The sequence below is a fragment of the Pogona vitticeps genome, chromosome 1, assembly GCF_051106095.1.
Source record: "Pogona vitticeps strain Pit_001003342236 chromosome 1, PviZW2.1, whole genome shotgun sequence".
In the NCBI taxonomy this organism is placed as follows: domain Eukaryota; kingdom Metazoa; phylum Chordata; class Lepidosauria; order Squamata; family Agamidae; genus Pogona; species Pogona vitticeps.
Window position 1 is genome coordinate 50,500,069 of NC_135783.1, and position 103,662 is coordinate 50,603,730.

General features: G+C 40.7%; 2 protein-coding genes and 1 long non-coding RNA gene across 13 annotated transcripts; 1 reads left to right on the forward strand and 2 right to left on the reverse strand.

The window, feature by feature from the left end:
* The first annotated feature begins 8,093 nt into the window (after positions 1–8,093).
* Positions 8,094–62,281, forward strand: LOC110083928 (microtubule cross-linking factor 3). Of its 8 annotated transcripts, none has more exons than XM_078383082.1 (8): positions 8,094–8,485; positions 10,037–10,261; positions 13,616–13,774; positions 23,359–23,430; positions 24,647–25,813; positions 29,200–29,549; positions 42,488–42,767; positions 61,706–62,281. In XM_078383082.1, exons 1-6 carry the CDS (start codon positions 8,198–8,200, stop codon positions 29,308–29,310), a joined length of 2,022 nt encoding a protein of 673 aa, XP_078239208.1. In that variant the 5' UTR covers positions 8,094–8,197; the 3' UTR covers positions 29,311–29,549; positions 42,488–42,767; positions 61,706–62,281. The 8 variants fall into 8 exon arrangements, with proteins under 8 accessions (XP_078239208.1, XP_078239206.1, XP_078239207.1 ...); XM_078383080.1 differs by lacking the exon at positions 61,706–62,281 and adding an exon at positions 43,439–45,624 and having other exon boundaries at positions 24,647–25,822; XM_078383081.1 differs by lacking the exon at positions 61,706–62,281 and adding an exon at positions 43,439–45,624.
* Positions 62,282–62,777: 496 nt separating this feature from the next.
* Positions 62,778–70,485, reverse strand: LOC144585859 (uncharacterized). Its single transcript, XR_013540450.1, has 2 exons — positions 69,412–70,485; positions 62,778–63,837 (listed from the first exon to the last, which is right to left on the reverse strand). It is a non-coding gene; the product is annotated as an uncharacterized LOC144585859 (long non-coding RNA).
* Positions 70,486–70,515: 30 nt separating this feature from the next.
* FEZ2 (fasciculation and elongation protein zeta 2) lies at positions 70,516–101,649 on the reverse strand. 4 transcript variants are annotated; one of them, XM_020802826.3, is made up of 10 exons: positions 101,291–101,649; positions 99,414–99,522; positions 93,775–93,891; positions 92,480–92,624; positions 90,267–90,535; positions 84,994–85,074; positions 80,090–80,165; positions 76,248–76,313; positions 71,916–71,944; positions 70,516–71,445 (listed from the first exon to the last, which is right to left on the reverse strand). In XM_020802826.3, exons 1-9 carry the CDS (start codon positions 101,581–101,583, stop codon positions 71,934–71,936), a joined length of 1,167 nt encoding a protein of 388 aa, XP_020658485.3. In that variant the 5' UTR covers positions 101,584–101,649; the 3' UTR covers positions 70,516–71,445; positions 71,916–71,933. The 4 variants fall into 4 exon arrangements, with proteins under 4 accessions (XP_020658485.3, XP_020658484.3, XP_020658486.3 ...); XM_020802825.3 differs by lacking the exon at positions 71,916–71,944; XM_020802827.3 differs by lacking the exons at positions 71,916–71,944; positions 84,994–85,074 and having other exon boundaries at positions 101,291–101,648.
* Positions 101,650–103,662: the final 2,013 nt, after the last annotated feature.

Here is a 103,662-nt window from a genome sequence, read left to right on the forward strand (position 1 = left end):
TGATTGAGAACGAGTTCCTCCCTGCTTGTTGACATAGTGCATTGTGGTAGTGTTGTCCGTCACTAGCTGAACTCCGCGGCCTTGTAGTAGGGGAAGGAACGACCTGAACACCTTGATGACCGCGAGCAGTTCCAAGTGATTGATGTGGAACATTGCCTCCTGTGGAGTCCAGAGGGCATGAATGGTGTGGTGGGCGCAGTGTGCCCCCCAACCTAACGGACTGGCGTCCGTTGTGACTTGGACGGTGAGACGGAGTGGACGAAAGGGACGGCCGACCCTGAGGTGAGGTGTGTACGTCCACCACTGGAGTTGTCTGACTAGCTCTGGCGTGACACGAAGAAGTTTCCTTTGGCTGTCTACCATGGGGTCGAAAAGAGCCAGGAACCATGACTGGAGCGACCTTAGCTTGAGTCGAGCGTGGGCTAGCGCCGGTGTGGTAGAGGACATCAGGCCGAGAAGGTGTTGGGCATGATGGGCTGTCACCCGGCCACGTGGTTGGAATTTCCTTATGGCTCGTTGTATCTTGCGTATTCTCTCTGGGGGGAGAAATGCACGACCCCTTACGGCATCTAAGCAGACCCCTATGTATTGTACCGTTTTGGAGGGGATGAGCTGGGATTTTTCTCTGTTGACAGTGAGTCCGAGATTGAGAAGGAGACGCAGGATGAACTTTGTGTCTTTCAGGGATTGTCTCTGTGACGTGGAGACCACTAGCCAATCGTCCAGATAAGGGTAGACGTGGATGCCCCTGAGACGAAGGTAAGCTGCCACTGGGGCCATGACCTTGGTGAAAGTTCGGGGAGCCGTGGACAGGCCGAATGGCAGGGCCTGGAATTCGTAAATTGTGTCCTGAAATATGAACCGAAGATATTTGCGGTGGTCGGGGTGGATAGTGATGTGAAAATATGCGTCCTTTAGATCTATAAGGACGAACCAGTTGTTTTTCTTCAGCAGGTGCATGATGGACTCTAAGGTGAGCATTCGAAACCGTCTGGGTCGCAGGTAAGTATTTAGGAGTCTTAGATCGAGAATGGGCCTTATGCCTCCTCCTCTTTTTGATACAGCAAAATAACGGGAATAGAACCCGTGTTGTATGTCGTGTGGTGGTACTGTATAGATGGCATCTTTTTCCAAAAGAGATGAGATTTCTCCCTCTAACGAGGGATCGAATGAGGAGCGATTTATGAAGCCTAGCGGAGGAGATTTTATAAACTCCAGCTGGTAACCGTATTGAATGATCCTTAGAGCCCAAGTATCTGTTGTGATAGCAGACCAGTTGTGTAGAAACGGCTGAAGACAGGTGGTGGGTGGTGAATGAGTGAGTATGGGGGGACGAAAGTCAAAGATACTGTTTTTGTTTTCTCCCAGGTGGTTTAAAGGATTGACGACGGCGAGACTGACGAGGCCGGTATCCCTGAACAGAAGAGGAGGACTGACCGGAACGCTGTTGAGGTAAGTGCTTATAAGGACGGTATTGTTGAGAAGGTTGTTGATATTGGCCGTAAGATTTACGCCATTGAGGTTTTCTTTGTCTAGACTGAGTTTGAACAGAATAGGACTTTGCTGTCCTTTTGGCTTTGTGGAGATCCTCTAAGTGGGAGTCAGTCTTTTCATTGAACAAGCCACTAGCATCGAAGGCGAGGCTTTCAACCTTAGATTTTACATCATCCAGTATGTCTGCAGAACGTAGCCAAGCATGTCTTCAGATAGTAATGGCAGACATAAGAACTCTAGCAGCGATCTCTGCTGCATGGCGAATAGAGAGGCGTTCATGTTTGGATACTGTCTGGGCCTCCTCATATGAATTGAGAAAAACTTGCCGGGTGTCTTCAGGTATCAGTTTCAGTCCTGGCAAGACTTTGAGCCAGAGCTGCTTGTGATAAGCCCCTAACACAGTCTGGTAATTGATGACTCGGAGCAACAAGGTGATGAGGGAGTATATTTTCCTGCCTATAATTTCCAGCTTTTTACCCTCCTTGTCAACGGGGGTAACATGAGCCTTGACAGATGGTCTGGAGCAACTTGTTTCCATGATGAGTGAATTCGGAATTGGATGCTTGAGCAGAAACTGGATGTCAGCACCATGAATTCTGTAAAAGTTCTCTGTGCGACGAGGAACATTTGGAGTATTTGCAGGCTGAGCCCAGAATTCCTTAATGGCCTCCATAACCACTGACACAAAGGCTATACTGAGAGGAGCGGTGCTATCCCTCTTAATGTCCCCAAAGAATAAGTCTTCACCCGGAGGTGAAGGAAGATTCAAGTCCAACTTCAGGGTTTTTGCAAGCCTTGACATCATCTGGGAGTAGCAAGAGAAGTCCTTGGATGGTGAAGACGCGTGAGGATCCCCAGTGTCCGAGACAACCACATCTCCCTGGGGCAACTCATGAGGTGGCAGGGGCAGAGGTTGTTCTTGATCTGAGTCGGAGGATCGCTCTGTGGACACCTCATCTGGATCCGAGGAGAACACATCCCTTTTCTTTTTTGGAGGTGGTCTCTCGACGCCGACTGGTGCTGTTTGAGGCTGTGACGGAATCGCAGTCGATGCCGACGTCGAAGGAACTGGTTGCGGTGCAGGGGCAGCGGGCAATGAAGGGGGCTTAGCCCCGACGCGTATAACTCGACGTCGACGTCGAGGACGGGTGGACTCCGACGAAGAAGATAAATAAATGTACCGGATCTTCTTATGATGTTGATCTCGAGACTCGGACGTCGAAGACGAGGAAGTGGGCCTCGAGCGACCATGTCGACGTCGATGATGTTTACGACGTTTGGGTCGGTTGGAGTCCGCGGAATAGGAAGAAGAGGATCGACGCTGGTGCTTGCTACGACGTCGATGGGATCTGTGCTTCTTCCTGGAGCGTTTACGCTTTGAAGATTTCGACTCCGAACGGTGGGAAGAGTCGGACTGGGTCGAAGCTCGATGCTTCCTCTTCGACCGTTTCCGTCGAGGAGATTTCGATCTCGAGCGGTCGGTAGAAGGGGACCGACTCGAGGAACGGTGCCTCTCCGTGCGAGGACGTTTGTCTCGAGGGGATTTCGACCTCGAACGCACGGGTGAGCGAGGACACTTGTCTTGTGAAGATCTCGACCCGGAATGCACGGACGAGATTGACAGAGGAGACGACCCCTGGCCCGCAGGAGATGGACTATGTGGGGCAGAAGTTAGGCCAGTAGTGGCTCCAACCAGCTGGCTCGGCGTCGGGGATGAAATTCCCGCCGGCAGCACGGGTTCAATTCATCGAGAAGGAGGTGGAACGGCTGCCTCCGACGAAGCTTCGAAGCGTCTCGACAACCCCTCGAGGATCGGAGAAGGTATCGACCCGGAGGCTGGAGACAACTGAAGGGACGTCGCCTTAGGCTTGGCGGACGCCTTGGCCCTCGACGTTTTCGATGGCTTTGCTTTCGGTGGAGCAGGAGCCGGTGCCTCGGGGTTCGAAGCAAGAGTGGTCGACTTAGGCGCCGTGGACTTCTTCGACATTTTTGAGACTTTGGAAACCACCGATTGTACGGGGGCTGCTCTGGAAGTGGAAGCCATTTCTCCCTCCGAAGGCGCTGTGGAAGATAATGTTGACTCCCACAAATGAAGTTTAAGGCGCTGTTGGCGAGCCTTAAGGGCGGCTTTAGTGAAAGCTTTGCAGTGTGGGCAAGATTTGGAGTTGTGCGATTCCCCTAAACAATACAAACAAGTATCGTGGCCGTCTTGGTGGGGGATTTTCCGATCGCACACCACACACCTGCTAAAGGGTCCGGACGGGGACACAGGTTGGTAAAGACACCGACGTCGACTAGTTCGAAGGAGAAAGCAAAGAAGTCCATAAAACAGTCCGAGTTAAAGCCGAGGGAAGTAGAAGAGAAGAACCGATGTCGTCTAGTTTGAAGGAAAAAGCGCGAGGGTAGTCCGTATAGCCAAACCAGGTCAAAAACGAAGGAATAAATCTAATATTTTAAGATATAGGAATGCAGCTAAGAACGAGAGGTTCCAAACCGCCAGGCGGAAAAATGGAACTGAGGGACGGTTAGGCTGGGCGTGCGCAGTAGGGGTAGTCCTAAACATTGTTACTTTTCTCTTGCAGCTAGAGAATGTTCCGAGAGGACCGACGCTGGTGCTGGGGTTAACCCTTTGTGTGCATTCACAGAAGACCACGATGAAGAACCTTATATTCTTTCTCTTATAAATGTTTGAGAGTGAGTTATTGAGACTATGAGTGCCAGTTAATGTGAACAAGAGATGGGCTACTTTGGGGAACTTGAAGATTCACTTCTGCTGCACAGCTAGAAGCATTTAACCCACAGTTCGGACTTCTGCAACAGGAACCTACAGATTTCTATTTTGTTTGAAAGTTCTTCTGCAAGAACAAAAATTTCCTTGATTCTTCAATCTTTGGGCTGGATTGCATCAAGATATTCTTTGTATCTTAAGCTTGGTTAATTATATACAAGTTTTGTATTTTCTTTTCAATATGTTTGGTTTGCAATCCTAAATGTACTTAACTCTGGTTGAATTTAAGCAGAATTTACTTGTAAGTGGAACAATGTAAACTATACTCTTTTTTCTAATGGGAATGGGGTTTGCTGTCTCTTGTTCCTGTATCTGTAGTTTCCAATGCGTAGGTAAATTTAATAATAATCCTGCTGCATAGCATGGTGAGTTACAGCAGAGCAGGTCTACTGAATCAATGGGGATTTGATTTAGTGAGTCAACTTCTCTGTAAGTTCCAGCAACTCAAATAGTAGTCCCTTTTTAAGGTACACGGAGTGCCTATTCCAGAGGCAACTTACTAAGCTAAGGAGTAAGATTTCAGCAATAATTCATTACTTCTTACCCATATCCCATAGTGTCTTAAGCATATTTGTTTGTTTCCCCATAGAAATTCTCAAGGGAGTAGCCAAATGAGTTTGTTGCAGAAAGATCCATAGAGAGTTCTGTGGCCCCTTAAAAATTGACAAGTCTTGTTTGGCATATGTTTTCATAGATCGTAGCCCATTACCTCTGATGAATGGAGCCCTTCCTCAGCAGACAGACATTTATACATGCTTGTACATGTCTGACTGCTGATGTTACACTCCATGTACATGAAAAAAGGGACTACAATCCATAACAACTTGCACCAAATAAAACTTGTGAATCTTTAAGGTGCCACATCATTCTTTGTTATGCATGTTCTTTAGAAGTCTGTTAATATGTTTTTATTGCTTTTCTCAGATAGTGTGCTATGTGTAAGGTAAAACGTTCACTTGGCTGACTGAACATCCTGTTTTGTTTTGGCAGGTCTTCTAGAAACTCACAGAAATTTTCTTGGTTCTTTGACCTTTGCATTGACATAAGAACATCCATGTTGAATTAGACCAAGGGCCTATCTAACCCAGTACTCTGTTCACACATTTGCCAGCCAGTTGTCTACAGAAAGCTGTCCAGCAAGGTAATAGGTTTTTGAGGCACTCTCCATTGTGTGTTCCTCAGCAAGAGGCATACTGCCTCTGATACTGGAAGTGATATACAGCTATCCTGACTTTCATGGACTTAATCCCCTTTTCAAGTTATGCAAATTGCTTCTGCTGGTCCAGTTTGGTGGTGTACTAATCTCTCTGGCAGTGATTTGAGGGAATTAAAGACTCCCCTCCTCCATCCTGCAAACCCTAAAGTCTTCCCTAGGATGAAAGCTATTTACAACAGTTGCATCATCTCTTTCTTGATCAGCTGCTGCCATATCAGAACCCATGCAAAGTTCAGAATCTTTTTGCCCTGTCATGCATTAGTTTACACTTGTTTACACTGACTTTTGCCTTTCTCCTAGCTTGCAGAGATCCTTTGCAATGTTTACTCCTCTACAATCCATTTTTGCTCTTACCACTAAGTATTTTGGTGCCATTAGCCAAAGAGACCACCAGACTACCCAACCCTAAGATCAGACTTTGCATGAGGAGATGCTGCATGCTTCAAGCTTGGTAGGTACACATATTGCATATGCATACTACACATTTTTAAAATAATATTTGGTTTGCATTCCTGTATATGCTGTTATCTATACTGTACAGTATTTCCACAAACTGTGCTGCTAAAGTAGTGTGCTGGAGCATGTTTTAGCGGATCTTATTGCTGGGGTGGACATAGCTTAGTTTTCTAGATGTTGTTGGATTGCAACTCCCAGCATTCCTTACCATCATTTGGTGGCTAGGGCTGATGGGAGTTGCAGTCCAATAATATTTGGTGGGATACACTTCACCTCTCCCTGTGAGTAGAGTCAGCCTTGTGGCCTTGGGCAAGCTGTATAGTCCCAGGATGCTCCCAGAAGGCGTGAATGGTAAATACCTTCTGCGTGCCTCTACCTAGAAAACCCTGAAAATGTCACCTATCATAAGTCAGAATGGACTTGATGGCTCAGGATGATGATGATGATGATGACTGTCCATACTGAGTTTAATAATTTCAAATTGAAATATCTACAGCAGGCTTGTCCAACCTGCGACCCAAGGGCCACATGCGGCCCAGGTCATCTCCTAATGCGGCCCAATGCAATTTTTTATTTTTAAAGAAATTCCAAAGTTTCAAGTTACACTGCCGGCGCTTGCGGCCAGAATGTGGCCGGGGCATGTCACAACAGTAGAGGGGGAGAGAGGGAAGAAAGGAAGGAAGGAGTGGGAGGGGAGGGGACACGGGGGCTGTGTGACTGCACTGCGCCATCCCCGTCAATAGGTGGACCCCCTCCCGGCCCCATAAAGCCACCAGAGTCGAAGCTGGCAGCCTCTGCTGTCGGAGATCGCAGCTGCCAGTAAGCGCGCTTGGAGCGGGGCTGCGGAGGACGGCTAAGGTTGCCCCCCCCATGTGGCCCAAACCAAATGTATGTGCGGCCCAAACCAAATTTCCATCTTCTAATGTGGTCCAGGGAAGGTGAAAGGTTGGACACCCCTGATCTACAGTATATTTAACCCATTTAATAACCAGATGTAAAAAAATACCTTCAGGTAGGGAAAACCACAATGACTACCAGCCAATATTAAGCCCCCCCCCCCCAAGATAATTCTAGGGTCCCTGCATTCCTTCCTGAAGTGACTTCAAAGAGCAAGTCCTCCAGTAGCATCCGTGAGGTGGAAGAGAGCATCTAGAGCTGTGGTTCCCAAACCTCTTGGTATCACACCCCTTCTTTGACCTCAGAAACCTTCACACCTCCCTATGTTTCCTTTACACCAAAACAAAACACAAATTAAAATGTTAAATAAATACCGAAACTTAATTACATGTATTAGCTTTAAAAGAAGCACAAGTAGTTTTTCTTGGCAAATCCTAATTCTAGTAAAGATCTCTGGCACAGAAATTAATTTTAAGCTTATTTTAAAAGCTGTTAGAGTGAAAATCTGATCAGCCTGCCGCTCCCCTTGGACTTTTTCCAGGTCTCTCCTCTTCCGGGTCCCCTCCCCCAGGATGGCACCTCAGTTTGAGCATCCCTGATCTCAAGCACCTCGGGGTCCCTCTTTCACCAGCTGAGAGAAGCCGAGGAGGATCACCCCGGCTGCTCTGCCCACCGCGGTCACTCCCTCGAAGGGCGAGCCTCAGCCACCTAGCGGAGACGCTGATGCTCCTGCGGCCGCCTGCGCATCCAAAGGGGAGCAGCATCCTCGAGCAGAAGCAGCGGCAGCATCCTCATCGCCGGCCGGGCGAAGGCGGACCCAGGGATTCTCCATCCTCCGGGGCGGCGGCAGCGGAGGCAGCTTCTCCTCCTCCTCCAAAGGCAGAGAAAGCCAAGCGGGACTCGTTGTGGGGGGGGGGGAGGAGGCGGAGTGGGAGGGGACCGCCGGTTCTCAGGCAGGAGGCGCCTCCCCAAGACCTGAACCCGGCGAGCAGAAGCCGAGGGCAGGTGGAGAAGGAGGGAGGGAGGGGGAGCGGGGTGGGCGGCGCTTGCTCAGTGGCCGCGGCTCCCCGAAAGCGGAGAGGGGCTCAAGCAGGGGGCCCGAGGCCTGTGCAGAAAGGGTGGGTGGGCGGGAGGACGAGGCGGCGGCGGCGGCGGCGGCGGCGGCCTCGGCTCCGGCTCCGGCTCCGGCTCCGGCTCCGGCTCCGGCTCTTCCATCTTCGTGCGGTGCAGCGAAGGGCCTGAAAGGACGACGGCGGAGGAGGAGGAGGAGGAGGATGCCCGTCAAGTGAGCTCCTCTGGTTCCAGCTGAAGCAAGCAAGGGACCGGCGCTGGCGGCAGAGGCCCCGATGCAAGGCAAAGGCGGCAACCCGGGCAGCGGCAGCGGCGCGAGCGCTGCTTCAGCGGCCCAGCGGCCCAAGCCCTCTCCCGTCGCCACCGCCTCCTCTCCGGCCGGCTCTTCCTCCTCTTCCCCATCCCCTGCCCCCTCAACCCCTTCGCCCATGGCGCCGGCGGGGACCGACGACAGCAATGGCCGCGACGGAGCCCCCGAAGGCGCCCTGAGCTGGAGCCCTCGGCGGCAGCAGGAGCTGCAGGAGGAGGTGGAGAAACTGCGGGAGGAAAACGAGACCCTCAAGGTGAGTGGAGGAGGCGGGTGTGGCCCAGTCGCGGGCGGGTGCGGGGATCCCTTCGTTCTCCCCAGAAAGGGGAAAGGGGGGGGCTTTGCCCCTCCAAGAGGCGCCACCGAGAGAGGGCCCCGGGGGCCGCCAATGCCCCCCCCTCCGCCCGACGAGAAATGTCAAGAGGGAGCAGCCTCTTGGCCCAAAGCTGGTGGGGAAGCTTCTCCTTCCCGCTGTGCTCAACCCGCATGGACGAAAAGGGCGAAGGAACAACCCGCGGAGGTTCAGCTGATGGGCGGTACACGAAGCCCTGAGCGAAAGCAACGCATAAATAAAAAATAAATTCCTTCTGTTTTCTGGAGACGGGGCTTCGTTTCTCTCTCTCTTTTTTTTTTCTGTGGCGTGCAGGGAAATGCATGGGCACTGATGTCTTTGATAAATCGGGCTTCATGGAAAAACTGCTGGAATAAAGTTCTTAAGGCCATTTAGAATACAGTACAACAATTTGGAAAGAAAAGTATGTAAAGATGTTATTGGGTTTGTCCAACAATATTGGTGTCTTCCCTTCTGATAATGTGGAATTTAACATTTCTAACCTATTGTGGAAACAGAAGGGCTCCTGTTGCTGGATAGCTCAGTGCACATCCAAAGGGCGAAGGCGGATCCAAGGTGTCTGGCTGTCCAGTTCCCCACTGTCCATCCCAGAAGAGCCAGCCTTTGTGGCCTTGGGGAAGCTGCATAGTCTCAGGGCGCCCCTGGAAGAAGGGAATAGTAAGCTACTTATGAGTACTCTCTACTGTAGTGTACGTAGAAAACCCTGGAAAGGCTCACCAATTATTATTACTATCGTTAGCTGGATTTATAGTATGATTGGGAATCTGGTTCAGCACTGTGTCTCTTGGAAGATGAGGCAGCCTGTGTAGCCTTGGGAGAGCAGAAAAAATCTCAGAGTGCACTAGAAGAAAGGACTGGAAACTACTACTGGGTACTTTATACCTAAGAAATCCTGGTAAGGGCTGTCATAAGTCAGAATCAACTAGAATGCTAAGTAGTATACTTGCTGAGTGGATAACTCAGTGGTTTAGAGCCAAAGGTTGAGAGTTCAATTCCCCACTGTGTCTCCTCTGAGTAGAACCAGCCTGTGTGGTCTTGGCCCAGTTGCACAGTCCCAGGGTGCCCCCAGACCAAAGGAATGCCAAACCACTTCTGAGTATTCTCTACTTGGAAAACACTGGAAAAGGATCAGAATTGACTTGATGTCACATGATGATGGCAGTGATGATGACGATTAAGTAGTATATTTACCTGTAGCTTGCAAGAAATGTTAAGTTGAATATGTAGTTATGCTTAGTGTGGACCCACTGAAATCAGTGTACAGTAATTGAAGTTACTCATAACAAACATCTACCAATTTCAGTATGATTAAGCCAAATTCTGGTCTGTTTAGTAAATGGGCATAAGATGGTTACTTCTACACCTGCCAGTATGTGCAGATATCTTTAAATCTCATGTTCCTTTTCAAAAAATATGTGTGTTCTATTATATCATATACTTCTAATTAAATTCTAGAATGAAATAGATGAGCTGAGGACTGAAATGGATGAGATGAGAGATAGCTTCTTTGAAGAAGATGCCTGTCAGCTACAGGAAATGCGCCATGAATTGGAGCGGGCCAACAAAAATTGCAGGATCCTTCAGTACCGTCTTCGAAAGGCAGAACGCAAAAGACTCCGCTATGCACAGACTGGGGAGATTGATGGAGAACTCCTGCGTAGCTTGGAACAGGACTTGAAGGTACTACAGGACCAGAAGTTGGCAAAGATGTGGGAGGCAAATCAAGGGAAGAACTGTTAAGCTATGGAGGTCCCATGTGTCCTTGTCTTTCAATGGAAAGCAGCCAATTTTTAAAGCAAATTCAGTTTTTGGGCCAGTGGAAAACAGGTGCCCAGGTTTTCCTGCTCACTGGATAAGACAGTTGTGTTAATTGAGGCCCTGTATTAAGCTTCCTAAATAACCATTTGTATGAGCACACATCTCTAGAAAAGTAGATTGACTCTTTTTGTTGATCACATCCCATTTTCCCCCACACTCTGAATATAGAAAAATTTCTAATGTGCCACCATTAATTTCAATATGGAAGGAGAGTACCAATTTGCCTAGCTAATTAAAAAAAAAAGAGGAGAAGATCTCAACCCCTAATAGGGGGTTATTTGTTCCCCCTTTTTGCTTGCTGTTTCTTTAAATCAGATTAGCTTGATTGAACTTTGTTTCTAATGTGTGTGGACATGCATATGTGCATACCCATTCATTCATCCATAATTAGACATGTTGTGGTGTTGGTGTCACATGATTAAATAATCTGTATCCTGAATATTAGTATTCCATACATAATTATATTTTCTTTGAGAGTGAGTGAGTAACTCCCTTTTCAACTTTCAGGTAAATAATTGCTTGCTGCTAATTTTTCTTCCTCTGAGTTTTTGTAACTAAAAGAAAAGCACAGCCCAGAATGAAGCTGCAATCTGATGCATATATGCCCATGAGAGTTACTCCTAGAAAATGTTTCTGATCAGATTGGAAATAGAACGGAACATTTTAAAAAAACTCCTAGAATGGCAAGTTGTGTGTTTATTTTTTGATAGCAGCCTAAGCAGAAGTGAACTGAGAGCAGAAATGAGATGAAATTGCAGGTCTATATTTCTACCAATGCACAAATCTCATTTTATAACCATGGTTATAAGAACTGTGCATAAGTTAACTGTTTATCTCATTAAGTTGATGCATCTATTATTTTTAATATCTATTTGGTTTCTTTTCTATTCTTACCTTTAAAACCCAGAATAATTGACACCATATTTAAATAAATTTGGGACTGATTATTAATACAGTTTTTAAAGGATGCTTTTGTATTTACCTGTATTTGAAAGGCAGCGCTATTTAACTCAAAGATACTTTTTTCTGAGTCATGTGTATAGGACCAGGGTACACATTAAATATTTATCTGCTTCTTAACTCATTCATTGATCGTTACTAGACAAAATTTAAATAAGTGTATATAGTCAGAAAGTTTCTACATTTGAGATAAGAATCTATACTGTCTGGTTCTTTTTAAAAACATAACTTGCAATTTAATAAACAGAATCTGCTATTCATTCTTAGAAGTAAAAGCTATCGTATTTTGTTTGCATTCTATTTTGCAGTGACAACAGTATCTTAAGTATTTTCTCTGTATTCTGTTTTTTAGTCATGTACAACAAGTAAAGGAGTTTTAAATAAATACCATTACCAATGGAAATCTATCCATCAATTAAGCATGGTACACAAGATTGACCTTCTAAAATGCTATTTATTTGGTCAGTCAATGTGTATAGCCTAGGATGTGATGTTAAACCATTTTTTGTCCATTGACGAAAGTGAATGTAAAACCCCCATGTTCAATGGTGGTTTTGAATTGTATCAAATGTTCCACGCTCCAGTGGGCAAAGGATTGGTCTTTGACCTGAAAGTTTCATGAACCATTGCTATCTAGGTCACCTAATTTATTTTGTCTGGTAACTAAAATTAGTGGGCAACGAATTCATTCAACTTGGAACTGTATTCAAAATATGAGTCATTAAAATGCTGCAGCTAGCTTTAGAATATCTGTAACAGCCCAGTTTTTGTTGGCAAAATGATACTTCAAAATGTGGCCACAAGTAGCTCTACTGCAGGGCTTTCAAACTCAATTTACCTGGGGGCCGCTGGAGGCAGAGTCTGGGTGAGGCTGGGCCGCATCAGATTTTCCACAAGAAAGGCTTTGCTAAAGCTTTTTGTGTCTGAACAGGGAGGCTCTGTCCGCTGACTGGCTGGCGTTTATCCTCCCTCCTCCTCCTCTTACCCCAGCACCTTCCGGTGAGAGCCCTGCCCTGCAGCAGGACAAATGGGGTTGACCCAAGGAAGCGGCTCCATCGCCCAGTCAGGACGACCTGCAGCCGCCGATGCAGGAGCCGCTTCCTTTGCACCCTTTTGCTTTGGAAGGGATGCCAGGGTGACCAGCCTCTCCAGTGGATCAGGTCAGCTTGCCGGAGGAAAGTGTGCCAAAAGCCATTCGTCACAGTCAGCGGACAGAGCCTCCCTGTTCAGACACAATATATCTGGGCGAGCATTCAAAAGGTGAGGACAGAGGCAAGGCGAAGGGGGAAAGCGCTGTCTTTGGCGATGGCCCGGCTAATGCGTTCCTCACCTGGCCGTGAGCAGAAACAGGAAAGGGAAGGTGGGAGGGAAGAGCACAAGTCCTCCTCCTTGCAGAGAACGTGCTTTCGTAAGGGTTCCCACCTGCATGTTTTGAGCCAGAAGTAAAATGAGTGCAGCAAACAAGCAAGGACGACAACCTGAAGAGAGCAAGATTTCCCCCTGTGGTCTGCTCTTGCCCGCGCGTTACCGTTCTCCACATAAGAAGCGTGCCCTCTTTAGATGCAGGTTGGGGACAATGGAGGGATGCTGCTGGAAGACAAGGCACCCAGGTTCCGTGGAGGGGGTGGCAGTAAACTTCTGGAGTTTAAATGCCCACAGATTCACACACTCGTAGCAGCTGCATGTGCCACTTCTGCAAGGCTGGCCCCAAAGCAGAGTAATCTCTCCCCTGTACCCAAGGGCTAATGGGGCTTCCTGGGGCTTCTTGACTCCCACTCTGGCAAGATGCCGTGGTCTTGCCCAGTGTGGCTCAGCGAGACTGGGGGGGGGGGAAGCACGTGCAAGAAGGCTGTTCTCTCGGCAGCACCCCCTCTCGCGGCATGTCTGGGCAGGGAGCGGATGAGCACCAGGCGGGGGGGAAGGAGAAGTGCAAGGAGGACGAGGTGACAGCAGCAGCAGTCTCACCAGGTGACCCGCGAAGAGGGGGGCAAGAGACCTAAAAGCAGAGGCCCCAGTGGCGCCAAACCCCTGAGAGAGAAGACTGCTGGGCAGGGAGAGGGATCCCCTTCTGAACATGTGGGCGGGCAGGTGGGACCCAGTCCCTACGAGGCAGGGAGGAAGCCCTGCGCTTGCCAAGTAGGTGCTGCTGCTGCTACTCCCACTCCTTAAACTTTCATATTAAGGCAAACTATCTCCCTGCTCTACTGTAATAAAGATGTTTTGTTAGTTTTTAAATTTCAGTACTGTTCTGTTTAGGTTGCAAAAGATGTTTCAGTAAGACTTCATCATGAGTTGGAAAATGTGGAAGAAAAACGTACTGCCACAGAAGATGAAAATGAAAAGTTAAGACAGCAGCTAATAGAAGTGGAGATTGCTAAACAGGCTTTGCAAAATGAATTTGACAAAATGAAAGAGGTTAGTATTTGCCATATACTTTGCCATCGCGAATACATTTGCCATATACTTCTGGGGATCTGGTAAAAATATAATAGTTTTTATACCACCTAAGTTCATAATTGGGATGGTAGTACTCAGTGTGCTTCAGAAACTGACAGAATGTTAGACTAAACCATGAAGATACAGATGGGATTAAATGATATGGGAAAGAGAATAAATATTAGGGAAACTGTGAACATTTCCTAAAAGAACTGGTGGTTCCGTTTTCATTGCGTCGCTTTTACTAAGCCTTTTCCTTCTACTCCAAATTGCTGTTTTCATGAATGATTAGAAAGGTTGAGACTTTGGCCTGCTGTGTACTTGTTTGCAGGAAAAGTTTCCTTGTTTTTTGAAATGAGAAGCACTGATTCTTGAAGGCATATCTGTTGCTGTTTGGTATTCAGAAAAATAGAACCAAACCCGCTGGCTCAAGCAGCTATATTTTATGGGGTTTAGTAAACATAAAATAGGTCATTGCCTGGGACATATTCTTTGTGTACTCAGGAATTTGTATGAGCCCTGAAGCATAAGTTACTCATTTTTCCTCTCTTGGTGACCAGAGAGAAAGAACTTGTAAAATTTATATCTGGTTCTGAGTATGGAAGCAGCTGGAGCATTTAAACCCTATGGATTATCTTCTACATGTACACTTCTGGCATGGGGGAGAATCAGGCTGGGTAGTTTATCATTTTCTGCTGTTTAAAATGACAAAATTATTCCATGTCTTCATTTTAAAAATATTGCATCTGCACTGCAAGGGAATCTCTTCTGTTTATTCCACTGATGGTTTAATGCATTTATCTGAAATACGTTTGAAATAAGATTTTGGTCTGATTTCAGGAGTATCATATTTTATTCTTTACCATTTGCTCTGATGAGCCCCACATGGGATTTCTATTTTACAGTATCTCTGCCTTTTCTGCTGTCTCCCTTGTCATTGCCATGTTGCTACACTTGGTGATGTATAAGAGGCACAGTTACTAGGATTTCAGACTAACTAGGTGAGATGTGAAAGGATGCCTTGAATTAAAAAAAATACACTGTCCTTAATAAATTGATGGGTTTTGTGGTGCATTTAGAATTCTGTTAATACTAAAGTTAATGACATAGTATTCTGAATCTTGAGTGAACCAACTTTAGTTTTCTCTTGATTATTTATTAACTTGCCATTGATCACGGTTATTGGATTTTGAGAATGCTACTGAAATGGGGAAGTGTTCAGCTCTTTTTTTCCTTGTAATTTGTATTAGTTCCTTTGAACAGAACAGATGGATAATCATAAGATCATTTTTCACCTTTCTTGGTAGCAATATGAATAGAAAGCCAACAAATGACATGTTGATATTAGAATAAAATGTTTTGATTGTAGCCCCCTGAAAAGATAAAAGCCATTGTTTTACTTTGATGCAAAAGGTGCTCTAAAGCTGGGGGGAGCAAGCTTCATGCGTCGGGGGCAGGGGCACCCCCGTGTCAACCCCCCCCGCCCGGTCCACGGCCTGGTGCTTGCCGGAACTGGGCTGTGGATACGGATCTCCACCCCCCCACGCACGTGCAATGGGTGTGTCACGCTCGCGGGAAGTGAGTTGTGCCTGCGGGGGATGTGTCACACTTGCATGCATGCATGTGAGCATGACCCCCCTGCAGGTGCGACATGCACTCCGTGTGAGCACGGGGGTGCCCCTGCCCCCGACTCATGAAGCTTGCTCTCCCCAGCCGGTCCGTGGCCCCAAAAAGCTTGGGGACCACTGCTCTAAAGGAAGGAAAGAGATTGATCTCTCTCTCTTTTCTGTCACAAAGGATAAAAGTATCTATATGTTTGGTTTCTGAATATCTTCAGAAGTCTTTCTAGAGGAAAAGATACTAACTAGGAAATGTACTTTTGATGATTAAATTGACGGTTATGAGTAATGTCTACAGTGGACAATTTGGAAGAGAAGCAGTAATGAAATAACACATAAAATAAAGGCCACGGTTTAATGGTATCATAGGGTGCACCTGCAGAAAATCTCAGTGAAATCAGTGGCTATGGCTCAGAAAGACACCTTTCTGAAATGTTGAAAAACCACTCTCAGTGTGGATGATACTGTGCCAGATGCAGGATTTTCATATATTTCTAGTATCTCATATTTTAGGCACAGATATTCTGTCTGGAACGATTAAGAAATGTGGTGTGTTCTTTGGATCTCAGTCTGGCCTCTCAGATAATGTTTGCATTGTTGTTCTAAAATCCCACCCTGAAGAAAGAAACTTGGTTACAGGTGAACTCTACACATGAAAATGTTTCTTTCTTGCCAGATTAGCACTGGAGGTAACAGTTTTGAAGGCTCTAATTACTAACACCGTTGTTGCCTCATTAACCTGTATAATAAAGATGAGGAGGATGAAATTACTTCTTTCAGTTGTAACCTCTTGTGTTTAGTAGAACATGAGTCCTGTCTTGATTCAGCTGAGCGTTAAATGTTCGTTGGTTAACTTACCAACTAAATAGTCACAAACAGGATCTGCATCTGTATATATTTGATGCTTCTAATCCCAGTTATGCATTTGTTGTGTAGCTTTGTAAAAAAGCACAAATATTATTTGCCCAATTTATGTTGTAATTGCCCAGCTGTCCATATACCATTCAGTGATTGATGATGGGTCAATATAACCTGGATTTGTTATGTATCACACTGTTGTTGCTTAAAATTGTTCACAAACTATTTGCAGGTCTCTTTGGGTAACTAAACCAGTAATCAGGTACATATAGTCCAATATGTTTCTTAAGGCTGTTTCAAATGTTGCCTTTGCCTCACTAGTGTGACTCAGTCACATTTTGAGTTATTACAAATAGCACTAGAGCTGCATGGATCTAAACTAGCAGAGAATGCTGTGTGGGCACCCACATTCTGGGGGTCATGTTTGAATTGGGCTTTGGCCTTTAATCCAGTTTGACTGAAGAAACTGTGTTTTCTTCCTTAAATGTTAATACTACAACGCCGAATGCAATAAATGCTGATGCTTGTCATGTGTTTCTGTTAAGCCCATCTCAATTTTAGCAATTTGCATTTCCTCTGCCTTTCCTCCCCCTCCCCCTCACTCTCTATTCCTCCTTGCTGTCTGGGGGAGAGGGGCAATATTAACCTTCAAAATGCTTTAGGGTTCTTTTTATTTCCTTGTACATATTGATGGAATTTAGCACAGTACTTATTTTTTTAATAATCTCAGGTTACATGTTCCTGCTTCCCAAGCTTTTTTCCATCTCTTTTCCTGAAGGAATTAGGACTCTCCACATGTATACCTATAGCATAATATTATAATATACTATAGCCTATAACTAGCCTTGAGATTCCAATTCACTGTTCAGCATTTGCATTGTTTCAGTTGATCATGGAAAACATTCACTTGGAAAGTTGGGAAACATGCAGGGCTGGGTGAACACAAGAAAGTTTTTAATATATAAATTCTTCCATCAGCAGAGGCTCAGAAGGAAAATATACTGTACTCTGGTGTAATCACCTTCTACAGTCTGTGCACATAAGTAGGAAATTAGTACCGTCCTGTGTCATACAGCAATGTCCTCCTTTCCCTCACCATCTAATTTCAAGAAAGAGCCACACTGCTGTCTGTGGCTATCAGCCTTGTGGCCCCTGTGTATTCTGGCCCTCACAAAGGCTTACACCCATTTCTCTTCTAGCTGCCACCAGGTATTCTCCTAATACCAATTATGTTATACACGTGTGCTGCCAAGACTAAGGGTTATTGATTGAACTTAGGAATCAGAGGTTTAATTAACAAATATTCTTTTATTTTCAAGTAAATCATAAATGTAAATCACGTAAGAACTGCATCAGGTATTAATACGGATTGGATTGTGTATCCAATCACTTTTATTCCAAACTACTATATACTTTTGATCAATATCTCTCTTATAGTCCTTAAAACTTCATTCCTGTTTGTTCAATATATTGTTTAATCTTCTCGATTCCCTCTCCTAACACTCTCAGCTCAATTCTCTAACCCTCTTCTTCTCACTTCTAAACCTTAACTGCCATTTCACATCTCCAACTGTCTCTCTAACTCCGCCCCTCCTGCCCTCTCCTTGGCTCCTCCCCCTTGAGCTTCTGTGATGGACAGGCAGGAATGATGTCACCTTTTGGCATTTCGCTACACTGTCAACCCTACTGTTGTGAGGCTGGCTTGGAAATTAATGGTTTTTTCATGGAAACAATATATTGCAGATTAAGTTTAGTCATGTGAGCTAGCCCATAGGTGCATCTTGATACTCACAAAAATGAAGACATACCACATGTCTGTTGTATTGTAACCCAGAAGATCCTTTAGACTTTGAAATTCAGTTTCATTTGTAAATCGAGAATAATTGGTTTGTTTAAGGACCAGTAGTGGTAATTCTGTAGGTATTCCTTGTTAGTTCAATGTGACATTGAAAAAAAAGTGTGTATAAAATGGGCCCACATTACAGAGTTGCGTCATTTCCTCTTGTCCTGAATAAAAAATAAACTATGAAATTCACCACACTTGCCACATAAAAAAATTTGAAATATAATTTTATATGAAACCTATATTCGGTAACTTCCTTGGTTTATGTTTTGGATGACTGACTCTTGTGCTTAGGAGATATTTGCTGTCCATCTGTTACTATTCTGGTTCTTGTAATAACGGGAGACTTCCATTAATTTAAAGCATGATTGATAGTGACTGTCCTGGAAATCTAATTACCAGAAGCATATGCTATTAGGGGTTTAACTAAATATTTAATTTGAATAGATGCCAGCAGTTTGGGTATATCATATTACGATTCAGTGGGATGGCTATAACAGTGATGGTACAGCAGAGCTTCTTTCTGCACTGGAAATATTAAAATACAGGAATCTCTTAATTGTTTCTTCCATTGGAAGCAAGACTTCCAGATATTTTGGGAGGAAGATAGATTTTCATACATCTAAATGGTTTGAGAAGATGGTAGACTTGTGTTTGGAAGATACAGGATTTGAGGTATGGATTTCAGTGACATTAGATGCTGATTATTTCTTTGACCTCCCTTTCTCTGAAACACATCTTAATCATCATTTTTATTTGCAGTATCAGAATGATAGTGGAACCTGGAAATATGCAGCTCAACAGAAGAAAGGGGTATGCAGTATACTTCTGTTGAAGTGAACTGGCTAGTAACACAAATAATGTGATGCACAAAATTTGTGTTACGCTGAATAGGAAGGTGCATGTATATGAGGATGGACTTCTGCTCAGGACTGGCTTTTAAGCAGCAAAGAAGTAGTCCAGGTGTCAAGGATTTGGGACGTGCTAGATATTAGAGTTAATGGACAGATCAGAAGATAGGACTGATGAGCAAAACAAACATTGGGACTGAAAAGTCAGAACCAGACAGCAAACTGTCTGGAGAGGCAGGACTGGGGATTGAACTAGAAGAACATAAGGCCGGTTAAGAACGCATGTTCTTGATCAAGGCTTGACTGGGAAAAGATGCAATTCACACTCCTTTCTAAGTGAATTTGCTTTATTATCAAATCGAAGGAGAAAGCACTAGTGATGGTGTGTTGCACTTCCAGCTAAATTCCTGACTGAGTTGTCAGCAGGCCATCATCCAGGCTGTTGGCATGTGCCATTCTTTGCAGTGTGTATACGGGTAACTGTGGGTTATTGCCAGGCAAGGATTGAGACACAAGACGCTTCCCTATCTCTAGTAGGAAGAAAAATGAGGTTGTTTCTGTTGCTAAATTGAGTTGTGGATGGCTTATTCTTCCTTTGTATTGGCATAAGCCGTACGACAACGACAACAACGATGATGATGATGATGATGATGATGATGATGATGATGATGATGATGATGATGATAATAATAATAATAATAATAATAATAATAATAATAATAATAATAATAATAATAATAATAATAATAATAATAATAATAATAATAATAATAATAATAATAAAAAGATGTAGAAGTTTGAAAAATCATTTTTAAAAAAGATAAAGGAAAGTGTTATATAAGTGCTACTTGTTTCAATTGAAATGTTATTACATAGATAGACTGCCTATAACTCCTGTCTGAAATTAAGAATTGCATCAAGAAGGCAAGACATGAGATTAACTTGCTGTGAAATATTTTTCAATAAGCCCATGCCTTTGACAGTCAGAAAGCTGTAAAGTGTTTGGGGAAGGCAGGAGCACAGCATTGATCAAATGAGAAATGTAGAACTGTAGAAAATAGCAGTATCGAAAGGTCACCTTTTGCCTGCAGTGAAGCAGAATGTTTCATATCTGACCCAAGTTAACCTGGAACATCTTGTTTAGATTACTGCATTTCATTATACACAAGTTTCCATTTGAAATGAGATTGTAAACTCTACTTCAAAATAGAAAAACATTGGAAGTGAACATAAGGATTATCTTTTGACAGATTTTAAGTGTTATGCTGCATCCTCATATATTTTGCAGCCATGTGTGCTATCCTTAATCTATAAATCCAAAGTTATAGGAACATATGTTCCCACTTGTCAATATTTGAAATTTTGTATGTACAGAGTATTAAAAATAATTAAGGGGGGAGTATAGAAAAAACAGCCCTGAAAATGAAAGTGTGCTTAAAATTGTAGTTTGAAATAATTTACTATATGGAATCAAAACAATTTGAGGGCTCCCAAGCTGAACAAAATCACTCTACCATAGCATTCTGATAGTAGAAGTGTTTTTGTTGCATCTTAAAGGGGATGTAGGTTAGGGTTAGTTTGCACTTTTTGTAGGTCCATGTAGGACCCACATTTGGATCTTTTAATAATTTCAGATTTTTAATTTTGGATGCTGTGGACCCCTGCAACTCCAGGCTTTGCAAAAGATCTAGTCAAAACATGTTTTAAGTAAATTGGCAACTAGCCAGATATTAAGTTACAAACCTCTGAAGTATAAACTCTGCTGGAATAATTGAGACTCTATTGGGCAGGTTTTTAAAATTATCTTTAAGCATTTGAACTCCAAGACCTACAGATAAGGTCTCCAGATAAAGTTGTTTATAGTTACTTGTTTATATTTAGGAAGAATATAAAAAATTAGTAAGAATTAGAAATATAAGAAGATGACACACACACTCAACTCATTATCACAACCCCATGCCCCTTTGAGCAAAAGACACCAAACAACAACAATTGTGTTAGCACAGCCAAGCTGAGCCAAGAAACTGGGAGAAAAGATAATGGAACAGCATAGAGAGAAAGATGAAGAAATTATGGATTTTCCTACATAGATTTTAACTTTCAGATGACTGGGTGAGCACTTAGAAAATGTACTATTTTTCATGTGTGCCTAATAATATGGTTAGAGGCTAAGAAATGCTTTTTATATTATACAATTTTATTCTAAGAATTTGGGTATTTTAGAAATGTGTTCTCAGCTTTTTAAATGTGCCATTTACATCTATAAGCTCCTTTATTTTTACATGATTTAAGTTCTGCCTACAAATTAAGTTTTGTATTTTCATAAGTTTAAGTATTTGTGCTTACATTTTTCTTCATAGCTGTAAGACTTCTGTATTTCACAGCTCTAAAGAATTTTGTGCATATAGAACATAGAAGCAATATAGATAAAGCTTGTAGAAATAGATAAGCTAATGTTGCCTGGAATTGTTGCAACAATCAAAAGACTTATGCTTTGATGCTCAGATGAATTTTGATATGATTGTCAGTGACTGTTTGATTTCATTCCAGAGTTAAACCTTTTTGGGGGTAATGGCAGGTGTGGCAAACATGGGCTTCTGATTTTTTTTTCCTTGGAGGTCTATAAAGTTCTGTAGGACTCTTTAGGGAGGGTCAGGCATTACTTAGCCTGGCTGACAAAGTCCCTGATGTTGAAATTTCATCAGATGTTCCTCTCTGGGTTTGGCAATCTCAAAGAGAAGTGGGTGATGATAGGAGACTAGACATTTCAGTTTTGGCATACCATCTCTGAAATTCCCTCTTCAAAGGGTCACCTGGTAATGTCTTATTTTGTTTCTCTGTGTACTGTATTGAGATGTTTGTGATTACTGTTTTTAAATGTTGTTTTACTCTTTTATTATAAGCTATTCTTAGAAGAATAACTCTGAGGTTATTCTGAAGAATAACTCTTAAATCCTTACGTGAATAAATAATACATAGATCATAGTAGATTAGATAGAACTATATCTAATTGCTTATATCAATTAGAGCAGGCCCACTGAATCAGTGATAGGTCAGCTACACTTAATATTAAATCCCATTGATTGAATGAGTTTGGACTAACAACCGGATTGAACTTTTCACTGTTTGTCCTACTATGGAATAATAAACTCAGGAATAAATTTAAAACCTGGCTATTTGGGCAGGCTTTCTCTCCTGCCATATCTTGATTTCTTATACTTTTGCCACCTTGGATCTGTAATATATGTTTTTTGGTTTCATGGTTTTTAAATTTGTAAACTGCCCAGAGTAGACCTCTGGTCTAGATGGGCGGGATATAAATCCAATCAGTCAGTCAGTCAGTCAGTCAATCAACCAACCAACCAATCAATCAATCAATCAATCATTCAATCAATAATGGTGTTTCTGTTCCTAATTTCAGTTGGAATTCTTGACACATGTTGTGGCAAGGATGATTACAATACTTTGGAAGGAATCAGAATATTGTTACTGTCTGATGAAACACAAGAGCTGACTCCCTCCCTAGACTGAGAAAAAAGTCCAAAACATTAAGGTTAAAATCCTGCTGATGCTTCTCATGTGAATAAAGGCAACTTTGTAGAAGTTTTTCTCTCTAATTAAGGACTTCTGAGAGCCCCTTAAAACATTGTAAAATATGTTTTTAAAATAATAAGTACGTTTCATACATTTTGAGCATGTGGTGGAAGTGCACAAAGGCTTAGTGTACTATGAGTTACAAAACAGACCACCTTGATGTAAATGAATACATTAATGAAGTTATTAATGAGCATAGTCGAAAAGCCAATGTTCAGAATAGAGATGGCTCAACAGCTTCCTCAAGTTGAAGAATATAATATTCAGCAAAAACCTAAAACTGACTTTGAGCATACGCATTGTACAACATTGTGTATTCTCTGTTGTACTATATGGCATTGAGTAATGGACTACACCGAAAAGGATAGAAGCAGAAGCATTCAAAATTTAGTTTTGTCACAGGATACAAAGAATATATTGGGTTAAGAAGGTAACCAACAAAGAAACATTAAAATAAATGAAGAAATACAAAAAATCATAACATTCATAAAATGTGGAAAGCTAGACTATGTCAGTCAATGAGAGATGAAAAGTACAGGTTCTTGCAGCTGATTATTGAAGTTGAAATAAATGGCTATGCAGGAAGGGAAAGGACTTACAAGCTGAAGAATCTTTGTGTTGAAGGGAACACAAGATCATTGCTTACAGCTGTTATATCCAATGTCAGTACAGTCAGGAGAAGAATCAGAAAGAGCAATCTGGGCAAGTTTCTAGTGTTTCAAATGATGACTGAATGGATTTGCATTACATACAGAATTAGTAAAATGTTTAATAAAATACTGTATTGTCCTTTTACAGCAGTCCTTGAAGAGAAGAGGAAGCAAAGATTTGCAGAAGTCAGAAAAAAAGTCACAGCAGACACCCACTGAGGTGAGCTCTAGTATTTCTGTCTATTCATGATACAGTTTAATAAACTTGAAGGCCTTTGTTGTCTATAGAGTTCAAAAATCTATGCAACCAAGTGTATTTGTACTTTCAGTTTTTAAAGTCTTATCTACTTCTGATTGGTTAAAATTGCTGATAAAATTAGATCATTACTTCCATGATGAAACCATCTTGAGATGAGGCTGACTGTATTTATGTATTATTGACTCCCTTTTTTCTTTATAGTACTATTTATTTATTCCATTTATACCCCGCCTATCTGTTCATTGCGAACACTCTAGGCGGCTTACTAGGAATCAGAACCTCTTGGTGTGAACGGCAACTGTTTAGTATAATAAACAAGTGTGGGTCACTTGGTATTCTCTAAATGTGAACTTGACACTTAGAATATAGGGACTGAAATATTGTTGAGTAACTCAATGTGCAAAAAGGGTGATTATGCCATCAGCTGTGGGTGATAATCTTTAATTTATTTTCTTTTCATTTCCCCACCCCTACCCCAGGTTCCCAGGGTCAGCCCAGGAAAGCATGTGGGAGCATCAGTATTGGGGTGGAGGGGAGCCTTTAATGCCTGAAGATCACCTGGAGCAGGATGAGGACCAGCAGTGGTAATTTTGGGGCATTAACAGCTTTCCCCTCACAGGGCTCCCAAAAGCTTCCCCAGATGGAAAAGTGTTTCTAGGGAGCCTCAGAACCTGCAGGAGTTTTAAGATTAATGATGTCATCAGCTTTTTCCATAAGCAGTTATTCAACAGGACTTCAGCCACTTGTGAATGCAAAAAAATACAATCATATGTATAATGTAGGCACAGATAGGCTATAGCTTCCTCTTGATTGTGTGGTTGGTGGTAAGCTCGAGTTTGCTTCTGTATAATATGTGAAATTGACATTGACAAAAGATCTTGGGTCTTGTTTCTGTCAGTGCCTGTTCAAAAGTTTTAAACATAATTCCTCTGTTTATTAAATGATGTTGAGTTGGTTTTGGGGCAGCATGATTTTGGACATACTGTTCGTAATGAACTTGATTCTGCTTTTCACAGAGATCTAGTGGCATATTTAGGTTTTACAACAGTACATAAACATTTTGTGGCTCATATACAGTATGGATTAAATGGAATCTTGCCTCTGCTTAAATTAATGGAAAGACTGATGGATTTCCATGCTTGCATGTAATTTTTGAATATTTTTTTCTGTTTATAAGGAGGACAGTGAAGATCTGAAATGCCAGTTGCAGTTTGTCAAAGAGGAGGCTGCTCTAATGAGGAAAAAGCTGGCAAAAATAGACAAGGAAAAAGATCGAATTGAACATGACCTGCAAAAGTATAGGTCATTTTATGGTGATCTTGACAGTCCCTTACCAAAAGGAGAAGCTGGAGGCCCACCTACCACAAGAGAATCAGAACTCAAGCTTCGTTTGAGGCTTGTAGAGGAAGAAGCTAATATTCTGGGAAGAAAAATAGTGGAACTGGAAGTAGAAAACAGAGGACTTAAAGCAGAACTTGATGATTTAAGAGGAGATGATTTCTCAGGAGCAGCCAACCCTCTAATGGGGGAACAGAATGAATCTATCTCAGAGTTGCGACAGCATCTGCAGCTGGTTGAGGATGAAACTGAACTTTTGAGGAGGAACTTAGCTGATGTAGAAGAACAAAACAAACGCATCACAGCAGAGCTGAACAAATACAAATACAAGAGTGGAGCTCATGACAGTTCAAGACACCACGATAGTGCCAAAACAGAAGCACTGCAAGAAGAACTCAAAGCTGCCCGCATGCAGATCAATGAACTCAGTGGTAAGGTCATGCAGCTACAGTATGAGAACAAAGTCTTGATGTCTAACATGCAGCGCTATGATCTGGCCTCTCATTTAGGGATCCGAGGCAGTCCCAGAGACAGTGATGCTGAAAGTGATGCAGGGAAAAAAGAAAGTGATGATGACTCTCGTCCCCCACACCGCAAAAGAGAAGGGCCCATTGGTGGGGAAAGTGACTCAGAGGAAGTCCACAACATCCGTTGCTTGACTCCCACTAGAACCTTCTATTCTCCACCGGCAGGTTGGCAGAAAAGCTTCACAGACCGGCAACAAATGAAGGATATCCGCTGTGAAGCAGAACGCCTGGGCAAGACAATAGACCGTCTGATTTCAGACACAAGCACCATAATAACAGAGGCAAGAATTTATGTGGCAAATGGAGACATGTTTGGACTTACGGATGAGGAAGATGATGGCAGTAGGATACGGGAACATGAACTTCTGTATCGGATAAATGCTCAGATGAAGGCGTTTAGGAAAGAACTCCAGGCCTTTATTGACAGACTCGAAGTTCCAAAATCTTCGGATGATCGAAACACGGATGAACCTTTGTCAGTGAGTCAGGTAGATTTTTACTTAATAAGCCATCTAGGTGAAAGGTTGCAGCAAGGATACTTGATCTATACTTGATCTTTTCTTAAAATACTTAGATAATACAAAGTGTACATTATGCAATGTAAATCTCTGTGGCTTGATGTAAAATCTCCCACATTGTTATTAAACCTCCCAGAGTGACCTGGGTTGCCAGATGAGTGGTTTAGAAATTAAATAAATAACTAAATAAAACAAATAATTTGAATCCTAAACTTAAGAGGGCTGGGATCAAGGTTCGGCAAGGCTTGCACTTGTTAGGTCTACATCTCTCCAGTGAAGCTCCTGGGCCCTTCTGCTCATCTCTCCCTGTGCACTAGTTTGCTTGTGTGCCTTTATTCCCAGGTCAACGGAACAGATGAGGTGGAACAATGGTTCCCTTCGGTAACTCAGGTGTTCTTCAGCTGCAACTCCCAGACATCTGGCCAGCACAGCTGGTGGGGAAGGCTTCTGCGAATTGAAGTCCAAGAACACCTGGGTTACCCAAGGTTGGGAGCCACCGGAGTAGATGATGTCCATAAGGAGGAGGAGCAAATGACACTGCCTTTTTGCTTGCTCACCCACCAGCTTTCATCCTGGAAAGCCAGCAGACAGTGCTAATGAGGGGGATAGAAACAGTGAGTAGCAGCAGGGAAAAGCTGAACCTCCATGGTCTTATCTAAGGTCACTCTAAAGTTAATATTATCCTAACCAGGTTTCCAGAAGCAAAATGTTACAAAATGTTTAGAGAAAAGCAGCCATTATAAATACAATAGACTGAAATAAAACCACTTTCATAATATTTACCACAGAAATAGGCAGGTGAACAATGGTTAAAAACTTGTTAAGAATTTTTTTTCTGGATAATGTTTTCCATAGGAGTAGTAACTTTGAGTACTAGTGCTGAGTAAAAAAGTGAGAATTCAGCCAGTGGTCTGTTCTAGGGGGAATGAATCCCTTGGCAGAGAAACTACTTCTTCTTCTTTGATTCTTGTCATACAGTGGTACCTTGGTTTACGAATGCTTCGGTTAATGTAATTTTCGGTTTATGAATGAAAATCCATTGAAAATAATGCCTTGGTTTGCGATTTCCCCCCGCAATATGAAGCAAGTTTGCATTGAGCCTGGGAGATTTATAGTGCCACCCCCATGCATGCATTCCTATGAGAAACCATGTTTCAGTTTGCAAATTTTTCACATTACAAAACGTCCCGGAGAACGCATTAAATTCGTAAACCAAGGTACGCCTTTACTTTGGATATATTTCTTGTTAAAACAGTCTGCCTGCCAACTGAAGGTTGAGGAAGCCTTGAACAGTAAACTAGAGAAAAGTCACATGGTAGATATGATTACACACAGAGAAATATCTGAAGCATAATCTTATACTTTATCCATGCATTTATTTAAAATATATATGCCCTGCTTTATCTCTTAGGCATTCAAGATGTTTAATTTTTTCAAGAAAAATTACGAACATTAAACAACCTTTCAATTCACAAAATAAACACTAAATATAACAGGAAAAACCACAGCAGAACACAACAGTGCAATAATAAGAAACAAACAAACAAACAAACAAACAAAGAAACAAAAATAAATAAACAAACAAACAAACAAACAAACAAACAAACAAATAAATAAATAAATAAATAAATAAATAAATAAATAAATAAATAAATAAATAAATAAATAAATAAATAAAATTTAACATAAATATGTGACCACCCAAAATGTTTGGATAATACTAACATCAGATAACATAAAGTGATCTAATTACATAAAACTGTCTGGAATGAGGGGATGTGAAAGACACCGGCCTGCTAGCCAGTGCTTTTCTGGATGGTTCTAAAACTATCCTTCCCATTCTTTCAGAACGTGATTTTATGAATTTAGAACTGAAACTGTTTCGAGTCTGAAGCTGTAGCTGGTGGGACCTCATTGCTAATTATATGGATAACCCATCCTTTTATATGGTGCCTTGGTGTCATTCAATGACTATGCTGGCCAGAATGGTGGACCTTGTAATCCATTTAATCTGGGGGGCACAATATTGGGGAAAGCTGGGATAGCTTTCTTTGAGATAAATCTTCTCCCTTTTTAATGTAAGAACATGGAATGATTCCTTCAGTTTGAATGGCAGGCTGCCCAGGACAATCTAAAAGCAAGAATGGAGAACCTTTGTTCTCTGTTGTTCTTTTCAGATTGTTCTTTGTGCTGTAGATACTGTCAAAGAACCCATGCCATGGGCCATGCTGACTAGGGCATGAGGCAGATTTAGTTTAATCTGAAAGGATGAAAGGTCCTCCAACCTTGTTTAAAAGAAGGGCTTGTTGACAGCAAAGTAACTTGTTTTATTTTCTGGCAGGTGTGGCTAACCCTTACATGGCTGTCCTTGAATGGGTTAGACATGCAGCTCTCTAAAGGTGCTCGGGTTTCCTGGCATGTTGGCGTAGTATTAAATCTTAATGATCCATTGCTGCAGTTTTTATTTTGATTATGCCAAAGCAACATGCATTGTTTTGACAGGAAATTGAAGTTTTAATTATAGCAGCTTCATGTAGATCCCAGCATCACGTTGTGGTGGGGCAACGGAGCTGAAATGTGTATATAAAATAACTAGCTTGTATGTTTCTTTCAAAAATGGTATACCCATTGTGGGAATAGTCCATAAGGAACATAGGCAGTCTGCAGTTTGGAGGCTGGAGGGGTGGGCCTATTCTGAAATGCCAAAATTAATTTTCCTCTTACTTAGCCCACAGGCCATCTTTGGTAGAAAATATATATTTATCATAAACACCTCAAGTCACATGTTCTGTTACATACATTATGGTGATAAGTTGTATCGTCAATCCCAAATCATCAGGTTCCAGCTGGCAATTTTATTTATTTATTTATTTGTTCCACTTTTATACAGCCCCATTTATTCTGCAGATATTAACCAGCCAAGGTTTATTCATGTTTACTGAAAGGGCATATTTATTTCCTTTGTATATCAAATCAATGATACTCTGAACATAAAGCTGTTTTGAAACTGCAAATTAAGTGGGTGAAAACAAAGGTTGAAATTATGCTGTATGAACTGGCAAAACAAAAAAAACATGACAGTATTTTCTAATTAAAATGTTACAATAGTTTTAGACCTGAGGAAATATAGCTAGCTTCAGAGTGAACTTGTATGTTTCCACTAATGAATTTTGTTTCTAAGACAAAGCCACCAGCATCATTATTTATTCTCTTTTCAGAACCTCATGGCTAAAACTAATCAGAATTTTCAAGCCAGGGCTCGATATGCATCCTCCCCTACTCTTAAAATGCTAATTTTGCTGTTCTATTAATACAGCATTATCTTGTCTTTGTATTTACTTTCCCAGATGTTCCAGCCTATCATTTTACTTATTCTCATCCTTGTATTGTTTTCATCCCTTTCTTACGCTACAATATTTAAACTTGTCTTCCTTTTCACATTGTTCTTTGTGCTGTAGACATTTTTCATCATTTTGCCATTCATTGTAGTATTATTTTCAGTTTGTTTTATTTTATCCATCCTCCCAAGATAAGATGTGCAAGCGCTGTAGTTTCTGTAGTAATCCTGCTATAAAAACACTGAAGACTGATCACTTGAAGGAAAGGAAGTCAGTCCTTGAGAGATCAGAATGCAGATCGTACAGGAAGCAAAAACCAAAAATCTCTGAATCGGAATTGTGTGCACCAAAAATAATAGGTAAGGACATCAACAGCAGATTTTTATCCTTTCCACATTAACTTTTTAGTTATTTCAATATGAAAATAAGGCTCATACATTCTGCTAAGGCAGCTATTTACAGACTGTGAAGCAAGATTTGGAATAATATAAATGTTGTGCATTCACCCTCCTGAATCCTTAGTGAGGAGCTGTCTAAAATACTGCGGTTTGTATTGTACAAATATATACGCTACCAGTTTATCTATCAACTACTCTATTTATAAGAGATTAATAGAGTTGTTCAGGTCTCAGGCTATGAATTTCAAGAAAGATTTCCAGATCAGAGTTGCTTGGTTTATGCTGTTAACTATTATGTGTCCTCTGAGCGCAAGGTTAGCCCTTTGGCATATTGAATGGTCCAATAGCTTGATATCTAATGGATGTTTACCATAGCTCAGATGATATTAAATTATAAAATGTCAGGAGAACTGGTGTGAATAATGATGTATGTTTGGCCTTTAGCTACCAAAGCTGCGAGAAGACAAAGAAAAAATGCAAGATTTCACCTGTAGTCACAGTCCATTGTTTATCAGATATTGGTCTGTGTTCCTATATCTTACTCCTGCCTCTAGCCACTCTTTACTCTGTCTCCAAATTTTGCTGCAACCCTCAGTATGTTGGATTCAAGGGAAAACAAAATGAATCAAGGGAAAATGAAATGAATAAGTAGTACCTATCACCTTTTCAGAAGGAGCTTTTCTTATGTATTCGCCCTGCCTCTTGAGATGACCTTTAGTTTACAAATGGTCCATGTCTTCCCACTTCTTCTGTTTTTATTCTTACAAAAATAATGTTGAGGAAGGAAGGATCTGCACCAAAATGTGTCCCAAAAAACAGAATGCAGCTCATCGGTCATATCTTGTCACTTGTTGAGTGCTTGATGGCATCACCTAATGCTCAAGATCCAGGAGGGTAGCTGAAACAAGAGGCTTATTGAATCTGCTTTCATGCCACAATATATGTGAACATGTGTTCACCTTGGTGGGTCACAAGTTATGAATTTAAGAATCATGGAATGATTGGGGCCTATAAGGCTATTCAGTCCAACCCTCTGTTCAGTGCAGGCATCCTAATCAAAGCGATTCTGATAGATGGTCCAATTTTCTCTTGAATGACTCTAGTGTTGGAGCATTTTATTTATTTATTTATTTGTTCCACTTTTATACAGCCCCATTTATTCTACAAGTATTAACCAGCCAAGGTTTATTCATGTTTACTTTCAAGGTAATTGGTTCCATCGTACTGCTCTACCAGTGAAGAAGATTTTTCCTGATATTCAGCCTAAATCTGGCTTCCTGTATCTTGAGAGCATTATTACATGTCCTGCACTCTGGGATCATCAAGAATAGATCCCGCCTCTCCTCTATATGATGACTTTTCTAGTATTTGAAAAATCCTATCATACGTCTCCTCAGTTTTCTTTTCTCAAGGCTAAACATGCTGAATTCTTTCAGTCTTTCCTCATAGGGCTTGGTTTCCAGTTCACTGATCATCCTTGTTGCCCTCCTCTGAACTTGTTTCAGTTTGTTGGGCAACCTTCTTAAAGTGTACTTTAAAGTTAATATATTGTACTTTAAAGTGTTCAGAACTGGACACAGTACTCTAGATGAGGGCTAACCAGTGCTGAATAGAGGGGGGCATGTACCTCATGGGGAGACTACAGTGGTGCCTCGCATAGCGAGGTTAATCCATTCCGGATTAACCCTCGCTATGTGAAAACATCGCTGTATGGAATGGGGAAAGCCATTGGAATGCATTAAACTTAGTTTAATGCGTTCCAATAGGCTCCAAAACTCACCGTTCAGCGAAGTTTTCCCATAGCTGGCAGCCATTTTCGCGCCCTCGGTAAGCAAGGGGGGGCGCGAAAATGCTGCGTGCGGCCATTTCGGGGCTTCCGGCGGCCATTTTGTAGCCGCCGAACAGCTGATTGTCGGGCGTCGCAAAGCGAAGATCGGTAAGCGAAACGCTTACCGATCTTCGCTATGCGAGTTTCGCCCATAGGGGCCATCAGTATGCGATCGCATTTGCGATCGCAAAACCCTAATCACTATGCGATTTCGTTGTTATAAGGTGCACTCGTTAAGCGAGGCACCACTGTATACTTCTGTTAATGCATCCTAAAACGGCATTTATCTTTTTTTTGCAGTCACATGGTAATGTTGGCTCATATTCAGCTTGTGATCTACAACAATTCTAAGATCCTTCTGACTTGTAATATTACTAAGCCAAGTATAATCCACCATCTTGTAACTGTGCAGTTCCCACCCACCCAGCTGTAGAACTTTGCACTTACCTCTGTTAAATTTCATTCTGTTGTTTTCAGCCCAATACTCAAGCTTTTCAAGAACGTTTTGAATTTTATTTTTGGCTTCCAAGATAATAATATAATTTATTGTCATTGTAAGTATATACACAGTATACCATACAACGAAATTCACAAGATATTAGCTGTACCATCCAATTTTATGATATTTGCAAATTTGATAAGTATCCTTGTACTCCCTCATCCAAGTAATTAATAAATATGTTGAAGGGCACCAGGCCCAGAACTGAGCATTGTAGCACCCCTCTAGTTACCACTTCCCAGTCTCTGAGTATGATTCTGTAACCAACTGTGTATCCACTTGATAGTTGTTCTATCCAACCCACACCTCGTTAGCTTGCTAATCAGAATGTTATGGAATATTCTGGCCTGGTCTTCCTTCTACTTCATATATGTGTCCTTTCCCCCCCCCAGATCCTCTCTGAGCTTTTTGTGAAGCCACATTGTTTTTTCCCCTGTCTTCCACCTTTTTTTCTTGTTGGAATTGTTTGTAGTTGTGCCTTTAGAATTTCTTTTTTTAGAAACACCTGCCCATCTTAGACTCCTTTTCCAATTAGGATTTCTTGCTATGGGACCTTACCTATCGTTGTTCTGAGTTTATTAAAATTGGCTTTCCTAGAATCCAGCATATATAGAAGACTGTACTCTGTTTTTGTTTCTTTTAAAATAGAAGAATTCAGGTAGGACATGGTCACTTTCCCCCAGAGTTCCTCTTTCTGCCACTTCTTCCACCAAGCCATCGCCATTGGCTAGGATCAAGGATAACCACTCCTCTAATTTCTTCCTCCACTTTTTGCAGGGAAAAGTTATCAACCATACAAGCCAGGAATTTCTTGGAAGGTCCATATTTGGCAGAATTTGCCTCCCAACAGATATCAGGATGATTGATTGATTGATTTCGTCCTATATCTTCCTTTGTAAGATCCAAGGTAACTTATAGTATAGATTTAAAAATATATTCTGCTAAAAAAAACCCCACCATGACTAAAATCCAGTAGTTAATAGCAGCTAGAGTAGTCCCATGGTATCCGTGGGGATTCGATTACTGAATTCCATTGATCCAATGGATTTACTGATGGATTTCAGCCAATAAATTACAGTGTTAAAACCCTGTTAAATAAATCATCAAACTAAAATAAGACATTAAAAAACAATAATAAGAGCAGCAGCTGTTGCCACGACAGTAAAACAGCTGTCGAAAGATCCTGATCAGTAGCTAAAGGCTTGTTGAAATAAAAGAAGAGCAAGAAGAACATCAGCCTCATCTTTCTTGAACAGAGTTTCATAGCCTGAGAGCAGCCACTGAAAAGGTGTCCTCTTTGTGCAACTTTTCAACACCAGTAACACTAATGCTGACTACTACTCTACCGGGGGTGGGGGGAGATAATTTTGTTCCTTCTTTCCTCTTTCTTGTTGAAGCGGGATCAGCCGTTGATCCCTGAGGAGCTGGAGGATGCCTTGGAGGTTTTACATTTTGAAAGGCTTCCTGGCAGTAGGTGGTCTACTTCACTGGCTTTTTCTAGTCAAGGTGTGTAATGCTACAGCAATTTATTCTGATCTGGAAATTAACTTTTTGAAGTCCAGTCATACCCAGAATTGCTCTGACTTGATTACTGAGTAACAGAGCCCTTAATTTCATTCTCTCTTTCTTTTTAGAGTCAGCAACATTACATGGCAATGCCCCCTGTCTGTGTTTTTGCAGATTTGAATTGTGTCAGTTTAAAAAAAAAAAAGAAATCCCTTCTGGCAAAAACTTGTCAGATAAATTCTTAGCATTAGATTGATTTTTCCTGGCTGTATTTTTCATTATTCCCTTGAGGAAAAAGCAAATTTAAGAGCCACTGACTCGAACTCATGAAATTCAGTGTTGTTGATAGAACTGTGCTGGCAATAAAAACGTTAATCATATATGTTTCTCTCTCTCTCTTATCAATATTGCCATTCTAGAATCATGGATTCTGCACCCACACCTCTGAAATGTCATACTCTTTCAAGTACTAGAATTTTATAATGGTATAATGTCATAAATCAAAGGTATCATTGTGTGGACCTTCATGAGTGGTTTTCGGATGAAATAACCTGCACATTTGCACCAGACCATGTGCTGCTCAAAGGCCCTGGGCTGATGTCAGTCCTGCCTTGTATTTGGTAGAGCACAAATTCGAATCTGAAAACTTCTGCTTTAATTCCGCCTTAGAAACTAAGGGCCAAATTTGATGTGAAAGGGCTAGCCTAGTTTTTGTTTCTTTGTTTGTTCAGGTGTCTGCTTAAATTACTTGCAAAGCAGTGAAAGCTATGGTGAGATAATAGACAATATAACTTTTCCAAAGAAAAGTATGTTAAGTGGAAGTAGCTCTTTGCCTGTCAGGCTTCCTTCCCACACTTTGGGCACTTTTCTCCCCAATGGGGCTCACCCATGCACACCTTTAGTTGTAAAGTTTATTTTGTAGGTGAGTGAGGCATGAGTTGCAAACACAACTGCTACCATTACATCTAGCTTGAGTCTGAGTAGATCTGGCATCTACTTGTATCTGAGTGACAGAAATTCTTGTCAGAAATAATCAAAATATTATTTTAGAGAAACTACCTGTAATCTTGTTGTACTCTGTCTGGTCATATAACTGCACCTGAGCCTGTATTGTATTATATTTCTTTCCTGATATTTGCATGCCTCTGTATAATTTGTAACTCCTCATTCCTGCTGCCCAGCTAAGTGTGGTACTGTGCTTCTGGTCGCCTTATGGTACACAGTGGGATTAGAGAGATGAGGGGCTATTGTCAATCAGAGGTAGTCCAGTAGGGCCACATTGATAGGTTGCACAAAGAATGGTTTTGGGAGGAAATTAGATTCTCCATAATGCCTGTATTCCTCCAGGAGGATGCTATAATACACTACTTTCCTTGTGTACCAACAGTATGACTTTCCTTCACTTTTCCACTTGCAGTTTAGAGGGTTGGTTTTAATCTATTAAGGCCTAAGCATCTTTAGTCCACCTTATTTGAAGAATTTACTTGTTCTATAGCATCTAGCTTGAGAACTGAGGTATTCCCTAGAGGCCTTTCTCTTTGTCCTTCCAAGTATTCTTAAGGTGACAGTATATGTCTTCTGTGGTGGCCTCCCATCCCCACAACTCTCTCCCTAGGAGAGACAGATGGTTCTTTCTCTGTCTGTGTTTAGAAGGGCAGTTATAATTTTCATTTTTAATCTGTCCTTTGTGTCCGCTGAACTTTAACTATTATTGTTTGTAATCAGCTTTGATGGGCTGCCACCACATCCTCCGTAGCAGCCGTCAGAAGAGGGCTGCAGGTTGCAAAAGGTTCTAACATATAAAATGTACTAAGTTTTAAGATGCTATGGGACTCCTTGTTGGTTATTTTGGAACAGACCAACATGGCTGCCACATGGAAATTGTTTGTTATATTGTTTTGTGAATTTTAATGTAAATGACTCTAACTGGTTTTAAACACATAGATAAATAAATGGGTAGAAACTGTGTTAATTCATTAGGCCATTCAGATCAAATCAAAACAAACCTTGTCACCAAATGTTTTGTGAAAACTCATAGTCTGTGGCTGATTACCTAGACAATTTATTTATTTTTATGTATTTAAAATAGTCTTATCTGTCTTTTTTCTAAGAAAGGACCCACGATGGGCTTACATTATTAAAACAAAATATTAAAGATAAAATGGTGAATTATTCAACTATTAAATGAATTAATAACATTATATTAAGAATGTTAGGTAAAGTGTTATTAGAACGGTTGGGAAGCAACAAAATGCAAACCATCTCATTTTAAAACCTCTCTTAGACAGTCTGTCACTAAGGAAAAGTTTGCCTGAAGAGAAATATCTTTGCCTGGTTGTGGAAGGACAGCAACGATGGGGTCCACCTGGCCTCCCATGAGAGGGACTTCCAGAGTCTGGGAGCAGCAACAAAGCAGACCCTCTCCTCTGTCCCCACCAAGTGCAGCAATGAGGATGGTGGGACAGAGAGAAAGACCTCCCCTGATTATCTTAACTCCCATACAGGTGTATAGAGGGAGATACAGTCTTTGAGATAGCTTTGACCAAAGGCATTTATAGGTTAAAACCAGCACCTTGAGTTGCACTTGGAAATGTATTGACCGCCAATGGAGCTGCTGTAATATGGGGGTTATATGATTGTTGGAACCAGTCCCAGTTACCAATCTGTCCTGCTGAAGTTTCCAAAGCAGTTCCAAAGGAAGCCCCATATAGAGTGTGTTATAGTAATCCAGGTGAGAAATGTGTACATCTCTAGTTTCTAGGATCACAGAAGTTGCCGAAGCCAAGACTGAGCCGCTCTTAACTCATAGAACACACTTCTTTGTTGCAAGTTGTACAGCCAGTTTGGCAGTGGCAGGCAGATGGGGGAAGATTTACATGGATTAGCTCAGTATGCCTCATCTTTGAGATAGGGAAGATTAGTGCAGCCAAAATGTATGAGCTTGCTGTCTCCACAAATAAGGTTGCTTGCAAGGTTGAAAAATACCATAATAAGACAGAGCTGTGGGAACCATGTCTCCAGGAGAGCAAATATTTTCATAGCCAGTCACTCTGATCTTTAATTTCATAGGAAGGATCATTTCCTATTGGTGTGGAGAATTATTTCTGTTTCCTTTCCCGGGAATTACAACTGCTGAAGAAGGAGCCACCAAACTGTTAACAAAGATTCACTTCACCAATAAATAAAAATAGCCATTTGTCATGTACATGTTTGCAAGGTATTGTTTCAGAGATGTTGTCTCAGGAACATCTGAATCATATTGAAAGTCTGGGGGTGGGTTGCGGGTCATGTTGTATTCCTAGTGGCTGGTGGCTGAAACAGTTCATAAAAGTAAGCCCTAAGAAACTTGTGTCACTACATTCATCCTGCATGCCGAGTCAGCCAGACAGTTATTTATGAAGGGAAAGCACACCCTACAATGTCTGAAATGGGGAAAAAGAAATGGATATTATTTCACCTACCCTCTTCTTATGGGCATGGGAGTAGTGAGGGAGAGGACAGACATAATAGACCCAGACTATGCTCCAGTGGAGCCTAAAAGGAGTCAGCAGAAGAAGCACCGCCAGTAGCTTGTTCATTTATAGTAACGGCTTTTGGCTGTGCTATTGATACTATATTGATTGAATGAATGAATAACATGATCACAGTACAAAACCATAGGAATACATCTAGCACAGTTACAGGACAATACTGTATTAATTTGATACTGATTGATTTTGACTGTTGGCTATCTCACCTTGGCACAGCCTACTTCCTTGAGCCTAGATCTGAAGGCTTGCCATGTGCCCTAAATTTTTGTGGCAGCCACCCAGGATAGCATCTGGCATAGTTTCTGAAGCATCCATTCTCAACCTTTTTTTGGCCACAGCCATAAACGCAATAGGAAATATAAACCAAATCAGATTGTATAAGTCACTTAATGAACCTTATAAGGTGGTATGTGAATGATTGTTTCCAGTCTATAATCCCCTTCAGATGTCCCAGGGTCCCTCCAGGGGTCATATGGCCCCTGTTGAGAATGGCTGCTCTGGAGCACCAATAGCCAACTTCTGGATCAGGGGTCTCCAAACTATGGCCCACAGGCCACGTCCTGCCCGCCTTACCTTTTTATCCAGCCCGACAGGCTTAGGTGCGTTCCCTTCCTGCTGGCCCAGAAGGGGAAACTGCTGAATGGTGGGGGGGCGGGGTTTCACTCTGCGACCAGTGCATGTGTGTGTGTGCGGAGTTTAACTGTGTCTGTGGGGGCAGCACTGGGTTTCACTCTGCACCTGCATGTGCATGCATGTGTGGGGTGAGGGTGGGGATTTAACTGTGCACCTGTGCGTGTGCGTATCTTCAGCCCTCAAAAGTGTCTACAATATATGATGGGGCCCTCTTGCTATAAAGTTTGGAGACTGCTGCTCTAGATAGAACTGTGCCATACATATGGTGAGGTTGGTGAAATCACTGTATGAAAATCAGGAAACCGTTGCATGAACTCAATGTGGAGACAGTGACTGGTTTAAGATTGGGATAGGTGTGTGGCAAGGTTGCATCCTGTCATCTTTGTTATTCAACTTGTATGCTGAAGTGATAATCAGAAAGCTAGGGTTAGAGAATCAAACATTGGGGTAACAATTGGTGGAAGAAACATCAATAACCTTTGATATGAGGATGACACAACCCTCCTCTCAGAAACCCAGGAAGGTCTAATGTACCTGATCATGAAACTCAAAGAAAAAAGTCAGAGATTTGGCTTTTTTTTTAATATTAAAAAAACCAAACTCATGACAACTGCAAAGAATCGAAACAGAAAAATAGCAAATGGTGGAGAGGTTGAATGTGTGGAAGAATTCATATTTTTACGTTCACTGGACATTCAAAATAGTGATTGCAGCCAAGAAATTAAACATTGAATCATGCTAGTTCACATAGCAATGATAAGTAGGAATCAAATATGGAAAAGTAAAGATGTCAGCTTGATGACCAAGTGCAGATTAATTCACACCATCATGTTCCCCATAACTACATATGGCTGTGAAAGTTGGACAATGAAGAAGATGAAAAGAAGGAAAATTGATTCTTTTGAACTATGGTGTTGAAGAAAGCTCTTGCGCATTCCATGGACTGCAAGATAACAAATAAAGAAGTGTTGAAGTGCATAAAACTGGACTAGTCACTGGAAGGCAAAATAACAAAACTTAGTTATTTCGGCCATGTAATGTGATCAGCATCATGCTCGGAATGGTCAGTGGTAAAAGATGAGGACACCAAATAATGTGTAGGTTGAATGTAATCAAAGCAGATACTGACAAAAATATAACACAGCTGAAAGAAGCTATACAAGATCGGAAATCATGAGGAGAGCTGGCTTGTGAAACTGCCAAGGATCAGATACGACTGAATGGATAATTCAATCCAAGATGAAACTGGATTTCAACTCCCATCAGTTCACCATGGTTTTTCTGGCTAAGGCTGATGGGACTTTTCGTCGAACAACATCAGGGCCACAGGTTGACCACCCCTTCTCTGTTTGCTTTTACTTCCTCTTGGAAGTTTGGATTCTGTCCACCCCAAATAGCAAAACTGAGTAACTTAAGGATGAATTGTTTTTTGTTTTCACATTGGCATGTGTATTATAGCAAATAAAGCACAATGAAATTTGAAGGCTCTTTGTCAAGGACAGGAATATTTATTTCCTCTAAAAATATTTCTGCCTGGAGCTCCTGATTACAATGAAACAAAGATCTGGTGACATGTGCTGCCCACAATTGCGAATCAGAGCGGAAGAAGGCAGGTGTTGCTGTGAAGCAGAAATATGCCCAGACATAGGAAAAATAGAAATTTTGACAGAAACAGTGCCTGAATACACATTATAATAAAGCAAAGAAAGATGAACTGTAGATGAACTTCAGGAGTTGTTTACAGTGTGTGCAAAGCCTTAAGGACATCACACTCCTTTTTTTTTTCCCCAGCACTCAGTGCTGCAGCTGCCTCATGGAGAAAAAAAAATGCAGCATTTTGTACAGAGATTGGAAATGTTTAAAAGGAAATGATGTTGAGAAAACTAGAAGTAAGCATAAGTGGCAATGATAATTGTTCATGTCCAAGCAGGCACTAGTGGGGTATCCATCAAACAGTAGGAAAAAGTAGAATCTATAAGAAAATATGGCAGTATGACTGGTTTTGGTCAGAGTTTCAGTGACCCCATTCTGCAGACACACTTCTTAGTTTTCTTTCCATTCCAACACAAGTCAGCATCCTGTGTCTACTGAATATTGAATAGCTCTCACAGAATGGTTTTTGGGGGGCCTTTCCGTCCCCCCAACCCCAACCACTTCTCCTGGCCTTTCTGTCCCCACCCCCACCCCTGGGAAGCAAAAAAAGTTAGTCCTCTTGTAGCCCTTGATTCTCTGGCTGATAGATCGGGCCCGAATTCACTGGGCTTCCACTGTCTGGTTTCAGTTCCCCCAATACCTCCGATACCTTCCTCTTGTGTGTGGCAGAGGCATTTTTGTTACACAAGGACTGGCACTTGGAGAACTAACATCCCTGTGTGTATACGAGATCCTCTCAGCAAAATATTGCAAATTTATATCAGGATTGCATACATTACCTGAGCCTGTGAAGATTGTGTAGGAGTTAACATCAAAGGCCAGAATCCTGTTGAACACCAGCAGAGCATGTCGTACTGCTGGTGTAGTTCTCAGCCTCTCTTGTGAGAGTGAAAATCATAAAGAGCAGCTCTTTATAAATCAGCAGGCCTTCTGCTTGCAGAAGGAGATACTGGATGTCTTATTACCCAAGTGCCGAAAATCTAAAACTGCTCACATGAGCCTAGACAAAAAAAGAATTTATTCATGGGCTATTTTATGTTATTTAGTTTTTGCACATTTAACTATACAGTGAATTTGAATACAAATCAGTGGAATATGAGGATTCTGCATGCAGTAGTCTGCTTTCGCTTGGGAGGTTGTCCAAGTGGTAAAGCGACCTGATTGACTTTTCCTGCTGCTTTGGCTGAGAAGTATGGGGATTTTTTTTCCTGTGGAGACTCTAAACCAGCCTTGGACCTGCCTTTAATTTTCCTACAATATTGTCTTATTGTTACCTCTGAACCCTCCCGATTACCTGTGCAAGAGATACATTTCAGAAATGAAGTACATAAAGTGGTTGAAGGAAATTGTACTTAGGAGCTCCAAGGCACTGGTTCTTAACCTTGGGTTACTCAGGAGTTTTGGACTGCAACTCCCAGAAGCCTTCACCACCAACTGTGCTGGCTGGGGTTTCTGGGAGCTGCAGTTCAAAAACATCCAAGTAACGAAGGTTAAGAACCATGCTCCAAGGGATCCCACCCCTAGTTGATCACAAGACGGGCTGCACTGTTGAACAGTCCATAAGGGCACCCAGTGCCTTTGGTGTATTGCACATAAGGATGAATGAGATGTGTTACTTTTATTCCCGTCAGATTTATGCTTTTTTTCCAGAAGGAGTTTGATAATATTGGCCGAATATTCTTCTGTATAGAAAAAAATACTTTATTTGAATACAGTCAACCCTTGACTTACAAACGCCCCTACATATGAACTTTTCAATTTACGAACGGCTCCGTTCGCAAAATTGGCATCGACTTGTGAACTGAGCCCCGACCTACGAACGAGTTTGAGGCTCCGTTTGCAAGTCAATGCCATTTTTTGTGAACGGTGCTATTCGTTGCCTTCGGACGTCAAAAAGGGCTTTCCCCCCTGACATGGGAGGAAGCCGTTTGAAGGTGCTGATCACGGCAGCAGGGACCCCCAGGGAGGTCTCCCACGGTGGCGGGCAAGCCCTGGGAGACCTCCTTGGGGGTCGCCGCCACCCCAATCCACACTTTGGAGGTCTCAAAGAGCTTTCCCCCCAACATCGGAGGAAGCCCTTTGAAAGCTCCGAAGGCAAAAAAGCAGGGAGAAAGGCTGGAAGTTCGAATTTCCCATCCTTTCTCCCTGCCTTTTTGCCTTCCGAGCTCTCAGAGGGCTTCCTCCGATTTTGGGGGGGGGGGGAAGCCCTTTGAGACGTCTGAAGGTAATTTTTTGAAATGCTGGGGTGGATTAATTTCGTTCCCATGCACTTCAATGGAAAATGGTACTTTGACTTATGAACTTTTCGATGTACGAACACCGTTCCAAAATGGATTAAGTTCATAAGTCGAGGTACCACTGTAGAGTTTAATTTTTATATATGGTTGGCTGACTATTATTTGAACATGTAAAAAGCTTGCTGCTGTGACTCGTGGTAGCAAATTGCCACTAACTAGCAAGGCACCAGTTGCATTACAACACACACACCTGATTGTACATCAGGCATGTGTCTACTGATGTGATCCAGTGCCTCGCTAGTGACAATTTTCTGTGGGGTGTTACATTATTTCATTTGCCTGTGTGTGAATTACCTCCAGGATTCTGACTCTCAAGCTGATTTACTGTTATTCGAAGGACTGTCCTAGTAGAAAAACTGGGGGTCTTCCTTTCTTTAAAGGAGCAGTATATTTAGAACTAGAAGATTGCTTTCTGCCTTACTGCTTTTATTACCATTTTAGATTGAGACTGAAATATTTCTGAAAGGATTCTTCTCCAATAAAAAGTAAATTTATCCTGTGTTTTTAATTTTAAACCTCTTTGGTACTTTCCTCTCTGTTGGAGACAATGAAAATGTTTTCAAAAAGAGGTGGGCTTAGATCTTGCATCCAGGGGTTATCTAGACATCTGTCCAGTTTCCCCCTGATTTGCACATCATCTGGTAATCATCCCGTAAGGAAAGGATGAATAAACTTTCCATAAACAGGGGCACTGAGCGAGTTGGTGACATAATACATTTGACTTTTAATTTTCTCCATATGGTGAGAGACTCAGAAATACTGTTGTTATCAAAATTGATTGCTTTGTGTTATGTATTCAAATTCTGGCGCAGCTGAGGGTAAATCAGATGAAAACTGTTCAATAGTTGCACTTTTCCACTGAAACGTAATACCTTTTGGGCTGATGTCACTGTCTCTTGTTTTCTTTAACTGGGAAGGATGTTTATTTCCCCCCCTGCTTGCTTGCTTCCCAGCTTTACTAGGAACGCACAAGAGTAATATGAATGTCAGAGAAGAGGCCTGTTGTAACAAGGCACACAGCAGTGTTTGTTGTCTACATTCCCGAACTCCAGAATGAACTGAATGGAGTTGTTGACTAGATAAAGACAGTTTGCTCACTCATGCAAAAAAGGAAAACAAGAAACAAGGAGAAATCATGTGTTTATTAAAAGGATGAACTTTGAGAATTTCAAGGAATCCAAGCATTGAGAAGGTTTGAAAGCAACAAGGAATTACGCACAGGATGCCAATGTTGTAAGTAAACTAGTAAAATTGTCATTGTTTTTAAATGAGGGTGAGAATAATTAAAGTTTTAACCTCCGACATGTTTTTATATTTGACAAAAATATTTTTATACATGGCTGACTTTCATGTGTTCAGCTTCTCTGGGTCTGCTGGAGATCAGCTACGAGGCAGCATAATTAGATTGGCATGCTTTGAACAAAACTAAGTAAGAAAGAATACCCACCAGCTGCAGAGATACCCAAGTGGATGTCACCTTGTCCTCTGCATGAACATTTTCCCTGCCCAAATACTGAAGATTTGGTAAACTATCATTCAAAGCTTCCTCAAACCTTAGTGTCTGCCTTTACTTGTTGAACATTCAGCCTTGCTGGCTAAGAGATGTTGGGAGTCACCATTCAAAAGGTAACTTTTCCATTTTTTGCCTATCCCACTTTGGCTGTGGACAGAGAGTGGGTCATGTGTCATATCTGTAACTTTAAAACCCCTCTGGCATTTCAGATCTTACTGACATGCCTCATATTATTTTCATATATGGAAAACTTATTTTACATTGCACCTTTCCATTCATGTGTTAAAAGGTAAATAATAATGCATTTTCTGGGCCCATTATTAGACTGAGGCAACCTGTTCTAAGATGGCCAGTGTACATTGTTGCTTTTACTTCTTAACTTGTCTTGTAGGTATCTGTGCCACAGTGAAATGAGGACGGTGAACCGGGTGCTTACCTTCCAGCTGGGCTGCCACATTGCTGTCATTGTTTGGAGAAGAACAGCATTGAATGAATTCTTTTATCTTCTATTGAGGGATCTCAATGGGACTAAATTCAAGAATAGATTCAGTGCTGTTAAAGCACTATACGTCCTATGGACTCTCTCTGCCAGGATTGTGGCCAGTTCTTGACAGTTGTGTGTTGGTCAATAACAACACCATACTGCTGGAGAAACAATTTTGATTTTTAGATTGTCCTTGCAGTCTTCAGTGTTTTTATCAGTTAGTTGAGGATGCCCCTCCCATCATATCCATATGACCTTTTATAGCTCATTAATTTTTTCTTTTGGTGACATACAGTATACTAATACTCATATCCCCACACAGTTTTTAAAAAAATAAGTTCATGTATAGTTCTGTATATTCTGATGTCTCCCACAAACAGCATGAAAAAATGCTGTGTGCATGATCTTGTGATTGTAGGTGCATGTGTTGGAATAGAAAGTATATCAGTCTGTATTTAGAAGAGAGGAAACTCAACACTAGTATTGACTCTGAAATTATTACATAAGCCTATAGGCATACATACATACATACATACATGCGTATATACACAGATGTTTCTGGCTTACTTTGAAGGCTGGAACACATATAGCTTAGGCTATAGTTCTATTTGGATTTTCTTTTACAGGTTGCACAAGTCTAGTATTTGATAAACAAAAATTGACTTAAGCATTTTTGTAATTATGATTAGGAGTGAATAGGCATTTACACAATATGTATCAGTATCAAAGAACTGATTCCTCATGCTTGCTTAATGCTCCCCTATTCCTTCTTTCTAATGTTAGGTCAAAATGAGCTGGGTATATTTTTCTGAATTGAATGATTTTCTATTTATAGCTGCATTCGTTTTTTCCAGTGCACAAACATTCTTAAAAGTTATCAGTTATCTTACAATCAACATCTATCAGATTAGGAGGGGAAACAAGCACTTTAATCATGTTAGGATATGAAATAAAGTCAACTAAATGACATAGAGGAAGATGAGAATCTAACAGGTAAATGCTGTTTTTTCATGACAACCTTGTGATTCTTGGAGGATTTCATTCTGTCATGGAGCGTTCTGCCCTTTCTTCTAAGTCATACACAGTTAATATTAAGGTTTGTCAGATATGGCTTAAACTAAACTGTGGATATGATTTAGGGTTTGTTTGTTTTTTTGTTCTGATTGTTTGCTTTTGGTTTTAACTCAAGCTGCAGTTTTTGTTTGAATCCAGTGAGTCAGTCTGTTACAGTAGACCTCCTTATCTATGGGATCCACTGATTTACTGATTATCTGCAGTTTTCAGTATCCATAGGGGGGACTTGGAACCTATCCCCAGTGGATATGGGGGTCCTACTGTATTTGGTTCTGAAGAGCAGATGAATAAGCAATGTTGAGTGTACAACTCTCTTAACTAGCTTCTGGACCTCCAATGGCCAAGGCCACTGCACACATTCTGCACCCATGGATCTCAGCTGTGACATGTATTTGCACTCTGACACAAGCCTGAGTTAGAGTAAATCAATGTTGCATCTAGAACTCAGAGAAAAGATGTGGTACCAGAAATAGCATTATAAGTATTTGCCACCATCTGTTTCTGAGCAGTTGGCTCTTAGTAGGTTGTGTGTGCAGGCTGGTTTATTTTCCTTCCAAACAGTCTGAATGAAATATAGATCATACCAAGCTGCCTTGTTAAGTGTCACAAACCATGCCTTCTTCCCTTTTCATGAACCTCATTCCTCTTAGACTTGCAGAGGAAAAGATGTGAACAGCAGTTCACTTACAAGGAACAGAGAGGTAATTCTCTTAAATCAATTTGTTTACATTTCATCTGCTATTTAGATTCAGAACAGCCTAGCATGTTTACAGGCCTTTCAGGCAGTTTTCAATGTGCTGCTAACGTACATATTTGCTTAATAGGCCTTTCCTTGTGGTTGCAAAGAGGGAATGAAGGAGATCAGGCTTTTGTTGTTTTGTATAATAGCTGTAATATTCTTGGAGAAATTGTTATGTGAATCAAGGCAGTGAACTGATTACTTTTTCATAGGAAGAAAATAGATCTGTGTATATGCTACACTAGATAAATTGCTAAATAAATCAAACTTCTGTACCACAGTAACCCATATTTTGTGTCAACAAAAACAACTACACTGTGAGTTGTATTATGCTAATGCTACTTAAGCAATTTCGCACATTTTGATTCTGCTTCTGCTGCTCATGACTAAGGCTGGCATCTGAAATTGCAAGATCTTTTACAGGATCATCCAGTTGGTTCTCTTGGTTTCCTTTGATAACCTTCTCATTTTTATTGTGCATTCTGAGAATTTTAGTGTTTGAAATACTTTCATGACATCCAAAAATAGAAAAGAAAAAGAAAGAAAAAGAAAAAAGGCGAACAGCACAACTCTGTACACATTTATTTAGAAGTGAGACATACTGAGTACAAAGGGGCTTACTCCCAGGTACGTAGCTCTGTTCTTACACACTTATGAGTAGAAATATTTAATGGATTATCTAAATGAGAATAATATTGCACTAGAGATGGGGGTATTCGTATATAAATATCCCTGCATAGCTGGACGTAACGAGGGTCTGGCCCCCTGGGGCCAGACTGTCTACTCAAGCATCCACTGCTCCTGCCAGCTCTGCTCTCCCTTCCAGTTGTCCAGAGCTCATGGTTGACTATCCACTCCTGGCATTAGGAGGGAAGATGAGTCTTCCTGCCAGGCAAACAAGTGGATAGCCGACTGTGAGCTCTGGAGCGATTGGAAGGGTGGAACCAGCAGCAGCAGCGGACGCATGATTGGACACATTGTTACATCCAGCTGTGCAGGGGTATTCGTACCCATCTCTATATTGCACTGTAATATCATTCCGTCTAGTATATGAGGGGCCATAGACCAGAGAGTGAATTCATGCTTTGTATGTAACACCTCAAAAGATACCAGGTAGTAATGCTTAAGTAATGCTTTAAAAAAAAACCCTAAAAGGATTGGTGATAAAATGTATAAAACATTAAACGTTTCCTTAAAATGCTTCCAAATTGTCCATTAAAATGAACTAGATTTTTTTATATTACTTGTTAATGTTATTTTTAAAATTACTCTAAGCACATTCCACTGCCTGCCCTCCAAGCTGGCCCATCAGGCTAGACAGTGGTGGTGTCTAATATGATGTAAGTTTTCTTCACATGTTCTTATCTTTTTAGTGAACTTTACATATTATATTAAGTTAAAAGTGCTTTAAAATAATTGTTGTGTGCAGTTCCATGGAACTGCTGTGGGTTCTTATTTCTATTTTTCCATTATATCCATGTTTGAAATAGTCTATTTGGCCACAATGTCAGAAGAGGGATAAGAGGAGCTATTTTATATGTTCTCTAGTACAGTTTTTCTTAAGGTTGAAAAAATGCACAAGTACTTGAAAAGGGCACAGAGACGGGTATTCTGAGTTTGAATGGAATACTTCTGTAATATTAAATGTATGCTTCTCATTAAAGTAATAAACAAAAGAATGGGGGGCATAGAGACACAAAATGAATTCCAAAATCTTTATCAGGGTGATCGATCTTTATTAAACAAGCTAAAATGGCACAAAAAACCTATAGAAGGGTTTGAGATCACTTTTGCTTCAAGAGTGTAATGATGCCTCACAAAAAATTAGTAGTCTCAAAAGTTTGTTGTGACTTTCTGCCTTCTAACAAAGACATCAGCCAGCGTGAATTTTGGAATTAACTTGCTTTGTGAACAGATCATGCCGAAACGCAAAATGCTAGTTCTTGAAGTACCTTGATATAATTCTTTTAAATGACTTTAGACTAATGTTCAGGTGCCACCTTTATTCTTGATAGAAGGGTGGTGTTAATACTAAAGTGGCACATGGAAATTTTATCACCAACCAAGTGAAGCACCACCAGGCAGGAAAAAAGGCAGGAAAAAAAAATCATCTTCTGAATTTTCTCCTGCTATATTTAAAAACACAGGAGCCCTGCTAAGAAAAACACTGGCAGTTTCAGGAAAGGTGATGTATTGTAGATGTTCAGATTTATTTAGTTAGCTGTATAGTTTTATTTGTTTGTTTGTTTGTTTGTTTGTTTGTTTTCCACATTTGGTATAAGTCAGTCATGTATTTAACCTACCAGTTCAGCTTGTCAACGCCTGTTTATTAATTGATTTAAACAAATTAACTTGACCTGCTTTTGGTCTGTTTCATTTTACCTAGCGAGCTATAGCAAATGAATAAAAATGGCAGGCGCCCACAAGTGTTTGTTAATCTAATTAAGAAATATATTAGCGAAGGCTTTCACGGCCGGGATCTAATGGTTGTTCTGACTGATGAGAGAAGGACAGAAAGGATTTTGATAACCCACACAAAGTGTTTAAATGTTGTTGCCATTACAGACATAGTGGTAAAGGAAAAACTTCAGTCCACCGTGAAAGGCAAAACTCTTTTATGCTGCAATAAATGTACTGTATGAAAATTTTCCACAGTGTGTAAAGGAAGATTATTCTCTAATGTTGTCCAGGGTGGTTTCCTATTTGTGTGTCTTACTGAAAAGTCCAAGGAAACAAAGGGCTCATCTACATGTGGCAGTTGGAGTGGGCTGGTGTTATTATGTGCCGTCAAGTAGCTCCAGACTCACAGTGACCCTATGTATGGGAAGTCTCCAAAATGTCCTGACCTCAATGGCCCTGCTCAACTCCTATAAACTCAAGCCTCTGACTTCCTTTAGGGCGTCAATTCATCTTGTATTTGGTCTTCTACTTTTCCTGCTGCCTTCAACCTTTCTAGCCTTATTGTGTTTTCCAGAGAATCTCATCTTCTCATGATGTGCCCAAAGCATGACAGCCTCAGTTTCAAAATTTTGGCCTCCAGTCTTGATTTGCTCTAGGACCCACTTGTTTATCTTTTTGGCCATCCAAGGTATCCAAAAAGCTTTCCTCTAGTACCACAGTGATCAGAAATCAAGAGTGTGAATGTTCTTGGTCTTGGTCTCCAGTGGCATATCTTACACTTGATTTTTTTCTAGTTCCTTAAATGCTGCCCTTCCTAGTCTGAGCCACCTTCTGATTTCTCAGCTGCAGTCTCCATTTGGATTGATGGTGGGCCAAGGTTTAGAAAACCTCTAATTGTTTCAAATCCTTCACTGTCAGTTTTAAAGTTGTATAGTCATGATTTTTTCTTCTTAATGTTCAACTACAGTCCTGCTTTGGCACTTCTTTCACTAAAAGTTGTTTCCAATCATTGTTGCTTTCTGACAGTAAGAAGCATATCTTAAATTAAGCCATCCAGGGACCTTTGGGAGTGGGCGGCATATAAGTTAAACAAACAAACAAACAAATAAATAACTGATGTTTCTTCCACCAGTTTTTGTTCCTCCTTCATCTGAATCTTATATAGCTTTCCATATGATGTGTTCTGTTTACAGATTGAACACATAAAGGGATAAAATGCACCCTTGTCCGACACCTTTGCCTATAAGAAACCATCCTCTCTCTCCATATTCTGTTCTAGTGGCAACATGTTTTTGACAATATAAATTACACATCAGGACAATCAAGTGCTGAGGCACACCCATTTCTTTCAGAACAGCCCATAATTTCTTATTTATTTGTTTTTTTTTGTTTTTTTGTTTGTTTGTTTGTTTGTTTTTTGTTTTGTTTTGTTTTGTTTTATTTCCGCCTATCTGGTCTTATGACCACTCTAGGCGGTGTACAGTCAAAAGCTGCCAAGCACAGACTGATCTTTTGAAAATCTTTTGTGTGCACTAGTAGCCAGCAGATATTTGCAGTATAATCTTGGGTGCCTCTTCCTTTTCAGAATCCTCTTGGATGCTTGCCTAAAAGCTTTCAGTTTCATCTGCTGCCCAGGAGCTGCCTTGAAGAGGGTGGATGCATCTTAGTCTGGTGCCTTAGCTGTGGACATTCTGCCTTGGTTGACCCTGCTAGGAGTCCAAGCTCATAATGGATTCTGGCCTCCTGATGGCATTTCTTTCAGCTTTGCTGACACATTCAAACCCCTTCACCTTGTTAAAGTGTCATCCAAGAAGGAATAAATAAGATACAGCTGTCTGATTATCATCAGACATATGGGACTGGTAAAGTTGCACAGGTAGGATTAAGATTGTGCAGTCGGGTTGGCCCATGGCTTGAGCAGGGGGGGTGCCTTACCCTGTAACAACTCCTGATCTCCATTGGATATTTGCTTGGAAAATGTTGGATGGTCAAATCCCTGCCACATAAACCATATTTCATGCATTTCACCAGCTTTGTGATGTATTTCTTCAATATTATATAAAAAAGTAGATTTTTTAAAAATAATAAATTATAGCCTTCTGCCGAACACTGGCTGAAATCCTGTTGGTTAGCCTAGTAGCAATGAGAGCAGGCCCATTGGATCAGTGTTGAATTGGTGAATCAACTGCTCCATCAGCTGCATTGATTTAATAGGCCTACTTTAGTTGTGACTTACTATGCTAAGGCAAAGGTCCCAGCCAGTCCGTGGCCTAGGCAGGACTGGGCCGCAGACACAGATCTCCTGCCCCATCCCCGTGAGCACTGCCCTTGTGCACAAGGATGCCACACTCCCACACAAGCATGCAACACCCGTGTGCACGGACCCTGCCCCCCCCAATCAGCCTGTGGTTGGGGAAAGGTTGGGGACCACTGTGCTAAGGAACAGGATTCCAGTCATACTGTGTTTTGGAAATTGTTTTTAAGAAAGGAAAAAAATAAATATCAAATTTAAGCATTCTTACATTTCAATGTATTCGCGAAGGCTTTCACGGCCGGGATCTAACAGTTGTTGTGGGGTTTTTTTCGGCCAAGAAACCCGAAAAACCCACAACAACCATTCTTACATTTCCTTCCCCTTTTTTTCAAAATGCTGATGAGATTTTTGTGGTTAAGTGTTCTTTCCTCCTCTCTATCTCTGGTTTGGTACAGATAAAATTTAGTCAATAGGCTTATTAGGAGCATTGATTTTTGAGGTATTAATGCATAATTTGTATTCAATGCTTTTTTAGGATTTTAAAATCCCTCCAATTGAATATAAAAGAGCTGTGCTTACAGAAAATTCACTTATTATCTGATCTTCACATCTATTCTATTTAAGGTAATACTGTGCACATTTTACCTAGTCTCACATATTGTGTCCACTTATTTTTGAGCCTCGAAGTACACACAGTTTCTCTTGCTCTTTCAACTGCAGTTCCTCTGTGATTCCAGAACAGCTCGAAACACTCCTAGTCAGAAGACAAAATGTAGCTATTCTGTCTAGCATCCCTCCCTCCCTTCTGTTCTTCCCTTCTTTCCTTCCTTTGTTCATATTTTGGTGGTAAAAGAAAAGAAAGAAAAGAAAACACTGAAGCATTGCAGGCGAAAGACAGTTATGTCAGGACTCCCTGTAAAATTCCACAAATGAAGCAAAAAAAAAAGCAACTGGAGAAATTCTGGGATTCAGACTCTGAAGAGGAGCAAGGCAGTGGATTTTGAATCCTTGCTTTTATTGTGTGGTTTTATTGGAATTGTCAGTTATGTGCTGTCAATTTGTACTAACTTATGGAGTCCCTAATAAAGCTTTCAAGGAAAGTGAGATACAGTGGTGCCTTGCTTAACGGGCGCCCCATTTAACGAAGAAATCGCATAGCGATTAACTTTTTGCAATCGCAAAAGCGATCGCATTGCGATGTTCCCTATGGGGAAAAATCGCTTTGCGATGATCGGTACCTTGTTTCGCTTACCGATCATCGCAAAGCGTTGATTTTTTAAACAGCTGATCGGCGGTTCAAAAATGGCCGCCGGGTAAAAAAAATGGCTGCCCACTGTTTTCTGGGACGGATTCCTCACTTACTGGGCAGCGAAAATGACCGCCATATGGAGGATTTTCACTTAAAGGTGAGTCTGAAGCCCATAGGAACACATTGAAGGGGTTTCAATGCATTCCTATGGGCTTTTTAATATCGCATAGTGACGAAATCGCTTTGCAGCAATTTTTGCTGCACCGATTATCGTCGCTATGCGAGGCACCACTGTACTTGAGTGACTTTACCAGTTTCACATCCTCAGCAAGTTCCAATGGCTGAGTGGAGATTCAAAGACAGGCATCCTGAGTCCTAGTCCATCACTCCATCCACTGTACCACACAATAGCATATATTACTGACAGTTGTGGTTGGCTGGATAACTCTGTGAATTAAACATCTCACTGTGGAGCGAGAGGCTGGAGTTTGATTCCCCTCACTCTGCCCCCAGGAGAAGAGCCAGCCTGTGTAAGCCTTGAACATGTTGCAAAGTCCTAAAGTGGTCCTAAGAAGAAGGGAATGGTGGACCACCTCTGAGTACGCTATACCTAGAGAACCCTGGAAAATCGAAATTGATGTGATGGCATGTTGTTATATGAGAGGGACAAGTTTAGAAGAGGTAGGTGTATTAGTCTGTGATAGCATATCAGGCAAAAACAAAAAGGGGAGGATAAGAAGACAAAAACCATGTGGCACCTTAGACCAACTGCTATTTTTAATGTGAGTTTTCATGGACAAGTCAGAAGTTTGAGAAGGACAGTGCAGGTAACCAATTAAGATTAAGGACAGACAGAAATTGGAGCAATCTCTCTCCTCATGAGTTGAAATAAGTAAAAGGGGACTCCTGCACTTAAGAGTAAACATGCTGTAGACCAATCTCTCTTTAAATGAACAACTCGCTTATCTTTTGATGATATGAGGGACACTTCTCTCAGGATTGTTTTCATTAGGCTCACAGAAGAAGAGAATATTCTTCTCCTCCCTGTATATCACAGACCGTGTTCTTCTGTCTTTCTCCACAACTGCTACTGGGAAAACTAAGTACACTGTGTGTATTCATAGAGTTATTTTGGCTCCAACACACTTCATTTTCAGAATGGCTTTATGCTCTTATCAGGTATATGCTGCCATCGTGTGGTTCTTTTTGAACATTTTCAGGAAATATTTCTGAGGTGAACAATGCAAAGATGGCAGGTGTCTAACCTTGAAAGGCAAAATATACAGAAGTACGTAGCAGTAAACTGATGTCATGGAAGCTAGTCTATCAGTGGCTCCTAGTCATGCCTCTTACTTCTTCCAGGATCAGAGGTAGTGTGCCTGCTGGAGGACAAGAAAGAAAGAAAGAGGGCTCTTGCTTTCATGCCCTGCTTGTGGACTTCCCATTAGTATCTTGATGGCCTCTCTGAGAAATAGGATGCTGGACTAGGTTGATATACTAGGATGCTACTTGTGCATGTACCAAGAAGCATTTTCAATCTTCAAATAATATAAACCAAGACTAATCCAATGTTGCACACAAAACCAAACCAAACTTGAAACCTGCTTATTATATTTTACAATATTTATGTCATAAGAAATTCTTTTCCACACTTACAAGAGATGATAGCATGGTATGTATGTATGTATGTATGTATGTATGTATGTATGTATGTATGTATGTATGTATGTATGTATGTATGTATGTATGTATTTATTTATTTATTTATTTATTTATTTATTTATTTATTTATTTATTTATTTATTTATTTATTTATTTATACCCCGCCTATCTAGTCATTTCGACCACTCTAGGCGGCTATTAGAGAGTCATTGTAGTGAAACTCCATTTAAGTTAAGGTTTTGCATTTCTACAGATTAAGTAGAAATTATTTTTGTTGTTTACTTGTTAAGTCGTGTCCGACTCTTCGTGACCCCATGGACCAGAGCATGTCAGGCCCTCCTGTCTTCCATTGCCTCCCAGAGTTGAGTCAAATTCATGTTGGTCGCTTTGGTGACACTGTCCAACCATCTCATCCCGTCGTCCCCTTCTCCTCTTGCCTTCACACTTTCCCCAACATCAGGGTATTTTCCAGGGAGTCTTCTCTTCTCATGAGATGGCCAAAGTATTGGAGCCTCAGCTTCAGGATCTGTCCTTCCAGTGAGCATTCAGGGTTGATTTCCTTCAAAATGGATAAGTTTGTTCTCTTTGCAATCCAGGAGACTCTCAAGAGTCTCCTCCAGCACCACAATTCCAAAGCATCAATTCTTCGGCGGTCAGCCTTCTTTATGGTCCTGCTCTCACTTCCATACATAACTACTGGAAAAACCAATTACCCACTTACTTTTTGAGTTGTCCCTTTCCAGAGATTGCCTTTTAGAACAATAACTCCCAGAATTTCCCAGCTGGCATGGTCACATTTCCAAACCTTCCCCATTTATGCTTTAAAAATACTGTATTTCTACTACAGTCTCTTACCAACACTATTTTGGGATCAATTTATCCTCTCTCACCAAAGTGTCTGTCACTTCAATAGTGAAGTTGATCTAGATCAGAGGTTGGAGCCCCCAGCTATGAAGAAATATTCAGGAATTTGAATTTCCATGGGATGGGACATCCAAGATCACCTGGAGTATGGGTGGCTAGCAGGGTTATATGCTCTACCACCTGTGCAACATTGGGCAAGCTGTAAAGAGAAAATAGCAAGTCACTTCGGAATATTTTATAACTAGAAAACCCTGGATGGTCGACATAAGTCTAAATTATCTGGATTGTGGAGTGTTATTATTACTGTCACTGTCAATAGTAAATGCCAGCAGTGAGTGCTGACAGCATTGTAGACAAAATAGTCTTCTGAAGAACAAGAAGTGATCAGAAGGTTCAGGGGAATGCTAAAATCTATAGAAGTACAGAAATTACTCAAAAACAATAGTGAGTAGTTACGATTGACCAGTAGCATGTTGATAGACACACAGGTGACAAAGCAGGTGAATAGAATCCTGGATGATACAGAGACAGTAGGGGCAGATTAGACAATCCTGGGCTGTTGGGAAGTTACATCCATGCTTTCTCATTTTTCTCTTCCTTAGTGCATCTTTGATTCTTTATATTTCAAATTCTTAAGCCACTGTCCACTATGGTACAATGGGGAGCTAGTAGTGAAAGAGCCTTTGGTGTTGTCACATACTTCCTAGAAGGTCTCCACCTGGTGTCTTTATACACATTTACACACTAAGCTATCATTTTCCTCTTCTGGCAGGTAATTAAACTTTAATTTATTGCTTCTATTAATTTACATGGCTGGATTTTACCATATTAATTTTTGATAAAATTGGATGTGTTATTATTTTAGTTATTTTGTTGATTGTCATGGGTTTTTAATATTGCTATAAAGGACATTTCCCCTTCAGGGATTCCTGCCTTGTTGTGGCAAAGGGGCTTGAGTAATTCAGAGAAGCTATGGCTATGCCATGCAGGGACATCCAAGATGGGTGGAGAGTTCTGACTAAACACAATCCACCTGGAGCAGGAACTGGCAAGCCACTCCAGTATCTTTGCCAAGAAAACTACAAAGACAGAAAGAAAAGGCTAAAAGATATGACATTGAAAGATGAACCCCTCAGGTCAGAAGGAGTCCAACACGCTACTGAGGAAGAGTGAAGGATAAGTACAAGTAGCTCCAGAGCTAATGAAGTTGTTGGGCCAAAGTCGAACGTGCTGCGGACGTGCCTGGAAGTGAAAGGAAAGTCTGATGCGGCAAAGAAAAATACTGCATAAGAACCTGGAATGTAAGATCTATGAACCTTGGTAAGCTGGATGTGGTCAAACAGGAGATGGCAAACACTGACATCCCGGGTGTCAGTGAACTAAAATGGATGGGAATGGGCAAATTCAATTCTGATGATTATCATATCTACTATTGTGGGTGAGAATCCCATAGAAGAAATGGATTAGCCCTCATAGTCAACAAAATAGTGGGAAAAGCTGTACTGGGATACAATCTCAAAAATGATAGAATGTTTTCAATACAAATCCAAGGCAGACCTTTCAGCATCACAGTAATCCAAGGTTATGCACCAATCACCGATGCTGAAGAAGCTGAAATTGACCAATTCTATGAAGACTTACAACACCTTCTAGAACTGACACCAAAGAAAGATGTTCTTCTCATTATAGGGGATTGGAATGCTAAAGTAGGGAATCAAGAGATAAAAGGAACAACAGGTAAGTTTGACCTTGGAGTTCAAAATGAAGCAGGGCAAAGGCTAATAGAGTTTTGTCAAGAGAACAAGCTGGTCATCACAAACACTCTTTTCCAACAACACAAGAGGCGATTCTACACATGGACATCACCAGATGGGCAATACTGAAATCAGATTGATTATGTTCTCTGCAGCCAACGATGGAGAAGCTCTAGACCAGGGGTCAGGGAACTTTTTTACCTTTTACCCCCCACAAAAAATTATATATTACCCCCCACAAAAAATTATATATTACCCCCCACAAAAATTTATATATGCCGACATTACCCCATTGATTCGAAAGGAAGGAAATCATACATTATTTGAATTAAACATATTATTGAATCTACACAGGTTGTGTACCGAACTAGCAGGATGCACCAAATTTGATAAAGATGTGCACTATTTTTGTGGGAACACATTGCACTCCAGCCATGGTGTGGTACAGGAAGTAGTAAGGTGTCCAACGTGCCTAGCAAGTTGCATTAAATTTTTGCTAGCTCGCAGAGTATTTAATCACCATCAGTGGCTACCAGAGTGGTGCTAGCAATGACATGCTTGCTAGAGACAGCCAACGCAGAATTGGGGAGGGGGCTTTCTCTGCCACTTTAATCATTATATGTGTGGTGTGCAAAAAGGAACAAACCAGGCTAAAGGCCATGTCACCCACCGTGGTGCCACAGCCCAATATCAAAAGATCAGTGTTTTTTTTTTTTATCATCATCAATGGAAAACTCAGCAGTGGCCAGAGGATTGGAAAAGATCAGTCTACATCCCAATCCCAAAGAAGGGCAGTGCCAAAGAATGCTCCAACTACCGTACAATTGCACTCATTTGACACACTAGCAAGGTTATGCTCAAAATCGTACAAGGTAGGCTTTAGCAGTATGTGGACCAAGAACTCCAAGAAGTACAAGCTGAATTTTGAGGGGGCAGAAGAGCTAGAGACGAAATTGCTAACATGCCCTGGATTATGGAGAAAGCCAGAGAGTTCCAGAAAAACATCTACTTCTGCTTCATTGACTACGCAAAAGAATGGCAGAAAGTGAGGACTTAAAGAACCTTGTAATGAGGGTGAAAGAGGAGAGTGCATAAAATGGTCTGAAGCTCAACATCAAAACAACTAAGATTGTGGCCACTGGTCCCATCACCTCCTGGCAAATAGAAGGGGAAGATATGGAGGCAGTGACAGATTTTATTTTCTTGGGCTCCATTATCGGTGCAGAGGGTGACAGCAGCCACGAAATTAAAAGACGCCTGCTTCTTGGGAGGAAAGTGATGAGAAACCTAGACAGCACCTTAAAAAGCCACCCTTCCCCCCACCTTAATTCAAGCTTTCTCTTTTGCTTGCCTGTTCTTTTTTAATAGTTTTGAGTCAGTCTCTCTCTCTCACACACACACACACACACATACACACATCCATACACATGTCCATCCACCCACCCACCCTCCCTCCCTCCATTTTCTCCATACATTTAAATAAGGTTGATGAAGCCCTCGGTCTCTCTCACCTTCCCTCGCTAATTAATGTGATCCTTTCCCTCCTCCTGCTTGCTTGCAGTCATTTCCAAAGGAAGCATTCAGAAGCCACGGGTTGATTGATTGCCTGGGGCTAATCCACAGCTGTAACCAATCAAGCAGGCTTATCTCCGATCTCTGAAACAACAGAGGATTTACAACTGCCCTGCTGCAACCAAGGAAGTAACAGGGAGAGGTGGCTTACAATTTGAGGTTTGGCTTCAGAGGGTGGGGGTGGGAGGGAGGAGGTAGCACTCTGCTCATCCCCCCCCCGGGATTTTCACTTTTATCCCATTTGGGTTAATTTACCCTGTTCCCTGACCACTGCTCTATACAGTCAGCAAAAACAATACCTGGAGCTGATTGTGGCTCTGATCATCAGCTTCTTATAGCAAAACTCAAGCTTAAACTGAAGAAAGGAGGAAAAACCACTGGGCTACTCAGGTATAATCTAAACCAAATCCCTTATGAATACACAGTGGAAGTGAAGAACAGATTTAAAGAACTCAATTTGGTGGACAAGAGTGCCTGAAGAACTATGGATGGAGGCTCGTAACCTTGTACAGGAGACAGCAACAAAAACCATCCCAAAGAAAAGGAAATGCAAGAAAGCAAAGTGGCTGTCCAACGAGGCCTTAGAAATAGCAGAGAATAGAAGGGAAACAAAATGCAAGGGAGAAAGGGAAAGTTACAGAAAATTGAATACTGAATCCCAAAGAAAAGCAAGCAGAGACAAGAGGGCCTTCTTAAATGAACAATGCAAAGATATAGAGGAAAATAATAGAAAACTGGAGATATTAAAGGAACATTTTGTGCAAAGATGGACATGATAAAGGACAAAAATCGTAGGGACCTAACAGAAGCAGTAGACATCAAGAAGAGATGGCAAGAATACACAGAGGAATTATACCGAAAAGATTTGGATGTCCCGGAAAAGGCAGATAGTGTGGTTGCTGAGCATGAGCCAGAAATCCTGGAGAGTGAAGTCAAGTGAGCCTTAGAAAGCATGGCTAACTATTTAAAATCTTAAAAGATGACAGTGTTAAGGTGGTACACTCAATATGTCAGCAAGTTTGGAAAACTGAGCAGTGGCCAGAGGATTGGAAAAGATAAATCTACATCCCAATCCCAAAGAAGGGCAGTGCCAAAGAATGCTCCAACTACTGTACAATTGCACTCATTTCACACTAATAAGGTTATGCTCAAAATCCTACAAGGTAGGCTTCAGCAGTATGTGGACTGAGATCTCCTGGAAGTACAAGCTGGATTTCAAAGGGGCAGAGGAACCAAATTGCTAACATGCACTGGATTATGGAGAAATCCATAGAGTTCTAGAAAAACATTTACTTCTGCTTCATTGACTATGCAAAAGCCTTTGACTGTGTGGACCACAGCAAACTATGGAACGTTCTTATAGAAATGGGAGTGCCTGACCACCTTATCCATCTCCTGAGAAATCTAAATGTGGAACAGGAAGCAACAGAACTGGATATGAAACAACTGAAAATTGGGAAAGGAGTACGACGAGGCTGTATATTGTCTGCCTGCTTATTTAACTTATATGCAGAATACATCATGTGAAAGGCTGGACTGGAGGAATCCCAAAACGGAATTAAGATTGCTGGAAAAAATATCAACAACCTCAGATATGCAGATGATACCACTCTGATGGCAGAAAGTTAGGAGGGATTAAAGAACAAAACAAAAACAAAAAAAAACAAACTAAGGTCATGGCCATTGGTCCCATCACCTCCTGGCAAATTGAAGGGGAAGATATGGAGGCAGTGACAGATTTTACTTTCTTGGACTCAGATGGTGACAGCAACCACAAAATTAAAAGATGCCTGCTTCTTGGGAGGAAAGTGATGACAAACCTTGACAACATCTTAAAAAGCAGAGACATCACCTTGCCAACAAAAGTCCGAATAGTCAAAGCTATGGTTTTTCCTATAGCGATGTATGGAAGTGAGAGCAGGACCATAAAGAAGGCTGACTGCCGAAGAATTGATGCTTTTGAATTGTGGTGCTGGAGGAGACTCTTGAGAGTCCCCTGGACTGCAAGGAGAACAATCCTACTGTATCTATTCTGAAGGAAATCAACCCTGAGTGCTCACTGGCAGGACAGATCCTGAAGCTGAGGCTCCAATACTTTGGCCATCTCATGAGGAGACTCCCTGGAAAAGACTGTGATGTTGGGAAAGTGTGAAGGCAAGAGGAGAAGGGGACAACAGAGGACGAGATGGATGGGCAGTGTCACCGAAGCTACCAACATGAATTTAACAAAACTGTGGAAGGCAGTGGAAGACAGGAGGGCCTGGCGTGCTCTGGTCCATGGGGTCATGAAGAGTTGGACACGACTTAATGACTAAACAAGAAATAAAGGACATTTTACTACTTGGATAGTATAAATTTAACAAATCATGACTGTATACAATGTGCCATGTGCCTTTGTCCTAGTAGCCACATAAATCCAGAATGGATTAAAGTAACTCCAGATGAAAGAGCAAGGATCATTTTTAAGACACAGTCCCCTGCTTCATGTTTTCCAGGAACTAACTCAGCAAGTGAACACTGCCATCGTGTGGTCACAAATAAATGTTTGCACAAAATATTCCTGAAAAGGAAGAGGAAACAATTTTCTGTTCTTAAAATATAAACGATAAAGGCAGTGTAACAATGAAGAAAGTCAAGCATTCTTGTTTGTATAGCATGCCCTGTATAGAACCCGTATGAAATGCAGCATCCCATTGGTTTGATCTGAAAGCACATCATGTACATCTGGGTGGGTAAAGGACAGTTCTCCAGATATTAGGTAAAGGTTCCCCTTGATATTTTTAGTCCAGTCGTGTCCGACTCTAGGAGGTGGTGCTCATCTCGTTTTCAAGCTGTAGAGCCAGCGCTTGTCTGAAGACAATCTTACGTGGTCACATGGCCAGTGTGACTAAAGAACGCCATTTTACCTTCCCACCGAGGTGACACCTATTTATCTACTCGCATTTACATACTTTCAAACTGCTAGGTTGGAGAAGAGCTGGGACAAAGCGATGGGAGCTCACTCTGTCACGTGGATTCAATCTTACGACTGCTGGTCTTCTGACCCTGCAGCACAGGCTTCTGCAGTTTAGCCCGCAGTGCCACCACGTCCCTTGTTCTCCAGATATTGGCTAACTGTAATTTCCAGCATGCTTCACTACCAGTAATGTTGCTTAGGGCTGATGCGAATTGTAGTCTGACATCTGGAAGGCTTTACTATGCCCACCCCTGCATACATCCTTGCTTGGAATAATTGTGCTGTGTTAAGCAAAGATGCTTCATCAGCACGGATACATTGTTAGTTTATTAATATAACAAAAGGTGCTAATACTGGATCATTTCTCATCTAGTTTGTTTAATGATGTCCACCATAATATGACCAGGACTGAAATTTGCTAAGGAAAAAAACATTCCAGAAGTGAAACGTGATCTTGCTACAAACATAAATGTATTCAATATCTAAAATATATCAAAGTCTTGTTAAATACGTATACCTGCCAGAATCCTGTTGGCAAATGTGGAGCATGACATTTCTGTGGCTGGTGAGCTTTGCACTTGACCTGTTAATCTTTGCCTTGCAGTTACACAAGGATTTCCACATGCACAAAGTGTTAGTGGATTCCGCCTTGCACCAGCAGCAGGATAACACCATTGGGTGTTTTGGGCACAGGCAGGGAGAGGAGCATCAGCATCAGAACTCATAAGCCTTCTTGTTACACAATCCCATGTACATCTCTGATTTGTTCACCAATATACTATATACTTCGTCTTTTGTATACCATCACACATTACTGTAAAAGCAAAGGCCTAACTCCAGCATCAGACTAGTGTTCTACTGATATCATAAGACTTTCCCTTCCCTTCCCACTACAGCCATCTGCACTGCCTGAAAACCTGCTTCAGAATGTTTTTCAGCATCCTTGATCAGATTGTGAAGCTGCATAATGGGCTGCAGAGGACACGGAGGGGGATAGATATTTAACTTTAATTATTGTATTTTACTGTTGTAAGCCGCTTTGTGTCCTTTTCAAGAAGAAAGGCGGGGTAAAAATATTTTTCATTAATTAATTAATTAATTGATTGATTGATTGATTGATTGATTGATTGATTGATTAATTACCCTCCTGCCTTTGCTGATGGCTGCAGTCCCATTGGCAAATTGACAGTTGGATCCTGGGATATGTATTCATGCCAATGTGTTTCTATATATTAAAACCTAGCTTTTGAAAGCAATATGTCTGGGGGCAGATTCCAGAGGTATTTCCAATGTCATTGCCTCTTGTTCTGGGCTCATTTTTAAAAGGTGAGGAAATATAATGTATGGAAACTTGAAAAATGTGCAAGTCTGAATTATGAAAACTATCAATTATCCATTAATTGTGACCTGGGCTGATGGTGCTCTCTGAGGGCCTGCAAAGTACTTCATGAGCAAGGGTGCAAGATATCCCTCAGACCCAGTTTGCAGCCAGTGCCATGGCAACCACTACCTTGGCTGTTCTCAAGCACCATTCCAGGAACTTCACATGAGGGAGAGAGAGAGAGAGAGATGTCATGAGAGGTCATGTAGGATTTGGGATTCCATCGTTATGCTGCTGATATTCATCTTCCATCTTTCTTTCTTTTGCAGCAAATGCCAAAGAATCAGATTTGTTTTCTGTGCCCAAGAATGGACTGGATGTGACCTAATTAACTGGCTTTTTCTGGATAAACTGAATGTTGATCAGCAGTCAAACGAACTTGGTTTGTAACTACCGACAATTCTAGATGGGTTTGCACCCGTTCTGGAATATCATGTTCACACTGTGTGCGAATTATTTAGCCTCACTATCACAAAGAATGTGAGCAAAAGAGAATCTAGCCCCCCAACTTTGGAACGCCCTCCCTATAGAGATCCACCCTGGCTCAAACACTTTTGGCTTTTCGGTGCCAGGAAAAAACCTTTCTGTTTAGCCAGCATTTTAATTAAATAGTATTCTTTAGCTGGCCATATGAGCAGCACGATTTATTAATATTAATGTTTTAATGATTGTTTTTAATATAGGATATTATTATAATATTGCCTATTTTTAATGATTTTCATGTTTTAATATTGTTGTACACCACTCAGAGACCACTGGTAATGAATGGTGTGGCTAAAAAAATCTTGTAAATAAAATAAATGTTACATCTGTAAATAAGCTATTAAATTAGTTTATCTCATGAAGCACATGTGTAAATGTGTCCATCACAAACACTGTTGCTAAGAACAGAAGTATGACATTCCCAGCTAGTTGCTATTTCCGGCCCTCATGAAAGCAGTACACATATGGGGGTAATTTGATGTGGTGGTAACAAAGATACACAGTGCTGTGTCAAGATTAGTATCCCAAAGGAAAAGTCGTAACTTCCCTTTCTGGCAGACAGAACATGAAACTTATTTGGCTGCTGCAGAGATGAAGACTGACATTAAATTATGCTACTTTATTTTAAAAATTATTTTGGCTTACAAGTGGGCTACTACCTCTTTCTTACCTTGTATCAGCCCAGTGTACCTTATATTTGGGGCATGGTGGACAATCTCACCAAATCTGTCAAAGGGAATGAGAAATTATCCAACTGCTTCTCAAAAGGGGGTGGTTCACCACTAGCAGTGGTTGTGTAGCATTTCTTTGTGCATTCTTACGCTAAGACTTTCTATTAGGATTTTTTCTCCATTGCCACTATAACTATTATTATTTATTTTATTTAAAATATTCTTTTTTAACAAAGACAGATTCAGGACTTTTAAAAAGGAAATATATGAACGTGGGGACTCTCTGACTCTATTATCCAAATTATTCCAGGCCTTACAGTTATACGAAACCTGCAATCACAATTTTCCATTTCATTTTACTTTTTAGTCTGAAGAATTACCACTTACAATCTCATTTTTTCCTTTTTTTGAGTCTCTTCCCCAGAGCACACATTTGGTTCAGTGTTGCTTTTTGAAGTCTTGTTAGCAAGGCATAGGAGACACAGAATCTTCTGAACCTGCAAAACCCTAATGGTATGGGGGAACTGCAGGGTCCTGGTTTTAATTTTTACTCCCCATTCCAAGATCTTTATAAATAATATTTACAGTCATGGCCAAAAATATTGGCACCTTGCAATTCTGTCAGAAAACGTGACACTTCTCTCAGAAAATTGTTGCAGTTGCAAATGTTTTGGTACTCACATGTTCATTTCTTTGGTTTGCATTGGAACAACACAAAAAACAGAGAAGAAAAGAAAAATCTGATACAATCCCACAAGAAACCCCAAAATGCACTGACCAAAATTATTGGCACCCTTAATATTTGGTAGCACCCCCTTGGGAAAAAATAACTGAAATCAATAGCTTCCTGTAACCATGAATGAGTTTCTTACACCTCTCTACTGGAATTTTGGACCACTCTTCTTTTGCAAACTGCTCCAGGGCCTTCAGATTTGAAGGATGCCTTCTCCCAAATGCTGTTTTGAGATCTCTCCGAAGGTGTTCTATGGGATTCAGATCTGGACTCATTGCTGGCCACTTCAGAAATCTCTAGCGCTTTGTTTGTAACCATTTCTGAGTGCTTTTTGAAGTGTATTTCAGGTCATTGTCCTGCTGGAAGACCCATGACCTCTGGTGGAGCTTTCTGACACTGGCCACTACCTTGCACCCCAAAATTCTTTGGTAATCATCAGATTTCATGATACTGTTCATACAGTAAAGGGACCCAGTGCCAGAAAGCAGCAAAGCAACCCCAAAACATTTTGAACCTCCTGTTACATACAGCACTGATGTTACCTGTCTGTCATGGGTTTGGAGGGAAAGTTCCATCCTATGGGGAGTGGAAGGCGGGACATCAGGAGGAGGGGCTGTACTGTATATATACGTGAATCCTGTGTGGAGAAGTTTAGAAGCTGGAGGGAAGCTGGAGAAGAGCTGAGAGAAGAAGCTTGAGTGGGAGGCTGTGTGTCAGACAGGGTACTACTGTGTGTCAGTCAGTACCAACCTGATAGGTTCAGGTGTCTGTATGGTTAGCCAGAACTGATAGGTTCAGGGTCTGTGCTTCAAGTTAAGTGTTCTGTGTGAACCAAACTGTGTGTATGTATGATTGAGACTAAGCCACGTTACTGTATCCTATTCACTTGATCATTTTATTTTCCCTGTGTGTTATGTAAATAAACCTTGTTCTTTTATTTGTTTAAAAATCCATCCCTGGTCTGTGTGACTTCTTATAGGGAATGGTTGGTGGCAGCTTAGTGAAACTGTGGCATATCCCAGTAGGTCTGGGTTTGTCACATTGATTGGTGGCAGCGGTGGGATACGACTGGTCCAGTGTCCAGTGGTCCAGCAAAGCCTTGGCAAGTGTGCCCAGAGCAAGGGGGGTCTAGTCAGGGACAATCTGAGGGCGCGTAGGTAATCTTCTAGGCGTACCTCACGGGGAGGTGCGCTAGTGGAAGAACGTGCCAACTGGGGAGACTAGATTAGGGAGCTCTGAGGCAACCTGTTTTGGCGGGAAAAGGCTGAGGCAAAACTGTGTAAAGTAGCAGTGATCTAGCTTGTCTGCTGAGAGGCCTAGCAGAGGGGGGTAGACTCCGGCTGGCAACAGTTGCAAGTTAGTGCTGAAGAACAGCAGCAATCTATAGAAGGCTGGTTCTGAGGCAAAAGAAAGAAAAAAAAAGTGGTCGCTTTATTTTGAGGCTTGACTTTTGAAAGCAGCCTGTTCGGGGGGGGGGGATTATGCCCTTGACTCGAAGCCAAATGGCAGAAATGGGTGAAGTGAAAGACCCCCAGGTAGACCAAGGTTCTGAGGATGAATTTGGCTCAGTGCAGGGTGACAGCACGGGAGAACAGAACCCAGAACTCAGGAAAATGCTCATAGCCCAACAGCATGAACTGAGGATGAGGCAATTTGAAATGGAGGAAAGATTAGAGAGAGAAAAATGGAGGAAAGGGAAAGAGAGAAACAAAGGCAATTTGAAATAGAGAAATTTGAAAAAGAAGAAAGATTAGAGAGACAGAGAATGGAAATGGAGAGGGAGAGAGAGAAAATTGCTCTGGAAAAAGAAAGAATGGCCTTTGAGTTACGAAAATTGGAACTGATGAACCAGAATAATAATAACAATAGGGATTCTGAGGGAGGCCAATTGTCTAAAGCTGACCTGAAGAAATTCCCTGTGTACCACAAGGGAGATTGCCCTGAGGTGTTCTTTTCCTTAGTGGAAAGAGCGTTTGTGGACTTCTCAGTAAGGGAAACTGAGAAGATGACCATTATGCGGTCTTTAATCAGTGGCAGCCTGGCAGAAGTCTATGCAGAGATGCCAGAGGAACTGATGAAAGATTTTGCAGAGTTTAAAAAACTGGTGTTTGCAAGACATGGGATAAATGCGGAACAGCTGAGGCAAAGATTCAGGTCCCTCACAAAGAAACCAGAGCAGACTTTTACCCAAGTGGGGGCCCAATTGGTGAGGCTGCTAGAGAAATGGCTATCCCAGGAGGGGACAGAGACCTACCAGCAGCTCAAAGACCTGATAGCGCTGGAACAGTTCTATTCAGTCCTGCATGGGGAACTGAAGTTCCAGGTGAGGGAAAGGAAACCGAAATCTGTGGCAGAAGCAGCCGAGATCGCAGATTTTATTTCCCAAATAAGAAAGCCCTTGGGTGAGGGGAAATCGATGGGGAAACCTAAAGAAACCTACAGCAAGTACTCTCAGGGACCAGGGAAAAACCAGCAAGGGGGAGGGGCCCATGGTGAAGGGAAGCCCTCAGACATGAAACCAAGACCTCAGATTTTGGAGGGAAAACCAAAACAAGATGAGAAAGACTCAAAATATAACAGAAAATGTTATTTCTGTCAGGGAAAGGGCCATCTAATCTCAGAGTGTGAGAAATTAAAGCAGCTAAAAGGAAATGTGCCTCATGATTCGAGTGGAACCAAGCCAAAAGCTGTGTTCTGTGTCCAGAAAGAGCAAAGCTCCTTGTCACTGAGGGAGCCTGTTGCCATGGCTACTCAATCTGGAACAGTTACATCTGCTGATCAGGCTGAGGAAAATGGTCCTCTTGTGGAGGTCAGGCGCTGCTTACTTGTGAGAACAGATTCTCAGTTGTTTGAAACAGCAGGGGTGGACGTAGGAATACTTGACCATCAGTATCGGGGGTTAAGGGATACTTGTTCCCAGGTGACCCTGTGCCATCCAGATATTATTCCTAGGGAGTATATAATCCCGAATGAGAGCATAAAGGTGGCAGGGATTGAGGGACAGGTGATTTCGCTGCCAGTAGCTGAGGTACCTATGAACTTTCAAGGCTGGAGGGGAGTTTGGCGGCTAGCGATTTCATCGACTCTGCCAGCAGCCGTGCTCGTGGGAAATGACCTGGCTGAACATGTGAAACGGGTGCTAGTGATTACACGCTCACAAGCCACCACGGGGACAGTTCAGGGGGGTAATGATGAGCCAGAGACGGAAGCAGAGGGGAGTTCAGAAGCGGTGGTGGAAACAGAATAATATCTGGATGGCACAGGGTCACCTGGGAACAAGTGTCCCGCAGCCCCCGATACTGACGGTCAAGTATTCCTACATCCACCCCTGCTGTCTCAAACAACTGGGAATCTGTCCTCACCAACAGGCAGCGCCTGACTTCTACAAGAGGACCATTTTCCTCAGCCTGATCAGCAGATGTAGCTGTTCCAGATTGAGTCGCCATGGCAACAGGCTCCCTCAGTGACAATGAGCCTTGCTCTTTCTGGACACAGAACACAGCTTTTGGCTTGGTTCCACTAGAATCCTGAGGCACCATTCCTTTTAGCTGCTTTAATTTCTCACACTCTGAGATTAGATGGCCCTTTCCCTGACAGAAATAACATTTTCTGGTGTATTTTGATTCTCTCTCATCTTGTTTTGGTTTTCCCTCCAAAATCTGAGGTCTTGGTTTCATGTCTGAGGGCTTCCCTTCACCATGGGCCCCTCCCCCTTGCTGGCTTTTCCCTGGTCCCTGAGAGTACTTGCTGTAGGTTTCTTTGGGTGTACCTATAGATTTCCCCTCACCCAAGGGCTTTCTTATTTGCGAAATAAAATCTGCGATCTCGGCTGCTTCTACCACAGATTTTGGTTTCCTTTCCCTCACCTGGAATTTCAATTCCCCATGCAGGACTGAATAGAACTGTTCCAGTGCTATCAAATCTTTAAGCTGCTGAAAGGTCTCTGTCCCCTCCTGAGATAGCCATTTCTCAAGCAGCCTCACCAATTGGGCCCCCACTTGGGTAAAAGTCTGCTCTGGCTTCTTGGTGATTGACCTAAATCTTTGCCTCAGCTGTTCCGCATTTATCCCATGTCTTGCAAACACCAGTTTTTTAAACTTTGCAAAATCTTTCATCAGTTCCTCAGGCATCTCGGCATAGACCTCAGCCAGGCTACCACTGATTAAAGATCGCATGATGGTCATCTTCTCAGTTTCCCTCACTGAGAAGTCCACAAACGCTCTTTCCACTAGGGAAAAGAACACCTCAGGACAATCTCCCTTGTGGTACACAGGGAATTTCTTCAGGTCAGCTTTAGACAATTGGCCTCCCTCAGAATCCCTATTGTTATTATTGTTCTGGTTCATCAGTTCCAGTTTTCTTAATTCAAACGCCATCCTTTCTTTTTCCAGAGCAATTTTCTCTCTCTCTCTCTCTAGTTCAAATTGCCGTTGTTTCTCCCTTTCCTCCATTCTTTCTCTCTCTAACCTTTCCTCCATTTCCCTCACCCTCAGTTCATGCTGTTGGGCTAGGAGCAATTTTCTGAGTTCTGGGTTCTGCTCTCCTGTGCTGTCACCCTGCACTGAGCCAAATTCATCCTCAGAACCTTGGTCAACCTGGGGGTCTTTCACTTCACCCATTTCTGCCACTTGGCTTCGAGTCAGGGGCATAATCCCCCCTCAGAACAGGCTGCTTTAAAAAGTCAAGCCTCAAAATAAAACGACCACTTTTTTTTTTCTCTTTTGCCTCAGAACCAGCTTTCTATAGATTGCTGCTGTTCTTCAGCACTTAACTTGCAACAGTAGCGAGTTTGAGTCTACCCCCCTCTGCTGGGCCTCTCAGCAGGCAGGCTAGATCACTGCTGTTTCACAGTTTTGCCTCAGCTTTTTTCCCGCCAAAAACAGGCTGCCTCAGAGCACCCTAATCTAGTCTCCCCAGTTGGCACGTTCTTCCACTAGCGCACCTCCCCGTGAGGTACACCTAGAAGATTACCTACGCGCCTCAGATTGTCCCTGACTAGACCCCCCTTGCTCTGGGCACACTTGCCAAGGCTTTGCTGGACCGCTGGACAACTGGACCAGTCGTATCCCACACGCTGGACACCAATCAATGTGACAAACCCAGACCTACTGGGATCTGCCACACGTTAACTAAGCTGCCACCAACCATTCCCTGTAAGAAGTCACACAGACCAGGGATGGATTTTCAAACAAATAAAAGAATAAGGTTTATTTAAAACAACACACAGGAAAAATAAAATGATCAGGTGAATAAGATATAGTAACGTGGCTTAGTCTCATTCATACATGCATACAGTTTGGTTCACACAGAACCCTTAACTTGAAGCACAGACCCTGAACCTATCAGTTCTGGCTAACCAACAGACACCTGAACCTATCAGGTTGGTACTCTGACACACAGTAGTACCCTGTCTGACACACAGACTCCCACACCAGCTTCTTCTTCCCAGCTGCTGCTTCTTCACATCCCAGCGTCTGCTCAACTTCACCACACAGGCTTCACCTATATATACAGTACAGCCCCTCCTCCTGATGTCCCGCCTTCCACTCCCCATAGGATGGAACTTTCCCTCCAAACCCATGACAGACAGGTAACATCAGTGCTGTATGTAACAGTTCCATCCTATGGGGAGTGGAAGGCGAGACATCAGGAGGAGGGGCTGTACTGTATATATACGTGAATCCTGTGTGGAGAAGTTTAGAAGCTGGAGGGAAGCTGGAGAAGAGCTGAGAGAAGAAGCTTGAGTGGGAGGCTGTGTGTCAGACAGGGTACTACTGTGTGTCAGTCAGTACCAACCTGATAGGTTCAGGTGTCTGTATGGTTAGCCAGAACTGATAGGTTCAGGGTCTGTGCTTCAAGTTAAGTGTTCTGTGTGAACCAAACTGTGTGTATGTATGATTGAGACTAAGCCACGTTACTGTATCCTATTCACTTGATCATTTTATTTTCCCTGTGTGTTATGTAAATAAACCTTGTTCTTTTATTTGTTTAAAAATCCATCCCTGGTCTGTGTGACTTCTTATAGGGAATGGTTGGTGGCAGCTTAGTGAAACTGTGGCATATCCCAGTAGGTCTGGGTTTGTCACACCTCCACCATGTTTGACTGTAGGGACTGTGTTCTTTTCTTTTGAATGCTTCATTTCTTTTTCTGTAAACAGTGCCATGATGTCCTTGACCAAAAAGCTCTGCTTCTGTCTCATCTGCCCACAGTGCGTTCTCCCAGGATTGTGGTTTTGTCACGTAGGTTTTGGCATACTCCAGTCTTGATTTTTTTATGCCTTTGTGTCAGCAGTGGTGTCCTTCTGGGTCTCCTACCATAGTGTCCTTTTTCATTCAGATGGTGATGGATAGTGCAAGCTGGCACTGTTGTACCCTGTCTCTGCAGATCAGCTTGAATTTGTTTGGAAGTTAATCTGGGTTCTGTATCCACTATTCAAACAACCCTTCGTTGTAATTTTTCAGTAATTTTGCTCTTCCATCCATGTCCAGGGAGGTTAGCTACAGTGCCATGGGCTGTAAACCTCTGGGTAATATTGTGCACAGTGGACACAGGAACATTAAGATCTCTGGAGATGGACTTGTAGCCTTGAGATAGTCAATGATTTTCCACAATTTTTAATCTCGAATTCACAGACAACTCTTTACATTTACTTCTTTTCTCCATGCTCACTCAGTGTCACACACAACACAAGGACTGAGTCAACTTTTCTCCATCTTAACTGGCAAATGGCAAGTGTGATTACTATACTGCCCACACCTCTTACTTGTAACAGGTGTGTCTAAATACAAATTAAAGAAGCATCACATGCTTGAAAAGCAATTATTTCTTACAATTTAGACAGGGTGCCAATAATTTTGACCAGTGCATTTTGGGGTTTCTGTGTGGGATTGTACCAGATTTTACTTTTCTTCTCTGTTTTTTTTGTGTTGTTCCAATGCAAACCAAAGAAATGAACATGTGAGTACCAAAGCATCTGCAATTGCAACAGTTTTCTGACAGAACTGTCGCATTTTCTGACAGAACTGCAAGCGTGCCAATATTTTTGGCCATGACTGTATCCTGTTAAAGTAAGTTCAGAATGAAGGTAGCTTTCATCAGTGACAGTCACTGGAAGGAGATGCAGGTTGAAGAGCCGATACCATTATCAAGGCTGCTTACCCCCGAGCAGTAAATAGTGAATTAAAGAACAGCAAGTTTTTAAAAGTATTTATTAACACAATGCAGCATATAAAATGTCATGACAAACATTTAACATGTGGACTAAAAAGCACAATAGCAGCAAGGTACAGTATCCATGTTCAGCTACATTCCTTAAAATGATGAAAAGGCAGAAAATGAAAGCCATGGGACAAATCTGTAAGCACAACCCATCAGGAGATTCTCCTAGACAAGTCTATCTGTGCTCTTTCACTGCTTCCATCATTTTACTGGGATTTGTTCAAATGACTTCCAACTGAATTGTGTGCTGGTTAAACAAGGATCAGAAATGAAAGATAATGGTCTAATGGTTTGTTAAAACTTTTTTTTGCTGAAAATTCATGAGAACTGATACACAATAATACAATACTGTTTCACTCTTTAAAAATCAGTGCTAGTTTTCATAACACCATTCTAGAATTTCCAGTGAAGCTCTTCAATGGAATTTTTGAAGTGCAGGTTCAACGTTTGATCTGCTTTACACAATTAATATAATAACCTATTACAGTTTTTAATAAAATTCAGTTGAACTTAATAGGCTTATTTTATTTACATTAAAGTTTAGTTTTGCTCCACAAAATCTAATTGCTGTGGGGAATAAATACATGCCATTTAGTGTAAAAATAGTGCTAAAAAGCCAAAACAATACAGCAAGTGAATAAAACTGTACAGAATTTGTTTTGTTTCCCAATCGCATCACACTTAAGTGAGAAAAAAATGGATGCATTCTACATGCTCCATAGGACTTACTCCAAGATTGAACAGTCCAAGCAGGCAACAAAAGTAGTAAATACGTTTGAATACGAGATTAGAATTTGACACAATGCCGAACAAACTGAAAGTTCTGAAGAACCCATAGAAAATGTCTTTTCACACAAATCAGCATGGCTATCTTTCACTGCTATCTTCATGTAGGACAAAGAACTGCAAAATAATCAAACACATGCAAATATTACTGACCAATCTCAAAACAGTGTCAGATGGAGGCTAATAAAACTAGAATGTTTGGTTCTGGATTCTAGAAACTCTACCATACTCATGATAATTCTTACAGATGATAAATATGAACCTTGTCTCTATCACACAAAGAAAAAAATCCCATAAATGAACATATACATACACAGACACATACTACCATCAACTATCTTTTATTTCTCACAGAAATGAGTGAAATAGAAGGCCATGTCTTTGACGTTAGGATTAATTCTTTAAAAAGGAAAAGGCATTTGCTTTCTTCTTGAATTCTCTGGCACGTCATTCACCATTAAAGACCAACCAACAACAACTTGCATCCTCTCTCCTAATGCATACAACCTACAGATTAGCCACAGAGGGAGTCAAGACATGTCCTTCACATATTCATCATTCCAATTTCACATCTAAAAGACACAAACCTCAGAGCTTTCCAGCTTTCAAATCAATGCTAGCACAATACAAAAGCAAATGAAAAAGTCAGATTTCAACACTGAAAAAGCATATATACTTCTTTATGTGTTCCTCCTTGCCAGGAACAACGTATTAATATTCAGTTTTTAAAGATTTATTTTTAAAAAATGTATATCCCATAAAAAATAAAACAATGGGCTTCTGATATTAATCTCATAGTTTAAGGAACTAGAAGAAGCAAAAAGCCAAAGCCCGAATACATACCTGTAACTAAAAAAATTTAAAAAAGGATAAGTATTCACTTCTATATCTGAAATTCCTTATAACAAGGACTTTATCCTGCAGTTAGATATTCATTCAAGAATGGTTAACAGAGCCTAATATGTACAATCTGGTTCTGTTACTTACCCAGTTCTATCCAGCTTGTGAGCAGGGGAAGGCATAACACCTCTTCTTACTTTACTGTTGCTTTCTCTATGTAGAAAGCAGTATGTCTGTAGAGGACAGAAGTATACTCACATGTAGGCTTTCTACACAAGTAAGAAACCAATTTTCTAGACTTCCTGATTGTGTGGAGAACCCACATGGAGAAATTGACAGTAAAAAGAGGCAAGGGTATACCGTTCCCTGTTCACCCACTGGAGAAGACTAGACAATCAACACTTAAATAAGGCTCATGCTTAAATTAATTATTTGTCCTATCCACATTTAAAGCCAGATAAGGTCCTATTTTTTGCAGAACAGTGATTATATGGAGGAAAAGAGTGAAACTTGTTCCCTGCTACAGTGCATTCCATAACTTGAAACAATTTTCCCACAGCCTGAGTCATTTCATTTTCTGTGAACAGTAGACTGGGAAAAATGTGTTTTACAAACAAGTATGTCTAGTTTGGCCCTCAGCCCAGCAGCTTGCAAAGCTCCCCATTCAGTCACCTGTAAGATATTCATATAGGCTGGTAAGATATTTTGGTATTATTAATTCAGTTTGAAAGTTTTAAGAATTAGTGGAGTTCCAGTTCTTCAAAACCAAAACCTGCCTTTTGGAAATGTATCTTAGTTACAGGGGCTGTGCAGAAAGAATACATACTGGACTCAGTTCTGGAAGTTCTTGAGCATGGCTAAGTGCAGGACAGGATTCACATACATTTCAAAAAGGAATGTGAGTTTTTAATGAAAGAATAGTTTTACAAATAGAACATCAGAGTAAAACAAAGCTAATCCACTTCTGTACACAAACCTCTCCTCTATCAAGATACCTTCATTCGAAGGAGGGATGATGTAGATGGTAAACAGGGATTCACTCCACCTCCTCAGCAGGACATATAAGTGAGAACTCAGCATTCCTTATCTGGATTGGTCAATTTAAAGTTTAACTATAGCTCCCTAGGAAATTTAGTAACCAGATGGCCAAGATCCTGCAGAATGTATCAGTTATGTATACTGAATTAAATTTGTTATTGCTGTTATATGCTGTGAAGGTGCATGCAGCTTATAGCAACCCTCATAGGGTTTTCAAGATACATGAGACATTTAAGGAGTAGGCCCCTCCCAGAGAGCTTTCATGGCAGGAATCTGAAGTCAGGTTGCCTTTTATCCACAACACCACACTTTCTCTCTAAACCAACATTACCACGAGATTAATATCTGTCTTACAATATCATGGGTGTTCACTAAACATTCCTGTTCAAGAATTTACTAGAAGCGTTAAAATCAATGTGCAAAGAGGGGCAGCATGTTAGTTTGACTCCAACTATTGTTATTCCTGCAGGCCACTTGTGGGATTCAAGACCTTATTCTTACTTGCCCCTCCATTCAAACAGCCAAAAGATAATGTATCATTTGAAAGTATTGTTCCATTGTCATATGCATCTTCTCTTAAGAATTTTATTATAGAAGAGAGGGGAGTATAAACACTGACAGTACCACCAACAGGACTGGTTTGAAGCCCGGCCTAAAAATACCCTGTTGTGGAAAAGCCGTCTAAGAACAGTAGTTGGTTCTGCTGCTCTTTGAACTGGTGCTCTACATGCAAAAGCATGGTGTTCATTCTTCTTCCATTTTTTTGATTTGTTCTCTTTTGTTGAAATGAAAGAGTATTTAGATTTATCATTCCTTGGTTTGTGTAAAACAGGGGTGAGAAATTTTGGTTTTCCAGATCTTGCTGGGCCACAACTCACACCAACATACATATCATCAATCCTGACCACTAGCTATGCTGTCTAGGGGTCACGTAAACTGCATCCCCCAACATTACCCAACCCTTATTGAAAGCAAGCAATAACTGAAGACACTCAGCTTTGAATGCAAGTACGGCCAATGACTCAACTGGCAGTGAAACTCATGTCCCATATGTGATACTCATACAGTGGGGTCTTGACTTAAGAACGGCTCGAGTTAAGAACATTTTGACTTAAGAACCACTCTCATAGGAAAATATTGACTTGACTTACATACTTAGATTTGAGTTAAGAACTGAAAAAAACCACGTGGGAGGCAGGGAAAGTGCAAAATTTGAACTTTCAGTTAACTGTTGGCCAGTGAAAAGGGTGCCTGTCTGCTTCCTCACTCCTCCCAGCGTTTAGAGAGTGGATTGGGAGACAGTCTTCAGACTGCCTGGTACTGCCTGGATTGTATTTTCCCTGCCTTCCCTGAACCTTTCTTGACCTAAGAAAAAAAGAAACAAAATATCCCCCTCTAGTGGTCGAAGGCAGAATAGCAGCTTCCCATTAGTTTCTATGGATGGAAAAGAGCAGATACGGATCAAATGGTTTTCAATGCATTCCTATGGGAAATGCAGATTTGACCTGAGAACTTTTTGACTTGAGAACCGCCTTCCAATACGGATTAAGTTCTCAAGTCAAGACCCCACTGTAACTTATATTAATAACAAAATACAGTGGTGCCTCGCTAGACAATTGCCTCGTGGGATGAAAAACCCGCAAGACAATTGGCTTTTGTGATCACTATAGTACCTTGCAAGACATTTTTTTTCTATGACCATGCTTCGCAAGACTTTTTTTTGAGACCAATGCATAGGGAACCTTGCAAGACTGTTTTTTCACAAGACAACAATTTTTGCAGTATGAATTAAAATCGTCTTGCGAGGCACCACTGTAGGCAGACTGCCTTGTGACAACATGGGCTGCAACTGAATATATATCCATGTTAGAGAAGATGCAGATGGACATTGACTGAATTGAAGTCAAGTAGATGTGAAGAGGTCAGTTTTCAGTTGATGACCTTCAGGACCTTTTCCCACAGCAGAATCTGTGAAGCCTAATTTTGCCAAGCTTGTTTATAAAGCCATAACAATGGCTACACAAATTAATGAAGTGATCTCCTCCTAATGCAGAAACTTGGAATGGCTATCAGTTACAACTTGTAACTTACAAGGATTTTACTCCAGTATTTAATGCATTTCTTAAAGACAGCCTCCGAGGCCACAAGTCCCTTGAAGAATATGATAGGCCTTCAAATACAATGTATGAAAGATAATAATGTGCAGATTCACTGAACAGAAGTTATAATCAGAGGAGAAAGGAAAACAAAATTAAACCATGAAAAGTAAATTCTAATAATAAAGTCACAAATTTGAAGCACTGCAAATGCTATGATGGAGGAAAAGGCCTTTGCTGAAAAATTCATGAGAATTGATAAACAGTAATACAGTACCACAATGTGAGGTGGTAGCAGACTTTCCCAAATAATGTTCTAATCTATGTGTTGTTTCAAACTACATGCTGTGCAAGTACAGAATCCATCTTTATATCATCAATATATGTAAGTCGCAGAGACCATGAAGATGCAGCAATATGTGCTGTGCCTTGAATTTTAACTGGCATGCACACACAGTAATTCTAAACCCTTATTGACACAAGTTATTAGCAGTATCACACTGGGTATGTCAGCAGTATTACATTGCTTTATTTACTTTTAGACAAGTGAAGTAACACTTGAAATTGTTCTTTTAAAAACCAGGGTACAGTAACTCCTTGAATTCAACTGCAAACTAAAAAGCCTATCTACTGGAGACAGGGCCAAGGTCACCAGTCCTTTGTGTCTACTTTGTATTATGGGCTTGCAGGTACAGGGACAATTCACTGTCTGTTTAAAATCCACTTCTTTCAATGGAGATGAAACATTGGATTTAGAAACTATACCAAGCATTTTAGCAAGTTATCATCAAGTAGTTTTTTAGTGGAGATTCTTGATCACATTACGCAAAAGTTAAAAGTAGTGTCACCCAATCCATCATACTATCAGCAACAAGGTTTTAAAGTAAATATTTTGCACAGTATTTTTGTAAATGCAAATGCATGATGGATAATAGGCTCGCTCACCTTTCAAAATGTAGTCTGTTAATAAACTTGGCACTTTTTCACTATCTTCTTTCATGGCATGAAGAACTATAAAAAGTAGGAAGTACATGATCAGTGGAAAAAAACAGTGGTTTGGATCACTAATTTTAACAGAAACACCTGCATAAGTTATTCTGTAAATTAATTCCTACCTCTGCCTTTTATCCAAGAAAACTATAGATAATAAAAATATTGAATGCACATACTCTAATAAAGAACAGTTCTCATTAAGATACATCAAATCTTTAATTATGTATTATTTCTCTATGATATCACTAGGAGGTTTGTACCCCAAAGATCTGCAATACCTGAAGTAGATAGAAAGTGGAATTAAGCTCTGTTTTCAGACAGAGGACAAAAAACTGTCTATTATGTGTTTTTTTTCTTTCTGAGATACCTTTCTTCTGGTAGAGAGAGATAGAAATGTTAGGAATACACAGGAAGGTTACAAAGGGAAAACATCATTTGTACCTCCTAGTAAATGACATCTCTGAGGCAGGACAAAAGGAAAAAAGTAAAAGAGAAAACTGAGACGGAAGGCCCCCTTGTACATTATTTTGCTTTCCCCCCTCTCCAATCCTGTCAAAGATGTGAAAGCTCAGAGATACAAACATTTCCACACCAAAGCTCTCCACATCTTTATTCTGTGTCAATCTCCTTCAAATCCTTGTAATGTCTCTCTGAAAAATGATAGGAAATAAGGCAATATAAGAGGGCAGGAAAATTATCTAGTACTAGCTATTGGGCTGCTCTCCCACATTAGCTTTGAACAGTGCACCCTGGAAGACTGAATGAAATACTCGTCATATTTAATTAGTAAAAAAGAAACATAAGCTAGGATACAAAGCACTTGAATGCCCAAAATCTAGAAAGGCCAAATGATACTTATCACACTTCAGGAACAGTTTGTTTTTTGTTGACAACAATAGCATCAGGCAGAACTATAATATACAAATCTTCCAGTATTCTATGAGCTTTAAAAAGGCTTGTAAGGACAGGACATTAGCTTGCAGTTCAAATCAAGTAATTGTTACCAGATATCTGGCATTGAAGAAGACTAGCAATAAAATGTGACACTGCTTCAGTCTCAATTCTAATGTGAAAGGTTTTTTTTTAAATCTTAGAAGTTAGCATCCTGACAGCTAAACATGGCACTTAGCTTCAGTTCTTGTTTTAAAAAAGAAAAATTTGGGAGAACAGCAATATGGGACTGTGGGTCTAGCACTGAAATGGCTCTGATTCTTGAAGGCTGTGTCCAGAGTCCAGCTTGGGAACGAGTTGTCAGCCCCCCCATACCCTCAATTATGGTGTGTACCAGAGATCATGAATATATCCAATGCTGTTTAACATCTATGTTAAGCAGTTGTGGGAGGTCATCGGGAGCTCTGGAGTAAAGTGTCATCAGTACGCTGATGGCACACAACTCTATCTGTCCCTTACCACTTCTGCAACGGATGCTGTCTGGATGCTTGAGCGATGCCTGGATTCTGCCTTGGAACTAACCAGGGCTAACAGAAGCCGCACAAGACTGAGATCTTGAGAGGTATTGGGGGCATTGTCCCTAGGCTAGATGGCATTGCCCTCCAATTTATGGATCAGGTTTGTAATCTGGGCGTTCTTCTGGGACAGCTCTTGGGACTTCCAGATTGCAGTCGTGTCCAGAGCTGCCTTTAACTAGCTGAGACTTATCACCCAACTTTGCCCCTACCTAGATGAGAGTTCAATCAGGATGTTGGTGCAAGCACAGGTCACCTCCCATATCAACTATTGTAATGTTCCCTATGTGAGGAGTCAAGCCTTCTTCACAGTGGCACTGATTCTGTGGAACCAGCTCCCGGTGGAGCCATGCCTGGCCCCCTCCTTGTTAGCGCTGAGAAGGCACCTTCAAACACTTCTTTCCAGGAAGGCCTTCCACAACAGCTCTGCCTGAAGTTATGCCTCTATCTTCACTGTCATAGAGATAATGTGCCTTGTACCATTGGTGTTCTTTATGGTTTTATGCTTTTTATTGTTTTTACATGTTTACTGTTATAGGTCTGGTTATTTTACTTGTTGCAAACTGTCCAAAATAGTGCATTGCAATAATGAGGTGGTATATAAAGCAAATAAATAAATAAATAAATAAATAAATAAATAAATAAATAAAGAAAGAAAGAAAGAAAGAAAGAAAGAAAGAAAGAAAGAAAGAAAGAAAGAAAGAAAGAAAGAAAGAAAGAAAGAAAGAAAGAAAGTCTAAGAATTTCCTAGATTTGTTTTCTATGATAGGAAACGCGACATATTCAAGCTAAGTTTATCAAGAGTGGCATTGGCTGCCAGATGGGTGGTAAGTAAGTAAGCAAGCAAGCAAGCAAGTAAATAAATAAATAAATACATTTCTCCTCATGAAGAAACCTCGGTTTGAAAAAACAAGCATTCAGATCAAGAATTATAATTAATTTGTAACTATTTTATAAAGAATAAGAAAAATGAAATGTTTGCTTATAACAATATGCATAACATTCCACTGTAATACTGCCATGATTCACTTTGGTTTCTTGAAAGATGGAAGGGGTTTTTACAAGAAAGAATTCCTGGAATGTAATGAACATTCATGCCTAGAAGCATTTAAATCCATGGTACTGCTATAACATCCTTTCTTTTAATACAGAAAAGCTTCTATTTGACAGGAAAACTAGGTATACTGTACTTGGGAAACTGTTCTAAGCATTAGGAAAAGGTGCATGGATTAAAAATCGGGAGGCAGGGTGTTTAAGAATCTGTAAAATCCAAAAAGCTTGACCAAAAGCTTGAAATTCTAGATTGGATTTTGCATTAATTCCAAAAAGTTTAACATACTATAATTCTACAACTCTAAGCAGCTAGCTGACTCAAACCAAACATAGAGATCTCTACAAACTACTGGTGTTTAGTGCTTTATATTGGCTTCTAATGTCTGAACCACTAAAAAAATACCTTGATTATTATGAGTATTATTATTGACAAATTCTACTTTTATATATGTAGCAACCAGATTTTTCCTAAGAGGCTGTTTTGTTTGAGAATGCTACAGTTGTCCAATTTTCTCATTAGTACATTTATAAAGAAAGAATTAATTTCACAATTAAAACCTCACATGCAGAGTGAAATAACATGCAACGTTTATGAGAAGATCACGCCCCAAACTTTTTCATGCACAGATGTCATACAAAACTATCTACTGTTTTCTATTAGAATAATATTCATGGTTCAACAGCTGAAAGTCCAATAAATGCTTTGACGTCTGCCACATGACAGTTAGCAGGGAAAGAGTCGGAAAGTCTATTACTGGGTCAGGGATCAAGTTTCAACAAGCCTGTGGGAAAACAACACCATTAATTTGTCCTACATACAGTGTCATTTGATGGACCTTTATGATGGTAAAGTGACTTTTCAGCCTTTTTCTGCCCACCTGAAAGTCAATGCCTCACTACTGCAGCCACAACTTTTGCTAAACAGTTCATCCCTAACAATTGCTGAGGAGAGCATGCATGGGACAATTTATCTCTGTTACAAATGAATGCCTGTAAAAGTTGTAATTATTCTTGTTAGTCTAGGACAGGCAAGGAGCTTGTGCACATTTGGCTAATCAAACAGATACTCTGCCCATGCCCCTTCTGACTGCTTAAAGCTAAACAATATAGGTTTACTTTGCATACAGAGGCAATATATGTGAAAATATTAATGCATAAAAGAGTTAGAGATTTCACTGAATAATGCTGGGCTTTCATCTCCAGAAATCTAGGTAATATGGCAATTATTAATCTAGATTATATGAACAAACACATGAGAATTCATAAATGTCTTACTTTTTGTTAAAGTCTGGAGATCTTCAACTGATGGAGGTCCACTTTTCTTCTCATAAGGAATAACTGTTGTTAGGTACTGTCAAATGAAGGCCATGATTAGTGCACAATCTTTTCAAAGTAAACATCATATAATTATGTACAATCCAGATCTATTATTTTCTAAAATGAATCAAAATGCTCTGAAGCTGATTCTTAGGTGTACCATGAGCAAAAGCAAAATGGTGGTCCATAATAATGCTAATTTCAAGAATATTTTTCCATATTACATACTTGTTTCTCTTTTAGAATAACTGTTCCAAATCACCTGCTTCATTCACAATTTTGCACCATAGGGTAGCTATACTAGGATCGTTCACAACAAATTCTATTTTTGCATTCATTAGATCTGTACTGCCAAACACAGAGGTGCAGATCATTCAAATACCACCTACAAAACAAGAATTCCCAAACTAGTTCAAGAACTGTCACTGCTTCTTGCCATTAGGAATATCCTCTGTGTACATACTTCTACACAGGCATGACTCTATGGAATGATCTGTTTGCATGAACTGTAGAAAGAATATATGCCACCAAATGATGAGTTTCTTCAAAAAGCAGTATACCTATAGATACTAGGACCAGTGAAATCATATTCTGCCTTGTTCAGCTCCAGATTTTGGGAACCTAGGTAGGCTACTTTTGGTGAGTCTCCCACCAGTCCATTGCTACCATGTGTGCCTCCTGCTGCTGGTGGTGGTGTGACTGCCAGCTTTAGCCTTTTCTCCTGCTTCATGTTAGTTTATTTAACCTTGGGCCTGATCCCACTGATGGAATAAACCAGCAGAGGTATAGCTTCTTTTGGAGCCAGGCTAAAGTCAAGTGGACTTTAGCACTAATCCAAACATTTTGTGTCAGTGTGTGCATTCTTGCACATGCCACCGCCTGCAAAAACAAGGTCAGTCATGGGTAGGGGTTAGTGATGGGATTGATTGGGCTGGTGGGGTGGGCAATTGAAGGGGTGGATCAGGCTGGTGGGGAGTTATCAAGGGGTGATTGGGCTTGCCTGGGGGGGTGATCAGGTGGGCAGCCACAGTAGCAGGCTTGCATGGAGGTGACTGGGCTGGCCCAAAGGCATTGGTCAGGTGAGCAAGGTAAAGGTAAAGGTTCCCCTTGAAAATTTTGTCCAGTCATGTCTGACTCTAGGCAGCGCTGCTCATCTCCGTTTCCAACCCATAGAGCGAGACAATGCTCCGTGGTCACATGGCCAGCGTGACTAGACATGGAACACCGTTTACCTTCCCACCAAGGTCGTACCTATTTATCTACTCGCATTTTTGCACTTTGCATGCTTTCAAACCACTAGGTTGGCAGGAGCTGGGACAAGCGACAGGGGCTCACTCCGTCGTGTGGATTCGATCTTAGGACTGCAGGTCTTCTGGCCTTGCAGCACAGAGGCTTCTGCGGTTTAACCCGCAGCGCCACCACGTCCCTGATAGGTGAGCAAGGGGGTGGGCAAAAAAGTTTTTCTCCTCCTATCAAAGGTGTTCCTCCTTTGTTATACAGTCACCAGCCTCCTGTCCATGTTCCCAAGCAGGTTTACAGAGCAGCAACAGTAGCATAATGTGTTAGAGAATTAAATGGTCTATCCTATCCATAATACTCCTTTATTTTTTTACTTTGTGGGCACATCCATTTATCTGGACAGCCATTTGTGAAGGTAGATATTTCACTTAAACTATCACACTACATGCTTGAACTACTCAAGAGACAAGTTATTTTAAAGTTTTTAAATTTGCAATGAATACTATTCTGTTCCTAAGCCCTCTGGCAATTTTCTTTTTCTTTGGCCTTTTATTATTACACCTGGAGGAACTATATGGTGACAATAATGATGGTCTTAATATTTTCTATAGTAAAATTTTTATAGGCAACCTACCACTATTTAAATCTTCACAATTTTCAGATATTTCTAGTACTTGTGCATAAATTCCTCCCGTAACTTTCAATAAATATTAACTTTGAATAAACATTCATATTTCACAAAACTGAAGTAGAAAAACAAATGAGTTATTTCTGAAGTTTACTTTTGCTATGATTCTTCCTTTCACATTTGGCACTTACTTGGTGGCCTTGTACACCAAAAAACCAAATCACTGGACTAACCTGAACTCACAACCAAAATTGAAAGGATTTTGAATGCCTATTTAACTCTATTTGCTAGAAATGTGTCATTCTTGGTCTGTGTTTTATTTTCAGTCAAAGTATGAGCATTTCCAGAGTGTAGGCCTCTTGAGATTTATACTGAGTTACTGATATTTTGATGTTATTGTGCAGCATCAACAAACCTGTTGTCAACTCTGCTTATCACTCCACTTACAGCTTCTAGACCAAACGGGGAATGAGAATGGAAGGTGATAAAACAATAGAAACTGAAATATGAACAAAGTGATAGTAGAAGGTTGTTTCCCCCACACAAAAGTCTCTTTTGGTTTCTGTTGTAAACACTATTTGGTTCCTATAACTGAGCGGTAGCTGCTCCAGAACATTTGTAATCCCAGCATCCTGAAAATATATTTCTGTTCAATATTTCCTTGCCAGACTTTTGTTGCTTCATTCCATTACCAAGCTATTTTTTTAAAATAAAAAGACAGCAATTTTTTTAAAGAACACAGCAACATCCCATTGGTTGATAATGGGAGAAGGCAGAGGGACATTTCAAACCTGCTTTTTATTTCTCCTAGTTACAGTCCTTCCTTCTACCTCCATCTCTATGCCCTTCATCTATTCTGCAGCTACACATGACATTGACTATTCCTTAAACACACCTTTTCCAAGAAAAAGATACATATTTTTATCTAGTTGTTGACACTGATAGGAAATGAAAAACTATAATAAAATTGCTCTGAAAAAAACTCGATCCAGCGAAGGTTTGGACTCTTTCAAGACAAAGTCTTAAAGCCAAAGAGATTATCCTTTCTCCCAAAGATGAGACCTGAGCACAAAAAAATTGAAACTGTGGGCAAAGTTTATTTTCAGAAAAAGACTACAGGGGATTCAGGCTTATGGCGAATACTATCTCCTCTATCAGGTCTCCTCCTTAATTTGGGAGGGGATTCAGGATGCCAATTTTTGAGTGGAAAAAAGAGTACTCTATATCTATTCAGAAGTACTTTCACTACATTTTTGCTAGCTAGTAGAATGTCTTTCCCATTAAGCTTAGACATAATCTGTAGACCTCTGCTTATCCTCCACAAATCCTCCTGTGTCAACAACTATCTTACATAACTTTCCTCACTCTAACATTTACACTATTAGTGCTGCTAACCAGCAATGAGAAGCTTCCCAATGGCTTCAACATAATTAAAAATACGTAACCTCCAATCCATAAACAGATACATCAAAGCTGCTTTGTACATTATTAGTCCATCTAGCTCAGTACTGCTTTTTGGTATTTACATACAGTATGGCACCTACGTACATACAAATATATAATTACAGATTCTATCACAAATTTGAAAAATATGAGTGTGTTTAATTGGAAAAAAAAAGCATTTTTCTGTCTTTTAAATAATTTGCTACACATAAAATACGCACACACTACCTGTAAATCTAAAGCAAGGGCAGCTGTTTATGAACAGCAATAGAAATCATACACATACAAAAATAACAAGATGGCATTTATGTGTCATTAGTGTCAGTTACTGATCATCAATCTACACATACTCCTGTTTGATGATATTCTTTTGTTGTTGTTTAGTCATTAAGTCATGTCCGACTCTTTGTGACCCGATGGACCAGAGCACGCCAGGCCCTCCTGTCTTTCACTGCCTCCTGGAGTTGGGTCAAATTCATGTTGGTAGTTTCGATGACACTGTCCAACCATCTTGTCCCCTGTCGTCCCCTTCTCCTCTTGCTTTCACTCTTTCCCAACATCAGGGTCTTTTCCAGGGAGATTTCTCTTCTCATGAGATGGCCAAAGTATTGAAACCTCAGCTTCAGAATCTGTCCTTCCAGTGAGCACTCAGGGTTGATTTCCTTCAAAATGGATAGGTTTTATCTCTTTGCAGTCCAGGGGACTCTCAAGAGTCTCCTCCAGCACCACAATTCAAAAGCATCAATTCTTCCGCGGTCAGCCTTCTTTATGGTCTAGCTCTCACTTCCATACATCGTTATGGAAAAACCATAGCCGTTGTCGGCAAGGTGATTCTCTGCTTTTTAAGATGCTGTCTAGGTTAAGATGCTATTCTACAGGTTGGCAAATCACCTGTAAATTATGGTATCAACCACTTATCTGTTGTGTACTCTGTTACAGAGAAAAGTTTTAAAAATTATGTATTCTGTATCAGCACTGTTATGTATTTCCCAAAAGATGTTGATATATTACACAGACATTACTTTTGGCTTATGAAGTACACAGAGATGTCTGCTTAAAATACGAAAGATAGTCTAAGAGAAATACATAATATTTTGAGCATACTATTCTGTCAATAGAATAGCCTTTTAACATTTTAGGAGATGTCACACTTATTTAATATATACTGTTGTTATGCATTTCTCCTTTTCCAGACTGAAATATTTAAACTGGCATGACCTTCTCTTGCTGCTTTCTTACATCTGCAGTTCATTCCAAGTACTATTACACTGATGGCTATGTTTTATTCTCAGAAGTTAAATGAATTTGGGGTGGGCAGGTGTTCATTTAATCTATTTTTCTGTATGTATCAAGGCTTGCCTGCTCTTTAACTACTAAAGGGGAAAAACCTTGAAGGCAGAGAAAATGTAAGAAACCATGCCAATATCTGTTTCATTCACTGTGATTGCCTGAAGTCTTGACATCCTACAACTGCCAAATGTTAAGACCATGATTTATACAAAAGGACAGACAGGACAGAAAAAGAAAACAAAGTTAGAGGATAGCCCAGCACCTGTTTTTCTCCACCTGAGTTTCCAAACGTTTGACGGAAGCCATTCTGAATGACATTTGATATTCCTTCCATGCTGAAGCGCTAAAGGGAGCAAGAATATGGCAAGAAAAAGGAGGGGGAAAACAGAAAAATTTAAAGGCTATTAGTTAGGACTTACTGAGGATGCAAGCGAGATAAATGACAGAAACAAGCTGTTAGAATGAACACAACTGCAGTTTAAGCAGAGGAAGATTTACTTTTAGGGCAATTTGTTCTTTACCAATAGAAATTTACTAGAGCCTAGGAATGAGCAATACAATTAAAGCAAGGGCACTGCAAAGTATTTTCTGCATAAATTATGTCAGATACAGGTATCTTAAAAACCCCTCTGGTTTGTGAATCAACATCTTTTAATGTGGATAACAAACATTTAAACATGTTACAATTTGACACACCCATATACCAAAATATTTAGGAAGTTACTGTATGGGGCTTTTGCTCCTTTACACTATCTTGGGCAGAATTACAAGAAACACAAGGTTAAATCTGAAAGATTTCTGTTGCAACTTACGCAATGCCCCAATTGTGTTGCAATTTTAATTTCATTGCCCCATTTCACAAAAATGGCTGCTAATGGTGGAGAAAATGTTCTGTATCAATATCAGGACATAGGGTAAGCTGTACTGTATCTTTTGAGCAGACCTGCCAGGTCCACTCATGAGGGCAGACCACATGCAGCTCCTGACCTCATGGACACCCAAAGCTTGTCCACTCTTTTGCAAACGCATATTGATCTCTTTTCTGAAGACTATTCCATAAAATTTTAATCCATCAACCAACACTATCATGTCCAAGGACACCCTTGTAATCAGCAAATACACAACCACTTGCAGGGTTTGGACAAGGTATACCCTCCCAGTCTAACACTCAGAATTACCTTCCTGAGATTCAAGATTCATGCTGATATCACAAAAACTAAAACAACTTTTTCCTTAATAATTCATCTGTGATGGGCATACAGAAGGGGCTTCCTGGAAGAATATGAGGCTTGTGAACAAATTTTAGCATTTCCTGGCCGATGATAGCACCCTGTTGATTGATGCTTCCACTCTGGAAGCACTACTGGATTGGTTCTGACACAAATGAAAATGATTTGCAGAACAATGTCACCTAGCAACCAGCTCAACAATCTTTTAAATATCCCAATATTAATAAATTCTGGTATTTATAGTAAGTAAGTAAGTAAGTAAGTAAGTAAGTAAGTAAGTAAGTAAGTAAGTAAGTAAGTAAGTAAGTAAGTAAGTAAGTAAGTAAGTAAGTAAGTAAGTAAGTAAGTAAGTAAGTAAGTATTGGCACTGTGTTGTTGTTTAACACAAGAAAAGCACCAATGGATGCAATCAAAAACCTCTTTCTTCCGACATTTTGTTCCCTTTGCGGCCAACCACATACCCACAGGATGCCCCCATACAATATCATGAGCACAAGAGAACCCCACTCATTGTCCCCATCAATTGGTATATGGAGTCATACTGCCTGTGATAACTATACGGTAAGGGTGATTGGCAGCCACTGATAGCAAGGACTCTTGTCTAATTTGTCTAAAGCTGCCAAAGCTTACAGCCACCTCTACATCTACTGATTCAGCCCCAGAGGCTCTGTTTTCACTGCACATGGAGCAAGCTATTATTCCACTGCAGGGCTTGTTTATCCAGTAGGCCCCAGTGGGTGGCTGGACAGCAGTGGCCAGGTAGTGCATGTTGGTAGCACTGGCAGCAGGGGTCTCCATGGCTCTCCAAGATGCTCCTGCTACTGCATTCCATGGCCTCTGCCACTCTCAGTCTCCAATCAGACAAGCAATGCCTGTGGAAGAGGAAGGTTTCTCTTACTCGGCTGAAGCCTTACTGTGTTTTTAAATGGTGCCCAATGCACGCTCTATTAAAGCACAGTAAGGTATACGTTATGTGCAGTAATGAAAGTCACTTCTCATTGACATTGATTTGAAGAAAGTGTGTAATTCCAGTCCTGGACCCAAAGCAAATTCAGAACCTTTCTCTTACTGATAGCCACCTGGGCTTACAAACACTTTTCTTACTTTGATAATACTATAAAATACATACACTTTGTTAAAAATAAATCATATTTCCAAGAAGCATAAAGAGAGATTTATGTTCAACTAGCAAATTCCTTGATGATCTGGCAATATAGACTTCGGTCAAGATGCATGGGATATAAATAAATAAATAAAATAAAATAAAATAAAATAAAATAAAATAAAATAAATAATATATACTCTCTTGACAATGAGAACACTTCTCCCCTAGCACCGACTGACTGTTAACTTTAGTCACTTAGTAGATACTTTCCTTTTCGCTAACATAGCGAAACAAACTCCCAAGCAATGCAAGAATTTATCAGTGCTGTTATTTATTAATTTACCGCCAAAAACACACTCTATTTTCTACTACATTATTTATTTGTAAAATACTTTTAGCTAGGAAATTGTTCATTCTTCTACTTGTTTTTGTTTTTTAATACATGGTAACTTGATATAAATCCTGCCTGGTCCAACAGGCATGAAACAGAAACAAGGGTCTTAACAGACTGCAAGCTAAATACAGAGCATGATGCAGCAGCAAATAACAACAACAAAATCTAAAGCAAGACTAGACTACTGTACCTCAACAAAATGTAACACTCAAATCCAGGGAAGTAATAAAATCACTCTATTCTGGCCTGATCAAACCTTACTTAGAATATTGTGTTCAGTTCTGGGTACCACAGTTTAAGAAGGAGATTGACAAGATGTAACATGTCTGCAGAAGAGTAACTAGGATGGTAAAAGACTGGAAACTAATTCCTGTGAGAAATAATTGAGAGAGAGCGATATATTTAATCTTCAGAACCAAAGGCTGAGAGGTGGTGTGATAGTTATTTCTATTTTTTAACGGTTATCATGTAGAACAAGCTTGCTTTCTGCAGTTACAGAGGGTAGGACCTTAACCAATGGATTCAAATTACAAGAGAGTTTATAAATAAACATTAGGAAGAACTTCCTGATAATAGGAATTGTTTGAGAATGCAGTTCATTACCTCAGAGGATGGAGAACTCACCCTCACTGGAGGTTTTTAACGGGAGGTTCAATGGCCATCTGGCAGGTACACTTTAGCTGTGGATTTTCTACTTCAGTAGAGGGTTGGACACAATCACACTCAGAATCCTTTCCACTTCTACAATGTTATCATTCTATAAGTGCAGTCCACTTTTATCTGTATCTACTCAGAAGCTACCTGCATTCAATAGAACTTACTGTTGTGTAAAAGCTAAATCTAATATTAATCACAACTAGAGTAGACTATTCAAATTATTGGAACTTAACAACATTGTGCCATTATTATCCAGCTTTATTCAAATATCAGTAGACTGAACAAAATCACCACAATCCATTTTGGAGCATGCTGAATTTATCACTAGAAGTCTGAGCTGGTTGTGTCCCAAAATCATAACCATGGCCCAACATACTTTGAACAACTTTCTTGATGATATTCCCCAGATGTTAGTATCTCCTACTGAAGCTAGAAATCCTTATAATCCAGAAATTATATGACTGACAACCATGGAGATAGTTTTCTCAGCTGCAGCATGCAACTTATAGAGCTTCCTCCTTGAAGCACACACTTGATGCCTACTATGGTACTATTCAGGCAGCAGGAAAAACCCTTGTTTTCTATCAGGGTTTTAAACTATTATTACCTACTTTTTTGGCACTGGTCTTTTTATTGTGCAGCCTGCCTAATAACTCTGTGCAGGCAGAAGAGACAAATAGCTGAGATAAAGAAGCAGAGGCCATTAAGAGTACAGTTACCCCGCATGACAGTTTTTTTGCTAGACATTGGTTTTTTACGATCGCTATAGCGATTCGCCATAGAGTGATTCCTATGGGGGAATTTCGCTGGACAATGTTTGGTCCCTGCTTCACAACCCGATTTTCACTAGACAACGATTTTGACAGCTCCCTCCGCACTCGCAAACAGGTGTTTTCGGGACCTAAGCTTCGCAAGACAGCGATTTAAACAGCTGATCGGCAGTTCACAAAGCGACTTTCCTATGGTCGATCTTCGCTAGACAACGACGATTTTCCCCCATTGGAACGCATTAAACAGGTTTCAAGCATTCCAATGGAGAAATGCTTTTCGCTAGACAATGATTTTGCTAAACAGCGATTTCAGTGGAACGGATTATCATCGTCTAGCGAGGCACCACTGTAGAAGAAAAGAAAGCTAATGAACAGGTGAAGGGTGCAGGGATAACCTCAAAAGGCCTATAATGAGAAAATGTATGCTATAACAGTTATTTAAATTGTTCAACAATTCTGTATCTATATAGCTAAGCTGCTACTACAGTGTGGGTGTGGCCTTAGCGAATTTTTTTTATTAAGTGTGTAAGTATCAAAATGGAAACTACATTTCTTCATTAGCATTCCGGATTTTGGACAGTAGGTTTTCAATGCTTTTGAATTTATGTAGTCAATTATCCCTTAAGTGTCGCACAAGCAGGTAAAACAGCATCTATAAGAACAAAGGAAGTAGTTGTTCACAGAGATTCTATCTATAGAAAAAGCCTCAAAATATACAAATATTTAGTGTACTACACTGACAATCAGAAAGAGGAGTAAAAGTATCAATACAGTTTAGAATTAACTAGTTACAAACCACTAGCTATTCATAAATGATGCATTTCTTCAGCAATGAAAGAAGTATATTGTATTATAATACATTATAATTTAAAGGATTAATTCCATTCCATTTTTTTAATATAACTAACTACTGAGTTACATTTAGCGTTTCACAAATGTGACTTCACTAAATACTACAGGAAAAATATGATATGATTAAGAGTGTTGAGTTAATGGTACCATTAACTGAGATGGACAGGAGAAGAGTCCATTTTGAACCAATGACTAGTGGCTTGTAGCATTCAGGTTTTTTAAGAAGTACCTAAAAATAACCATGGAAGTTACTTTTGAGAAGTGAGAGTTACAATTGCAACTATAATGGTAACTGACTAATGGAATGCTTGGAGCTAATAACTAGAACTAATTTTAAAAGAAAATTCCCAATTTTTCAAATATATATTTAAAATGTGTGAGAATCCAAACATTATCAGCCACAAGAGGCAATGTTATTTATGGCCACTAAAACAGCTTTTGATTAGGAAAAGGTAGAAAGCAACTTATTTAGGCTGAAATTTTTTAAAGCAGCTTCTACAGATTGAAACATAAAGTCAAAGTTCTTACTGTTCCAGGCATATGACCTTTCTCTTGTTTGCCATTCTGAGGACTGCCATTTTTCAGCTTCTTTTTCTTTTTTGCAATTTCCTTTTGTTCTCTTTGCTTATTTTGTACTTCTATAAGGACAGATATGAAGCTGTTCTTCACTTCCTTCTCAAATTCCAACTCGTCCCGTCGAGCCAACTGCTGTACAAGCTCCTCAGAATAATCTTTGATGGCTGTCTCAATCTCTTCCAACAGATCATTTAATTCAGTCACAGATAATTTCTTCACTCCTGCTTTCAAAAAAGGAAGAAATGATGTGTAAAATATATGTATATCATTGGCAGCATAGTCTCATTATTCTTATTCCTAACAAAAACATTCCATACACAGACTCTGGTGGCCCAATATGTATACTTCTGCTATATACTTCAGATGTGATGATGTATATGAAAAGCTTGTGGACTGAGTCTTGCTTACCCCAGAATATACCCTCCTCACACTTCAACTTCTGCACACTATCTCTGTGAAGAGAAATGCCACCTCAAGACACCTAAATCGCTTAACAGTACAATCCTATGTATTCTTCTTGGATGATACATTATATTAGCAAAGCTCACTCCCAGGTAAATAGGTTTTATTGTAGCCCAAATTGCTTCCACAGTTCCCAAAGCTCAAGTTACTTATGGGCATAGGACATCAGGAGGCCATCAAACTTGGTCCCAACATCTGCTAGACAACATAACATTTTTCTGAGCCAATTTTTTTTGACAAGTTCTGAAAATTGAAGGAGTTGCAGGGGTGCTGAGAGGGCCTTATTTGGGCTCCTGGGGAGCTGCATGTGGTCCACAGGCTGCATATTAACCACAACACTCCAAGCTCTAGCTTACTTAGCTTATACATAAATATGACACTGCATGACTACGGACGAATACACGCAAACACATACACTGACCTCAGTGGTAGGCTGCCTAATTTTCCAGATGACTGGAGCAAGCTACAGAACCTAATACGTGCAGGCCACATTCAAATGTTACCCAGAAAAGCATTTAAGTTTTTTCCCTTGTAACAGAGATTGTGGCAGTAGAAAAACTTTTTCATCTTTTCCAACTGTCATAACTGTAAGAACCTGTATATTCTTTGCATGGTCACAAACATTATATTCACGATAAAGACCAATTACTCAATTTTTAGGTATTTATCATTATATAAACAAATGGTTTATTAATATTTGAAAAAGTGTCAGCTTCTCAAACTTCTTTCAAGAACATACTGGCATCTTGGTCATTTGCTTTAAAGACCTTCCTATCAAGCTCTGTATATTCTGTGGCAGGAAAACATACACATGCCAACCCATCCGACTCTTTGCATTTTTGGCACCACTGTAGCACACAAAGGCATCAAGGTTTCTGCAAAGCCTAGCAAGGCTTTCAGCTTACTGTAAAATATTCTAGAACCAAGTTACAGTATTGTTGTTATGTGGTGTCAAGACAAAACTGACTTATAGCAACCCTAACAGGACTTTCAAGATAAATGAAATATTTAAGGAGTGGCTCCACACTCCTGGTGAGTTTCCACAGCTGAGCATGGATTTGAGTCGAGGCTTCTGAGTCCTAGTCCATCACTCTGACCACTACACCAGAGGTCCCCAACCCCCAGTCCGCGGCCTGGTGCCAGTCCATGACCTGAGCCGCACCAGGCTGCGGAGACAGATCTCCTCCCCCCCGCATGAACTCACCCACACACAGCTGATTTGAGAATGCGTGCATGCCCATGTGAGCGCCACTGTTTGCGTATGTACCTGAATGCCCGAATGCACGCTGCGTCGCTGTTTGCACATGCGCACAAGTGCTGCATCATAGTTTGCGCATGCGTGCGTACTCGTTCACGCAAGATGCCCCACCTTCCCCAGCTGGTCCACGAGGTGAAAAAGGTTAGGGATCCCTGCACTACACAACACTGAATTATTAGGAACCAGGTAGTTTTTTAAAAAAAGGTTAAAAAATCCAACAAATTTCTCAGAACTGCTCAGGAAGATGTTATAGTTTGAAAGATGAGAAAGAATTGTTTTGTTCATCTCCAATATGTGGCTTAGTTTTTCATGTCCTGGCTTTTCCAGGTACACTACCTTAGGTACAACCGTCATATAATAATACTATAATATTATATGCAATAAGTTGTTTCGCAAGATTTTTTATGTTTAAATAAAAAACAAGATACAAAAAAGTGTCCCTTACTCTCTTCATAATTATGATTTGCACTGGATCTCTTAAGTGTTTGAATTTCCTGTGATAGTAAGGATAAGCGGTCTGACTGAGTTGGTGTTTCATCATCATCTGGATCTGGAGATTCCTGCATCATTTCCTCTATTTCTTCAATTACCTTTTAAAATGTACACACACAAAGTTACGCACATACACAAAGCTATGGAAGACTGGATAACAGAAAATTATGATGAAGCCTTCAAAAAGTACACATAACTTTCATTGTTTCTATTCAATATAAAACACTAGGCAATTGTATCTGAAATCCGATTTACACCTTCATATTAAAAACATGTAAATCAAAATAAAACTGCATTATTATAGCAATGGTTAATAGATCACATATGGAACATATCTCAATCATTCATTTCTTTAGATGTTGCAATTATACACTAATTAGGGACTTCTCATTTGAAATAGGATACAGGAGCTCGTCTGCTATTCAGGAGAAATATAAAAATACCAGCTGTCTAGCTATCACTTAAAGTGCTGGTTTTAATTCATAAAAACCATTATTTGTATTGGCAAAAATATAGTGGATATAAAGTCCCCCTCCCCACAAAGAAGCCTATTGAGAATATATGACAGGATCCTGCTTTTGTAATTTTAGCTCTTTTTTTTTCTTAGAAGGCAGTATATTTGTAATTATTCTACCAAACACCAAACTGCCTAATCATAAGAATGGATGGGTGACGTATATATCTCTTGCAAAGGGAATGTTAGGCTTTATTCCAGTGTTGTTTATATTAAGATAGGGCTTTTAGATTATAAAAGAAAGAAGTAAGCCCACTTAATATTGTTCTGACTTTTCAGGAACACTCTTCCAGATGTACTTCTCCTATGATTAATAGCAATTAGGAAAAATAAAATCTCTTATTGCTGTTGTATGAGAATGTTTAAGAAGTCATGGCTGGCGGGAACAAATCTATAGTAAGCCAATTCCTGTAATTCATCAAAGCAGATTTCTGTTCTAGAGATTCTACCTCTATTTTACTAGTAAATTATGTCTTACCATATAATTTTACTTCAAGATCAAATCCATTTTTGCATTTTTCTTTATTGCTATCCAGATAAAATATGGAAAATGACTTGAATGCTCTAGTGCAGAAATACAAATAGAACAGAAGGAGTTTGCTTCATTTAAATTATATGTTAAATCCCTGTATTTGTGAAATACTTTGTTTCCAAGGATATTTAGCATTTCTATCATTGAAGAGATGTAAAAACCTAATGCTAAAATGCTGTATAAAAACTGCAATGCACTTTACCTGTTCAGCTGTGAGAAGTGGTTCTTCATTGATGCAGGAAACTATGATAGAATGCATGTCTAGTTGCTCTCTTAGCTCTTCATCATCTGATAAGTCAAGGTTCAAATTGTCATTGACCTATGCAGCAAAAGGAAACAGAAAACAATATAAAACCAAATTTTATCTTTAAAAGGGGAAATTTTTAAATAGGCAGTGTATTTAAAAATAAAAAGATAAAACCTCCTAGTCTACTGGAACCATACAGGAGTATGTACAAGTTTTTTTTAATCACTAAAGATAAATCATATAAATTTAGAAAATAAATAAATGTACCCTACCTGTACAGCAAATAACTGTATTCTTCAAACCCACAAAAATATTATTATTCTTCAAATGTATACAATTCCTATGAAACATGTTCTCTACGCACTGAACAGCTTTTGCGTAGAATAGCAATACAATAAAAGAAAATGCTGAAAACCTAATATTAAATTCAAATGTTCTTCAGGAGAAATTTTTGTAAATAGGTCCATTCATCTGTTTTCTCTACAATCTTGTGTTCATGTATGGGTTTGACACACACACATAAACTAACAAGCAGATCCAGAGAAGTAGTTTATACATATTCATCGACAAAAAGCAAATGCCTCGGGATTCCTTTGGATTCTTCACACAGAAAAATAAAACTACTTCTGCTAAAGTTTTAGTATATGTGTACAGGAAGGAAGTTCCATGATGATGGAGATCTCCAAGAACAACCTAACAAGCGCCCATTATAAAATATGAGAGCCCTGATGACACAGCAGCCTAACAAATGTAAAATGAAGGCACACAAGCTGCTTTATTGGAGGGGGGGATCAAAAGACGAATACTATCATACATTTGCATGACAACTAAAAAAACAGAACAGTGAATTAGTTTTTGCAGAACTCTGCACAATGCTTCTGAAATCTGATTATTTATAAAAGGCTGTGTGGATATCAGAGGATATTTGTTGATAGCTAGTATGAAAGCAGGACAAATGAAGAGTCACACTATATCAGGCCTATCCAGTCTAGAGTTCCGTTGACACAGTGTGCAACTAAGATCTATAGAAAGCCATCAAGCAGGACATGACTGTTGCTGAAGTCTTTTGCTTGTGCTCTCCAGAAGTTGACACAAACAGGAATACTGTCTCTGGTACTGGAAAGAATATATATCTATAACAGCTAATACACAAACAGGTTTCATCCCAAAAAGGAAACTATCGTCAAATATAAGATCAATAATAAACATTTTGGAATATTATGAAATGCATCCAGAAAAGCAAATGATGTCAATCTCTTTAGATGCCGAAAAGGTCTTCGATAATGTTGATTGGGAGTTTATGTTGCTACAATTAAAGAAGATGGGAGCAGAAGGAACTTTTCTACAAACAATTAAAGCGATATACACTAAACAGAAGGCCAAGATTAAAATCAGTGGTCAAGTAACTGAAAATATTCAAATTGAATAGTCCATCACTCTATCCACTACACCAGAGATCCCCAACCCTCAGTCCTGCACAAGGCAGGGTTGCCCACTTTCTCCGTTATTATTTATTCTAACATTAGAAATTCTAAACAGACAAATAAGAGGGAATGCTGGAATTAAGGGTCTCAGAATCAGGGGAGAATAATTTAAGCTGCAAGCATATGCTGATGGTTTAGCAATAATACTAGAAAACCCTCTGGACAGTTTGGAAGAATTAGTGAGAACTATAGAAGAATTTGGAGCTGTTGCAGGTCTTAAAATAAACTATCAAAAAACAAAATTTATGACTAAAACATAAAGACGTGGAAAGACTGGCAATGAAAACTAATTTTGAGGAGGTACAGAAAGTGAAATATCTAGGAGTTATTACAAAAAAACCAAGTAATCTGATGAAATAAAATTATCTTACAACACAGAAGGAAATTCAGAAATACCTCGAAGAATGCAATAAGCTACAAACCTCTATGATGGGAAGAATCTCAACAATAAAGATGATGATATTACCCAAACTGTTATTTTTATTTCAAAATTTACCAATTTTATTAAATTATAAATACTTCAAGGACCTGGACAGCCTGACTTCAAAATTTGTATGGAAGGCCAAAAAAACAAAAATAAAACTTAGACTATTACAAAATTTAAAAGAAAGAGGTGGTTCAGGACTACCAAATTGGTTGTTATATTATAAGGCATGTGCCATGATCTGGTTAAAAGAATGGATAACACTAGAAAATCAAAGATTATTGAAATTGGAGGGTCATGATCTAAAAATGGGTTGGCATGCATATGTGTGGTATGGGAAATACAAAGAACAATCACATTTTGCAGAATATATTCTGAGGAATGCACTCTGCTTAGTATGGCAAAAATTTCAAACAGAAACCTACAAGAAAATTCCAATATGGGTAGCACCAATAGAAACATTCACTTTGAAAATATTGAATCAGAAGGGAGCGTTACTCACATATAAAGACTTATTAACTAAAGATCAGAATATAAAAGATAAAACAAGATCTAGAGAAACTGGGTCTAGCTACAGATTGGTGGTCAATGTTGAAATTACAATTGAGATATAAAGGACAAAACTATGGGCTTTTTTGAGGAGAAAGTCCAGGTTGATGAATTATGGATTTACACTAATGAGAAAATAATTAAAAATGTATACATACTTATTATCAAGGGGACGTGGTGGCGCTGCAGGTTAAACTGCAGAAGCCTCGGTGCTGCAAGGTCAGAAGACCAGCAGTTGTAAGATCGAATCCATGCAACGGGGCGAGCTCCCGTCACTTGTCCCAGCTCCTGCCAACCTAGCAGTTCGAAAGCATGTAAATGCAAGTAGATAAATAGGTACCACCTCGGTGGGAATGTAACAGCGTTCCGTGTCTAGTCATGCTGGCCACGTGACCACGGAAACTGTCTACAGACAAACGCTGGCTCTACAGCTTGGAGACGGGGATGAGCATCGAACCCTAGAGTCAGACACGACTGGACTAAATGTCAAGGGGGACCGACTTGGAGGATGAGAGGGTGAAGGAGGTGATGGTAAAATGGGCACAACATTTTGGGTACAATATTGATATTGATGAATGGACAAAGATGTGAAAAGAGAATCATAAAATGATTAAGCCAGTGAATCTTAGAGAAAACGTCCTTAAAATGTTTCATAGATGGCATTTTACCCCTGTAAGATTGGCAAAAATGTCAGAAGGTAACAATAATGTGTGTTGGAAGTGTAAAAAAAAATCCAGGGATTTATTATCATATGTGGTGGTCATGTGAAAAAGCAAAAAAAAAAAAAAAAAAAAAAAAAGATACAGGTTTGGGAAATGGTAAAAGAGATTGTTCAATGAAAATTAAGTTTTAAACCTGAAATGATATTATTGAATATAATGCCAGAAATTATTGAGAATAAAATAAAATATAGTCTACTGTATATATTCACAGCAGCCAGGTTACTCTGGCCCCAGAGATGGAAGAATGTAGAGACACCAATGATGGTTGAGTTATTAAAGACGCTACAGTGGACCCTTGACTTACAGACGGCTTGACTTACAGACTTTTTGAGTTACAGACTTCTCTGGCCGCAAAATCTAGGTTTGACTTGCAGCCTGAGAATTGACTTACAGACCAGAAAAAAACCAAAATGGAACAAAAACGGCCTGTTATGGGATTAATCGGTTTTCAATGCACTGTAGGTCAATGGAGACTTGACCTACAGACTTTTTGACTTGAGAACCGCCTTCCAATACAGATTAAGTTCTCAAGTCAAGACCCCACTGTATTGGACATTGGAGAACTAGACATGCTTTCAGAGGCACTATGGGATCAACCAAGAGACTTTGTAAAGCAAAAGGCTGATATATAACTGGGCCCAGAAAAAGACAGGAACTTAGGGGAAAATAGCAAACCAGTGCTCACTGGAATCCCCTTGAAGATATTCCGAGGACCAGATTATGGTGAAATCTCTGATCCATAGAGGAAGGATGGATGCTTAGCTGTTTTTTTTCTGTTTGTTTTGTTAATTATCAGATTGTTAATGTTTTTAAGTTTGTATGTTTAGATATGAATAAAATGGTTTAAAAAAGAATGAGTTTATTTTGAATCAAAGGCTACAATGCTAAACCCAATTATCCTGAAGTTTCACTGAAGTTAACAGGACTTATAACTGAGTAGTCATCCATAAGATTCCACTCTTAAAACTTTCGTCCTAAAAATCACTGACAACCCTCAGAATGGGGTGGAACATAAAACTCCTTCCAACTCCTGTGATCCTTGAATGCCTTCAGCCTTTACATCCACCCACACATGTGAATTAAAGGCACTTGGTCATCAAAGTGATACTCTCCTACAATAATTTATCATTTTGTAATCCAGATTAAAACATACTTAGATATTCAGTGAACTATAGAGGAAAAACATATTTTATTTTATAATAATAAAATAATCACAAACCTAAGCCTTTTTTACATAACACTAATCCACAATTCACATCAAATGAGGCTAATGTGCATGGGTAATTTTTAACTTCCTTTAAAAATATAGCAGCCTTTCCTCATCTAACCATTTTAGTTTTCCAAATCAATAGAGTAAACTTTTATGGGAAGACCGGCTATTCTCATCTTCAGCTAAACTGGAACTGGAACCCTTCTGTGCCTGGGGCCTCATAAAGACGAAGGTTGGCTCTCTATAGTCCACCACTGCCTACTTGTTCTAATTCTAGCAACTAGCAGATATATTGTCAGATAAATCTGTCTTTAGCACAATATGAAAAAAGTGAAGTTCTTTATTATTTCACCATAAAGAGGCCTGCTCAGAATTGATATACAGTATCACAAACTTGGATTGTAACAAAATAGTGTTCTCATTCTCTTATTAGATCCCAACAGGTAAAATAAGGAATAATGGAAAGAAGAGGCAATTCTGTTATTTATTATATGCATGTAAATCCTGGTAATTTAAAGAGAACTGCATATAACTGTATACCAAATGTATTTAGAAGATTGTACTGAAGGAACCTAAGCAGAAAGTTACTAGTGCATGAAGTCATGTGGCCAAATTACCCCTGCCCAATAAACCTTCTGCTCAGGCCAGCTACAAGTTGTGCACAGGTACTCTGAGCCACTGAAATCACCTGGGTCTTCAGTGACACAGATAGATCTGGGAATGCCTCCAAGCTACATACCCCATCCTCCAGGGGATCTATCCAACTCCCTGATATGGGGACCACCAAGCCACAGAGTCTCCACCTTGTCAGAATTAAACTTCAGTTGACCAGCTCTCATCCACTCCATTACAGCATTCAAAGAACAGATCAACACTTGCACAGCCTCACCTGCCTCTGATGATAAGGAAAAACAGAGTGTGGTGTCATCTGCATACTGATGACACCCCACTTCAAACCTCCTGGTGACCTTATCTAGCAGCTTCATATAGATATTAAACAGCACTGCAATTGGAGGATATAGCAGTAAAATAAACACAGTGGATTATTAAACGCATTAATATTCGTCTACTGGACACAGCAATATCAGTATCTATTAAAAGAAGCAAACTCATAACAAAAACATAATAGCAAGAATTCTATGCAAATGATTTAAGTGGCAGATGTTGCAACATTCTAGTCAAGATAAAATGTGGTCTGTACTTACTCCCTTCTCAGAAAGATTCAGTGTCGGCAAGTGCAGTGTTCTCGTGTGGGAAGACTTCCAGTCAACTGGCAATACATTGCCATAATTGTCAGTCAGAGCATTCCATATCCTGACAATATATAATGAAACAAAACTTCAGCCTTCATCATGTACAACAACTAATATCCTAAATCTGACAAATCAACCAAAAACCACTGTGGCTGTCAAAATACACTGGTGAATCCCAAAGTGGCTCCAAAGAAATAGTTACAAAAATCCAACCCCAGATGTAATTTTATACTAAAAACAGTGATCTATATATCCCTTGCTTCCCCAACACACATCACAAAATGCACTGAACCATTCTAATGAGGCCTAGATTTTCTGTAACACGCATTATCATTTCTATTGCCTGACTGTGCAGGTCAAACAATCTCCACTTTTTCTATATCAAAGAATGGTGGAAAAAACAAACAAACAAACAAAAAAGGTAAGAATTGCCTCGCCACACTTGACCATAAATATATCTAGTTCAGTTTTTTGTATATGATAGTGAGCAATTCTCTTGGAAATTCACTAGATGGAAATAACTGGCACCTGATAATCAGACTTATGATTATGATTGCTCCCAAAAATATTTCTTGAAGAACTACAGTAGTAGTTCTGATGTATCCCAAAGACCTTACAAGAACCAACGAAATGTAGTTAGAGCATTCAACAAGAAGTCAGGTTTAAACATCTAGGATCAAATCCCCATTAACTGTGAAAGCCAGCAGATAACCCTAGGCTATTAAGAGTTTCAGGCTAAACTGCTTCACAGAGTTATGGTCAGCATCAAATGCAAGAAAGAGAGCCATGTATACCAAGTTGTAATCATTGGAGGAAAACTGGAATATACAGTAAATAGCGTTTATTGCATGGAAAAACAATGATTGTAGCGCAGCACAATTCAGTTCTTATGATTTTCCTGTGCTTGTGAAGAACTAAATAACATAAAAAAGAACTAGGTTAAGAATGTAAACCTAAACCTTATAGCCAAAGAGTACTGAACAAATATATTCTCAAACATATTTAGGAGTTGGTTCTCTACGAAAGCTTCTCATGCCTTGAGTGGTAATATTCTGTATGCTTTCTTGGGAGTAAGTGACACCAAATAAGCGAAATTTATTTCTAAGCAAACACGGCTTGGATTGCACAGTCAAATGGGTCTTTTGGGACCATGAGTTTCTGTAAGGAGCTACCCTTAAATATAAGAGAAATAAAGACATGAGGTCCACTTCCACAGCCAAGTGGGAACCCCCCCCCCCCGAAGAAAAATAAAACTGGAGACCAGCTGTGCAGAGATCGCACGCCCACTGCTCAGTCCAGATGCAACCAGGAGTTTTAAAGTTCAGTTCTAGCCATGATAACATGGCAGAAAGTGCTCCCGAACTTCCTGCTTTAGCAAAAGAGCCCAGGCCATTGGATTCTACTCTCTGTTTTGCGACGTCCGACCTGGTCCGGTTAAAAAGCCCTACCTGACGCCCTTGGAAGTCCCCCCCCCCGAAGAAAGCCCGCTTCAGAACCAGATAGGCCAGAGGTGGAGGGTGAGAGAAGGTGCTTTCTTCAGTGTCCTTGAGGGCTGCTGTGCCCTGCCATTCGCCCATCATCCCCCTTCTCTGCTTGCCCGAGAGGTGGAGGGACCCTGGAGTCCCCGGCCAGCCCTCCAGAGCTTCACAAGGGCTTCACCGTTCCGAGAAGCCCCCTCAGGGACGCCCCTTGGAAGAGGGGCGCCGGCACAGAGACCGGGGCGGGGAGGAGGGGGGAAAAAGCATTGCCGCCGCCCAAGGAAGGGCTCCGGCATCCCTCCTCTCCTCTGGCCCGCTACTTGCTTCCCAACCTCCGGCCAAGCCACTCACTCATCCTCGTGTAGGACGCTCTGCTCGCTCAGGGGCCGCGGCGGGACCCGGGCTTCTCCATCGCCGCAATTCTGAAGGAGCAGCTGCGGGCTCTGAAAGCAGAGCGGCAGCTTCGCTCCCAGGTCGTTGTTGCCGCCGTCGCCCCCATCGTCCCAGGCACCCCCCTCTCCAGACGCCGCCGCCGCCGCCGGACAACCATTGTCCTCAGGCGAAGGCTGAAAGCCCGAAAAGTCCTGCCAGTCTCCGGCAGGATCCGTCCGCTGCGCAGAGGCCGCCGCCGCCGCCGCCGCCATTGTCGACAGCGAGAGACCGAAGTCAAAAGCAGGCAGGTCGTCAGGGCCGCGGCCCGCTCGTGCGTGCTCGTTCCCGCCCGCGCCGTCGCTTTGCAGCGCGCGCGCGCGCGCGCGTCCCCGATTGCCCATATTTTTCTTTTCGTGAGGGAGATCCAGGAGGGTAGCGTCGTGGTTGTGGGGCTGGTGACGCCGCCCTAGATCATCTCTCCTCACTTTCACGAACCGTCAGCAAGAGATAACTGGCAATTTTGGTTGTGTTTGGGAATTTTTAGGGGGGTTCAGCGGAATGTTTCATGATACAGTTCTAAGCACGTTTATAAAGAAGCGGGTCTTTGCTTGTTTGTCTTATTTATAAGTCGCCTTTTATAAGGCGTCCCAGAGTGTTGAAAAAGTTGAAAGTGGAATTTTTAGCTTATATTTATATACATTTATTTTTATTTATTTTAAACTAGTGACAGGTTTAATATGGTTATAGTTTCAGTTATATTTTAATATTAATGTTCTAACTTACTCTGATTTTAAACGTATACTTTTTTAGCTGTTGCATGCTGTCAGTTATATTTTAATATTAATGTTCTAACTTACTCTGATTTTAAACATATGTATACTTTTTTTAGCTGTTGCATGCTTTCTTGAGTTCATTGAGAGAAAGACAGGATATAAAAAACCACAAAGTGCCGCATCTCCCAGTTGCTTTTTAATATCTATACAAAGCTGCTGGGGGAGGTCATCCAGAGATTCGGAGTGGTGTGTCACCGATCTGCTGGTGACACACAGATCTATCTCTCCTTCCACCTTTGTGCAGAGGATGCTGTCCCATCCTTTGAGCGTTGCCTGGCTGCGGTACTAGAGTGGATGGGGGCCAACAGGTTAAGGCTGAACCTGGACATGACAGATGTCCTTTGTCCCCACCTGTCTGCAGATTTGGTGCCTCCCTTTATTTTGGGGTGCCACTTGCAAAGGATGAGGTTTGTACTTTGGGTGTCCTACTGAATCCAATGCTATCTGAGGACATGCAAGATAGCATCTGTCAACCAGTCTGCTTATTTCCATCTCCGGTTGATTGGCCGCTTGCAACAAGATCTGCCCATCCTACAAGAACATCCCAAGCAGGCCGGCTGAGGATGCAAATCCGAAGAGAGGCCCGGAGGGAGAAGATGAGAAACCAGGCATTCTTTGCGGTTTGCTTCTCAGCTGTGGAATGAACTCCCACCTGCAGTTTGTTTGACCCATTTGAGGCTATACAGTATTTAAAAAGTCATTATAAACCTGGCTGTTTAGGCAGGCATTGGAAAATGTCATACCTAGGGACTCAGCTGTGTCTAACTAGCCTATCTGACCAAGTCCGCCATCTTAAATGTTTTTAATGTTTTAAATGTTTTACTCTAATGCAGGGGTGTCAAACTCAAATTCATCGGGGGCTGCATCAGCAGTTTGGTCCCCATCAAAGGGCCGGTTCCACGCAGGAGAAGCAGCAGCGGGAGCCGTCTGGTAGGCCTCGTCGGCCTCTATCACCCCCAGCGCAGGCCCTAGATAGCTGATGTATTTTAACTGTTTGTGTAATAATTACACAAACAGTTAAAATACATCAGCTATCTAGTTCTGCTGTTTGATAATGTTGCATGAATAAATTCACCTCTGCCTCGGTGCATTGTTATGAAGACTCCAGTGCAAATGAAGAGAGGAGATGCTGGTCCCGTTGTAACTCATCTCATCCAGGAAGAGCAGGATGTTAACTAACAAGTCACTGCACCAAGACAGGCAACTCCCGCCCTCCCTCCGCAAACCTCTCTCTGACACACACACACACACACACACGCACACATCCCATCACCGTGACCCAACCCCAGGAAGAACAAATCTGTGCAACATTTTCCACTGAAACAGAAAGTGGTGCCAGAAGAACGGTAAAGATTTCAAAAAAATAAAAATCTACCTGGAGACTCTCAAAAGGAAACAAACGGAAAAATAACCCAGATACTAAAAAGGGGTGGGAGGGGAGTAAAAGTGCTCTTTTGCAGCCGCCATGTATTCGTTTAGTTTCTCCAATTGTTTAAATGTGTGCAAGAGGGGGGTGGC

Bases quoted from the DNA above. Each gene is read 5' to 3' on its own strand.
- LOC110083928 (XM_078383080.1), top strand. From the start codon at position 8,198: ATGCAAGGCAAAGGCGGCAACCCGGGCAGCGGCAGCGGCGCGAGCGCT. The intron at 8,486-10,036 runs GTGAGTGGAGGA...ATTAAATTCTAG, and splicing joins AGGAAAACGAGACCCTCAAG to AATGAAATAGATGAGCTGAG. The intron at 10,262-13,615 runs GTACTACAGGAC...TGTTCTGTTTAG, and splicing joins GCTTGGAACAGGACTTGAAG to GTTGCAAAAGATGTTTCAGT.
- FEZ2 (XM_020802825.3), bottom strand. From the start codon at position 101,583: ATGGCGGCGGCGGCGGCGGCGGCCTCTGCGCAGCGGACGGATCCTGCC. The intron at 93,892-99,413 runs GTAAGTACAGAC...TTTGCTGCATAG, and splicing joins TGAATCTTTCTGAGAAGGGA to GTCAATGACAATTTGAACCT. The intron at 76,314-80,089 runs GTAAGACATTTA...TACTTTTTATAG, and splicing joins TCTCCAGACTTTAACAAAAA to TTCTTCATGCCATGAAAGAA.